The sequence below is a fragment of the Lithobates pipiens genome, unplaced genomic scaffold (genome assembly GCF_037356315.1).
Source record: "Lithobates pipiens isolate NorthernLeopardFrog02 unplaced genomic scaffold, aLitPip1_a1.2 Scaffold_28, whole genome shotgun sequence".
Taxonomy (NCBI): domain Eukaryota; kingdom Metazoa; phylum Chordata; class Amphibia; order Anura; family Ranidae; genus Lithobates; species Lithobates pipiens.
Window position 1 is genome coordinate 203,858,754 of NW_027507789.1, and position 130,216 is coordinate 203,988,969.

Sequence of the window (130,216 nt, forward strand, 5' to 3'; positions counted from 1 at the left end):
GGGGTTAACACCAGGGGGCGATCAAGGGGTTAAGTGTGTTCCCTAGGTGTGTTCTAACTGTGGGAGGGAGGGGACTGACTAGGGAAGGAGAGAGATTAATGTTTATACTTAGTATGAACACAGGATCTCTCTCCTCTCCCCTGGAGAACACACACACACACAGATCCTGTTTTTCGCTCTGTCACGAGCGATCGCGGGTGCCTGGTGGTCATTGCACCTGCCGGGCACTCGCATTGGCTCCGGGGACACGCTTCGGCACGCTATTCGCCCGCTAGCGGGGCGGGTTTAACCCTCCGCTAGCGGCTGAAAAATGGTTAAATCTGCCTGCAAAAAAAACGGTGGTATCGCAGCGCTGCCCATTGATTTCAATGGGGAGCAGCGGTGGAGGAGCAGTGAGTTCACCGCTCTAAAGAAGCTGCTGGCAGGACTTTTTCTGGCGCAGTGCCAGCGCACCGCTTCAGTGTAAAAGCCCTCGGTCTTTCACACTGGAGTGCACGGAGCAGCTGTTTTAGGAGCTATTTTTAACGCTATAGGGCCTGCAAAACACCCCCAGTGTGAAAGGGGTCTTATATTCACTAATAGCACTTTATTTACTATGTTATATGAGCATTGTATGATTTATGCTTTGTGAAGTATATGCACTATTGATTGAATATCACTTTACTATTGCTTTTTATGATTGGTAGTTTTGTCAATTTATTTGGATTATCTATGACCACACTTTGAAACATGTAGCATGTTCCCGAAGGTGAACTTACCATTTAAAGTGGTACTAAACCCAAAAACAAAAATGTATTAATTTGCAGCTCACCAATTCTTAGCTATGGCTGCTGCATTTGTTTTATTTTTTCCTTCTTTTTTTGTTTTCATCGGGTCATACAGCCAGAAAGTTTGTTATTTTTCAACTTATTTTAAGGGACCAAGCTTTCCAGACTAAGTAGTAGTTAGAAGTAGTAGTAGACCAAGTAGTAGACCAAGCTTTCCAGACTAAGTAGTAGTTAGAAGGCTGACACAAACCATTTACTTCTGCTGGGTGGGGGGATGGGGCTTACAATGATCAGCCTTTATTCATTTATGTAAAACCTTTTTTCCAAAAGAGAAAAAAAAAATGTTTGTTGTAACTGCTTATAAACTGCTTATTCAGCTTTAATTTGTTAGTCAAGTCCATCTAAAGCCTGGTACACACATTTGGGGTTATTTACGAAAGGAAAATTCACTTTGCACTGCAAGTGCACTTGGAAGTACAGTCACTCTAAATCTGAGGGGTAGATCTGAAATGAGGAGAAGCTCTGCTGATTTTATCATCCAATCATGTGCAAGCTTATATGCGGTTTTTTATTTTCCTTGCATGTCCCCATCGGATCTACAGTGACTGCACTTCCAAGTGCACTTGCAGTACAAAGTGGATTTGCCTTTAGTAAATAACCCCCCATGAGGTTTTTTTTTTCCGTTCAACCAATAACCCCCATGAGGTTATTTTTTTCCATTCAACCAAGTAGGTTGAACAAAAAAAAAAAGTCAGCTCTGGTCGGAGCTGCTGTAGTAACAATCTGATGTTAGTACAGCGATCTCCTCCGCTGAGCTGTTGTATTCTGACAGGCCCCCCCCCCCCCGCCAGAACACTCCGATCAGCGCTCTCCGTCATTGGCTAAGAGCGCTGATCGGGAGCTGGTCCGTTACTGGTTTTTACAGCATGCACGACCAACTTGCCTGCTTCTGTTGGGCCAGCTGGCCCACACATGGGCAGAATGTCGGCTGTTATTTATCGAACCGGCCATTGTGGCCTGGCATTTGGCCCATGTAAAGCCTCGTACACACGATCGGACTTCAAACAAACTTTCCCGTGGATTTCTGTCCAAAGGGCGTTGGCCGTGAACTTGTATTGCATACACACATACATACAGCAGGACTTTTTCAGCCAACTTTCGCCAAATCACGTGGTTTTCCTGCTCTTTACCGCCACCTTTGGTCAACTTTTGTATTGTTGTCTGATCTTTTGCATTGGCTCTGAGCGTGCGAATTTGTACTTTTGGACTTAAGTCCGATGGTTTTCTGTACACACGATCGGACTTTGCTCCATCGGACTTATGTTGCCGAAAAGTTTGTTTTTGTCCGATGAAAACCGAAAAAGCTTGTCCGATGGAGCATACACACGGTTGGATGTTGCCTTAAATTAGCTAATTTGCATGTCTGTTGTCAAAAAGTCTGATCGTGTGTACGGGCCTCAACACTACCCTCCACCCAGATTAACAATGCTGCTGCCCCGAGATGTCTGCTTTACTACTTCACCCGAAATGCAGGCACTTTAGGACAGGAAGTGTGTCGCTGGCCGGATCACCAGGTGAAAGGAAAAAAAAAAAAGGAAAACGAATGTAGCAGTTACAGGTAAGGATTCATAAGCTGCAATATTCTACCTTTTTTAATTTTTGGGGCTATTACCGCTTTTACGTGTACTTTTTATAGAAAATTTAAACAGTAGTGCAATTATCATGTTATATAAAAAAAAAAATGCAACTGCCACCATTTTATTATACAGGGTCACTGCTTTTAGGAAATATATTATGTTTTGGGCGTTTTATGTTATTATTAGGTGAGAAATGTGCATTTTTTAACATGCCAAAAAAACATAACCAAAACAATGCCTTTAGCAAAGAAAGGGTTAAAAGCTTGAAATGAAATGAAATGAAAGTGAAAGTGGCGAAGTGTTATCCACCCCTCCCCGTTCGCCTGACCTCAGTCAGCCCCTGCCAGTTGTATTTTGGTAAGAGAACTTCTGATAACTTTTGCGGGTGTCACCAGACTGTAGGTAAGTTTATTTACCTTCCGGGGGGTCTTTTCTGACTCGGCCTACCTCTCCTCCCACCTGCTTGAACTTCTTCCGCTACTACACAACATCAAGGGGTGTTGAGTGTTATTTATATTTACATCCAAGCCTTATTTATCAAGGTATCTGAAAGAAGATTAATTAGATAGCTTGTATTTTCTCTTCTTAACCTCCCTGGCGGTATGATTATTTCGGATTTTAGGTGCTGAAAGCAGTACCATTATTTTCCATGAAAATTTGGCGTTTTATATTGTAGTCCTGCAATTCTTAGGAATAACTCACTTAAATCTGTCTAAACCAGAGTCTAGCAGACATCCTGGGTATGATAAAGTTTGAAAAATGAAATCATAAATTATAATATAATAAATAACTATAAATAATTATACCAAATAATAATATAACAATAATAAAAATTATTCAATAATGTAATCAAATCAAAAACACTGAAATTTGCTCAGTTGCAGAATTGTCGCTGTCATTGCTTTTCAGTATTTGATGACGGATCTCCCCACAAATCGCTATCCCTCAATTCTGCGAGTGATTCCAATTTATTATCGCTGTTTTCTAGCTCGTCTAAAATCATTTTTGATGTAAAGTGACAGTTTTGGTTGCTAGGGACAATCTCCAGTTTCCAGGCATAAAGAATAGTTTTTATAATATAAAACTGCATGCAGGACACTGGGCAGACCACTAGGGACAAAGGGGATGTGAAATTATTATATACAGCAATGTAATCTGTAAGATTACATTATACTGTATGTATACTGTGTGTTTCACTTTTTGAATTTGGCGCCGATCTCCGTCCCCCGTGCGTTGCAACGCTCGCAGGGAATGGAGATCGGCTCCATGATGAATCGAGCGGAGGACGAGCCGCTCGTACAGCGGGGGGGACATCGCTGGATCCAAGGGAGAAGGTAAGTAAACGTCCTCCTGGATTCAGCGATGTGGTCCCGAGTCTGGCTCGGGGTTACCGCTTTTGGTACAGAATCTCCACCCCGAGCCAGACTCGGGAATACCGCCAGGGGGGTTGAAGAGGGAGTCCACTGGAAAAAAAAATTATTAAAAGCCAGCAGCTATAAATACTAAGGCTGCTGTCTTTTAATAAATGGACACTCGCCTGTCCCAGGGTCCAGCGATGTCGGCAGCCGAAGCCGATCGATCAATCGGCTCTCGGCTGCTGCCGCCGCCATTCTCGGTGAGGGAATCAGGAAGTGAAGCGTTGCGGCTTCACTTCCTGGTTCCCTACTGCGCATGCGTGAGTCGCGCAGCGCAATGGGAATGGTCCGCGCTGTCTCTGGGACCTGTGTGTGTCCCAGCAGACAGTACGGCGGGACAGCAAGAAGCATAGACTCCCGTGGCAGTCTATGCCCGGAAGTGGGTGCAATCACATTGAGACTCCCCCCTGTAAGATCACATTCACACGGCTGCAAAGGGGTGGCTGCTGGCGAAATTCCCTAGATTTTTACCAGGGGTTCTAAACACAGCCTGCACACAACGGGGTTGCGTTACTAAAAGGCAAATAGACTGTGCACTTCGCAGCTGCTCCAGAGCTTAGTAATTGAGGTAAACTTTGCAAAGAATTCACTTTGCAAAGAATACCCAATCACATGCAAGGAAAATGTAAAGAAAAAAAAAACAGCATTTTTGCTTGCACACGATCAGATGATGGAAGTCAGTAGAGCTTCTGCTCATTTACTAATCTCTGGAGCAACTGCAAAGTGCACCGTCGATTTGCCTTTAGTAAATGCACCCTAATGTTTGTGAACAACAGCAGCTGTCGGATTTGTACTCTGTACAAATCAATGTCCGGCATGCAGCGGCTTGGAGTGAATAGAGCCTCCAAAAGACCCTAGACCAGTGATGGCGAACCTTGGCACTCCAGATGTTTTGGAACTACATTTCCCATGATGCTCATGCACTCTGCAGTGTAGTGGAGCATCATGGGAAATGTAGTTTCAAAACATCAGGAGTGCCAAGCTTCGCCATCACTGCCCTAGACGCAGCCAGTGTGCATATACGCTCACCGGCCACTTTATTAGGTACACCTGTTAAATTGACTGGTAATGCAATTTGCTAATCAGCCATTCACATGGCAGCACCTCATTGCATTTAGACACGGTGAAGATGACTCGCTGAAGTTCAAACCGAACATCAGAATGGGGAAGAAAGGGGATTTACTGTAAGTGACTTTGAACTTGGCATGGTTGTTGGTGCTGGAAATGGAGAAATCCCTCAAAGGGGCGGGACTATAGAGTGGTCAATGAAGTACCAAAAATTTTTTAAAAAATGATCGCAAACTGTACATATCCAAAACATCAAGTGAAAATGATATATGACAGCCAGCCCGGGCCTTTTGAGAGATGGAACGGTGATCCCAGCATCTTCACAGAATGTAGTCTTTCAGGGGCACGTGTTGCCCATTGATCCCCAAAAAGGCATAAAAGCTTCTATAGTACAAAATCCTAGGTTACTTTATTTAAATAAGAAAGTATTGCACGTACAGTTAAAACAATAAGAGATTGCAGTATAAACGAGCTGGCCAGCTCTCGATAGCAGCCTGTCACTCCGGGACCTGCGTGAACACAGTGACTTCAGCACGTCGCTCCTCCCTGCGTGTTTTGACACCTGACGTCACCCTGGGATGTGAGTGTGCGATGTATGTGTGGAGCACTGCATAAATTGACAGCTCTACATAGATACCTTAAATAATTAGGGATAATTTATAGACACGCTCACTCAGGTTGAACTGGATGGACTGGTGTCTTTATTCAACCTTACTAACTATGTAACTATATATACTTGGAAAGAATAATGAGGGCTATTTTGTATAATTCTTTATCATATTAAGTTAAATGTGTTTTAAGTCACAGAATGGGTGTTTCTGCTTCTTCCGCTTCTTACGACTCAACCTGGGAGGAGGATGAAGATGACAGCAGCGCAGAAACAGAGAGGTCTTCAGTTTGTAGCAGAGAAGTCCTCTACCCCAAGGTAACGTAAAAGTCACACATTTTTTTTTGCTAGAAAATTACTCAGAACTCCCAAACGTTATATACAGCAGGGATATTGAATTAAAATCCACCAAGGTCCAATCAGTAAAATTGTATTCCTGTAGAGGTCCATGTTTGATTAATAATAGCTCTCGAGGGCTTTCACACTGGAGCGGTGTGCTGGCAGGGCGTCAGAAAAAGTCCTGCCAGCAGCTTCTGTGGAGCGGTGAAGGAGCGGTGAACACACCGCTCCTCCACTGCTGCTCCCCATTGAAATCAATGGGGCAGCGCTGTGATACCCCCGGCAAAACGCCGCTCCGGGGGGGTTTTGCAGGCATATTTAACCCCTTTTCGGCCGCTAGCAGGGGGGTTAAAACCGCCCCGCTATCGGCCAAATAGCACTGCTAAAATGACGGTAAAGCGGGGCTAAAAATAGTGCCGCTTTACCGCTGACGCTCTAGGCTGCATGGTGTGAAAAGGCTCTAAAGCTGACATCAGGAGGCAGGACAGTTCTGAATGGAGCACAGGAACCGCAGAACTTTTCCTGTTAATCAGCTTGTGATTGGTCGCTAGGAACACCTAGCAGCCCAATTGCCTGCTGCTTAACTTGAAAAGTTAACTTTACAGCGCCGCCCTCATCCAGAATAGTCTTGCCTCTCGATGCCAATAGCAGCGTGTGGGGATGTCAGGTTTGGCGACTGCTGAGGGGGAGAGTCGGCTCCTAAATGGCAGGATCGTGGCGGGCCCGGCAGAAGAGTGCCTCTTTCCGGACGTGGCCCGCGGTCCGCCGTTTAGTGATGCCCGGTAATATTTTTGTTAATATTTTATTATATCTTTTCATGTGACAACACTGAAGAAATGACACTTTGCTACAATGTAAAGTAGTGAGTGTACAGCTTGTATAACAGTGTAAATTTGCTGTCCCCTCAAAATAACTCAACACACAGCCATTAATGTCTAAACCGCTGGCAACAAAAGTGAGCACACCTCAAAGGGCCCTTTCACACAGGTTTTTATATCAGGTCCGCCTGCCAGTTTTTCAGGTGGACATGAACAGACACTCCATTCACCCCTATTGAACAGCGGATGTCAGTGGTGACATACCTGCCAATATCTGATCCTGTCAGTGAAATCCAGAAGGATGGAAACCCTATTTTCCATCAGTCTGGAGAATCGGATCAAATAGGATCAGATGAAAACAGACAGTCAGAGCCCATCAGTGCCTACCAGTGCTGCCTATCAGTGCCCATCAGTGCTGTCAGTGAAGATGAGTTTCACGCATCTCTCTGCAGATGAGAGAACCTTTAGCAGTTGGGAGAGATTGTGCCTTTATTGTGGCCAGGCAGGTCACTTTTTGAAGTCTTGTCCTACCCATTCAGGGAACGCCTGAACCTTGAGGTCCTGTCAAAAGACAGACCTTAGGTGGCATTGTTTCATCCCCAGTTATCCAGAAGGATAAGCCCCTGGTTTCGGTTACCCTTTCTTGGGCTGAGTCATCCGTCGAGATATAGGCTCTGGGACTGCAGGCCTGTTCATTGATGCTGCCTTTGTATCAAAGCACTCAATTCCGCTGCAGCTGTGTGACACTCCATTTGCCATTGAAGCTCTTGACAGGAGACCTCTACAGCCTGCCCATGTGACTCATGAGATGGTTCCGTTGTCCATGGCCGTTGGGGCTCTTCATCATGAGATAATCCAATTCCTAGTTATTTCCTCACTTAAGTTTCCACTGGTTATTGGTTATCCTTGGTCACAGAGGCACAACCCCTCTGTTGATTGGCTCCATGCTGAGGTTCTCTCCTGGTCACCATAATGAGGTGAGACATGCTTACAGAAGGTAGCCAAGGTTCTTTGCTCCTCTTCACTCTCCTCCCTGCCGGAGGAGTACCACGATTTTAGTGATGTCTTTGACAAAGGTCAAATTGGTAGTTTGCCTCCACACCGACCATATGATTGCGCAACTGACCCTCAGCCCGGTGCCATACCCCCTCGTGGCCAGGTTTATCCTTTGTCGGTCTTGGAGGATAAGGCCATGGAGGAGTATGTTGCAGACACACTTTGTCAAAGGTTTTATATGCAAATCCTCATCTCCTGCCGGTGCTTGCTTCTTCTTTGTGAAGAATAAGAGTTGTGAACTGAGACCTTGTATTGATTATAGGCATCTCAATCGTTTCACGATTAAGAATGCCTATCCGATTCTGTTGATTATGGAGTTTTTTGACCACCTCAAGGGAGCAACGGTTTTCACGAAGCTTGATTTGAGCGGAACATACAATGTTGTGAGGATTAAGGCGGGCGACGAGTGGAAAACTGCATTTAATACCAGAACAGGCCATTATGAGTACCTTGTAATGCCTTTTGGCCTTTGTAACGCCCTGGCAGTGTTCTAGGAATTTATTAACATTGTCCTCTGAAATTTGTTGCAGTTATGTGTGGTGGTTTATCTCAATGATATCCTCATATTTTCCAAGTCCCTGGAGAGCCAACACACAGATGCCTGTTGTGTGCTTCAGAAACTATGAGAGAACAATCTCTATTGTAAACTGGAGAAGTGCGAGTTCTATCGTGAACAGGTTAAATTCCTGGGCTGTCATTTCCACTGCTGGTTTTTCGATGGACCCAGAGAAATTTTCGGCAGTCCTACAGTGTCCCCCGACCCATTGGTTTACGTCCTCTACAGCGTTTCCTGGGCTTTGCCAACTACTATCGGAAGTTTATTCGTAACTTATCATCTCTGGTCAAGCCCCTGTCTGATATGACCAAAAAGGACAGTAACCCACAGAATTAGTCTCTGGAGTCCATTAAGGCCTTTGAGAGTCTCAAGGCTGCCTTTGTTTCTGCTCCTGTGTTGGCACATCCTGATCCTGCGTTACCTTTTATCCTTGAGGTTGATGCTTCCGAGACTGATGTTGGTGTCCTTGTGTCTCAACGTCCTACCTCTGAGGGTGCTATGCATCCTTGCGGCTACTTTTCCAAGAAATTGTCACCTACGGAGTGCAATTACGAGATTGGTCACAGAGAGCAGTTGGCGGTCATTTTAGCCCTGAAAGAATGGAGACATCTCGAAAGTACCACTGCCAGTTTTCATTCTTACTGACCATAAGAATCTCACACTCTTGTCTGAGGCTAAACTCCTCTCTCCCAGAGGGCGCAATGGGCTCTTTTCTAGTTAAGTTTCAGTTACATTGTCTCATTCTTACCCGGTACTAAGAATGTAAGGGCTGACACCTTGTCATGACAATTTTCCTCCACTTCCAAGTGGGAGTCGGTTCCGGTTCCTGTGATTCCTTTTGATCGTATTCTGGCTATGGTTCACACCAGTCTCACTTCTCCTTTGGGTGGCAAAATTCTTTCTGCTCAGGTCCATGCTCCGCTTCAAAAACCTTGTGACTGCTGCTTTGTCCCAGAGAGTCTCCGTACTGCTGTGCTCTAGACTTACCATTTTCCCAAGGCTGCTTGCCACCCTGGGAAAAATCAACTTGTTTGAGCCATTTCCCAACAATTCTGGTGGCCTAATCCTCGTGCTGATGTGACTGCCTTCGTAACTGCCTGTTTCGTGTGTGCTCAGAGTAAGACTCCACGACACCTTGTGCTCAGAGTAAGACTCCACGACACAGTGGGCCTCCTACAACCCATACCCAATGGAGAGAGGCTCTGGACCCACCTGTCTATGGATTTCATTGTGGAGTTACCCAACTCCCAGGGCAACACAGTTATCCTTATGGTGGTTGGCCAGTTCTCAAAGATGTGTCATTGTATTCCACTTAAGAAGTTTCAGACTTCTAAGGAACTTGCTTCTATTTTTGCTCAGGAGATCTTTTGCTTACATGGGCTACTCAAGGTAATTGTCTTGGACAGGAGTAGTCAGTTTATGTTCCCGTTCTGCTGAGCCTTTTGTGCACAATTGGGAATTTAGCTTGCATAACAACTGGTCAGACCTATTACCGTGGGTAGAGTTGGCTCACATCAGTACCTTGAATTCTGCTTCCCGATTGTCACCGTTTATGGCGAATTAAGGTTTCCAATCTTCCACGTTGCCTGACTTGTTTGTTCCGCAGAGTATTCCTGCATTAGAGGAGCATCTCCTTGGTCTTCGTTCCACTTGGGCACAAGTCCAGGAGGCTTTGCATCATGCTAATGATAGGTACAGACTTCATGCTGACCGCAGACGCCTGCCAGTGCCTTCCTACCAGGTTGGAGACAGGGTCTGGCTGTCATCTCGCAACCTCCGAATTCGTGTTCCCTTACTGAAGTTCGGACCTCGGTTTATTGGGCCTTTTTGTATTCTTTGCAGGATTAACCCAGTGGCTTACGCATTAGACCTTCCTTCTAATATGTGTATTTCGAATGTATTTCATGTCTCCGTATTAAAACCTTTGGTCTGCAACCGCTTTACCACCTCGGGGCCATGACCTCACCCTGAGGAGTATGAAGTACAGTCCATTGTTGACTCCTGTAGGTTCCTTGGGCGCATACAGTACCTGGTGCATTGCAAAGGGTACGGTCCAGAGGAATGCTCTTGGGTTTCATCCTTGGACGTACATGCCCCTTTCCTCCTCTGTGATTTCCCCTTAAGCCTGGTGGGCCTTACGAGGGGGAGGGGTTATTGAGAAGGGGGTACTGTCAGGGCTGGGCTCAGCCCTTTCTTCTCTGAAGTGGCCGCTTAGCTGTCAGCTAATTGCCAGCTCCCATCTCTCTTCACAGTTACTCAGCTGTTGATGATATCCTGCTCGTCAGTCCAGTCTACTTAAGCCATCCAGCCCAGAGGATCTCTGCCTTCACCTTGGTCAACATCACAGTGATGATCTCCTGTGTTCCCGTTTAAAGATTTGCTTTGCTGACATCACTTCTGGCAACAGATCCTATGCAATGTTTTTTAGATGACAGGTTCTCTTTAATGAGACATGTGTGGTGTGAAAGACTTCCCAATGTCTCCTCTGGGCTTCACTGACTCTCTGACTCTGGGCAGATCGCATTGCAATATCTTCCTTCCCAGCTAAGCTAGCAAGGGACACCGAGAGGCTAACCCGGAAGTGACATCATACACGTCGCTTTCTGGGTTTACAGCTAGAAGGGGAGAAGGGACGGTGTGTGCGCTCTTCTCCTTTCTCCCCAGCCACCAGCACCCTCCATGTCGGTCTCGAGCCTGCAGATGGGCAAGCAGAGCCCGGAAAACATGAAGGGGGCACCGGTAGCGGGGGTGTGTGTGAGCAATCAGGTGGCAGCGCAGCAGCCCGAATACTTTCACCTGACAGGCAAGAGGGTGCCTGTCAGTTTTCAATCCGGCTGCAGCTGCCGGATTGTGTGTGAATCCCCCCCCCCCCGTACATTGTACGGACCTGGCAGAAAAAGGGTTCAATGGAAACCATATGACCTGGAATTTTTTTTTTTTTTTTTTTGATGTTTGTCCCTTCGGATAATGTTTCATGAACAGATCCCGAAATGTCTGCAGTACCGACCAGATTATCATACAATCACTTTGTGTCCGATTTTCTCATCTCGTGTATTGGCTTAAGACCGTTGTCAGTAGAACAAGTCCATCCTAAGATTTTCCCCGTTATGCTTGACCACAGTGACAACTTAAAATATTAGATTTGCCCTCACTTTCAGCCCCAATGACAAGGGTCATCAGGAAAATAGAGACGATAAATCTCAACAGATGAGATACAGACTGCAATAAACACCATACAGGGGTTCTAAGCCTTCCTTACCCCAAAATGAAATAAAAAATTGGGCTTTTCATTTAAAATGAATAATTTACCCTAACCACTTGCTGACCTTGCTATAGCCGAGTGACAGCTAGCTCTGGAGGGCTGTCATATGCTGTGAGGAGTGGGCAGCGCGCTCTGTGATCAGAGTGTCCAGAGGACACGCTGATCACAGATTGAGGTAAAGAGCCAATCAGCACCTCTTTACTACGTGATCAACTGTGTCCAATCACAGCTGATCACGGATGTAAATAGAAGCCGGTTATCAGTGCCCCTTTCCTCACGCTGACAGCATGAGGAAGGGAGAAGAGAGCCGATATATTGGCTTCTCTGAAAGGGACATCTACACTGATGATGATTATCAGTGTCCTGATTATCAGTGCCCACCAGTGCTGCTAATCAGTGCCCATCAGGGCTGCCAATCAGAGCCCATCAGTGCTGCTAATCAGAGCCCATCAGTGCCCACCAGTGTTGCCAATCAGTGCCCATCAGTGCATCCTCATCAGTGTCACCTATCATTCCTGCCTACCAGTGCTGCCTATCAGTACCCATCAATGCCCACCAGTGTCACCTCATCAGTGCAGCCTATCAGTGCCCATCAGTGAAGACGGAAAATTACCAAATTTTATAACAAAATATGAAAGTGTTATTTATTTATTGTTCTCCAAATGTTTGGTATTTTTTTTTTGTTCAACAAAAAAAAAAACACCAAAATAAAGCTCTATTTGTGTGAAAAAATTCTAAAAATGTCATATGTGTACAGTGTGGCACGACCGCTCAATTGTCATTCAAAGTATAACAGCGCTGAAAGCTGAAAATTGGCCTGGGCTGGAAGGGGGTGAAAGTCCCCAGTAGGCAAATGGTTAAAGCAGTATTAAAACCAAAAATCAAATATATTGCAGCTTAGCAATCATTAGATGTGATGGCTGCATTTGTTTTCTTTTTTTTTGGCTCTTTCCCCTCTTTTTTCACCTGGTGATCTGGCCAGTAACGCACCTCCTGTATTAGAGCTCCCCCACCCTGGATGAAGGAGAACAGGGAGCATATTTGGACAGCAGCATTGTCAGTCTGGGGGGGGGGGGGGGGGATTGTGTTAGATGTACTACCACATATAAAGACATCAACAAATTGAAACCAAACTGCAGTTTGTAGGCAGTTACAGCAAAGTTTTTTTTCCCCTTTTGGGATAAACGTTTTACATAACTAAATAAAAGCTGATCATTGCAAAAGCACCCCTGTCAGTGGTCAATGGTTTCTCTCATCTCTGTAACTGTGATACATCTACAAGAAAGCTTTTTGAAGAAACAGACTTACTGGCTGGATCACCAGGTGACAATTGAAGAAAGCTTAAAAAAATAAAACTTAGCCTGGCCATACATTATACAATTTTCTTTTAGATATACCAAAACCATATAATATGAGGTCAGACATACACACTTTCAATGTGTATGCAGTCAGGCAGGCCCTTGTACTACATAGTTGCAAGCAGGGCTTTTTTTCTGTGGGAATGTGGGGAAACGCAGTTCCACCACCTCCTGCACTGAATGTATGTAATGGCAAAGGGTGCTGGGGGCTGGGAGATCTATTGTTGATGGGAGGAATCTACTGTTGAGGGAAGGGTCTATTGTTGGCTGCTGGAGGGTCTATTGATGCTCGCTGCTGGGGGATCTATCATTGCTGGGGGCCAATTGTTGCTGGGAGGGATCTACTGATGAGAGAGGGGGTTATTGTTGCTGGCTGCTGGAGGGTCTATTGTTGCTGGGGTGGATCTTTTGTTACTGGAGGGTCATTTTGTTGCGTGGGAGGGGGGGTCTATTGTTGAAAGGGAGGGTCTTATTAATAAAATCTATACAAATTACTTAGCACCACAAAATGATATTTGGTTGTGTATTCTCTAAAAAGGGCCATACAGGAAGGTGGGTAGAGGATGGAACCAAGGGACGGTGCTCAGAGGTGGATAGGGGGCAAAGACAAGGGGGATGACTTGAAAAGGGGAGTTCCTGAACCTATTCTCTGAGAAAAAAAGCCCCGGTTGAAAGGAAATCTAAAGGAAGCTGAATAAGAAAATTGTATAGTGTATGGCCAGCGATCACTTGTAACTTGTAACCTGCAATATAATGAATGTTTGCTTTTGGGTTTAACACTGCTTTAGACTCCTCCCGGAAGCCCAGTATGAGATTACCTGAACCTATCCCCCAGAACTATAACATAAGTGTTTGTGATCTGACCCTTCTGGTGCTGTTATTGTCATTAAATCGGACCTTCAGTAATTTTTTCATCATCTTTACATCTATTAAATCTTCTGCCCTTGTTGTTTTAACTTTGGATAGTAAAACATTTTTTTTTCTGCCAGTAAATCCCTTATACAGCCCACTTCCTGTTTCATATCTGGTCATTAGCCTAGGCTTATGACATCAGCTCTCTCTCTCACTCTCCTGAGAGTTTGTCAGGAAGGGGGGGGGGGGGGGATGAGTCATAAGAGGGCCAATGAGAGCTGCAGAGCTGGAGGTGTGCCTCTGTGTGTCTGTGTAAATCCAGGAAATGAACAGGCAGCAGCTTCAGCTGCCCACAGTTAAAATGGATGCAGCGAGATTTGGAGGGAGATTTCTGCAGCATATTTGGCAAGTACAGAATCACAGTATATATAAAATAATATGCAAAGTGGAAGGAGGGAAGCTTCAGATTGGCAAAAAAAAAAAATATTACAAGTTATGTGAGCAGACTTCAGTTCCTCTTTAATATGTTCCTTTACATCCCTCCTTTACAGGCACAAGAGGTACCCAGAAACCCAAAAGAAAGAAAGCCTAAACAATACCAGGTAATTGAATATCGAGCAAGTAATTGAAAATGGATAGAACTTGCGATAATGTATTTTTTCTCGCTGCCTGTACCTTCCCCTTCCAGTGAGAAACACACTCCCCATTTCTTGTACACAAGACTTGTTCCCCATGACTAAGCTCCGGGGGTGCAGAGTGAAACGCGTTAGTAGCGTATCCGGGTCGGAGTCCAGGCTGAGATGGCCACTCCATTCATCGTAGCAAGACACCATAGATGTGAGACTTCCAGGAGGTCACCCTTTCCTTCTTTGAAACTTTGCAGGAGCCGGAATGGGCTCCATCCCTTTTCAGCACCAGTGGTAGCCCATCCATTAGGGGAGCCTGGGCACCGCAGCCTCTCTCCACACCACCCAATGGATAGATTAATCTATCCACAGCCGCAGTGGCCACCCCTATTCACACGTCATGAATTGCAGAGGCGGGGGGAGGGGGGGTTAAGCCCGTGATTAGAGCCAGAGCCTCTAATAGGCTTAAAGCGGGATTCCACCCTAAAGTGGAACCTCTGCTGATCGGATCCCTCCCCCCCTCCGGTGTCACAATTGACACCTTTCAGGGGGGAGGGGGGTGGAGATACCTGTCAAAGACAGGTATTTTCACCCACTTCCGGGCATAGACTCCCGTGGGAGTCTACGCCATTTCCTGCCCTGTCTGCTGGGACACACACGGGTCCCAGTGACAGCGCGGAGAATTCCTATGGCGCGGGTCGCGCATGCGCAGTAGGGAACCGGGAAGTGAAGCCGATTCGCTTCACTTCCTGATTCCCTCACCTAGAATGGTGACTGCAGCAGCCGTGAGCCGAGCGATCGATCGGCCTCGGCTGCCGGCATCGCTGGAACCCGGGACAGGTGAGTGTCCATTTATTAAAAGTCAGCAGCTGTAGTATTTATAGCTGCTGGCTTTTAATATTTTTTTTTTGGTGGAATCCCTCTTTATAAATAGGGTGGGCTCGGGTCTTAGAGAATACAAACGAAGCCCACCCATAATGAATATTCACTGTTAAAACACTGATCCTTAATTTGGCCAATCAGAAGCGGGTGTGAGACCCATTTTCTGATTGGCTGAAAAGAGAAGACTCCCGATTGCCCACCGAGGAGGATTCCTCTTCGCTGCTCCTGGCCCCTCCCTCCTATCGAGTGCTCCCACAGCAAGCAGCTTGCTATGGGGGCATCCGAGCCGAGTCACAGCTCTGTGTGTCCATTCTGACATGGAGCCCCAGTCCCGCCCCCTCTCTCCCCTGATTGGCTAACTGACTTTGATGGACAGCTGCGGGAGCCAATGGTGCCGCTACTGTGTCTCAGCCAATCAGGAGGAGAGTCCTGGGCGGCTAAGACACTCGTGGACATCGCTGGAGAGAGATGAGGCTCAGGTAACTAATCAGGGGGGCTGCTACACACAGAAGGTTTTTTATCTTAATGCATAGAATGCATTAAGATAAAAAACCTGCCTTTACAACTAAAGCGGCTGTAAACCTTCCATATACCCAGTGAAGTGAATGGCCTCAGGTGATACAGAGAGATGAAACAAATTTCCCTACATAAGTTGTACCTGTTTAACCACTTGCCGGCTGAGTAACGTACTTGTACTGTGGCAAAGTGGCTTTATTGCACAAAAGCACCTATGCCATTTCATGCAATAGGCGCTAGGGGGCGAACGCCCTGCCGGAGATTTGATCGTGCACTGATTGGACAGAGGGGAAGCCAATCAGCTGGTCCATCGGAAATTGGGCCACCCATGATCGTTCCTGAGCAAAGCAGAATGGCAAATCTGTTTATGTAAATGTAATGTAAATATGGCAGATCGCCGTTGAGAGGGGAGAAGATGGAGATCCTGTGTTTCTCCTAAGCAGGAACACAGATTCCTGTATTCCCCCAGTCAGAGCAACCCCCCCACACAGTTAGCAAGCACTCCCAGGGAAAGCATTTAACCATTTATTCGCCCCTGATGTTAACCCCTTTCCTGCCAGCGTCATTAGTACAGGGACAGTGCATATTTTTTGTACTGATCACTGTATTGGTGTCACTGGTCCCCAAAAAGTGTCACTTAGTGTCAGATTTGTCCGCTGCAATGTCACAGTCCTGCTAAAAATCATGGATCGCTGCTATTACTAGTAAAAAAAATAATAATAATAAATTCTATAAATCTATCCCATAGATAATAAACACGATAACTTTTGCACAAACCAATCAATATACACTTATTGGGATTTTTTTTAACCAAAAATATGTAGCAGAATACTTATTGGCCTAAATTGATGAAGAAATTACATTTTTACATTTTTTTATTGTGTTTTTTAGCAGAAAGTAAAAAATTATTTTGTTTTTTTAATTGTCGCTCTTTTTTTGTTTATAGCGCAAAAAAAACAAAAAACGCATAGGTGATCAAATACCACAAAAGAAAGCTCTATTTGTGGGAAAAAAAGGACATTGATTTTATCTGGGTACAGTGTCGCACGACCGCGCAATTGTCAGTTAAAGTAACTCAGTGCCGTATAGCTAAAAATGGCCTGGTCAGGAAGAGGGTAAAACCTTCCGGGGCGGAAGTGGCTAGTGTGCAGTCTTCTCTTTCCTACAGCCCTTCAAAGTGCTGAGAGTTCAGAAAAAAAAAAGGGAGGGGGGGGGGGGGGGAGCTGAACTTTTCTGTGCTCTGTGAGAGCTCATTGGAGGGAAGAGACACACACAGAAACAGAGCTAAGACGGTCAATCAGCTGCGAGGTCCCTCCTCTGTCACCTTTTTTCTCTTGGTGTCAGGAAATCTTGTCAGAAATGAAGTCAGATAGCAGAGGAATGCGGCAGCAGACAGAAATTGCACTTTAGTGCTCTGGATTGAGACAAGTGCACACTATAGAGGGATATGCTTTGTTCATATTTCATGTCTGAGGTTTACAACCACTTTAATATGCATGATTACATCAAAGACTGATTGCAAAGTAACCCCTTTAAGTGTTCTTTCTCTTCTTTATAGTATATGTTTTCTGACGCTGCACGGAATATGCAGGGCTACAGACACAGATTCCAGCCTTTAGGTTCCAATTACCAGAGTAGCCCGGTAAGCTTATATGAATCTTCTCCCCGGATTGATGGGTATGGGTCTAGACCTGTTAAGTTAAAACAAAACATTCATTTTTATTTCGCTTCTCATGACTTTGCAATAAACGACCAGTTGGTTTCATTTAGAAAAACATTATTTTCTGTAGTCAAAACCTTCCTTTTTATATTGCAGTGGCTGGTAGCTGAACAGTTTAAGCCCAGCTCCATGTTTTTACTCCCAGCCTCCATTGAAGCCCCCACCTTCTCCCTCAAGGACAGTGGGGGAGTTGTGCCTATTCCTATACAGCACAGCGATCAATCGTAACATAATGTTTAAATTCTGTACTCTCCAGAAATATTGTGAGCCCAGTGGAGCATTTCCAGGATGGCCTGGGCTCACAGGAAGTGGGTTGAGTGATGATGGATGTTATTCAACCCAAAAGACTGGTGGCATCTTGTGGCAAAAAAGAGGTACTGCAGGGGACAGCTGCGAATTGAATGTAAAATATGTTTAAAGTCGAGTTATGCCACGTACACACGATCGGACTTTCCGGCGGACCAAAGTCCGTCGACAATTCGATTGTGTGTGGGCTCCAGTGGACTTTTTCTTCCCAAAAGTCCGGCGGACCTAGAAATAAGACTGGCTTCAAATTTGTCCGCCGGACTCGGCTTTTAGCGGACAATCTGTTTCATCTGTGTGCTAGTCCAACAGACTAAAACCGACGCTAGGGCAGCTATTGGCTACTGGCTATGAACTTCTTTATTCTGCGTCATCACGTTCGAATCCGTCTGACTTTTGGAGTGATCGTGTGTGTCCGTTCGTTTGAAAGTCCGGCGGACCTCAGCTGCAAAGTCCGTCGGATTGTCCGCCGGACCATGTCCGTCAAAAAGTCAGTTTGTGTGTACGCAGCATTAGGCTTGCCCCCCTCCCTGTCCCTTTTAGGCTGCAGATGGGCATCGATCAGGCTGCATTGAAGGCAATGGTGAAGCTGCATTGATGTGGACTGATGAGACTGCATTGATGGCAATGGTGAGGCTGCAGATGGGCATCGATCAGGCTGCATTGAAGGCAATGGTGAAGCTGCATTGATGTGGACTGATGAGGCTGCATTGATGGCAATGGTGAGGCTGCAGATGGGCATCGATCAGGCTGCATTGATGCCAATGGTGAGGCTGCAGATGGGCACTGACCCTTATTTTGCTTCAAAGTTCCCTATTTAAAATGTAAGTTTTTTTCCTGGAACTTCCCTCTTAAAATGAATGTGCCTGTTATACGCAGATAAATACGGTACCTAAGGGATATCTAAAGGTAAATAATAAAAAATTAAAAATAACATGTCCTACTTACCTCCTCTGTGCAGTTGGTTTTGCACAGAGTGGCCATAATCCTCCTCTTCTGGGGTCCCCCAGCAGCGCTCTTGGCTCCTCCTCTTCTCAAGTGCTCCGCCAGAGAAGCGCTCTCCCTGGGGGCACACTCCCATGTCCTGCTGCTGCGTCTATTGACACAGACAGCAGGACCCGGCCATGCCCCCAGCTCCTGCGTCATTGGATTTGATTGACAGCAACGCGAGCCAATGGCTGCTCTCCTATCAATCTATCCAATCAGGACACAAGACACCGGCAGGAGCTGGTGTGCTTGTTCCCAGCGTGGGAAAGACAGGGTTCATGTAAGTAAAACAGGGGCACTGGGGGGGCTGCTACACTAAAGGAGGTTTTTTCACCTTAATGCAGAGAATGCACCCTTGTGGGTTTACAACCCCTTTAATACTATCTGATTACATTCTAGCATTTTATTTATTTATTACAGGTACTTATATAGCACCCTCAATTTATGCACCGCTTTACACATATATTGCACATTCACATCAGTCCTTGCCCCCAAGGAGCTTACAATCTAAGATCCCTAACTCACATTCATACATTCACATAGTAGGACCAATTTAGACAGGAGCCAATTAATCTCCCTTTGTGCTGGGAGCGCACTGCGCAGTGCACTCCCAGCACAGAGACTGGGGTTTCACCAAGAGCCCCGGGGCCCTGTACTAATGATTGGGACCCGGATCTCCCAATTCTGAGTCACCTGATCGCTGTGGTAGCCTCTGATTGGCTACATGTCAAAATCGTGATTACGCACAATTTTGACATGTAGCCAATCAGAGGCTACCACAGCGATCAGGTGACTCATTTGGATTTGTTTTACCCTTTAGGCATGAAAGGGATAACCTACCAAGCATGCCTTTGGATTGTGGGAGGAAGCCGGAGTACCCGGAGGAAACCCATTGAATTAATACTTTTAATTACCCATGAAGAATCCATGTGAATAAGGCAGCTCTTTTATCATCTTTAACAGTTTTTAAAGCAACGTTAAAGCCAAAAGCAAATATTTAATAAATTACAGTTTACCAATTCTTAGATGTGCATTAGTTTTCCTTTTTTAGGCTGTCTTCTATTTTAACCTGGTGATCTGGCCAGTAAGTCTCTTGTTTTTCAACAGAACAAGCTCTCCAGCAGAATGTATCAGTTACAGATAAGACAATCCCTTTACCACTGACAGGGGAGCTAACAATGATCAGCTTTTGTTTATTCATGTAAAGCCTTTATCCCATTATTTGCTGTAATTGATTATAAAGTGTGAGCTGGAGTTTGGCTTCAGTGTATGTAATCTGCTAGTACATCTTATGCCCTGTACACACGGTCGGAATTTCCGACGGAAAATGTGCGATCGGATTATGTTGTCGGAAAATCTGATCGTGTGTGGGCACTATCGGACTTTTTTCCCGTCGGAAAATTCTGCCGGAAAAAGTTTGAGAGCTGGATCCAAAATTTTCCGACAACGAAATCCAATCAGACTTTTTCTGATCATTTGTACAGAATTCCAACGGACAAAGTACCATGCATGCTCAGAATAAATTACGAGATGAAAGCTATTGGCTACTGCCCTCTACGTAGTCCAGTCGTACGTAATGAACGTCACCTTGTTCCGAACGATTGGATTTTCCGACAACTTTGTCCGACCGTGTGTATGCAAGACAAGTTTTGGCCAAAATCTGTTGGAAAAAATCCGACGGATTTTGTGGTCGGAATGTCCGACTGTGTGTATGGGGCATTACACCCCCCTCCCCCCCAGACTGACAATGTTGCTATTCCGCTGTGCCCCCCTGGTCCTCCTCCATTCAAAATGGGGCACTCTGATATAGGAGGTGTATTACTGGCCAGATCACAGGTGCAAATATAGGGGGAAAAGCCTAAAAAAAAAAAAAACGAATGCAGCCACCACATCTAATAATTGGTAAGCTGTAATACTATACGAAATTTTTGGTTTATTACTGCGATAAGAGTCAGCAAAAAAAGGTAAGAAGCCAGAGGGCTACATCTGCAAATTTGGTATTGTAAGTTAGACCAATGGGATTATTAGCTTTTAAAAGTTATTTTCTTTATCTCAGGAGAAGTGCAGACACTTAGATTCCTGTGTTTTATTTCATACAAGTTTTTAGTGCTATTTTTCAGTTATTAAATGTCCTTTCTGCTCTTTTCATGCAGGATGAGATGCCCAATCTGATGTTTTACAAAAACCAGATGAAATTCAGGCCAAATGGTTAGTACTGAGCGGGAGATCACTTTATAGACTGTTTATATTTTGGTGCATTGCAGAAATAAAGTTTTTTTTAATGGCTTTTTAACAAATTTTTTTCAGCGTGTTGTGTACTGTTATATTATATTGTGTGTCAAAATGTTTTAGTTTGGGAAAGAGTGGGGGGGAACCTCCCTGTTCCTGTACCTTTCACTGAAATAGAAAGTGAGCCCCGGTGTTAATTTTGTTGACTAAATTTATACTATTTTAGTGGACTAAAATACAATTAAAACTAACACAAATGAGATGACTAAAATATGACTAAAATGGCATTTTAGTCAAAAGACTATGACTAAAACTAAATTGAAATTTGACCACAAAATGAACACTGCGCTACCAAACAAGAATATGTAGGGGGCATCTACTAAGCTGCTAAAAGAAGAAAAAAAAATTAAGAAAAAGGCTTTTCTTATTTTTTTTTCTTAATATTTAATGTTGGTAATATATTCAGGTAATATGTGCAATGGCATTACAGAGTTTGTCGTTTTTCTTTTTTTTTTTTATATTTTGATATTGTACTTTTTGTTTGTTTATGAAACTTGCTTTTGTTTATCAAAACGTTATATATGACAAAGGCTAAATTTGTGTCTGTAGCGCATGTTCAAACCTTAAAGAGGAAGTAAACCCTGATGGGGGTTACTTCCTTTTTGTTTCCCTGCAAAGTTAAAGCATAATGGGCTACTATGCATACTATGAGAGCCGATCACAGTCTCCTGTCATGCGAATTGGATGCGGCTTAACCCTCATCCAATTCGTATCAATGTGATCCCAACCTAAACGTGGCATGGATGCTGGAAAAACATTGTTTTTTAAGAGGAGAGGGTGAGAAATCCTGCAAAGACTTTGTCACCGTCCGTGTGTCCATTGTACAAATTTCCTCACTTCCTGTGTAACCACCAGAACAGGAAGTAATGCCGCATACACACGACTGGAAATTCGACCAGCAAAAGACGATGAGAGCTTTTGGTCGAAAAATGCGATCGTGTGTATGCTCCATCGGACTTTTGCTGGCCGAATTTCGGGCAGCAAAAGATTGAGAGCAGGTTCTCAATTTTTCGGTAGGAAAAAGTTCCTATCCGAAAAATGCCTTCGTGTGTATGCAATTCCGACACGCAAAAACTCACGCATGCTTAGATTCAACTATGAGGCAGAAGTTATTGGCTACTGGCTCTTGAACTTACTTTTTCTAGTCTCGCCGTACGTGTTGTACGTCACCATGTTCTTGACGGTCGGAATTTGGTGTGATCGTGTGTATGCAAGACAGCTTGAGCGAAATCCTGTTGGAAAAACCATCAGAGCTTTTTCCGACCAAAATTCCGATCCATTTGTACGCAGCATAAGATTACATTTCCTCAGCAGGGGCTCCTTGCTTACGGATACATATTGTCCCTTTTTTGTTTATAAAAATAATATTAATAAGATAATAGTTGGAAATGTTTCATACCAGGCTGCCCCTAGGTGTGGGCAAATACCAAACATATCTCAGGAGAGGGGACAGGAAAGGTCAATGTGGCTCATTTTTGTAGTCAGGTGCTTCCCATATCAGCCAATCATATTGCTTTCAATCTCTGAGCTCCACTAGAAATGACAGCTATGGTCTAATTGGTTGCTTTGGGACAGCATCATCATTTTTCATTCACGCTTGAATTACTTTTGATTTGTTTCACACTCAGGTTTGTACATAGAGGACCTGCTTAGGAATTGGAAGGATCAGTATGACATCCTAGAGGAGAATCATGACTACATTCAGTGGTAAGTGTAACAACTGTTCTGACTGGCTGCTGCCCATTCCTCTCCAAATACTGTCTCTTTTATTTCCTTTTTTTTTATTATTGAATATCCAGTTGCTTATATCAGATTAAAAATAAAAAAAATAAAACACTCAGATGTTTCCCATAGGCTGAAACTGGAACATCTACATACCTTATTTTAAACTATTGCAGTTTTAAGTGGTTATAAAGCCTAAACATTTTTTAACTTAATGTACTTCTTGCATTAAGGCAAAAATTGTTTAGGTATTAGTATGCACCCCCACCCTTATACTTACTGGGCCCTCGTTGATCAGCACTGTCCCCTCACTTTCTGGTCTCACAGGCTTTGCTGAGGCAGCAGGAGCCATTGTCTTCCCCTGCTGTCAGTCAAGGTCAGCCAGGGTCACAGGGTCAAGCCCTGTTGTCTATGTCTATAGACACAGGTAGCGTGGCTAAGGAAGGAGCTCACATGAGTGCAACCATAGGAAGCGGGTTTCTATGGGGGGCACCAGAAGCGCCGGCAAGGGACCGAGAAGAGGAGGTTCGGAGTTGCATTTAACCACTTCCCGCCCGCCATATAGCAATATGATGTGCGCAAAGTGGTTGTGTTATCCTGACCAGACGTCATATGACGTGATCAGGATAACAAGCCGGTGCACAGCGTGGCGATCGTTGGTGCTGTGTGTCAGTCTGACACACCGCAACACTGATCTCGGTAAAGAGCCTCTGACGGAGGCTCTTTGCCACGTGATCAGCTGTGCCCGGTACTGAAGTGGTTAAAATCACTTTTTTTTTAAATTTTGTGCAATTCACATCATGCAGTCCAGTGAGTTGGGCTTCAAGCACATTTGAAGTAACAGAAGTAGCTAAGCAATCAGAGGCACATGGTATAAACAACCTTTATGTTATTAACCTTACCTCCAGTTTCCTGTCCCAGCGGTTGCTGTGTCTAAATATGACTGTGCAGCTTAATAGTCACCAGCATTAGGCCCAGTGCATATAATACAAGACTGTGCGAGGACACTTGTACTGAGGGGTGTGGCTACTTTTTTTTTTTTCTTAATTAATTTTTTATTGCCATTTCAAACACAAGTACAAGAAGAACAAAAGAAATATAATAAGGCAATTTAGCTCTTTCAAGACAAATAGAAACAGTTCAAGCATTTGTGATATTTGGCGGTTATTTAGCCTGTGTAGAGCACACCAGTGAGCAGAGTCCACGCCAGTTATACCATTTAAGGGCTTGTTGGCCCACTTTTATTAAAAGTAAAAGAAAACAAGTCCAACAACAGATGGGTTTCCCACACAGGGGTTTCAGCTTTCCACAGCAACAGCGTAATAAAAAAAAATGAAAAATGCCAAGCCACCTGGCTCTCCTCAGCAATACCGCCGTTCAGGCTTACACTTCAGCCCTCTCTATCCCTATAACAGGGATGTCGTACAACTACTGTACCTCTTTTTCTCTTCTTTGCTGCTCAGCCCACAGCTTTGGGCCCTCTGATTATACCATGCAGACATGCATGCTTCTCCCTTGCTTGCCTGGACTCCTCGGGAGGGTGGAGCCCAGAACCATGGTCTTGGCTCTGTTATAAGCCCAGGACCCACCTGTTCAATCATCCAGCCAGACTTCTGGCTGTTCCCAAAACCCGGTCCCAGGATTGGAGATTCCGTCCCACCCATAACACTATGGAATCTCCGGGCTCCAGGTCCCAAACTGGATTTTTGAAAACAATGAGGAAACTGAAAAGCCAGTTTCCTCTCAAACAAACAACTTCCCTGGAGCCCCTCAACCTGCCTGGTTGAGAACCCTGCATCCTTCCGCTGGTGGGGTACCATACTACCACACATTGTATAGATATCTGGAACAACAAATGTGTTACTTAATCATTGGTACCTCTACTCCATACAGCAATTTTTTGGTTTTTATCAAAATAAAAACAATAAAAAATAAAAAAATAAAAAAAGTGATAGAGTGAGGGGAAAAATACGAGGAAGGGGAAAAAAAGGCACGTGGCTGTTACTCAGCTCTGCCAGCACAGAGCCCTGCAGTGGGCAGAAAGCAAGAGAGAACGTTTTTTTTATTTTATTCCATAAATCGGTCACAAATTATTGCATATGGGGGTACAGGACTTTGTGGAGATACATAGATGTGAGGCTTGAATTTAGATTTAACTATTTAAAGACTTTTCTAAGATCATACTTAGTGCGGTTATGGCTCACAGCAAGGGTCCGGTAGGTCCCTGTTCTCCATATTAGGGACAAATCAGTCCCGAATTTTTGCCTGAATTTGGACCTGCCAAAGACACACAGGACCCTGTGTACTAGGCTTATCTGTGGCCAAATCTGTAGGTTTTTCAAAATTAGTCCAGAATGTGAAAGACTGAAAGGAAGGTTGGAGATCAGATATAAAATATAATTTGAAAAATTAAGATGGCATAGCAAGTCTATTATAAGCAAGCACTGTGATACACTTGAAATGAAGTGTTAATAAATATAAACTGCTTCTGACCAAAACACTACGGCGGGCTTGCGATCCCAGATGTGAGGAGATACTACTTAGCAGTACATCTGGGAAGGGTCATTGACTGGCAGCGTCATGGTGATCTAAAACTGTGGGCGCAGATCGAACAGGAACAATCCCCTGTCCCCTTGAATAGAGCACTATGGTGTTGGGAAGACTTGCCACAGTCCTTAAAATCACACCCTTTAATAGGAAACTCACTGAGAAAAAGCAGGCAGGCAGTGTTGAGTGTACGGCAGACGTCCACGACCTCACCCCTAACGCCCATTCTAGGCAACCCTAAATTCCCCCCGGGCATGACATCCATACACTTCCGGACCCTACGGGAGTCCGACATTACAGCCGCATCTAATTTTGCCCTAGGAAATAGATGGCCATCTATTACAGAATTGACAGACTCTACAGGTCCCTTCCGCATGCCCTTCTGGCCGGCGGCACAACTGCATCACTTCCTCCACTCCTTACATGGCCCACATCAATACTGTAGACCACTCACTACATTTGAGGATTACTGCTCGGGCAGGGAACCACTGCCCCGGACCCTATCTGGGGCATATACCCTTCTTAATACACCCCCGGTCCAACCTGAACTGACTTGCATTGAGAAGTGGGGCGTAGATCTCCAACGTACTTTTGATGCAGAGCAGGTCCACAGGATGATACACCTGTCTCTCAAGTCTTCCATTTGTTCAAAGACGCAAGAAACGAATTATAAGGTTTTGATGAGATGGTACTTGACTCCCAGCAGACTCCGTGCCATGTTCCCGGAGACCTCAGATCGGTGCTGGCGATGTGGCACGGATAGGAGGACATTGCTCCATATTTTTTGGACCTGCCCCAAGCTGCTAACATTTTGGCACTCGGTACGCACTGTATCTCAGGACTTCACGGAATTCGTGATACCTGACGATCCCGCCTTCTTCCTGCTACATGTCTCTACCATGTCGCTCAAAACCTATAAAAAATCTATTCTACGACACTTGGTGAACGCAGCCAAGGCCTGCATTCCCCTCATGTGGAAACAGCAAAACCCTCCTACGGTGGCATTGTGGCTGAGAAAGGTTGAAGAAATCAATAAAATGGAGGACTTGATTTTGACAGCAGCGGATAAACGTGAGACGTATCTTCAGATATGGACCCGTTGGAACCTATTCAAGTATTCAGATGCAGGGAGATCCCTATTTGACGCCTGACATATCGAATAGTGTATGTTACCCGGGGGCTCTACTATTAGGCCTAGAGACCCTGCGACCTGCCTCTACAGATTTGTCTGACCGTTGCCCCCTCCTCCTCTCCCTCTCCCCCTTCCCCCCTCCATCCCCCAATCCCTGTCTCTACTTATTGCTTCTCCTTCTCTATTTTCTGACTATCCCTACTCTTTGTTCTCTCTGGTGATTCCCGATCACTTATTTTACATTGCGCAGTGGTGATATATGGTTGCGGTAACTTATATATGTATGGAAGATGGTTGGCAAAGCGGCTACTTTTAATATACATCTGTGCATTACACCGTGCCCTCGGGCAACCATTGATATTCGATATGAGCTGGATTTTGTCTTCCACCGGTGCTGCGCACCTGTTTTCACCAATTTTTGTTACCTATCTAATATGGACACCAGATTGTTTGTTTGTTTTTTCTGTTCTATGTACCGATAAATTTAATAAAACTATATTTGGAAAAAAATAAATAAACTGCTTCTGTTGCAGGCTGTTTCCACTTCGACAACCAGGCAGGAACCCACATGCCACTCCTCTGCATGAAGATGAAATTAAGGTAGCAGATAAACTGGAGATAGCAATAAAAAAAAAGCATATTTTCTAGTAGAATGAACCTCTAACAGGATTTTGTATGCTTGTCTGTGTTTCCACTGAGGATTTTTTCCCTAACTTCCTGTTTAGTTGAAAGGTGTCAGACAGAACAGGAAATGAGTTTGGCTGGACCTGCTCTATTTTCTGTCCATTGTATTTAGTGATGACTGTTTGTCTTCTAGATGATGAAGAATGATGAAGAAGTCAAGAGGAGGCTGTGTGAGGCGTATAAGCTCATGTTAGGATTCTATGGCCTCCAGCTATTGGATGAGAGTACTGGAAGAGTTGGTCGAGCACAGAATTGGCAGGAAAGATTTAGGAATCTAGACAGGTGAGTGACTTCCATTGTGGTTTGATGATGTCTCATGATGTGGGGTGGTGTGGGGTATGAGACCATCAGACTAGAACGTCTGTGGATCAAAACAGCAAAATCGTCTGTTGAGCTGAATCTCTAATGGCGCGTACACACAACCGTTTTTTCCGTCAGAATAAACTCTGACGGTTTTTCTAACGGAGTTCTGCTGAAAAGATCTTGCCTACACATGATCACACCAAAGTCCGATCGTCTAGAACGCGGTGACGTACAACGCGTACGTCGGGACTAGAAAAAGGAAGTTCAATAGCCAGTAGCCAATAGCTGCCTTTGTGTCATTTTTGGTCTCTCGGAATAGCATACAGACGAACGGTTTTCCCAAAAGGAATTGATTCCGTCTGAAAGATTTAAAACATGTTCTAGTTCTAGGTCCGTCAGAATTTTCAAACAAAATTCAGCCCACACACGATCAAAATATCTGATGAAAAGATTCAGTCGGACTTTTTCTGCTGGAAAGTCCGACCGTGTGTACACGTCATAAGAGCTTACTATTGTGGAAGTCATTGGAAGCTTTCAACCTTCTACATCCCTGGTGCCCAACCTGCGGTGCTTTGGCACTTTTTGTGTGGCCCTCAGGGCCCCTACAGACACTAATCTGTGTTTCCCTGTTGGCCTGTTATAGCAGTGATTTCTAGCAGACTTATATAATATGTCTCCCATGTCATGTCCCCAGTCTCCAACAACTCTTATGCCGCGTACACGCAATCGGAATTCCGCCCAAAAAAAGACAGATGAGAGCTTTTCATCAGAAAATGCGACCGTGTGTATGCTCCTTCGGAATTTAGCTGTCCGAATTCCCGCAATTCCCGAACATAGCATGTTCTCTATTTTCCCGATGGAAAAACTTTCTATCAGAAATTTCGATCGTGTGTATGCAATTCCGACACGCTAAAAATCACGCATGCTCAGATTCAAGTACGAGGCAGAAGCTATTGGCTACTGGCTATTGAACTTCCTTTTTCGAGTCCCGTCGTACGTGTTGTACGTCACCGCGTCATAAATGATCGGAATTTGGTGTGACCGTGTGAAGGCAAGACAGCTTGAGCCGAATTCCGTTGGGAAAACCATCAGGGCTTTTTCCGACGAGAATTCCGATCGTGTGTACGCAGCATTATAGCATGTTCGCAGTCTCTGGCCATCTCTTGTATTAAATGTGCAAAGTTAGTATCTCCGGCATAAAAAAATAAATAAATAAATGTGTTTCATTAAAAATATATGTGTTGGATCTGCTGCAATCATAAATTCCCCACCATTGGTGTGGGATGTGCAATGTATTATTTATTGTGGATGATTGCTCCAACCCTAAAACAATTATTACCAAATATAATACCTGTGACAGTGAATGTTCATTTATATACCATCAATTATAATCATTAATAATTATTAAACCATGGAAATTACTGCGTGGACTATATATACAGTCAAAAACACAGTGTGACCAAACAATAATAAAAACAAATATGTATAGAAAAGAAAGTCCAAGTGCTCTTCAAAGAAGGGTGATCAGACCATCGATTTATGCCTGGATCAATCATTCCTCATTAGAATATATCTGAGGTTTTCCAACCGGTATCTCAATGTTCATTCCATATATCTCCACTTTTTGAGGATCTTAAAATCTCATAGGAAACAAACGGCCATCATTGAGCATTCCAGCAATCTGTTTGGAGCCTGTGCTCGTCATTCCGTCACCAGGAACCATCGTGCGGTGCAATCCTCGATTTTGTGCGAGTTAGGGACAGGACATGACATCGACATTACCCAGAAGCCTCTGTGCGTTTTGAATCCAATCCTGCGTCTTCAGGAAGCTTAAGGCATCACCTTGCTTTAGGTATTTATGCCCTTATTACAAATTACTTTATCAATCGGCTTGCCGCGGAACCGGAAGTTCGCTTTCCACCATATTAGTCAATGGTACTCTATGTCCTTCTTTTGTTCAAATAGTTTTGTTGATTTGGATGTATGCTTTGGGTCGTTGTCATGCTGAAAGATGAAGTTCCTCTTCATGGTCAGCTTTCTAGCAGAAGCCAGAAGGTTTTTTGACAATATTGACTGGTATTTGGAACTGTTCATAATTCCCTCTACCTTGACTGAGGCCCCTGTTCCAGCTGAAGAAAAACAGCCCCAAAGCATGATTCCGCCACCACCATGATTCAAGGTGGGTTTGGTGTTCTTTTGGTGATGTGCAGTGTTTTTGCACCAAACATATCTTTTCGAATTATGGCCAAAAAGTAAAACCTTGGTTTTATCAGACCGTAACATATTTTCTCACATGCTTTTGAGAGACTTCAGATTTTTGCTAAATTTAGCTGGGCTTGGATGTTTTCCTTTGTAAGAAAAGGCTTCAGTCTTGCCACTCTACCCCATAGCCCAGACATATGAAGAATACAGGAGATTGTTGTCACTTGTACCACACAGCCAGTACTTGCCAGATATTCCTGTAGCTTCTTTAATGTTGCTGTAGGCCTCTTGGCAGCCTCCCTGACCAGTTTTCTTTTCGTCTTTTCATCAATTTTGGAGGGACGTCCAGTTCTTGGTAATGTTGGTCACTGCTGTGCCATATTTTCTCCATTTGATGATGACTGTCTTCACTGTGTTCCATGGTATATCTAATGCCTTGGAAATTCTTTTGTACGCTTCTCCTGACTGATACCGTGTAACAATGAGATCCCTCTGATGCTCTGGAAGCTCTCCGTGGACCATAGCTTCTGATGAAGGATGTGACTAAGAAAATGTCAGGAAAGACCTAATAGAACAGCTGAACTTTATTTGGGGTTAATCAGAGGCACTTTAAATGATGGTAGGTGTGTACTGACCCCTATTTAACATCACCACTTATAAGAGGGTGTGTACATTTATGCAACCACATTATTTTATTTTTTTATTTTTACTCCCCTGCCACCCCTAAAAGATTTCAGTTTGTTTTTCAATTGAGTCGTACATTTTATAGGTCACATTAAAGGTGGAAAAAGTTCTGAAATTATTTATCTTTGTCTCATTTTTTTACATCACAGAAACCAGACATTTTAACAGAGGTGTGTAGACTTTTTATATCCATTGTATACTGAGATTAAATTACACACAGGTGGACTCTATTTACTAATTAGGTGACTTCTGAAGGCAATTGCTTCCACTAGATTTTAGTTAGGGGGTATCGGAGTAAAGGGGGCTGAATACAAATCCACGCCACACTTTTCACATATTTATTTGTAAAATATTTTGAAAACCATTTATCATTTTCCCTCCAGTTCACAATGATGTGCCACTTTGTGTTGGTCTATCACATAAAATCCCAATAAAATACATTTACGTTTTTTGGTTGTATCATGACAAAATGTGGCAAGTTTCAATGCACTGTAGTTCCTTGAATTCTGTGGCATACATTCACTAGGCACTACTGTGGCACACATTTAACACATTCTGCCTTTGAGCAGAAGAGTTGATAGGAGGAGATTCATGAGGGGGAGTCAGTATAGGAATCACAGCTTGCAGGCGGCAAGGTACCATGGGATATGTAGTCCTTAGAAATTTGAAGTAAAAATCAGAAGAGAAACTGTAAAGCATGCAAGGCATCCAGGCAGGGCCAGACTTACCATTGGGCTTGACTGGGCTCAAGCCCATGGGCCCTGCCGTGATACATAGCCTAGGGAATTTTAAGGAAAAAAACTTTTAGGAGGGAAGTTTAAGGAAAAAACTTGAATGCCCATCAATGCAGCCTTATCAGTGTCCATCTGCAGCCTTGCCCATCCATCTGAAGCCTTGTCCAGTGTCATTGCAGCCTTGTCAGTGTCATTTGCAGCCTTGTCATTGCAGTCTTGAAGTTTAAAAATGGCACAGCCGAGATACAGAGTCCTGTGTATCTCGGCAGCTCTTGGGTCCTCTCGGTGGCTCTCGGGTCCTCTCGGTGGCTCTCGGGTCCTCTCGCAGTCCCGAGCAGAGCCGAGAGTAGCCGAGTTTACTCGGCTCCGCTCGCAGTCACACACTCTGATGGACATAACACAGGAACTGGGCGTGACTGTTTGCCGAGCCGAGTACATTCGGCTCCGCTCGGTACTGCGAGAGGACCTGAGAGCCACCGAGAGGACCGAAGAGCCGCCGAGAAGACCCAAGAGCCGCCGAGATACACAGGCGCAATTTTTAAACTTCAAGACTGCACTGACAAGGCTGCAATGACACTAGGCAAGGCTTCAGATGGATGGATAAGGCTGCATTGATGGGCATTTAAGTTTTTGAATTTAAACTTCCCTCCTAAAAGTTTTTTTCCTTAAAATTCCCTCCTAAACTTGGGGTTGCGTGTTATACGCCGGCGTGTGTTATACGCTGATAAATAATGTATAGAAGGTAGGGCCCGAAAGTGACTCAAGCCCAGGGGCCCCCACCACCCTAAGTCCCGCCCTGCATCCAGGAATATGTGTAAAGAGATGGCCAGCAGACAGGTAGAGCTCACAACATAAAAGGAACTTTTTCAAGTAAGCTTGTATTGGATTGTCAAAAGTAACAATTGTTTGTATCACTATTACAATGCCGGAGTACCGTATGTTGTGACCAATAATCTCTTACAAAATATGGCTAATATACCTTCTCTCCTCTTTGTTTCTGTAGCAATAGCCACAACAATCTGCGAATCACACGAATCCTCATGTGTTTGGGGGATTTGGGTTACGAACACTACCAGGTGCCTCTCATCCGTTTTTTCCTGGAGGAAACCTTACGCAATGGCAACTTACGGCATGTAAAGAGGAGTGTGTTAGATTACTTCATGTTCTCTGTGAGGGACAAGAATGAAAGAAAAGGTCTGGTACAGTTTGCCTGGGAACTCTACGAACCCAAATATCAGTTTATTTGGGGGCCGATGAATTCAGAGGAAGATATATGCTGCAGCCCTTGCTGTTTGTGTATATCGAAATTATAGTGTATCTTCATTCAGCAGATACTTTGCATTATTTTTAGGTGCGGTTCACACCGATGAGATGCGGAAAAAGCACAGGAATCACTGCATTTCCTGCATCGCACCACGTAGTGATCGCACTGTGTTCATGCAAACTGCCTCAGGTGTCAATTAAAAGTTAACCACACCCCAAAAGCAGGTGGCAGAATGCAGTGCGATTGCTAGAATCGGATCACATGGGTATGAACACCAATGCAATCTGATTCCAGTGTGGCAAAAAAAAAAAAAGGGTACCTGCATTTTTTTTGATGCAGTGCGATTTGAGCCATACAAAATGATGGGCTCAGATCACACTGCATGTGATGCATCCTTAGTGTGAACCCAGCCTTACAGTCCTTAACTTTAAAGTAATGTTGTTGTGCCTCACATTCTATAAATGTCTGCTTCTTATTTTTTTTTTTTTTTTTTAAGCAGAACTGCCTAAAGCTGTTGAAAAAGCCAGACAGAGGGTCTAGTCTAGTCACTATGACTGGCTGTGATCTACATGTAGCTGATCTTTCTCTATTACTGAGTTACAATGCCCTATTTTGCACTGTGTGGAGGCAGCCATCTTGGTAGAGGCAGGGTTTTCCTTCCTCATGTCAGAGCCTCCAGCAAGGAGGACAGTGAGCAGCACAGTAATGACATCAACAGATCTGAGACAAGCAGTCAGTAGCGCCTCACATTGCAGATATACAGTTACAAGGCTGAAGGCACAGAAGTGTCTAGTAGGCATACTCACTTACCAGAAAGTGCACTACTATTATTCAGGAGAAATTCTAGGCAAAAGGTAAATTTTTTTTAACCACTTCAGCCCTGGAAGATTTGGCTGCTCAATGATCAGGCCATATTTTGCAATGTGGCACTGCGTTGCTTTAACTGACAATTGCGCGGTTGTGCGACGTTGTATTCAAACAAAATTGGCGTTCTTTTCCCACAAATAGAGCTTTCTTTTGGTGGTATTTGATCATCTCTGCGGTTTTTATTTTTTGCGCTATAAACAAAAAAAAAGCAACAATTTTGAGAAAAACACAATATTTTGTACTTTTTGCTATAATAAATATCCCCAGTTTTTCTTAAAAAAATAAAAAATTTTCCTCACCCCCCCCCCCCTGGAAAACTCTCACGGTAGAGAGAGCTGTGCATGATGTCATAATCCTAAACTGATGACCAGACAAGAAACAGGAAGTGGGCTGTATAAGGCATTTACTCGCAGAACAAAAATGTTTTACTGTTCAAAGTTAAAACAACAACAAGGGCAGAAGATTTAATAGATGGAAAGTTGAAAAAATGACTGAAGGTCCACTTTAACTGTATAAATTTATAGACTGGCCACTAGAAAGTGGCTCATTTAGCTACCACAATGACTCTATCCTAGGGTTGCCACTTTCTCATCATGCTAAACCTGAACATTTTAGAGGCACACAGTCATTGTTTTTTTTTAATACACTATAGGATTGTAACAGACCTGGGACACTTTTGAACACTCCAGAATAGTAATGTGGCGCACATAGTGCCCCCACACCCCCCTGTCGCGCCCTGTTGCAAGCCACATTCCTGTCTGAATGTGTCCGGGTTTTAGGTGGGCTGAAACCCGGACTGTCCCGGTGAATCGAGGCCAGGTGGCAACCCTACTCTATCCATCTACATAAGGACTGACAATCAGCTGCACAGGGAGTGTATTGTTTTTAATGCGTTGGCTCACTCATAAGCTGGCAACACATTATACAAATTTCTTGTACAACTTTCCTTTAGATTTTCCAAAACCATATAATATGAGGTCAAACGTAAACACTTTCAAATTGTATCTACTCAGGCAGGCCTTTACACTACATAGTTGAAGGTAAATCTAAAGTAAATTGAACAGTAAAAGTTGTATAATGTGTATCCAGCTATAGACATGCACAGTGGGGAAAAGGCAGAAAAAGCAAACCCAATGCAAAGCAGAAAGGAAAACCAATATGCCTAATATGCAAATATGGCTGCCCACATGCATACAAAAAAATTCTAACTATAAAGAGAAACCAATTTTTTAAACCATTCACATGTTAATACGAATATTTACATCAATCTGCATAAATACTTGACAAAAATGTACATTTAAAAAAATTAAAATAAAGAATGAAAGATCATATTTATGAATACACCAGATTTCTTTGCTGTTTTTTATACATGTTTTCACACACCCAATCCAATAAAGTGTTTTTTTTTTTTTTTTTTCAAATATAATTTTTTATTGAACACTCCTAAGCGGCGTGATCCCATCATTACAACAGAAATATATATATATATATATATATATATATATATATATATATATATATATATATATATATATATATATATATCGCTGAGGTTACACTTCTTGAATTCAAAGTGTAGTAAGTTTGTACATATATTGCAACATCGTGTTGCTTACAGTGGTTGTAAACCCTTATGCCCTGTACACACAGTCCGACATTCCGACTACAAAATCCGTCAGATTTTTTCAGATGGATTTTGGCCGAAACTTGTGTTGCATTATACATACGGTCGGACAAAGTTGTTGGAAAAATCCGATCGTTTTGAACACGGTGACGTTCGTTGCGTACGACAGGACTACATAGAGGCCAGTAGCCAATAGCTTTCGTCTCGTAATTTATTAGATTACGTAGACAGCGGTGCACAGGCGCACTGATCATGCCGTTAGTGGGGGCTCCCACGCGCAAGCGCCAGAGCCACGATACCCGGGAGGAAGATGGACGCTTTGTGGAAGAGGGGACAGCCATGACATCGCTGGCTCCTGTGTCAGGTAAGTGACACATAATGGGCTACTATGCGATGTATAGTAGCCCATTATGCTTTACCTTTGCAGGGAGACAAAGAGGAAGTAAAACCCATCAGGGTTTACTTCCTCTTTAATAGTATAACACAAAGAACATCAACCCTGTGGCTCCTTACATACCTTTATGTCCCTTTCACTCTGGGGTGGTGGGTGTATCGGCGGTAAAACCACCGCAAAGCGCTGTTGCAGCAGCACTATGCCTGCGGTATAGCCGCGCTGTCCCATTGATTTCAATGGGCAGGAGTGGTGTATACACCGCTCCTTCACCGCACCAAAGATGCTGCTTGCAGGACTTTTTTTTACCGTCCTGCTAGCGCACCACTCCAGTGTAGGGCTTTCACATTGGAGAGACAGCAGCGGCTCTTTCAGGGCTTTCGCAGGCGCTATTTTTAGCGTTATAGCGCCTGCAAAGCGCCCCAGTGTGAAAGGGGTCTAACTGTCAAAGTCCAACCTGCAATATAAGCAAACCACAGAGAACAGTTTCTGAAGTGTGCCACTGTAATATCCGAATGTCATGTTATACAATACGGTAGACATGTGCTATTCGTTTCGTACGAATTTCCGAAAATTCGTACGAATTTCCGAAAATTCGTACGAATTTCCGAAAATTTGCGAGGATCCGAAATAAATTTTTATGCATACGAATTTTGTACGAAATACGAAATTTCGTTTACGAATTTCGGATAATTTTATCATAATGAACTTTCGTCATTGTTACGAAAAGTTAACAAAACTAAAGGTTAAAAACCCAGGAAGTCAGCACAGTACAGGGATGGTGGGAGCCCCTCGTAATGATAAATTTATCATAACGAACTTTCGTTATTGTTACGAAAAGTTTACGAACGAAATTTAACGAAAATTCGTATTTCGGATGAATCCAGATTGAATTTCGGACACAAATTACGAATTCATTTTTAATACAAAACAGAACGGAACTAAACTAAACAAATATATTGACAGCGCACATGTCTACAATACGGAGAAGCATGATGGCCAGTAATCATCTTAAACAATTTTATAAACATTTTAAGCAACAGCAGAAGCATGGAATTGACCTTTTTTACATAGCAGATAATGTATCCCAGCTCTGGGGTCTATCATGGATAAAAGAGTATTGTGATATACTGTACGTTTTACCCCTTTTCATGACTAAAGTATTTTTTTGCTGTTCAGCACTGCGCTACTTTAACTGTCATTTGCTCGATCATGCAAAACTGTACCCAAATGAAATTTATATCATTTATTTCACACAAATAGAGCTTTATTTTGGTAGTATTTGATCACCGCTGAGTTTTTTTGATTTTCTTTATGATATAAACGAAAAAGGACTGAACATTTGAGGAAAAAACTATATTTTCTACTTTCTGTTAAAACCACTTGCCGACCGGCTCCTGCACATATACGTCGGCAGTTTAAAGATGGATATCTCGGTAACGGCAGCAGCTGCTGCCACAGCCAAGGTATCCATCTTTTGAGCCGGCAGTCCTGTTTAGGATAATTGTGGTCTCTGCGGTGGATTCACCGCGAGATCACCGTTGTCAGCAGTGGGAGAGGGGCCACCCCCCCCCCCACCACTCTCCCACGCCCTCCGCTGCTTACCGTCAGCAGCGGTGTAGGTGATCGGGACCTATCCGTGGCTGGGTATGGAGATGAGTGAAGAGAAGATGGCCCCCGTCCATTTCCTTACTATAGCAGGGTGCAAGGGACATCAAAACGTCACTTCCGCCCATACCTCTTAACCACTTAAGGACTGCCTCCTGCACATTTACGTCGGCAGAATGGCACGGCTGGGCACAAACACATAAGGGTACGTTGCTCTTTAAGTGCTCAGCCGTGGGTCGTGAGTGCGACGCCGGCGGCGCGCTCGCGACCCAGTCCTGAGCTCCATGACCGCGGCCGCGGGACCCGCGGACCCAATCGCCGCCGGTGTCACGCGATCAGGTCACAGAGCCGAAGAACGAGGAGAGGTCTGTGTAAACAAACCTCTCCCCATGCTTCCTACTGTGGTTGTCACTGATCGCCTGTTCCAAAATTAGATAATAGAAGATAAAAGGAGCATTGCTCCTAACGAGGAAATCTCTCGAAATGGTTTTCAGTATGTGTGTGCAATGACTCTTGAGCCAATGCTAGCTGCCATCTAGCTGCTGCCATAACAATGATATCCTCCTTCAAACAGCTGCCGTAAAACTGTGGTGGGCGGTCCGTAAGTTGTTAAGAAAAATAAAATAAAAAGTAGTGTAGCGGCCATAACCCTTGGCAGGGCGGCCTTAACTTTTGGGCTTACCGGTTACCTCCGCTTGGCTGGTTCTTCCACGTCTAGGGGTTTCCAGATTTATTACCCAACCACTTTGGATGCTGACACCATAAAAGTCCTTTAGAAAAGGTTTTCATTTGCAGGGGTAACATCCAACAATACAGTCTCATATGGGAACAGAGGGCAAGGGTGAAGAAACTCAGGCACCTTGAACTGCTAATACCAGAAAGTCTCTAATACCACCCAGAGAGTAGCCACTCGCAGCTGGGTGCTTCAAGGCTGAACAAACCTCTAGCCAGAGATTATGGCAGTCAGCACTTTGAGCTGGAACTTGTGAAATCTCTGACCTTGAGTAACTGGTAACAGAAATTAACAGGAACCTTTTTCCTCAGTACCTGGAACGTTCTCTGTCTCCTTGGCAGTACTGCAAAAAGCGTGAATTTGTCAGTGTCCTTCACAACTCAGCACCCAGGCACTTCTCAGGATGCCAGCTTGTTGGCCCTCCTCCGAAGAGTCCTCCCCCGGTCGCTTACACGAGCTGCGGTGCCCCCCCAAGCCAAAAGCACACCCGGACGCCTTCAATCCTCCCTCAGTTACTGTGCCTCGGACCAGCCGGTTCCGAGACTTGGGAACAGACGGGTCCTTACTCCAGACCAGACGGGTCTATTGGGGTTAACCAATCGAAGCATGTTGCGGAGCGACGAACGCTTCTGTGACCGGGACCCATCGCGGGCTACCTCGGTCCAGAATCAGGAACAGACCGCTAAGGCCTCACGAACGAACCCAGAACACATGACTTCAACATCTTAAGTACCCTTCCCCAGACTCCTCAGCGGGGCCCGGCGCACCCACTGATTGGCTCTGGGGAAGCTGATACCCAAATGTCCAACCAGCCCTGGTCCTGAGCCTGTCATGTGCACCTCACTGTACACATGACCAGGCAGAACTCTAACACAGCCCAGCCAAACTGATGTCAAAGTTACACCTACACAATTAACCCTCAGAACCCCTTTACTATTCTGAGGCAAAAACTAAATTTTTACATGACAGACACTTTGTCCAAAGTGTCATTGCTACAGTAGTTATAGGGGAGTAGGACTTCATCCCTGAGCTGGAGTCCGGGGGAAGAGACCCTTCTTCAGAGTTACCACCTTTATGGGTTGTAAGAACGTACAGTGGTGACAACAACAATGTTGTGAATTCAAAGAAGGAAAGAAATATGCTGCAGCTCTTGCTGTTTTTTTTTAAGGTCTGGAAGGAAATAATAATCTATCCTGGCCGCCTTTGAGAACGTCCATGACAAAACGCGTAAGGTGGAGCTACGCACTCACGTTACTTCCGGTACGCAAAGAGGGAGCCTGGAATGCAGGTGGAGCGAATGCCGCAAACCGGCCCCTCTATACACTGTTTTTTTGTGCTGATATTTAGTGCAATGACTTACGGTGTGGAAACACACAAATTTTTGTTTTTAAAGTTTTATGTTTAATACATTTTACAGAAATACTGCACTATGGGAGGATTATCTCTTTCTTTATGAGGATACATCTGGGCAAATCCTGTATATCCCCTGACCAAGTATATGATCGGTGTGGAGTGTCTCTGGTATACTAACAGCTGAAGGAGCCAGACAAGGTGTCATTGCTGTGAGAACGGACCAGCTCTCAGGAACCTATAGCTGTCATATACGCCTATTACCCCTGTAGGGGTATGGGGAGTCGGTGAGTGGGGACCCTGGAGGGAAAGCACAAGAGTCACCTATATTGTTTGAGCACAAAAAGTCACAAAAAGATATTTGCCACAACTAGCTGACTATCAGTATAGTCAGCTAGTTGTGGCAAATATCTTTTCCGAACCTGAAATAGAACCAGAACTTGAGGTAGAGCCAGAGACCGAAGTAGGCTCTGAACTGGAAGCTGGAAGTGGACCACATCCCTAGTACAATTCTTCAAATTGGGACTTTAAACGGACCACAAACAGCATTTATAAAAAAAAAATATACAAATTTATTGGACATAAATACCAATCAACAGCATCAGAGTGGGAATAAAAACAAACACGTGTTGGGATCAGAAATGGAAACAGCTGAGGAGAAAGCCCAAAACTGTCAGACAGACAGAACGTCCGGACATAGCGTAGGACCCACTGATATCGGGGTACTTTGACGTAGTAGTGGGCTTAGCACTATATGGCCATATGGTGTAACTAAATATTTTCTGCATACACTCAGGTGTTTTTAAATAGCCTTGCAGGAGTTAAATGTCATTTGTGTATGTGTGCGCTGTAATCTTTTTTTCCTTTTCATACTAAGTATGAACACCGATCTCTCTCTCCTCCTAGACAGTCCCATCCCCCCTACAGTTAGAACACATCCAGGGAACACAGTTAACCCCTTGATCGCCCCCTAGTGTTAACCCCTTCCCTGCCGGTGACATTTATACAGTAATCAGTGCATTTTTATAGCACTGATCGCTGCATAATTGTCAATGGTCCCAAAAATATGTCAAAAGTGTCCAATTTGTCCACCGCAATATCGCAGTCCCGATAAAAATTGCAGATCACTGCCATTACTAGTAAAACAAAAGTAATAATAAAAATGCCATAAATCTATCCCCTATTTTGTAAACACTATAACTTTTTAACTTTTGCGCAAACCAATCAATATACGCTTATTGCGATTTTTTTTTTTTAGCAAAAATATGTAGAAGATAAACTGAGGGAAAAAAATTTTTTTTTTTTTTTTAAATGTTGGATATTTATTATAGCAAAATGTAAAAGATATTGGGGGTTATTTAGTAAAGGAAAATCCACTTTGCACTGAAAGTGCACTTGGAGGTGCAGTCGCTGTAGATCCGAGGGAGACATGCAAGGAAGATAAAAAAAACAGCATTTTAGCTTACACATGATTGGACAATAAAATCAACAGAGCTTCCACTCATTTCAGATCTACCCCTTAGCCCTTGTACACACGGTCGGAAATTCCGATGGAAAATGTCCGATCGGACCATGTTGTCGGATAATCCGACCGTGTGTGGACTGCATCGGACTTTTTCCATCGGAATGTCTGACCAACAAAGTTTGAGAGCTGGATATAAAATTTTCCGACAACATGATCCGATCGGACTTTGTCTGATTGTTTGTAGAGAATTCCGATCGGACAAAGTGCCACGCATGCTCAGATCAAATTACGAGACCAAAGCTATTGGCTACTAGCCACAACGTAGTCCCGTCGCAACGAACTAACGTCATCACGTTCCGAATGATCAGATTTTCCGACAACTTTGTCCGACCGTGTGTATGCAACACCAGTTTCGGACAAAATCCGTCTGAAAAAATCAGACAGATTTTGTTGTCGGAATGTCCGACCGTGTGTACAAGGGCTTAGATTTAGAGCGACTGCACTTCCAAGTGCACTTTCAATGCAAAGTGGATTTGCCTTTCGTAAATAACCCCTGTTTTGTTTTTTTCAAAATTGGCGCTCTTCTTTTGTTTATTGTGCAAAAAATAAAAACCGCAGAGATGATCAAATAGCACCAAAAGAAAGCTCTATTTGTGGGAAAAAAAGGACATCAATCTTGTTTGGGTACAGCATTGCACAACCGCGCAATTGTTCGTTAAAGCGGCACGGTGCCATATCGCAAAAAAATGTCCTGGTCATTGAACAGCCATATCTTCCGGGACTAAAGTGGTTAAACCATGTCCTGTCGTTGAAAGAATAAACCAGGAAACAGGAGGCTTCCTGAGCTTTAACAGAAAAAAAAACAATAAATTACACCACCAGGCCTGAAAGCCCTGGAGATATGCCATCTGCCCTTAGGCTGGTTACACACAGTTATAATTTCTGCTCATTGGGTTGAACAAGAGAATTCCCTTGATTCTGCAGTGGTGGCCAGCACCTGTGGCTTTCTGAATTACAGAACAGTGACTTCATCTGAATAGATTCATTTTCTGCCTGGCTCTTCTGGCAAAAGACAATTGAGAAATCAATTGTTTTCAAGCCAGTTGGTGCGAAGAGGGCCACCCATGGAGCAAATTTTGTCAAATTCAGCATGAATGCGCCAAAATTTGGTCCATGTTTGGTCAGCTTTTCCTCAATTAGATGAGATCTGTTGCTTTCCTTATCATTTACATTCCACACATTCTGTACTTCTGGTAGTCTTTCAGATACAGATCGGAGGACCCAAGTGAAGGAGCTTTTATTTTAACATATATCTAAAGCCAAAACTTTTTTTTAACCACTTTACCCCCATGCCAATTCTAACATTTGTCTCCCACATGCAAAAACTATCTTCTTTTTTTGCTAGAAAATTACTTAGAACCCCCAAACATATTCTATAGTTTTAGCAGAGGATCCAGAGAACTGAATGGTGGGTGTTGCAATATTTTGTCACAGGGTACTTGCGCAACGGTTTTTCAAACAGAATATTTTGGAAAAAATACACTTTAATTAATTTTAGTGAACACAATATAATATCCACATTTTTTGGTAATAAGTAAAGGATGATGCCATGCCAAGTAAATAGATACCTATCATGCCATGCTTTAGACCCCTTTCACACCAGGGAGTTTTGCAGGTGCTATAGCGTTAGAAATAGCGCCTACAATCCACCCTAAAGAAGCTGCACCATTGTGGGTAGTGTGAAAGCCCTCTGGCTTTCACACTACAGCGGTGCGCTGGCAGGACGTCAGAAAAAAGTCCTGCCAGCAGCTTCTTTGGAGCGGTGAAGGAGCGGTGAGTTTACCGCTCCTCCACCGCTGCTCCCCATTGAAATCAATGGGGCAGCGCTGTAATACCTTAACCCTTTCGCGGCCGGTAGCGGGGGTAAAAGCGTCCCGCTAGCGGCCAAAATGCGCCGCAAATCCGGCGGTAAAACGCCACTAAAAATAGCGGCGTTTTACTGCCAACGCAATGTGCGGTGTGGTGTGAAAGGGGTCTTTAAATTGCGTACGCCTGTGCAACGGCACCAAACGACAGTACAGCTACGTGTTTAGAGTTACACAGAAGGTCTGGTGCTAGAATTATTGCTTTTGCTCTGACGTTCGTGGCAATAACTCACATGTGTTGTGTGATCATTGTTTACATATGCGTGTGGGATCGATGTGCGAGTTCGCATTTGCGTGTGAGCACAAGGGGGGGGGGGGTCGGGGCACTTAAAATTTGTTTTATTTAAATGTATTTTTTTAACAGTGTACCTATTTTTTTAAATCAAATTTATTGTCAGTGGCAGCCGGTCCATAAGGAGCACCCCCCCCCCCCACAAAGCTCCCAAAGTTAGTTTGCCAAATAAGAAAGCTAATCATAGAATGATTTATTTTTAAATAAATGATAATACGACTAACATTTTTTTAACATCTTAACGTTAAAAAATGTTAGTCATATTATCATCTATTTAAAAATGTATCATTCTATGTGTGTGCACTGTGCGGGGCACCAGACTAATGGGTGTCTATTAGGTCCGTCAGTTTTTGACAAGCATGTGATTTGAGCCTGAGGCTCTAATTGGCTTGTCTTAGGTTGTCCTCGGAGCGCAGAGCACTGTGCCCCAAACACTCCCACTTTTGACTTTAGCGAATCAATAATTGCCATTGCGTTTCCGGCTTCTTGTCCCGGCCAATCAGGTGGCTGAAGATTTGGAACCTGGAAAGGAGACTGGGTTAACATGGAAGCCACCGGGTATCAGGGGAGCCATGGCAGCCCAGCACTGGAGGGCTCAGTTTGTAAGTAAGTCCCACGGTGTCCTCTGGTGAGAGTGGACCCCACCAGCTGCCACTGTTTATTACTATCACAAGGGATGAACTACATCCCTTGTGATAGCATGGGCCTGGATAGGTCCTCTTTATGGAGTGATCTGGGGTCTTTTACATCTCTAGTCTGGCAGAGCCAGCAGGGTGGATTCCAACAATATGGTCGGGATCCTTCCAAAGTATGGGGCAGGTCTGCCAATATCAGGCAATAGCACATTTTTCAATTTAAGTCTGTAAAACAGCCTTCGAATGCCTTTTCTTGTTTAGGGACATTCAAAAACAATTCTCATTCACACCTGAGCGATTTTCAGCTTGTAAAACTTTCAGCTCTGAAGCTCCAAAATGCCCAACAAGCATAATTCCATTCATTTCAATGGTCCCTGTTCACATATGAGTGTTCTGTCAACTGAAGCACAACGCCTGAAGCTCAAAGAGTACATGAGCTTCTTTTTGGCAGATTACAGGGGCCTTTTTGGCACCATAGACTTCAATAGAAATGCCTGACTTGAGCAGAAAAACGCTTGCAGGCTCAAATAGCAGCTCTCAGCACTGGGAGAAGAGGGAGAGGAAATTAGGGGTGGAGAGCTGCTATTTGAGCGTTTTTACAAGCATTTTGCGAGAGTTTTTTTCTGCTCAAGTCAGGCGTTTCTATTGAAGTCTATAGGGCCAAAAATGCCTGGAATCTGCCAAAAAAAGAAGCTTGTGTACTTTTTTGAGGTTCAGGTGTTTTGCTTCAGGAGACAGAATGCTTATATGTGAACAGGGGCCATTGAAATTAACCACTTAAGGACCGAGCCTCTTTCTGAGAATTGTTGTTAAAAACATTTTTTTTTTGCTAGAAAATTAGTTAGAACCCCCAAACAGTATAAATTTTTTTTCTAACACCCTAGAGAATAAAATGGCAGTCGTTGCAATACTTTCTGTCACACCGTATTTGCGCAGTGGTCTTACAAGCGCACTTTTTTTTTTTTTTAAACCATTTTTTCCTGACAGACTCCATGGCAGCAACGTGTGGGTTAAGTCCCGCCTCCACTACCCATAGGACACTACTCCCATAAATCTTTGCTCCCTGCCCCTGGCCGTGTTCTTTTTTTGTCCTCCTCCGAAGGACCCAGAAGTGGTCTTCCTACCTGAAGATTTATCATCCCCACGATCGAGGTCGGCCGGTCTGCGACTCTGGGTCTGGAAAGTCGCATTACTCCGCTAAGCCCTAGCTTAGCGGAGTGGCCATGGGGGCGAAATTTGCGCCCAGTCTGGCCAATCTTTTTATGGCCAAATGGGAGGAGGATGTCGTCTATGCTCAGCGGAGCCCATCATTGATTTTGTGGGTCCGATACATAGACGACATCCTCCTCCTATGGGGGGGTACCCCCGATGCCCTTCTTGAATTTTTTGGTGTTTTGAATAACAACGACAGGGGAATCTCATTAACTTACCAGACCAGCACTGAAAGAATTCAATTTCTTGATTTGGATATTGGAATTTCTTCAGGGGGTTTCAGTTTCAAAACCCACTTCAAGTCCACTGACCGCAACAGCTATATTGCCATGGATAGTTGCCACCATAAAAGTTGGCTCACCTCCGTTCCACGCAGTCAATTTGTTAGACTGCGTCGTAATTGTACCGATGATTGTACTTTTGTGGATCAGGCAAATTGTTTAAAACAACGGTTTCTAGATAAGGGGTATCATGGACCGACTTTAGAAAAACAACTACAGGAAGTCTTGAATATAAATAGGGACACTCTCCTGCAGGTTAAAATCCCTCGGAATGACAGTGAGAAATTTAAATGGTCCTTTATAACCACTTTCAATATGCAACATAGGCAGGTAAAAAAGATTTTCAGTAAACATTGGGAGGTCTTAAGAAAGGATCCTGTACTGGGTCCTAACCTTCCTGAAAGAGCCAATGTGTTATTTAGAGGGGCTCCCACCTTGCAAAGTAAAATTGCCCCTAATATCATTAATCCTCCAACACAGTCCACTTTTTTTCATAACATGGTAGGTTATTTCCCGTGCAAAAAGTGTAGTGTTTGTCAGCATAATGTACTGACACAACGAAAAATCTCAGAATTTACATCTACAGTAACTGGTAAAAGATATTCAATTAAATGTTTTTGCACCTGCAAAACTAAATATGTGGTGTATTTAATAACATGCCCTTGTGGGAAGCAATATGTTGGCCGGACCACTAGAACTTTTTCTATAAGGGTCGGCGAACATATTTCCCTGATTAGAAGTAAATTATCAAAGCACACGGTGCCGAAACATTATAGGGAATGCCACAATAATGATCTACGTGGCACTCAATTTATCGTGATTGATAAATATATTCCACCTTGGAGAGGGGGGCCCCTTACTCGTGGGGTCTCCAGGCTTGAGACTTTTTGGATATATGAACTTCAGTCCCACTCCCCATTCGGTATGAATGTGGAGTGGGACATTAATGCGTTCATTGATGAGTCATAGGACCTTTTGATACTAGTGTTGTGTAGTCTGGCATTGGGTAGGTTTATAGTCTGGCATTGGGTATCTTTTACCCTGGGTATCATTCATGTAGTAGTTCTTATTTTACATATCTATATTTTTATTTTATTTCATTTTATTTTTAACTTTTTTGAATGATCTTATTAATAATATCCATTCATTTTTATGGCATATGGTCAGACAGTCATTTTTGACCATAAAGTTATTATTATTCTATAGCACGTGATGTATTTTTTGCACAGTGTGATGTATAGATAGTTTATTTCCTGCATTATTAAGCCGCAATTTTATTAGTGGCCACTAGGTGTCATTAGCGCCACCTTCTTATTAGTATAAGAGAATAGACAGTGATTCTTTTGTATTCATGTCTTGTTTACTTCCCCATTCCGCTCCGGAAGTGATGGACATTCACTTCCGGTTCCGGGTTGTGTGGATGCGCACTTCCGGTTCCTGATCACCATTTTCAAAAAGGGTTTTGGATGCAATTCTTTATTATTTGTAAGCCCACAACATCCCAATTTTATAGATGCCGGCCCTTTTTATATATGGAACAAGTCAGTGCTTATATCTCCTTCTCACACATTAATATGAATAGGTGAAACGCATCTAATGCGAGGCGTGGAACGCACGCCGGGCCGCCATTTTTTCCGGAAACCGGAAGTAGAACTACCATCTCTTCCAATTATTTTTTCTGGGTTTAAAAGGTGTAGATATATGGGTGGAACGCAGATTAATCGAGGCGTGGAACGCACGCCCGCCCGCCATTTTGGATATACCGGAAGTGGGCATAATCACAACACATGGAGGAATTTCATCACTTTACTGTGTGAGTACCTATATAAGGCAGTAGGACAGTAGTGTGAGCCTACCCCAGATGATGACCGGTGGGTCGAAACGCGTCGGGAGGACTCCGCTACTGCCATTTTTACCTCTTTGACACGCTTGATTATCTTTCTTGGAAATGTGAGTTTTAGCAAAAAATTTTTTTATTAAAGCTTTTTAAAAAACGTTATTATGCCATGTTGGCTTTGTCTTCTCATCTTCTATGCCTGCCTATGAGTCGTTGTTGGATTTGTACATGTACATGAGGAATATTGACTACATCTAGCCATCCGTGGGGATCTGTTGGGATCGTATATACCATGACTGACACATCTAATCCTTGAGACCATTTTTATTGGGATCACAAGCTTTGATTGACCCCTGAGGCGTATGTCTGCTAGGGTCATTCAGATCCGGTAAGCCTGCACCCTATACGGTGGTGGGATCGTCACATGGTGAAACATTGTCTTCTTCGGTCACATTATCACAGAATCCTGGCTGTTATTGGCACTTTGTATGATTGTTTTTTGGACTATATATCCATTTACGGACTTCATCACTGTGATTATTTTTTTGATATCCACAGTCACTGTTTTCTCCTTTTGTGATATAATATCCTATTAATCACTATTTTTTGTTTTATATAAGTCACTGTATATATTCTTATATTTTGTACTTTTATTACAGTGTATTCACTCTTCTCTCTTTGGACAATTTTATATATACATTTGTGCACATATCATTTTTGTAGCACTATAAGAAAACGTGTGTAGATTGAGCGCTCGCACTACATTTTTGATCTAAAGCCCTAGCTATTAGCAGGGTATGGAGTGGGCAGTGGAAGAGGCGCTGTGAAGAAGCCCATGTCCTGGCCACTGGCAGGCAGGCTGCGCATTGGTCGGATAGCCAGCTATTAGCAGGTGACCTGTTTTGCCCCCTGGAAAGTCCGGTGTCATCTTACCTTATCTTCGGCCGAGTGATCGATCGTGGTGGGAGTGGTGAGAGGTTCTAAAAGTTCTTTATGGCAGCAGTTTTTGTATCTTATTATCTGTCTTCGTTTGTTTCTGTTTGTTTGTATGTGCAGGCATGGCGGCTGGTTCTTCCGCGTTCCAGCCGCCGTTCTACTTCCGGGTTTGCGTTTTCGGCCGTACTGCGCATGCGCGAACGCGGTTGAGATCGAGGCTTGGTTTCGCGCATGCGCGATAGCGGCAAATTGCCGCTATTTCGCGCATGCGCACAGGCACGGCGGTGACATCACAGGGGCGGGCTATTTAAATGTGGAATTTGTCTGCAAGCTTTGGGAATGCTTGCGGGCTGTTGCGGTGACTTCCCCCTGCCTCTGTGTTGCATCCACTGGTAAGTGGCATTCTGGGATAGGGAGGCTATCCCTTCCCTGTCCCTTGCACTGATCCCTTGTCATCTTTTCAGCGCGTATGGATATCGCTGAGGACATGGATTCCTTACCGCCTGCTTGTGGCCAGCCCTCTCATAAAAGGTATTTCTAATGATCACCTGAAGGTCTGGTGGGGGAGGGGTATTTATCTGTTAGCTCTGTCCTGATGTCTTGTCTCTTGTGGTTTCTTGTCTTGTTCCTTTTTCAGCCCTTCCAGGTCAGAACAGCATCGCAGCTCTCATAGAGGGAGCGACTCCTCCAAGTCGCATCACCGGTGCTCCTCTTCCAAATCTAAACATTATGGTTCCTCCTCAAGATCAGGACACCGTAGTGAAGAAAGATCGCACTCCTCGAGGACTCAATCTAGTCACTCAGCTAGTGCCTGTTGGGGGTGTAGAGCTCTTGTACCGGCAGGAAAATCTTTATGCGACCCTTGCTACGCCAAGGCTTCCAATGAAAGGGGTGACGCGGATCAACAACTTAAAACCCTGGTGGAAAAAGTTGTTAAGGAGTCCCTCAGAAATATTGAGGGCCAGTCCTATGTTCCCCCGGCAGAGCCGCCACTTTCTCCAGGAAGGGAGACTCAGTTGCAGGATACTTGGGAATCCTCTGCGCATAGCCACCCCTCAGCTGCCATATCTGACAGTGACTCTGATAAAAGTGATCCCTGTGTGGGCTTTGATTTCGCTCTACTGCCTCCTCTGGTCAGAGCTGTTAGAGAGACACTGAACTGGGAAGATTCTGTGGCTGCTCCTTCCAAACAAAGAAAATTCTTTAAGCAATTAAAGAAGGAACGGATTAATTTTCCTTTTATCTCTGAGCTAGGTGAGATTATCACAGATGAATGGGGCAAGGTGGAGAAGAAAAATTCCATGCTATCAAAGGTTTCGAAACTCTATCCTTTCAATGAAGAAGAGGTGAAGCATTTGGAGTCAGCGCCATTAGTAGACGCAGCAGTCATGAGGTTGGTGAAACATGTCACTCTTCCCTTAGAGGATACCGTGTCTTTTAAGGACGTTCTGGACAGACGAATTGATGCTGATTTGAAGAGAGTGTATCTCACAGCAGGAATGGCCTGTAAGCCAGCGCTAGCTCTGGCCGCTATGTCCAAAGCAATGGAGATATGGACAGATAGTGTAGATGAGACACTTAGAAATATCTCTGAAGATACAGCTAAGAGCTCCCCTATCCAAGAGCTTAGGCTGGCCTCCGCCTTTCTTGGGGAGGCCTCTATCGACATTATACGCCTGGTGGCTCGGGTGATGCTTTCTTCTGTTACGGCTAAACGGGCTCTTTGGCTCCGCCCCTGGCTGGCAGACCCAGCCTCTAAACAAGTATGGTGCCGCATCCCCTTTGAAGGGTCCTCCCTTTTCGGCAATAAGTTGGATGAGGCTATTACCCGAGCCACTGGTGGGAAGTCGGGGTTCCTCCCCCAGGACCGGCGTTTGCAAGCCCAGAGAAGGTCTTTTCCAAAGAGACAGTACCAGGAACGAGCCAGGGAAGCTCGCAGTTACAGACCAGGCCGTGAATTTTCCAGGTCCTGGAAATCAAGACAATCCTCTTTCAAAAAATCTACAAAAAGTGATTTGAAGGGAGAGAGGGAACCAACTAAATCCTTTTGAGGTTGGGCCCGCTCAGACAGGGCAGGTGGGGGCTCGTCTTTTCCACTTTCGCCATGTCTGGGCGGCCTCGATCCAAGACTTCTGGACCGTCAAGACCGTCTCCTCAGGTCATGTTTGGACCTTCAAGGAATCTCCCAGACTCAGATGGGTCCCCACCTCTCTCCCGGCCTCAGACGAAAAAAGGCTAATTCTTCTAGCCTACGTGGGATCTTTGTTGGCTCAAGGCGCCATTATCCATGTTCCAGTCATTCAGCGAGGCATGGGAATCTACTCTCCTTTGTTTATGGTCCGGAAAAAGAGCGGGGCCTGGAGGCCGGTCATAGATCTAACCCACTTGAACAGTTTTATCAAAAAAGAAAAATTCAAGATGGAGTCTTTATCCACAATTCAACAATCTGTCCAAGCAGGGGATTGGATGGTCTCCATAGACCTCAAGGACGCCTATTTTCATGTCCCAGTTGCAGTAAATTACCAGCAGTATCTCCGCTTCTCCGTGGGCGAAAACCATTTTCAATTTACTTGCCTTCCCTTCGGGCTATCAACTTCTCCTCGTGTATTTTTAAAAGTATTGTTGGCAGTGGTAGCTCTTCTGAGAACCAAAGGGATTCGTCTACATCACTACCTAGACGACCTTCTGTTGTTGGCTCAAGACAAGGATCAACTTCTGGTACACAGAGAGCAGGTCATCTCCACCCTACAGGAATTCGGGTGGATCTTGAACTTGGAGAAGAGCCAGCTGGTCCCATCTCAGCGGCTGGTGTTCTTAGGGGCCCTATTCAACACTGTCAGAGGCACCATCTCATTACCAGAAGAGAAGTTGTCAGTGGTCAGGGACAGAATCCGTCCAGCCCTCTCTGCCTCTCATCTCCAGGCTCTCCAGTGCCTGAAAATTATAGGCACTATGGTAGCGACAATCCCGATGGTGAGGTGGTCACAGTGGAGGATGAGGCCCTTTCAGAAGGGTTTCCTTCATCAATGGTCAGGCAGCAAAACCCAGCTGATTCGGATCACCTTATCCATGAGGAATTCCCTTCTGTGGTGGCTCCAACGGGAAAATCTCTGCAACTGCCATTCCATTCTCCCCATCTCATGGGTCACCATAACAACAGATGCCAGCAACAGGGGTTGGGGCGCCCACTGTCTGGCGGAAGTGGCTCAGGGCACCTGGATTCTCCCCTCCAGAGGGACGGTGTCGAACATCCTGGAGTTAAGGGCAGCCTTTCAAGCTCTGCTAGCCTTTCGGCATCTGATTTCAGGAGCCTCGGTCTCACTCAGGCTAGACAATACCACAGCAGTGGAGTACATAAGAAGGCAAGGGGGTACTCGAAGTCTATCCCTTCTCCAGGAGGTGGAACCGATCATGACCTGGGCTCAGAGGAACCTGAAGGATCTGACAGCATCTTATGTCCCAGGGATTCAGAACGTTCAGGCAGACTTTCTTTCCCGGATACTTCTGGACAACAACGAGTGGTCTCTCCACGAGGAAGTGTTCAACTGGATCCTGACAATGGGGCTCTCCCCAGAAGTCGACCTGTTTGCCTCCCCTTGCAACAAAAAACTAGAGAAGTATTATTCAAGGTACAGGGATCCTCAAGCCTACGGGGTGGATGCCTTGACAGAGAAATGGTGGTTCCACAAGGCCTATGCCTTTCCCCCAACTCCTATTATTCATCAGTTCCTGAGGAGACTCAGGTCAGAGACAGCAGAAGTGATAGCCATAATTCCCTATTGGCCCAACAGACCCTGGTTTCCGCTTCTGATGCTCCTCAGTGTCAGGGATCCAATTCCTTTACCATCCAGGCCAGACCTTCTGTCTCAAGGGTCGAGATTACATCCTTGCCCGGATCACCTGCGCCTAAAGGCTTGGTTTTTGAAAGGGGACGGTTGAAGGCTTTAGGCTGTCCTGAAGAAGTCATTTCCACTCTTCTTAGTGCTCGAAGAAGCAGTACTAACCGGGTATATGAGAGAATTTGGGCGAAGTTTGCAGATCACTTGTCTTCAAGGTCCAGTTCCTGTAATACCCTGACAGTCCGGGACGTCTTAAGCTTCTTGCAATCAGGATTGGATATCTCCCTTTCGGTTAGTTCTCTCCGGGTCCAGGTTTCAGCAATTTCAGCTTTTTCTGGAGTCGCATGGGCCAATCATCCCTTGGTCCAACAATTCTTCAAAGGAGCAGTCAGGCTTAGGCCACAAAGGAAGCCTAGATTCCCCAAATGGGACCTTCCATTGGTTCTAGATTTCTTCTCTCAACTTGACAGAACGCTCTCAATCAGAGAATTAACCCTTAAAACCTCTTTTCTGGTAGCCATAACTTCGGCGAAGAGAATCTCCGAAATTCAGTCTCTAGGTACAAAGGAACCTTTTCTCACCTTCTTTCCAGATAGGGTGGTCCTAATTCCGATGTTGGGGACAAATCCCAAGGTGACCTCTGTTTTCCATGAAAACCAGGAAATCACTCTTCCTACCTTCAATTCTGCTGGAAGTCAAGATCCACATCCACTCGATTTGGGAGTTACTCTAAAACAATATCTGGATATTACAGCTTCTTTTCGTCAATCTGACTTCCTCTTCGTACTATTTAACGGGAAAAGTAGAGGCGCCAAGGCCTCCGTTAGATCCATCGCTGCTTGGGTGGTTCAGGCAATTCAATGGGCTTATAGAGAGAAGGGCTTGGCTCCTCCTGAGGCGGTTACAGCTCACTCTACCAGAAGTCTCTCAACCTCATGGGCGGCTTCGCGCCACGTTGCACCTGATGTAATCTGCAGAGCGGCCTCCTGGTCTTCTATTCATACTTTCATGTCTCACTATTGTGTTGAGCCAGCGTCTTTATCCTCTGTTGATTTTGGTTTGAAAGTCCTGTCGGCCGACAGTGTTAAATAAATCTTTTGTTCAGCATTTTTGCCCACCCGGGTGTGTTTGGCGAGTTATTTCCCACACGTTGCTGCCATGGAGTCTGTCAGGAAAATGGAAAATTCCTATCAAAATACTTACCGTAATTTTCCTTTCCTGATGGACTCCATGGCAGCAGGAGTTCCCTCCCAAATGGCTGGAGTAGGCTAGTTACCGAACACGGCCAGGGGCAGGGAGCAAAGATTTATGGGAGTAGTGTCCTATGGGTAGTGGAGGCGGGACTTAACCCACACGTTGCTGCCATGGAGTCCATCAGGAAAGGAAAATTACGGTAAGTATTTTGATAGGAATTTTCCATTTTTTCCTCAGTTTAGGCCGATATGTATTCTTCTACATATTTTTGGTTAAAAAAAAAAAAAAATCGCAATAAGCGTATATTGATTGGTTTGTGCAAAGGTTATAGTGTCTACAAAATAGGCGATAGTGTTATAGCATTTATTATTATTATTATTATATTTTTTTACTAGTAATGGCGGCGATCTGCAATTTTTATTGTGACTGCGACATTATGGCGGATACATCAGACAATTTTGACACATTTTTGGGACCATTGGCATTAATACAGTGATCAATGCAGTTAAAAATGCACTGATTACTGTAAAAATGCCACTGGCAGTGAAGGGGTTAACACTAGGGGGCGATCGAGGGATTAACTGTGTTCTCTGGGAGGTGATTCTAACTGAAGGGGGTGGGGACTGACTAGAGGAAATGACGGATCGTGGTTCCTAGCTAATAGGAACACACGATCTGTCACTCCTCTCAGAACAGAACAGGGAAGTGTGTGTTTACACATACTCGTCCCTGTTCTGTGTCTACTGGTCATGATCGCTCGTGGCTGGCGGTCATCGCGACCATCTGCCACGAGCATCGGCACCCCCGCCGTGCAGCGGGCGCACGCCTGCTAATCCGGACCCTGCGAGATCACGTACAGTAACGAGATTTTGCGCAGGAGAGCCAGCCTGCCGCAGTTAAACTGCGGCGGCTGGTCCAGAAGCGGTTAATAAAATAAAATTATTATTATTATACAAACAATAATAAATGAATAAATAAATGTAAAATAAATACACATATAAAAATCATGAATAAAAAATAAATACATTTAATAAATTAATACTAAGTAGCAATAAATAAATAATTAACCCTTAACTTTCACCCTTACCCCTTAAAAAAATAAAATAATAATAAATAACTCCCTAACACAAAAATAAATATTATTATTATTGTTATTATTAACAATGTATTTTTTTACTCGAGTTTGGATGTTGTTATTTTATTAGGATCATTGTTATTATTAATATTATTATTATTAATAATAATAATTATTATTATTATTATTAATAATAATAACAACAATAATAATAATGTATTTAAGATTTTTTTTACGGTTAGAGGTTAATTATTATTTATTAATGTATTATTACATATTATTCATTTATTTTATTTATTCATCCAGATTTTTATTTATTTGTGTATTTATTTTACAATTATTTATTCATATATTATTAATATTTTAGTTTTAACTTTTTTTCATTTGAGCAGAAAATCACACAAAAAAACGCGCGCAGAAAATGCACGTTTCCATTCATTTCTATGGGAATACAAACACACCAAAAACGCCCCAAATCTGCCCGATTTGAGCCACAAAAAAAAAAGCTCCAGAACTTGTTTGAGCTTCAGGCGATTTGGAGTGGGGATGTGATCTATCTCCATAGAGAATAGTTGATTTTTTTTTCTCCTCCAGCGCTTTTGAGCTTCAAGCAGATAATCGCTCAGGTGTGAATGGGGCCTGAGCGTGTTTTTTTTTTGTTTTTACGTGGCCTTAAGCAAAACACCTGTCGCTAAAAAAATAAAAGTACATGCGCTTCTTTTTTGGCAGAGTACAGGTCTTTTTCTGTTTTTCATTGGTCACTCGTCAACTCAAAAGTCCTGCACAAAAACGCACGAAAAACGCATGTAAAAATAGCAACGCCTAGATGTGAACGGAGCCGGTTTGGTTATTTGGACAGAACTCGGCTTCACTGGGCAAAATAAGAACACATTTACCTTTGGCTTACAACAAACAGCCTCTTTGATGGGTGTGTTATGTAACTGACAAATCTAAGAAAGGAAAGTGAAAGTAGAAACTGCCGTATAATTGTGTTGCAATAGAGCTTCAGGAATACAATTCATCTCGTTTTCTCTCTTACAGGCGCAGCAACACTTCATACAGCAGGAAAACATATCTCTTCTTTGTAAATAACTTTTGAAACTTTTTTTAAACGGCCAAATATCAGGTAAGCGTACAGCTGGTGAATATTCAAACTAATGTCTATAGATGACGTCTGCCTTACAGGGGATAGATTTCTTCTCCTGATCTCTTTTCTGTATTAGCGTAAGAAAATAGTTTGTGATCCTAATTGTTAGATTAGAGGGCGGAACGTGTTTTAGTTGTATGATCCTGTAATAGGCATAGTGGGTGAACTTCCTGCACAGCCGATTATTCAAGAACCAGTATACAGAAGTCACACCCTTCGTGCCAAGCCTAAGGTGATTGTAGCCATATTAGTGCACATGCAGCAACACAGGTATATCGGTATTAGGCCTGGTTCACACTTATGCATTTTTAGTGCTTTTTGCACTTTGCAGATTTGCACTACAGTTCATTTAACATGGTTTCCTATGGAACATGTTCTGTAGTGCAAATCTGCAAAATGCAAAAAGTACTGAAAATGCATAGGTGTGAACCAGGTCTAATACCGCTTAAGGCTGGATTCACACCTATGCATTTTTAGTGCTTTTTGCATTTTGCAGATTTGCACCACTGTCCATTTAACATGGTTTCCTATGGACCACGACCTGTAGTGCCAACCTGAAAAATGCAAAATGCACTAAAAATGCATAGGTGTGAATCAGGCCTAAGGCTGGATTCACACCTATGCATTTGTTTGTGCTTTTTCCTTTTTTCAGATTTGCACTACAGAATGTGTTCCATAGGAAACCATGTTAAATGGACTGTAGTGCAAATCTGCAAAATGCAAAAAGCACTAAAAATGCATAGGTGTGAATCCAGCCTTTGCAGTTTTAGTGTTTTTGCAGATTTGCACTACAGTCCATTTAACATGGTTTCCTATGGAACATGTTCTGTAGTGCAAATCTGCAAAATGCAAAAAGCACTAAAAATGCCATAGGTGTGAATCCAGCCTAAAGTGGTATTAGGCCTGGTTCACACCTATGCCTTTTTAGTGCGTTTTGCATTTTGCAGATTTGCACTACAGAATGTGTTCCATAGGAAACCAAGTTAAATGGACTGTAGTGCAAATCTGCAAAAAGCACTAAAAATGCATGTGTCACAGCTGTGCATTTTATGGAAAGGGCGGTAGGAGAAGCGGCTCTGTATAGATGCAGGGATGGAGGAGAAGCGGCTCTGTATAGATGCAGGAACAGAGGAGAAGCAGCTCTGTATAGATGAAGGGACGGAGGAGAAGCTGCTCTGTATAGATACAGGGACGGAGGAGAAGCGGCTCTGTATATATGCAGGAACGGAGGAGAAGCGGCTCTGTATAGATGCAGGGACGGAGGAGAAGCTGCTCTGTATAGATACAGGGACGGAGGAGAAACTGCTCTGTATATATGCAGGAACGGAGGAGAAGCGGCTCTGTATAGATGCAGGGACGGAGGAGAAGCGGCTCTGTATAGATGCAGGGATGGAGGAGAAGCGGCTCTGTATAGATGCAGGGATGGAGGAGAAGCGGTTCTGTATAGATGCAGGGACGGAGGAGAAGCTGCTCTGTATAGATGCAGGGATGGAGGAGAAGCGGCTCTGTATAGATGCAGGAACGGAGGAGAAGCGGCTCTGTATAGATGCAGGTAAGGAGGAGAAGCGGCTCTGTATAGATACAGGGACAGAGGAGAAGCGGCTCTGTATAGATGCAGGGATGGAGGAGAAGCGGCTCTGTATAGATGCAGGGATGGAGGAGAAGCGGTTCTGTATAGATGCAGGGACGGAGGAGAGGTGGCTCTGTATAGATGCAGGGACGGAGGAGAGGTGGCTCTGTATAGATGCAGGGATGGAGAAGAAGCTGCTCTGTATAGATGCAGGGATGGAGAAGAAGCTGCTCTATATAGATGCAGGGACGGAGGAGAAGCGGCTCTGTATAGATGCAGGGACGGAGGAGAAGCGGCTCTGTATAGATGCAGAAACTGGGGGGTGGAGTTGGAGCAGCTCCTCCTCTTAGTAACCAGCAAATGCAGGGAAGTAAATCTTTCACTCACTCACATGATAACAGCTCCCTGCACACTGGGCTCAGCCTTATTTATTGCAGGAGAGACATGTGACAGGTTGCCCTTCAGAGTGCTGCTATCTGCAATTATCTCACTTTTTGTTGACCTTGTCTCCAGTTATGGAGTTATACTGTCCCAGCAATAAATAACTCTGAGTCTGAGTGTGCAGTGAATGTTCTCTTATCAGGTGAGGAGAATAACCCTTAACTCTCCTGCATTTGTTTTGTTGGGTTCTCTTATTTCCTACTGGTGGTAGGGAGGGTATGAGCCGAGATTCAGACTACTGCGATCTAAGACATGGCATGTGATTTGCACCCGCACTGCGGTGCGAATCACTTGCGATGTCTGTGAGGTTCAGCCATACAGTTGTATAGTAGAACTCACATTAGATTCATAGGAAAAAAGTGCAGGGACTTGTTCCCCCCCCCCCCCCCCCGGACTGAAATCGGATGGCATGGGTGTTCTCACCTATGCGATTTCTGTGCGAGTTCACAGTTCACACTGCGATCTGTGAACCGATCTGGGGGTGTCATTAACAGTATAATGACACCCGCAGCGGTTCGCAGCGGTTCAGTGTGAACTGCCTGCGGGAGAGATGAGATGCCGGAACCGGCATTGTAATCGCACTGGTTCCCACATCACATCAGTGTGAACCCGGGCTAAAGGAGAAGGATCATCTCATAAAAACAGGGCTGGTGCTCCCATGCTTCTAGATTAGAAGCATCCACTATTTTTTAAAATGTTTGTTGAACCCGGGTGTATTACAAGGATGAGGATGATGATGGTGATTGGTGTATTATACAAGGATGAGGATAGCGATGATGGGTGTACTATACAAGGATGAGAATAGCGATGACGGTTGTAGTATACAAGGATGAGGATAGCAATGACGGGTGTATTATACAAGGATGAGGATAGCGATGACGGGTGTATTATACAAGGATGAGGATAGCAATGATGAGGATGGGTGTATTGTACAAGGATGACGATGACGGCTGTATTATACAAGGATGAGGGTGACGATGAAGGGTGTATTATACGGAGATGAGGATCTTGATGATGGGTGTATAATATGGGTTCGATGACGACAACAAGGAGTATGATGATGATGGTGATGGGTGTATAATATGGGGATATGGATAGTGATGATGGGTGTATAATATGGGGATGATGATGATGGGTGTATAATATTGGGGTGATGATGGGTGTATAATACAATGACTGGAGGGTGTCAGACAGTGTCAGTGAGTGTCACATCATGTCTCGCTGGCTGTTTTGCAATACATGATTTTGGGGATTTCTGCGATGCCATGTACTGACTACGTTACTCTACATAATAGTCAGAAATTGTGATTACATCTGTCCTTTAATGTATACAGCTATATACACCTACCTCCTTTCTTCCTGTATATAGAGACCATCCTCCATCATCACGGACTGCAGATATACATCATTATTATTTTATTTCAGGTACTTATACAGCGCCGTCGATTTACGCAACGCTTTACATATACATTGTACAGTCACATATTAGTCCCCACCCTCAAGGAGCTTACAACCTAAGATCCCTAACACACATTCATACACATACTAGGGCCAATTTAGACAGGATCCAATTAACCTACCAGGATGTCCTGTTACTTTATACATAGCTGTATACAGGACAGATGATGTATATCTGCAGTCAGTGATGATGGAGGAAGGTCTCTATATACAGGAAAGAAGGTGAAGGTGGGTGTATATAGCTAGCTGTATACAGGACAGATGATGTATACCTGCATACCCTGATCTGTAAGGCTGAGCTGTATACCCTGATCTGTGAGGCTGAGCTATGTACCCTGATCTCTGAGGCTAAGCTGTATACTTTGATCTGTGAGGCTGAGCTATATACCCTGATCTGTGAGGCTAAGCTATATACCCAGATCTGTGAGGCTGAGCTATATACCCTGATCTGTGAGGCTGAGCTATATACCCTGACCTGTGAGGCTGTGCTATATACCTGGATCTGTGAGGCTGTGCTATATACCCGGATCTGTGAGCCTGAGCTATATACCATGATCTGTGAGGCTAAGCTATATACCCGGATCTGTAAGGCTGAGCTGTATACTGTGATCTGTGAGGCTGAGCTATATACCCTGATCTGTAATGTTGAGCTATATACCCTGATCTGTAAGGCTGAGCTGTATACCCTGATCTGTAAGGCTGAGCTGTATACCCTGATCTGTAAGGCTGAGCTGTATACCCTGATCTGTAAGGCTCAGCTATATACCCTGATCTGTGAGGCTAAGCTATATACCTGGATCTTTGAGGCTGTGCTGTATACTGTGATCTGTGAGGCTGAGCTATATACCCTGATCTGTGAGGCTGAGCTATATACCCTGATCTGTGAGGCTGTGCTATATACCCTGATCTGTGAGGCTGAGCTGTACACTCTGTCCTGTGATGCTAGGGCTGTATACTCTGTCCTGTGATGCTGAGCTGTATACTCTTGACACTATAGGTGGAATACAGGGGATGGAGTGGTGGATTCTATAAGGGGTGGGGCTTATGGGAAGTGGGAGGGGTCAAAAAGGAGGGGCAGGGTCTGGCGCCCCCCCATCCTAAAACGTCACCAGCCACCACTGATGTGCTGCTTCCCTGAACGTCCAGGCTTCAAAGGAAACAGTTGACAGTGGATGGTGCAGTCCCCAGTCAGCCTGTTACTTTGATGGAGGGAGGTGCGGGGTGGTGCCTTGCCATCCTAGGCTATGGGGCTGTGTGTTTCTATTGATGCACACAGTGTAGTGAGACATCTCTAGTCCCGGCATAGAAGGTTGGCGTCATATGATGCTGCAAGAGAAAGGAACCCCCTGGAATCCTGGGGCAACAGTCCTGGCACTAGCTAAACTTGAACATAGGCCAGGATTTAAAGATAAAGAAGCTTCATACTTAGTAAGTTAATAAATCAGCTGCTGAAACTGAGGGTTTAACATCACTTTAATCCTTCATGTCAAAGAGTTTTTTGTCATGTCAAAGGGTACATTGCTTATTCTCTTACCACTAGCTCCAGCCTATCCTTTAAGAGGTTGTTACTCCAGAGGCAGACTCTCAATCATGTGATCAGTGTGATTGGCTGTCACAGTGGTCACGTGATGGGGAAACTGACTTTCGGTTCCTGATCATAAATAGTGACCTGGACAGCTCAGTCACAGTACCAGTGCAGGACAATGGGGATGGCTATGTGCATATACACTCACTGGCCACTTCATTAGTGTTCAATTGCTTGGTAACACAAATTGCTAATCAGTCAATCATATGGCAGCAACTCAATGCATTTAGGCATCTAGATGTGGTGAAGACAACTGAGCATCATAATGGGGAAAAAAGGGAATTTAAGTCACTTTGAACGTAGCAAGGTTGTTGTTGCCAAATGGGCTGGTCTGAGTATTTCAAAAACTGCTGATATACTGGGATATTCCCGCACAACCATCTCTAGGATTTACAGAGAATAGTCCCAAAAAGAGAAAATATCCACTAAGAGGCAGTTATGTGGAGGAAAATGCCTTATTGATGTCAAAGGAAAATGGGCAGACTGGTTCGAGACCATAGAAGGGGCAACAGTAACTCAGATAAGCACTCGTTACACCCAAGGTATGCAAAATACCATCTCTGAAGGCACAACACATCGTTCCTTGAAGCAGGTGGGGTACAGCAGCAGAAGACCACACCGGATGCCACCCCTGTCGGCTAAGAACAGGAAACTGAGGCTACAATTTGCACAGGCTCACCAAAATTGTACAATAGAATATTGGAAAAACATTGCCTGGTCTGAGGAGTCCCAATTTCAGCTGCGACATTCAGGTGGTGGGGTCAGAATTTGGTGTAGACAACATGAAAACATGGATTCATCCCGCCTTGTATTACCGGTTCAGGCTGGTGGTGGTGTAATGGTGTGGGGGATATTTTCGTGGCACACTTTGGGCCCCTTAGTACCAATTGAGCACCGTTTAAACCCCACGGCCTACCTGAGTATTGTTGCTGACCATGTCCATCCCTTTATGACTACAGTGTCCCCATCTTCTGATCCTTCCAACAGGATAATGCACCATGTCACAAAGCTCAGATCATCTCACAACTGGACAATGAGGTCACTGTACTCCAATGGCCTCCACACTCACCAGATCTTATCCACCTTTGGGATGTGGTGGAACAGGAGAGTTGCATCATGGATGTGCAGCTGACAAATCTGCAGCAAATGCGTGATGCCATCATGTCTCTATGGAGCAAAATCTCTGAGGAATGTTTCCAACACCTAGTTGTGAACATTCCGTCGTGCTGCCACATGTATACATACCGCTGGGGGGGAACAGGTTGAGGGAAGTGCTGGTTGTAGCTTTAGAAAAGCATTTAGCAAAGCCTGAGCACATTTTGCAATATACTTTGTATTTTGTATATCTGAATTTTGTTTGCCAATTTGCAGCATGACCCATTCAGGCCACAGTGACAATCAGCAGGCCTGGGACTCAGAATTCGACTCCACCTTCGAGGACGAGGAGGAAGATAAACAACCAAAGACTGATAAAGCCGCTTATCAGGTAGGAACAGGGGTGGGCTGACAACTCATGGGGCCCCCCGGCAATAGGAGATTATGGGGCCCCCGGGCAATAGGAGATTATGAGACCCCCAGGCAATAGGAGAAGATTAAGGGGCCCCCGGGCAATAGGAGATTATGGGGTCCCCAGCAATAGGAGAAGATTATGGGGCCCCCGGGCAATAGGAGATTATGGGGCGCCCAGGCAATAGGAGATTATGGGGCCCCCGGGCAATAGGAGATTATGGGGCCACACAGTATACACACACAGACACACAATATACACACACTGAAAAGGTACTGGCGAGTCGAGGCAGCTATAACCTTGGGATTTAAAAAAAAAAAAGATTTTTACATACTGTCCCTGGTTTTATTGAGGCTGGCAACCCCGATGGGGCCCCTTAGTGCCATGGGGCCCTCGGGCAGTGCCCGAGTGGTCAGTCCGCCCCTGGGTAGAAATGATAGAAATGAATGCTGATACCCTAACAGTCATGGCAAACCTTGGCACCCCAGATGTTTTGGAACTACATTTCCCATGATGCTCATGCACTCTCCAGTGTAGTTGAGCATCATGGGAAATGTAATTCCAAAACATCTGGGTGCCAAGATTCGCCATCAGGAACACGGTAATCATGGTACTGCTTTGTAAAGGCCCAGTCTCCTTCTTTCACAGCTGTTACTTTGTGACATTTTAAGAAAGTGAAAGTTCAGTTGTTGTTTTGGTGTTAAAGTAAATTTGTCGAAGACAGCGGAGCATATGAAAATAAAATCCATGCACGGGAATTCATTTTTAGAAGAACCTCATTTCAAAATGATCAAGAGATTGAAAAATAGGCTGCAAAAGTTGTATGTGATTCTCCATTTTTTGGTAAAAGTTAGGCTTAGCCCTGCTCCGAAACCCCCCTTATTGTTTTTTGTTGTTTTTTTTTTTTATGTATTGGGGGACTCGCTCGTTAATGGGGAGGTGGAAGATGAAAGATCACATTCAACTTTTACAAAGAAGGTAAAATGTACCTACAACTGCCTGTAACTCTGGATCACTGAACTGACCTCAGCTTATGGAGTTTTTTTTTTTGTCATAGTCTCAATTTCCAATTTCTTTAGTGGTGATGGGGGAATATGTAAGAATATATTTCCATAGTGATGAAGATAGGTGCTGCCCATATAAGATTTTAAAATATTTTCACAAGGGAACGTTGAAGAATAAGTATCGTTTTAAAAAGTTCCCACAAACCCATCTCAGCAGCTGTCCAAATCCACAGCCTGTCCAAAGCCACAGCTTCCATGTATGTTCTGCATTGTGGCCTGCTTCCAGTCACTATGATGTCCTATTACTCTCTATAGAATTTCAATGGTAGGTTTATTTTAAAAAACGGGAAAACAGAATAACCACAAAAATATCCAGAAAAACACATTTCAAAAAAGTTATAAATTGATTTGCATTTTAATGAGTGAAATAAGTATTTGACCCCTTCACAAAACTTAGTACTTGAGACAAAACCCTTGTTGGCAATCACAGAGGTCAGGTGTTTCTTGTAGTTGGCCACCAGGTTTGGACACTTTTCAGGAGGGATTTTGTTCCACTCCTCTTTGCAGATCCTCTCCAAGTCATTAAGGTTTCGAGGCTGATGTTTAGTAAATCGATCCTTCAGCTTCCTCCACATATTTTCTATGGGATTAAGGTCTAGCTAGGTCAATCCAGGACTTTAATGTGCTTCTTCTTGAGCCACTCCTTTGTTGCCTTGGCCGTGTGTTTTGGGTCATTGTTATGACTGCATACGACCCATTTTCAATGCCCTGGCTTAGTGAAGGAGGTTCTCACCCAAGATCTGATGGTACATGGCCCCTTAAGAGAAAAAACACCCCAAAGCATAATGTTTCCACCTTCAAGTTTGATGGTGGGGATGGTGTTCTTGGGGTCATAGGCAGCATTCCTCCTCCTCCAAACACAGCGAGTTGATTTGATGCCAAAGAGGCCTGTACATGTGCCTTCTTGAACAGGGGGACCTTGCGGGCACTGCAGGATTTCAGTCCCTCACGGCGTAGTGTGTTAGCAATTGTTTTCTTGGTGACTATGGTCCCAGCTACCTTGAGATCATTGACAAGATTCTCCCGTGTAGTTCTGGGCTGATTCCTCATCGTTCTCATGATCATTGAAACTCCACGAGGTGAGATCTTGCATGGAGCCCCAGACCGAGGGAGACTGACAGTCTGCCTCAGTCTACCAACATCTACCAGGGTGATCTGATTTTGTATTTATCCTGCTGGTTGGTGGGAGCCCGTTTACTGCTGTAGCTACTGGTCTCTAAGCAGGACCCCTGACTGATAGTCACAAGGGTTGGAAACGTGATCTGAGCACATGAACAAAATGCATAGAGGTCACCTTCAGGTAATATTGCATGTTAGAATGATTAATAGCTTTAGGGATAGGGGCATGCAGATCTCAACTTTTCTGGTAAAAAGTTAAAATTCTCCAAGACTTTGTGACTTCTGCACCTTCCTAGCCTTTTAGGCACATTCCATCAAATATTTGGTCCATCCACCAAATAAAAGGCCAATAGAGTAGCTTAAGCCCTTGTACACACGGTCGGACATTCCGACGGAAAATGTCCGATCGGACCGCGTTGTCGGATAATCCGACCGTGTGTGGGCTCCATCGGACTGTTTCCGTCGGAATAATATCCGACGGACCAAGTTTTCCAGCTTGGCTATAAAATTTTCCTACAATATGATCCGATCGGACTTTGTCCGATCATGTGTAGAGAATTCCGATTGGACAAAGTGCCACGCATGCTCAGATCAAATTCCTACACCAACGCTATTGGCTACTAGCCTGAACGTAGTCCCGTCATAACGAAATAACGTCATCACGTTCTGAACAATCGGATTTTCTGACAACTTTGTCCGACCGTGTGTATGCAACAGTTTCGGACAAAATCTGTCGGAAAAAATCCGACCGTGTGTACAAGGGCTAAGAGGCAAAAGAGGGTGGGGCCAACCTTTTCCGAGAAGAACCATTCAGCTGCCTAGATCTCTGAATTTAAAGGTGATATTTGCTTATGTATTTTTTTTTTATTAAATCCTTCACTTGAATTAACTGATGGCATGTTTACTAATCTATTTTATAATGAAATAAATCTCATAAGAAATGTACTGATTTTGTTTTTCCAACACTCATAGTACACTTCACAGAGACGAGCAGCCCAAGACTTGCAGAACTACAGACATGGCTATCCGGTAATTCTTTTCTCAGTCTTGTACAATTAAACTGCAGCTTAAGGTCTAATGCCGCATACACACGTAGCAGACTATCCAGCGGACTTAGTCTGGTGGACTTTCCCCCGGACTGTCCGCCGGACTTTCCGAACGAGCTACTTGCCCACACACGGAACTTTTGCAGCGGACTAATACGGCGTACTAAGTCCGCCGGACTATCCGCCGTACTTTTGAAATGAACGGACTCGCCCACACGCACGGAGGAAACTCTACAGGTAGCCGGGACCAGCGAAGGAGGCGTCGCTGGCCCCGTCACCTGGTATGGACTTAAAGGGGAACCCCTACGCCGAAAAATCGGCGTGGGGGTCCCCCCCAGGTCCATATCAGACCCTTATCCGAGCACGCTACCCGGCCGGCCAGGAAAGGGCTTGGGGATGAGCGAGCGCCCCCCCCCCTCCTGAGCCGTACCAGGCCACGTGCCCTCAACATTGGGGGGTGCCTTGAGGAAGGGGGGGACCACGCGGCCCCCCCACCCCAAAGCACCTTGTCCCCATGTTGATGAGGACAAGGGCCTCTTCCCGACAACCCTGGCCGTTGGTTGTCGGGGTCTGTGAGCGGGGGGCTTATCGGAATCCGTGAGCCCCCTTTAATAATGGGTGGGAAAAGTACATTCATTTCAAAAGTACGGCGGACTGGCACACACACGGCCGTATTGTCCGCCGAAATGCGAGTCCGGCGGACAGATTGTAGTGCAAAAATACTTTCTAAGTCCGCCGGACTTTGGGGTAAAAAAAAGCCAGAGCCTACACACGGGGGGGATTGTCCAGCGGACTTGAGTTTGCTGGACTTTTCCACCGGATTGTTTGATCATGTGTAAGAGGCATTACTGTATTTTGCAAACAGATTGCATTTTTAGTGCACCCCAAGACACAGAATTTGGTGTTATAATAACACATGATTGACATGAATGCAATAATGCAATGCATAACTTTATTGTTTTTTTTTTACTGCATACAAGAGAAACTTTGGGGTTGCTTTACTAAAGGCAAATAGACTCTGCACTTTGCAAGTGCAGTTACTCCAGAACTTAGTAAACAAGGGGAAGCTCTGCTGAATTCCATCATCCTATCATATGCAAGCAAAAATACGTTTTTTTGTTTTTTTCTATTTCTATGCATGTGATTGGGTATTCTTTGCAAAGTTAAAGGGGTTGTAAACCCTTGTGTTTTTTCACCTGAATACATCCTATGCATTCAGGTGAAAAAAAACCTGAGCCCTGGAACTTCATCCGATGGGCACACGCTCTTCCTCTCCCTGGGGTTCTCGGCTCTTGATTGGATAGATTGATAGCAGCGCAGCCATTGGCTCCCGCTGCTGTCAATCAAATCCAATGAAGTGGACGCCGGGGGGCTTGGCCGAGTCATACATTCGGCGGCTATGGACGCTGAATACTGGACACGGGAGCGTGCCCGCAAGGTAACCCCCTGGGAGAGCGCTTCTCCTAGGGGGTTATCTGATGTGGGGAGGAGCCACGAGAGCCGCCAAGGGACCCCATAGAACGGTGTTCAGTGCAAAACGAGCTGCACAGTGGAGGTAAGTATGACATGTTTGTTATTTTTTTTTTAAATAAACAAAGCTTTACAATCACTTTAAGCTTCACCTCATTTACTAAATTCTGGAGCACCTACATTTGCAGAGTGCAACTGTACTTGTAAAGTGCACAGTCGATTTACCTTTAGTAACTCATCCCCATTATGGTTATGGTGTCATGGTGTCAGGATACATGTAGATAAATCTGGATTTTTGTTTCTCTTTGTGGCCACTCCTAGCTCAGTAGGTTGCAATTGAATAGGTCTGAACAAAAAAGAAAATCCAGCTTCCATGATCCACAACAAGCATTTAATGTATTGCTCTGTGTACACTGCAGTGACATACAGCATAATGCAGTGGCAGAACTACCATGGTCACAAAGGTCGCACTTGGGAATGGGCCCTGGCATTCCACTACCGTGGGGGGATCCTGTGGACCATAGGCTCGATTCACACTGCTATAACCCCAAAGTTGTGAGACTTGCTTGCAACATGCTTACAATTTTCTTCCATGTATTTTCCTTGTGACTTTTGTGATTTGACACAGCACCAAAGTTGCAGAAAAGTCGTTCAGTAGCCATTTTTGTTGCTGAAACTTGAGTTGCATTGATTAGGAAGGCACTCATTGAAATGAATGTGTTTTGGTTAGTCAAGTGACTTTGTGTCGCCATGTGAACCAAGGCTTATAAAGAGCACCCACGATAGGACTAAAGGGTCCTGGGCTCGGAGAGAAGGGCCCCGGACCAATGGAAAGGGCCCCAGGAATGATGGAAATGGTCCCAGTGTTCAGAGAGGCCCTTCATAGTTTCTTGCACCAGGGCCCGGAAGGTTCCAATTACTCTTTTTTCATGATGTATTATGGACGATGTATTATGGACGAAGACCAAAGGGACCCTTTGGTCAGGTCACTTCAGTGCCAATAATCAATGGGTAATCATATGCCCTTTGAAATAATTCTCATAGCCAGATTCAGTGTATTGGAGTATAGGGATCTTTTATTAAAGCAACAGCAACTACCAAACCTCCCCTTGCATTCCAGATAAATTACAAGAGAGAAATAAACATTTTTCCTGAGAGGTAAATTACAGTAAATTTACACTCAGATTCCTGAGTCCATCACTAAGGCTGCTTTCACACTGCAGCGGGAGCGGCGTCGGCGGTAAAGTGCCGCTATTTTTAGCGGCGCTTTACCGTCGTTTTAGCGGCGGTGTGCGGGCGCTAGCAGGGTGGTTTTAACCCCCGCTAGCGGCCGAAAAGGGGTTAAACCTGCCGGCGGTATTGCCGCGGTGTCCCATTGATTTCAATGGGTAGGAGCGGTTTAGGAGCGGTGAATACACCGCTCCTTCACCGCTGCAAAGATGCGGCTAGCAGGACTTTTTTCACCGTCCTGCCAGCGCATCGCTCCAGTGTGAAAGCCCTCCGGCTTTCACACTGGAGTTAAAGGGGCCGGTTTTTTTCAGGCGTTACACAGGCGCTATTTTTAGCGCTGTAACGCCTGAATACCGCCCCAGTGTGAAAGCAGCCTAATTGGGACTTATCTTAGAAAGGAGGAACTAAATGAATGGCTCTATTATTAGTAAATAGAATAAATTCCCCTTTCCCTGTAAAATTAGGGCTTACGCTGTATAGGCTCCTAGTGCATAACAGCCTAAAAAAGCCACACAAGTAGCCGTAAAAAAACAGCAAGGAGGTATCTAAGCTTACCTCATTTTGTACAGCGCTACAGCCCAGAAGTGAGCTCTTGTGACCATCCTGCCAGTGATTGCACATTAACATATTCTAAAGTAACTTTTAAACATAGTGGTTGTAACAGGGCAGCTCAGATACATCAGAGCGTGCGGGAATTCGTATGATAAAAAAGAAAAAAACTGAATTTTTTTTTCTTCTTCATAGGACACGTCACCCAAACTAAACCTTTTGTTCTACCAAAACAAGATACCATTCAAGCCCAACGGTCAGTATGAAAAATACCACCTCTCTTTATTAGGCCCCTTTCACGCGGGGCGGCTGTCGGCTGCGATCCGCTTGCTGAGCAGGGAATCTGTTTGTTGATCCCCACTGAACAGGCGGATGACGGGTCTGTGCAGGCTTGCTTATGCAGGGTGGATATGGACACAGCCCTCTCTTCTTTATGGACAGTCGGATGTAAACGAGCCAGCTGTCTGTTTACACTCGACTGCCATTTGATCCGAGCCGGCCAGTTTCCCCTTCCATTTGTTTTTGACAGATTGGATGTAGGCCACATGCCCATTTACACTCACCACACCATAGAAGTGAATGAAGGTTCTGATCAGGACTGCATCGGGGGCCTCAGACTTTTGTCTCTGTTTTCTACTTACCTACTCAGTAAAACATTGCATGCAAGGAGCCACGTCAACTGCAATCAGTAAGGATCTACTTAGAACAGGTAAATTGAATTCATATTGATTGCACGTAGAACTTTGATCCTTGTACAGTTGATGGCCTCACTAAAAGGAAATTCATTTCCAGTGAGTTATTATGGTAAATTTGTTTCTGAAAGTATTTATAAGAAAAAAAACTTTGTAAAAAATTTGTTTTTTGAAAACACACTTTACATGATTTACATGAACAAATATCACTTTCTTTTAGACAATAAAAAAAACCTAGGTTAAATGGAGTTTGTTACATTTTCTGGATGTACATGCAAATGTGATAAGTATAAGGAAAAAAAAACCTTATTGCTATTCATGTTTTAAGAATAGTGTCTCTGTTGAATATAGATTGTAAATATATAAGTATTTAGCAGCAGTCATATTTGCTCATTACATATGCAGGTTGAGCTTCCTGCTTAGTAGTAATGCAAGTCTGTACTTCTCCTATGAGGGAGTGAGCAAGAGGATCATCTTTATGCCCCTTCCCTAGCAGTACATATTTAACTGGGAACGTTTGGGTAGGGAGGAGCATGTGATTTACCCCCTTCCCTCTCATGTGATAGCAATGGCCTATGGTGATTGACCTAGCTGTCACGGTCAGGGGTTAGGCTTGGAGACCAGTAGCTATAGCCGTAGAGAGGTTCCCAATGACCAGCAGGGTAGGTATACAAGCAAGGTTACCTTGGTGGATGATGTGGGCTCACCCAATCTACGCACTAACTGGTAAAAAACAGAGCTCCTGATGGTGGAGATGGTTTTTGCTGCATGTTAATACCAGGTCACTGTCCTCTAGATCACCCCACCAGGTGGTGAACAAGCTGGGGTCCAGTAGAAGGTATAGCATGTAGGGATCCAGCAGAAGCCAAAATGTCGGTAACAAGTGACTGCAGATTGGGATCAAGCAGGCGCATAGTCGAGGAACAAGCCAACCACTCAGCAACAAGCGATGGCCAAGATATTAGCTGTACAGGACACAATAATCTGGCAAACAGGAAATGCAAAGACATGGCTTAAATAGGAAGTTAATGGGAGGAGCAAAAAGTTCAAGACAAGCTTGCCCAAGGAATTGTCCAGGTTGCTGCCCCACATCTAAGGTGGAAGAGATACTGCCAGGCACAGCAGTGGTGAGGTTGTAGGTTCAGATCCAGGTCCTGACACAGACACTGTAATATACAGTCCTTAGCCCTGTGTAAGCTCTGAGAAGGGTCACTCTGAATTCACAAAGGCAGAATTCACAAATTCACAAATCATTCCATTATGATTTTCCTTTGAAATCTCTAGTCTCTGCAAGCCATCTGGTTTTGAGCAGTTGATAAGAGTGTCCCATATTACTGCAAGGCTGGCCAATAGGGGTAGTCACCACAGTGGTTCTGTAGACAACAGTCATATGTGATCCCTGTATTCCATCTTTATACGTCAGAAAATGTAACCAATTATTTTTTTTATCAAACACAGGAGAATACATAGACAAGATACATAAATGCTGGCACAATGATTATGACACGCTAGAGCATAACCATAACTTCATCCAGTGGTAAGTTTGTGTCACATTCTTTAGGATGTGTTTTCTGGGTGAAGGGGAGGTCTTCTTCTGTTACGCCGATGCTTTTGTTGATTAAAATATCAGTCTAAAGTTTTAATAGTCTAATGCCCTGTACACACGGTCGGATATTCCGACGGAAAAGGTCCGATCGGATTATATTGTCGGAAAATCCGATCATGTGTGGGCTCTATCGGACCTTTTCCATCGGAAATTCCGATGGAAAAAATTTGAGAGCAGGATCTAAAATTTTCCGACAAAAAAAAATCAGATCTGACTTTTTCCGATCATTTGTAGAGAATTCCGACGGACAAAGTGCCACGCATGCTGAGATTAAATTACGAGACCAAAGCTATTGGTTACTTGCCTCTACGTAGTCCCGTCGTAGGTAACGAATGTCACCTCATTCCGAACTATCGGATTTTCAGACAACTTTGTCCAACCGTGTGTATCCAACATCAGTTTCGGCCAAAATCCATCGGAAAAAATCAGACAGATTTTGTGGTCGGAATGTAATAATTAAGATTAATAAAGTAAAATATTTTAACTGTACACATCACTTATGAATGATTTATATTTGCTCCTTTGGTTGTTTGGAGCCAAAGGTTTCCCATAATCCTATTGCTTGATAACGCCCACGTCTCTCAGGTCCTAAGTACGCACAATAAAACGAGTAACAGCCCATTTAATAATCAACTACAGGTCTCCGTTATTTGGCATTGGCATGTCTATTTGCAGGTTGTGGCCCTCAAAGCACAGCCCAGTTTATTTCTCTGTAGTTTCTTCTTTATATAAAATTGACACTTAATTTGTGATATTCTTATCTGATTACAGGCTGTTTCCACTTCAGGAGCGTGGGGTGAATCATTGTGCCACTCCCCTCACTGAGAGCGAGATTCAGGTACCGGCATATGCACAAAAAAGACTTTGCAAGCCATAGCAAGGGAGATGGGCATTTTATTAACTCTACATCTCTTTTAGTTGATGAAGAGTGACGAAGAGGTCATGAAAAGGCTTCTTGAGTCATACAAACTCATGCTAGGATTTTATGGGATTGTATTACTGGACCCAGACACTGGGAAGGTTGCCCGGGCAAAAGAAAATTGGAAGAACAGATTTAAAAACTTAAACAAGTAAGTTACAGAGTTTTGAATATGAGCTGCCACTAGGGCAGTAGTCTCCAAACTGCATCCTGTGGGCCAGATGCTGCCCTTTGCGTGCCTTTATCTGGCCCTTGGGGCACTATACCTTGCACTGACACAAGGCAATATTCCTCCCACTGATATCAACAGTGGGGCACTATTCCTTCCACTTCACCAAAGATGGGGCAATATTCCTCCCACTGAAACCTACAATGGGACACTAATCCTCCTACTAATACCAATGATGTGACACTATTCCTTCCACTAATACCAATGATGTGACACTATTCCTTCCACTTTACAAAAGATGGAGCACTATTCCTCCCACTGAAACCAACAATGGAACACTATTTCTCCTCCTACTGACCACGGGGTTTACAGTGCCTTGAAAAATTATTCATACCCTTTGAAATGTTCCACATTTTGTCACGTTACAACCAAAAACTTAAATGTATTATATTTTATGTGATAGTCCAACACAAAGTGGCACATAATTGTGAAGTGGAAGGAAAATGATAAATGGTTTTCAACATTTTCTACAAATAAATATGTGAAAAGCATGGATTGAGTTTGTATTTAGCCCCCCTAGTCAATACTTTTGTAGAACCAACTTTTTGTAGCAAACCATTTATCATTTTCCTTCCACTTCACAATTATGTGCCACTTTGTTTTGGTCTATCACATAAAATCCCAATAAAATACATTTAGGTTTTTGGTTGTAACATGTCAAAATGTGGAACATTTCAAGGGGTGTGAATACTTTTTGCAGGTACTGTATATAATGCTTTTTATTCCCACTGACCACCAAACCTGAGACATTGTCTACTCCCATTGATGCTGGAGCATTTTCTATTGCCACTGGCCACAGTTTGGCCCTCCTAAAGCCTAAACCTTATAAAAGTAAACTGTCCTTTTATTTAAAATGTTTGGAGACCCCTGCACTAGGGCATCTAGATCTCACTAGGGAATAGTAGTTTTTCTGGTTCAGTAATTGTTATATTATGCAAATATAGCATTGAAAAATACAATAATGCTGGAGGCAATTAGGCTGCCCACTTAGGGATTAGATGTGGCACGTAGAAAACATGGACCATACAACATAAACAGAGGAGAGAAGCCTCCTAATTGAACAATTACAGAAAACCTGAATGCAACATTTGTATATTTGGGGAAAACCACATAGAGTGCAAGAATATACAGGAGAAATATCTAGTAACTCAGCCTTGAATTAGTTCTGGGCATCCATCAATAACTAAAGAGGGCTAAAAGCCCCGGAAAGCGAGAGAGAAGAAAACAGTAAGAAAAGTCAAAGGTAGAGATGGAGGAGAAGGGGACTTGGGATCACCCAGGATACCAGTCAGCACTGACCCATACTAGTCAGAGGGAGTTTAGGGAAGACATACTTCAACCATGGCTCCCAGACTTTAAGGAACGTAGCATGTATGTCTTTAAGATAACTAGACATTTGTTCATTGACCATCGTGGCTGTCAAACGGTTTTTCACTTCCTGAAAAGGAGCCATGGGTTTCTTCTATGTCTGAGTGATCGTCCTTTTATCCGCTATAAACAGATAGGTTGCGGGAATGGTCGTTTTTCAATGGAGGTTTAAACTTTTGATGCTGAATGGTTGAGTCAGTGCATGATTCTGCGTAAGACGGGGAGCTGCAGAAGTCAAGGCTTATGAAATAAGGGTAGTCAACATCTGACAGGTTCACTTTAATTAGCTAATGAAGTTCTGTTGGAACAGAATTTTAGATTATCAACTAATCCTCCTACATTACTTTCCATCACCCCTCACTGCAGTGTTTAACTTAGCACCAAAACCAGAGGCGTAACTAGAACCTTCAGGGTCCCATTGCAAGAAACCATGAAGGGCCCCCCTGACCAGGGGCCCTTCCCACTGATTCCAGGGCCTATTACTCCCGTCATGGGACCCTATATTACAGTCCTGCAGCAGGACCCTTTCACATGTTCTGAAGTGGCCCCCTTACTTTTTACTATTTTATTTTGTATTATTTTTTACAATTTCTTAGGATCCCCGCTGGGTGGCTTTGGTGAAATGTCAGGGGTCTAAACAGACCTCTGATGTTCCACCTTTGAGACAGAAAGGAGATAGAGGACACAGCCCTCAGTCTACATTGCTGCAGCCTTAGCAGCACAGAATGAATGGACAGGATAGGCTCTATATAGAGCGTCCCGCTCATTCACAAATTGAAGCATAGTAAACACAGTAAACAGTAAGCTTTTATTATGAATGAACAGAGTCAGTGATTGGTACAAAATCACTGACTCTGTCCATTCAGAAAAGGAAGGGGCCAGTAAATGACATGTTTACTAGCCACTTCCCATGCTCTCCATCCTGACACATCCCTCGTAGCAGCCTGTGGGAGAGGGGAGGCAGGGTGACATATAGAAGAATCGATCCCCTCCATTTTCCTCCTGCAACCTGCCTGTGGGAGGGAGAGCAGGAGAAGCAGACTTTCAGCAGCTGCAGGAGGAAAATCAAGGGCATCGGTTCCCCTATATGCCGCCACTGCCCCTCCTAACCAGGTGTATAAGGAAGCTGAACGGGCCCCATGGAGCATAGGGGTGGGTCGCAATTACAACCCCTGTAGAAACGCCCCTGGCCAAGACTGATGATTGCTGTATGACCCTCTATTCTCTATGTTGGAGGATTATGTCACAACTTTATCTCAAGATTCACACTGGAAGATTCACTTTGCACAGACCGTTCAATTCCTATTTGTACCTTCTAACTACCTAGATGTACCAGTGTTGTCATGCCTCGCTAATGTCAGTGTGTCCCAGACACATGCTCTGCACTCCACATTCTGGATCAGCAATGCATAGGGAATATTTAAGTGATCTCCAGTCATTCATACACATTGGCTCTGACAGTTCCACGTTTCAGGCTCCGGGATTGTAGGAACAGTGTTTTGTTAGAATTAGTATTATCACTGTATTAAGTTTAAGTGTGTGTTATTAGACAGGGTTGCAACACTGGGAAACAAAAACAGCTACTAAAAAAAGTTTTCCGATAGGGATCACAGGTAACACTGATAGAACCAAAGACGGGCTGCACAGAAAAGGATATCATTTAAATACAGGCTGTGATCCTGAATTGATTCCAAGCAATACCTTTGTTGCTAATAGATGCATGTTTTGTTCCCTACAGTAACACACACAACAACTTGCGGATCACAAGAATATTAAAGTGTTTGGGGGAGATGGGCTACGAAAGATTCCAGGCACCACTGGTGAGGTTTTTCCTGACGGAGACCCTGTGTAATGGCCAGCTACAAAGTGTAAAACAAAGTGCTTTAGACTATTTCATGTTCACCGTGAAAGACAAGAAACAACGCCGAAGCCTGGTGCACTTTGCTTGGGTGCACTACAAACCGCAAAATAGGTTTATCTGGGGGCCTGTGGAGAAACTCCAGAAGTTTAATCCTCCTCCAGAAGATGCAGAACAAGATGGTGAAGTTGACACTTTAGAAGAGTTAAATATACCGTCGATACCCTCAACGAATGACAGCTCAGGGGGTTACTATGTAGAAGACAGTGAAGTTGCAAGAAGGGAGCCAGAGAATAAGAGAGAACGTGGCTTAGTTAGGAGAACTGTGGGTTATGTATGTAGGAATTTTCTGTTGTTCAGATTGTTTATGTCCTTTCTGGAATTTTTCACATCATTAAGGCCTATTAGATACTTAGGTGGCATCCTCTGGTTTAGAGGAGAGGCAGGAAATGAAGACCAAATCAGTGCAAAAACAGAAGGTGCTAATACTGAAAAAACAATGGCTGCAGACATGGCAACTGTAAACATGTCAGTAAATTATAAAGGTAGATCACAAGGTTTCACAAAGTCAGAACATGAGCGTTTATTAAAAGATCCTGAAAGGCAAAAAAGACACAAAACAGAACTTAAAGAGCTGAATGTAAGTGCTGATGTGAAAACTGATAACTGTATGAATGAGAGTAAAATGGAAGCCAAACTAGAAACAGAGGGCAATGGCAGCAAATGTGAAAGTATTTCAGAAAATGGCACAGGATCAGCAGATAAAAAAGCCTTGGTCAACATCGAAATGCCAGAAAATGGACAGGCCAAAGAAGATGATAACCATACAGAAAATGAAGATGACTCAAGGAATTTTACAAAGGGCAAAAATGTTATAAAATTAGCTGAGGGTCAGATTTCAGAAAATGATCGGTTAGAAGGAGCTGAAGAAGGTAGTGTGAAAGAAAATAATGAAGCAAAAGGCAGTGAAACATACAACCATGGTGGGGGCCGAGAGCATAATGGGAAACATATAGCTAATGCAGGGAACCAAACAGAGGAAGAAAAAAAATACAATGGGAATAGTGAACATGAAGATGCATCCAAAGTGAAGCTTGTTCCACTGTTCAGTGGGGAGGGGGATGATGCTGAGAAGGCAAAGATTATTATTACGATAGAAGACCATAGAGAGACATCAACTACGTGGTCAGGGGACAATGATGGAGGGAATATTGAGACTCAAAACACATTGCCTCAGACAGACAAAACAGACCAGGTTGAAAGAGATATTCATGAAACCGAGGTTGAAGAAGCAGACAATGTGAAGCTATCACCACAGGTAGGAGATGAAGATGAGAACCTAGGGGTTAGTAAAATAGAAGACAGTAGAGGAACATTGGTTCTGGGGTCAGGGGACAATGATGGAGGGAATAATGGGGCACAAAATACACTGCTTGAGACAGACAAATCAGAACAAGCTGATAGGTATGGGAAGACCAAGGATGAAGAAGCAGCCATTGTGAAACTATCACCACAGATTGTTGAAGAAGGAGATGAAGATAAAAACCCAGGGACTAATAACGTAGAAGACAAAAGAGGAACATTGGTTCTGGGGTCAGTTGACAATGATGGGGGGAATACTGGAGCACAAAACACATTGCCTGAGATAGACAAAACAAACCAATTTGAAATAGATGATGGGAAGACCATGGATGAAGAAGCAGCCAATGTGAAACTATCACCACATTCTGGTAAAGAAGAAGATGAGGATGAGGACCCAAGGATTAATAAAATAGAAGACAACAGGGAATCATTGGTTCTGGGGTCAGGGGACAATGATGGAGGGAATATTGGGGCACAAAACACATTGCCTGAGACAGACAACACAGACCAAGTTGATAGAGATGATGGAAAGACCAAGTATGAAGAAGCAGCCAATGTGAAACTATCACCACAGTTTGGTGAAGGGGGTGAAGATAAAAACCTAGGGATTAATAAGATAGAAGACAATAGAAGGACACTGGTTTTGGGGTCAGGGGACAGTGATGGTGGGAAGATTGGAGCACAAAACACATTGCCTGAGACAGACAAAACAAACCAATTTGAAAGAGATGATGGGGACACCAAGGATGACGAAGCAGCCAATGTGAAACTATCACCACACTTGGGTGAAAAAGGAGATGAGGATGAAAACCCAGGGATTAATAAGATAGAAGACAATAGAGGGGCATTGGTGCTGGGGTCAGGGGACAACGATGAAGAGAATATTGAGTCACAAATCATAAAGCCTAATGCCTAGGAAAGAAAAATCATAGTAGGTTGAAAGAGTTTGCCATAACAGAGCAGACATGTATGTAAAGTCGGAAAATGAGGAAGGAATGAAGTCAGTAGATGGGAGTAGAAAAATAGTGAATAGTGAGATCTACAATTAAGAGAATAAACAGGAAATTAAGAGAACAGTGGAAAATAAACAAGAGCAAGCTCAGTTGTTGAAAGTTCCTGGAGAACCAGAAATGTTTAAACCACACACATATGACGATATAAAGACTCAAACATGTGTGAGAAGGTAGAGAACATAAAATTCCCTCCACCTACAATCAAGCAAAACACTGCTCATTAAGAAAAATATTTTATTTACTAATAGATTTTACATAATAAAAATGACAATAAAACAACATAAACTTGACATATGTGTGTTCTTTTGCAAACTCCCATTCTAATGACAAAGGAATATAAATGATTCTATTCTTGTAAGTAAAACTATTCCTTGTACATTCATTACATTTGATACTGGTAAAAGGCCTTCAGGTTTTTTTGTACTGCAGTCTGTGTCCTGCTGGGAAAATTTCACTTCCTTTGCTGGAGAAAACAGGAAGTAAAATCAAATCTCTTCAGAGTAAGGGGAAATTCCCCTTAGACAGCAGTCACCAAAACAGAGGTCCTTATTGGAGGATTCCTCCTCTATTTCTGTTTTGATGACAACTGAAAAAAGTTTGGGATTCCCCATCACTTTCTGTCCCAGTGACAGTGGTCACCAGGACAGTGGCATACGGACAGACAGAAGTACATTTAAATATATTTATTATATTCGTAGGTAATGTAGGCTGGTCCTAGACCCACCCCAGCTTGTGATTGGACAACGATGAAGCAATAATGTATTTATGTGACCCCCCTTCTGCTACCCCCTCTTTACAGTATTTGTACTGAGGGCCCATTTATGTATGCGCACGGAGGTGCATTTTTTTGTAGCGTTAGGCAGGTGCATTGTCAAGTGTCAACATGCATTTACTTTGTGCGTTGATACGAGTTATTGACATGCATTGATCCTCATTTTCATTGCATTTTTGACCTTTTGTTTTGGAGGAGATAAAAATATCAGCCATTAATACCTGTTGCCAGCCAGTGGCCTTCCAGTGCACTAAAACTTTTTTTTCCAAAAACGCAGCACTGCAGAGATGGGATTATTTTTTTTGCTATATGTCTCGCCTTCGCCTCCCTTTCACTTGCTGCCCCAGAGAAATAACAATAAGAGGAGAGATGAAAGAAATTCCCCTTTTTGACACCTGTCAAAATCGAAGCCCTGAGTTAAAAATGCCACAGCTGGAATTCAAAACATTGAGGCCACTGCATGTGTACGGCCCGGTCCGGCTGTTATTTTATGGTTCGGGTGGGCAGCCGAGCTATAAACTACCCATCTGAAAGAGACCTAAGAAATTTCTGTACAAGAGAGGAGCCTAAACAACTGAGCAAGACCAAAGGTAAAGCTGTAGTTTAAATAAGTTTAAAGGGGAAATCGTGCTGAAAAGCAAATAAGCTTCTGGCAGAACAATCCATATAAATTATATATACAGTTGCTTGCAAAAGTATTCACCCTCCTTGGCAATTTTCTTGTTTTGTTGCCTCACAACCTGGAATTAACATGGATTGTTTGAGGATTTGCATCATTTAATTTACAGAACATGCCCACAATTTGGAAGATTTTTATTTTATTTTTTTTATTGTGAAGCACAGAACAAATAGGACAAAATAACAGAAAAAGTCAATGTGCATAACTAAAGTCAACGTGGCTCCCTAAAGTCAGTACTTTGTAGAGCCACCTTTTGCTACTATCAGAGGCTCCAAGTCTCTTTGGATAAGTCTCTATGAGCTTGTCACCTCTTACCACTGGGATTTCTGCCCATTCCTCCTTGCAAAACTGCTCCTTTAAGTTGGATGGTTTGCGCTTGTGAACAGCGATCTTTAAGTCTGACCACAGATTTTCTATTGGATTGAGGTCTGGGCTTTGACTAGGCCATTCCAACACATTTACATCTTCCCCCTTAAACCACTCAAGTGTTGTTTTAGCAGTGTGTTTGGAGTCATTGTCCTGCTGGAAGGTGAACCTCCGTCCTAGCCTCAAATTACACACGGAGTGGTACAGGTTTTGCTCAAGAATATCCCTGTATTTAGCATCATCCATCTTTCCCTCAACTGTGACCAGTTTTCCAGTCCTGACTGCTGAAAAACATCCCCACAGCATGATGCTGCCACCACCATGTTTGACAGTGGGGATGGTGTTCTTTGGGTGATGTGATGTGTTGGGTTTGTGCCAGACATAGCATTTTCTTTGATGGCAAAAGTTAAATTTTAGTCCCATCAGACCAGAGCACCTTCCTCCATACATTTTGGGAGTCTCCCACATGCCTTTTATCGCAAACTCAAAATTTGCCATTTAGTTTTTTGCTGAAAGTAATGGCTTTCTTCTGGCCACTCTGCATAAAGCCCAACTGTATGGAGTGTACGGCTTATTGTCATCCTATGTACAGATACTCCAGTCTCTGCTGTGGAACTCTGCAGCTCCTCCAGGGTTACCTTAGGTCTCTGTGCTGCATCTCTGATTAATGCCCTTCTTGCATGGTCCGTATGTTTTGGTGTGCGGCCATCTCTTGGCAGGTTTGCTGTTGTGCCATTTTCTTTCCATTTGGTTATGATAGAGTTGATGGTGCTCCTAGGGATCATCCAAGATTTGGATATTTTTTTTATAACCTAATCCTGACTCGTACTTCTCAACAACATTGTCCCTTACTTGTTTGGAGAGTTCCTTGGTCTTCATGGCAGTGTTTGGTTAGTGGTGCCTCTTGCTTAGGTGTTGCAGCCTCTGGGGTTTCAAAAAGGTGTGTATATGTAATGACAGGTCATGTGACACTTAGATTACACACAGGTGGACATCATTTCACTAATTATGTGACCTCTGAAGGTAATTGGTTGCACCAGAGCTTTTTTATGGGCTGCATAACAAAGGGGGTGAATACATACGCACATGACAATTATCAGTTTTTTATTTCTGAAAAATAGTTTTATGTATATATTTTTCTAATTTTACTTCACCAATTTAGAATATTGTGTTCTGATTCATCACATTTAATTCAGATTAAAAAAAAAAACATTGGCTGTAATGCAATAAAATATGTAAAAAGCCAAGGGGGGTGAATACTTTTGAAAGGCACTGTAAAAAGGAATGCTGCACTAAAATACTCTAAATGACAATAGACAAAATGATATCCAATATGAGTACACATTAAATTAAAAAGTAGTCCCAAAAGGAAATCCGCAGTCCCAAAAACGATAGCTGTGATGTAAAATGTCCCAAAAGAAAAGTGAATCAGTGAAGAGGATCTTGGTGTACACCATAAATTCTTCAAGTGCTCTGCCACCTGTATGTGCAATAAGAACTCTTGCTAGAGTTGATGGCAGTGGCGTCGCTAGAGGGTGACTTTTGGGGCTTTAGCCCCGAATCTGGAAAACTTGCCCATCATATGACAATCGTTTAGCCACTTCAATACCAGGCATTTTCACCCCCTTCCTGCCCAGGCCAATTTTCAGTTTTCAGAGCTGTAACACTTTGACTAACAATTGTGTGGTCATGCAACACTGTACCCAAATTACATTTATATAATTTTTTTTTACACAAATAAAGATTTCTTTTGGTGGCATTTGATCATTTGATGGATGGGGGGGGGCCGAGAACAGGCGGGGTGCGGAGAAGCACATGGAGGGGACCGGAGGAGAACGGGGGTGGAGAAGTACATGGAGGGGGGTGGAGGAGAACGGGGGCGAAGAAGGACATGAAGGGGGACGGAGGAGAACGGGGGCAGAGAAGGACATGGAGGAGACCGGAGGAGAACGGGGGTGGAGAAGTACATGGAGGGGGGCAGAGGAGAATGGGGATGGAGAAGTACATGGAGGCGGGCAGAGGAGAATGGGGATGGAGAAATACATGGAGGGGGCCAGAGGCGAACAGGGGCAGAGAAGGACATGGAGGGGACCGGAGGAGAACAGGGATGGAAAAGTACATGGAGGGGGGCAGAGGAGAAACGGGGGCGGAGAAGGACATGGAGGGGGCCGGAGGAGAACCGGGGTGGAGGACATGCAGGGGGCCGGAGGAGAATGGGGATGGAGAAGTACATGGAGGGGGCCGGAGGAGAACGGGGGCACAGAAGGACATGGAGGGGGCTGGGATAGAACGAGGGCGGAGAAGGACATGGAGGGGGCCTGAGGAGAACAGGGGTGGAGAAGGACATGGAGGGGGCCGGAGGAGAACGGGGGCGGAGAAGGGCATGGAGGGGGCCGGAGGAGAATGGGGATGGAGAAGTACATGGAGGGGGCCGGAGGAGAACGGGGGCAGAGAAGGACATGGAGGGGGCTGGGATAGAACGGGGGCGGAGAAGGACATGGAGGGGGCCGGAGGAGAACGGGAGCGGAGAAGGGCATGGAGGGGGCCGGAGGAGAACAGGGGTGGAGAAGGACATGGAGGGGGCCGGAGGAGAACGGGGGCGGAGAAGGGCATGGACGGGGGCGGAGAAGGACATGGAGGGGGCCGGAGGAGAACGGGGGCGGAGAAGGGCATGGAGGGGGCCGGAGGAGAATGGGGATGGAGAAGTACATGGAGGGGGCCGGAGGAGAACGGGGGCAGAGAAGGACATGGAGGGGGCTGGGATAGAACGGGGGCGGAGAAGGACATGGAGGGGGCCGGAGGAGAACGGGAGCGGAGAAGGGCATGGAGGGGGCCGGAGGAGAACAGGGGTGGAGAAGGACATGGAGGGGGCCGGAGGAGAACGGGGGCGGAGAAGGGCATGGACGGGGGCGGAGAAGGACATGGAGGGGGCCGGAGGAGAACGGAGGCGGAGAAGGGCATGGAGGGGGCCGGAGGAGAACGGGGGCGGAGAAGGACATGAAGGGGGCCGGAGGAGAACGAGGGTGGAGAAGGACATGGAGGGGGCCGGAGGAGAACGGGGATGGAGAAGTGCATGGAGGGGGCTGGAGGAGAATGGGGGCGGAGAAGGACTTGTAGGTGGCCTGGGAGGAGCATACAGAGCAGCTGGGGATGATCTGTGTGGCTGGAGGGACAGCTGTGATCCCTGATCTCCCTGTATAGCTTTTTAGCTGACAGCCGCAGGAGGGTGAGAAGGAGAAGCGTCTGTCAGCTAAAAATCCATACAAAGGAGATCAGTGATCACAGCTGATCCCCGCCACACCGATCATTCCCGGGAGATCAGGAGGCGCTTGCGGGTGTGCGGGAGCCACCGCAGAAATGCGGGAGTCTCCCGCACCTTCTGGGAGACTTGAGATGTCTGACTCCTGTCCTCAGGGCCCACTAACAGGCCAGATTTTAAGTATTACCTTGGGGAGATGCAGACTAGAATACGGCAATCACTGAGCAGCAAATGATATCACCTGTGATGTATTTCAGTTATCTTGCAAACCTGGCCTGTTAGTGGGCCCTAGGGTTGCCACCTCATCCCTTTAAACCTGAACACATATGAATTACACGGGTTCTGGTGCTGATTAAAGTGCTAATTAAACTCACTTGGTGCCTTATCTGCATTAAATTAGCCTCAGAACCTGTGTAACCTGTGTAACATCTCATTTTTATTTCGTTATTATATATATATATATATATATATATATATATATATATATACAAAAAATCATTTTGTCAACTTTATGTTTACTATAAATAAATAAATAATAATAAAAAAGTGTGTGTGTGTGTGTATATATATATATATATATATATATATATATATATATAATTTTGTTTATTTTTATTTTTTTTCAGATGGAATTGCTGCAAAAATATCTTTATTGGAAAAAAATGAATCAAAAAGACATCAACACGACATCCTTAAAATCATTTTAAGGATGTCGTGTTGATGACTTTTGAACAAATTTTTTCCCAATAAAGATATTTTGTGCAGCAATCCCATCTGAATTTTCTCTATATCAAACCCTGTGGGAAGGTTTGATTGCTAAGCACAATCCACTGTGACTGATGTGCACCTTACCCCTTGGACTTTAATTGTCTGTACTCTGTATTGTCTTAAAGGCAAAAAAATATATATATATATATATATATATATATGTATTTTTTATATATATATATATTTATTTTTTGCCTTCAAGACAATACAGAATAGATTCTACAAAAAAAAAAATTAAAGTATAAAAATATAACCAAAAGTAAACATAAAATTGACAAAATGATTTTTGTTTCTCCAGAAGGATATAGCCATCCCAGCCTGAGAATGGAAAGTGAAAGGAGCAGCGAGGAGTCCACACCTTCCTGGACGATGATCGCTGACACTTCCTGATCACAGAGGTGTTTTTCTTTTTCTAACTCTCCAGACTTCAGGTAAGACGATCGGGGAACTGAAGGGATTGTTTATACAAAATTAGACTTCTGACTTTCTGCTTTTCATATCTGTTGCGCTTTCCCTTTGGCCCCTTCATAATAGAGTCTTGTCTATCTACTATGTTCCTACTTAGGCTGCTTTCACACTGGGTCGGTATTCAGGCGTTACAGCGCTAAAAATAGCGCCTGTGTAACGCCTGAAAAAAAACGGCCGGAGGGCTTTCACACTGGAGCGATGCGCTGGCAGGACGGTGAAAAAAGTCCTGCTAGCCGCATCTTTGCAGCGGTGAAGGAGCGGTGTATTCACCGCTCCTACCCATTGAAATCAATGGGACACCGCGGCAATACCGCCGGCAAAGCGCCGCTGCAGCGGCCCTTTGCGGGCGGGTTTAACCCCTTTTCGGCCGCTAGCGGGGGTTAAAACCACCCCGCTAGCGCCCGCACACCGCCGCTAAAACGACGGTAAAGCGGCGCTAAAAAAAGCGGCACTTTACCGCCGACGCCGCTCCCGCTGCAGTGTGAAAGCAGCCTTAGAGCTGCTGTTATTTCACCCACTGGCCCCAAATTTTTAAGCTCCCATACACCTTGCAATCTGAATGTGCATTCCCTATTTCATCGCCTTTTTTAGATCTCTGAAAACGAATGCAGTAGAAGCATTTCTTGGGGTAGATTTCCTAGCAATGACAATAGTAGACTTTGCCTGCATAATGTGTGTTGACGTTTTGTAGTCTCCATTAGAAGCCGATGTAACAGGGTGACAACACAGGAGCACAGCTGGGAGAGGAGCACAGAAGAATGTTGTCACCCTATAATAGAAAGTACCTGAACAAACACGATGGCAGCCAAGGATTACTTTAAGGCTGGGTTCACACCTCTGCGATGCGAGAACTAGCACGATTCCAGTGCGGGTTCCTGAATCGCATGTCTCTCACACTGCCCTCTGCAAACTGCTGCTGGGTCAATACAAAGTCAGTGGCATCCACGGACCGGTTTGCAGATCGCAGTGTGAAATGGTGCAGGAATCGGATCACCCATACGATCCGATTCCAGTGCAGACCCAAAAAAAAAAAGGGGGTCCTGCACCATTTTGGTCCGAATGCAATGAAAATTCAGCCATACAATCTGTATGTCTGAATCCGCATCGCAAAAATATCGAATTTGATCTGCACAGCAATGAGGTGCGAATCCCATGCGATGTCTGACATTGCAATAGCATGGACCCAGTGTTCAGGGCATTTGAGGGGCAGTGAGCAGGGGTCATATTGCCTTTTCACTGCCTGTAAATATACATCATTACTGTTTTTAAATACTGGGGTTATGGCAGCAGCTAGCTGCCATAACCCCAGTATCTTTTTTCAGTTAGGGCACTTTCACACTGGGGGGGGGGCGGAGTTAGCGGTAAAGCTCCGATAATATTAGCGGCACGTTACCAATGTAATTGTAGAAATTGTTAACGCGCCACCTATAGAGTTTTTAAGTACCGTAGTTTGTCACCATTCCACGAGTGTGCGCAATTTTAAAGCGTAACATGTTGGGTGTCTATTTACTCGGCGTAAATACAATTGGGCTAACTTTTTTTAATGTTTTATTTTTTTATTCATTAACCACTTCAGCCCTGGAAGGATTTACCCCCTTAATGACCAGGCCATTTTTTGCGATACGGCACTGTGTCGCTTTAACTGACAATTGTGCGGTCCTGTGCCATTCCACCCAAACAAAATCGATGTCCTCTTTTTCCCACAAGTACAGCTTTCTTTTGGTGGTATTTGATCACCTCTGCGGTTTTTATTTTTTCCACTATAAACAAAACAAGTAACGATTTTAAAGAAAACCATTTTTGTTTTACTTTCTGCTATAAAACATTTCCAAAAAAAAAATGTATTCATCAGTTTAGGCCAATATGTACTCTGCTACATATTTTTGGTAAAATAAATCCCAGTAGGCGTATATTGACTGGTTTGCACAAAGTTATCGCGTCGACAAAATAGGAGATACATTTATGGCATCTTTATTTATTTATTGTTTACTAGTAATGGCGGCGATCAGTGATTTTTAGCGGGACTGCGACATTGCGGTGGACCATTGGACACCTAACAGACATTTTTGCCACAATTTTGGGAACCAGTGACATTACTACAGTGATCAGTACTAAATGCACTGTTATTGTACTAATGACACTGGCAGGGAAGGGGTTAACATCAGGGACGATCAAGGGGTTAAATGTGTTCCCTCACTGTGTGTATGGGGGATGGGCTCACTGTTACAACACACAGATCTGTCTTCCTGCACAGCAGGGAGACAGGATTTGTGTGATCTCCCCTGTCAGAACTGAGATTTGCCTTGTTTACACAGGCAGATCCCTTTTCTGTCACTGCGGGGAATGATCGCGGGTGGCTGGCAGACATCGAGTCTGCCAGACCCGCTGATTGGGTCGCCTCCTTGCCAGTGGAAGCCGGCGCGCTCACAAAAGCGAGCTCACATACACCTATGGCGATTTGCAAAGACCGCTGCACAAATGCAGTGTGACATAAAATATTGATTTGATATATTAATGATCTCCATTTTATTCTCTAGGGTCTCAGATATGTGTGTGTGTGTGTGTGTGTGTGTGTGTGTGTGTGTGTGTTTTGGGGTTCTAAGTGATTTTCTATAAAAAAAAATACTGATATTTACTTGACCACAAATGTCAGAAAAAGCCAGGATCAGCAACTGGTTAACTTCCTTAAATCTCAAACTAGCATGCTGCATCTGCCTGCATTACACGTTGTTGCAGGGCACCCCTATTCAGTTGAATTAATTTCATTCAGTGGGCAGTATTGCCTTCTAAATGCAGCAGCAGAGATCATTTTTGCTGCACCACAATGCAAAGCATCACATCATATATATTCCCCCTCAGCTGCCATAAGGAGGAGCAGTAAAAATGTGGCTCAGCTGCATGTTTTTCTGAACTGCATGTTTTTGTCCTCCCCCCAAGCACAAGTGTAAATAAAAGCCTAAGGGCCGGTTCACACAGCGAGGCGTGGCGAGGCGTCTCCGACTTGCCTCGCCGCGACCTGCGGGGACCTCAGCGGCGACTTGCAGAGGACTTCTGTATAGAAGTCAATGCAAGTCGCCCCCGAAGTCGCCCAGAAGTAGTACAGGAACCTTTTTTCTGAGTCGGAGCGACTCGAGTCGCTCCTCTCAGAACGGTTCCATTGTACAGAACTGGGGCGACTTGCGGGAGCGAGGCGAGGCGAGTCGTGTCGCCTCGCATCGCCTCGCTGTGTGAACCGGCCCTTAAGCTTAACTGCAGGTATGGATTTTATCGCCTAGCTACATTGGTTCAGCTTGGAAAAATGCCTGTATGCATATGCCATACCTAGGGAACCTCTGTGAAAGCAGAATCACTGTAGTCGTGTCTTCTGGATCCTGTTTTTTTTTTTTCTAAAACAGGGCTTTCTCTGATTGATTGGACGAGGTATGGAGCGGAGCTGTCAAAATCTTCACCTCTTCCAATCAGAGAATGTTTTGCATTTGTTGAGAAAAATGCAGTGTTTTTATGAATGATGTCTGTGTCAAGAGAGTGACCCCCTGTGGTGTCTATGTAGCAGGGCAACCAATCGGCACAATACCCAGAAGATGGTGTCAATTGCTGTTTTAGTAGCGGCTACTCCAGTGATTCTTTGCTTTCACAGCCGTTATGTCATATGCATGCTTACAGTGATCCAAGCTAGACTATTGTAACTATGCAATATAATCTATACCTGGAGTTCAGCTTTAAAGTAGGTTTGGCTGCTATTGGGGTTTTTGCTCAGGCACTTCTTGATATAGGCTGACATTATTCTGTCCTTGTTTCCTATTTGTGCTCCTGCATTGTCACCCTGTAACATGGGCTCCCAATGGAAACTACTAATTCCAAGGTAGCAGGGCAGCTGCTCAGCATGGAACTTGGACTACAGCAGCGATCGTTGTAGTAGCGGAGACCATTGCATTCATTTTTTGGGTCCTACAGGTATTGCATATGCATACTTATGTAGCACTGACCCCCGAAGGAGCGGCTGATTTGCTGGGCTTACCGTTACCTTCTTGACCTTGTGTACGTCTAGGGCCAGGGATATGCAATTAGCGGACCTCCAGCTGTTGCAGAACTACAACTCCCATGAGGCATAGCAAGACTCTGACAACCACAAGCATGACACCCAGAGGCAGAGGCATGATGGGACTTGTAGTTTTGCAACAGCTGGAGGTCCGCTAATTGCAGATCCCTGGTCTAGGAGTTTCCCGAGGTAGATGGCCCAAAGAATTGTAGAAATTGACACTGGATCCGCTTTTGGGATTTTTTATTTGCAAAAAGGGTAAACAATGAGGATTAGAGGGTTTAGGTAGAAAGTCCAGGTACTCTTGGAACTACTCAAAATAGGAAGTCTCTCACTATAGAAATCCAGAGAATAGCCACTCGCAACTGGATTCTCACAGCTACCGGGTAGACCTCCTTTCGCTAGGCCTAGCACCTGATAGAGTGGTCAGATAAAGCGAAGCCTCTGCCACAGACTTGCATATGGAACGGTTGAATAAAGTCTCTGAATAAAGTCTCTGCCACAGACTTGTTGTAGAACACTTGTAGTAAAGTCTCTGCCACAGACTTGTTGTAGAACACTTGTAGTAACTGAAGGATGTAGACCAATTTAGAGAGCCCTTATACGGTACCAGTATCTCGCAACCGGCCCGGCGATACCGTACGAGTGTAGATTCACTTGGGGTCTTTCAACTAAGCCTCCAGGCTCTTTCTGAGAAACCAGCCTTCAGCGTGGCCTTCTCCCAAAGAGTCCTCCCCTGGTTACTTCTCTACTTGCTGGGCCTCTCCACAGATGATGCGGCACCGGACCACCTCCGAATCCTCCCTCCAGTTACTGTGCCTCGGGCTAGCCAGCCCCGAGACTCGTAACTGGATGGATCCGCACCCCAGGCCATGAGGGCCCTGGGGGCTGGTCAGGAGGACCAGGACCAAACGGACAGAAACATCTTCTGGACCAGAACCCATAAGCACGTGATGTCAGTACACTCTCCCAGAATGCACAGCAGGAAGACACGCCCACTGTGCTGGTTCCAAGAAAATTGACACTCGCTACGCCCAGCTGAACTGCGTTCTCACATTTACCAGTGAGGACAGTGCTACCTGTGGCCCAGCAGAACACAGTGCAATCCAGCTAGACTGGTACTGAAACCATAATTTGGTACAATTAAACCCTAAACCAAACTGCGGTTCTAGGAACTTTAAATAGAGAAAAACACATAGCGTGTGCTCATCAGATTTTAGTGATCGGATTTGTTTTAGGCAATGGGTTGACAGCAAAGGGGCACACATATGACATATTTATTGCCCTTTCTGTACAGATGTAGGAATGCTTAGCAGCTCTTATCTGAAAAGTTTACTCTTTTTTTGTGTTCTAGGCTTACCGGTCCTTTTTACCCTGGCTGCTGGGATAGAATGGATAGGACCTCTTATGACTCAACCTGGGAGGAAGATGAGGCGGATGACAGTGTGGAGCAAGAATGGTCTACAAATGACGTCAAGGTCAGGAAAATTACCCAGGTATGTAAAGTTACTCTATAGAATTCCGTGTTAAGCAGCTATGGACCAACACAGATCCTCCTTCAATATCTTTTCTTAACTTTTTTTTTTTTTTTTTTCAATCTTGCTGACTTCTTGTCACCTAGGACAGGTCTTTTGTAGGACATGGATGGACCCACCAATGTACCATTGCGCCTCTGTTATCCTGTAAACAGGCTAGGGCAAGGTAGGTGACCAAAGTGGCCATCTTTTCCACAGTCACCCTTCAGATGGGTGGGTGCCATTACATCTTCAGATGGGGAAGGGTTTTGACAGGAAAGACATCTGCAGTTTAGGTGGATGGTAAAAGTATGTGTTTTTTGTCATGGCATGGATACCTAAAATTGCAAAAACGAATGAACTATGATTTTGCAATAACTGAATCTGCCCTTCTCATGAATCGTTTGATACAATGACAGGAAAACAGGCCTTGAGGAACTGGTTCTTCAGCCAATTATGTTAACCAAACTTAATCAGTACAAAGTGGTTTCAGGTTTGCGTAACTATTCAACCCCAGTGGACCTGATGTTTGAGGTTAGTAAATAAAACTAATTAAGGAAGATCTAGGTTAGGATATCACAGCTCCATACGAAAGATTGAACTAAAAACCATAAATAAAAATACGTGTTTGGGAGAACTCTCTCTTTTCTACAGTCGGCTGTGGAAATCAGATTGGCTTTGAGTACAATCAGAGGTCAGATTTCAGCCCTGTCAGTATTCTTCCAAAAGCCTTTAGCCTCCCATTCGCTGGTCCAAGCCTTTATGCAGGGGGCAACTCATTTGCTTTGCCCCCATTAGGTCACCTATGTGTCCCTGGGACTTAAATTTGGTGCTGTCTGTGTTTATGGACACAACCATTTGAGCCTATCAAGGAAATTCCATTAGTCTTGCTGTCACACAAGCTAGCTTTCCTAATGGCCATCACCTTGGCTAGAAGGGTGTCAGAGTTGGCGGCCCTTTTGTGCAGGGAACTATACTTGATCCATCATCACGACAGGGGTCGTGTTAAGACCTGTTCCATCCTTTTTGCCAAAAGTGGTGTCGGCCTTTCATTTGAATCGGGACATTTTCTCTCTCCGCCTCATTCGGCGGAAGAGGAAACGACTGCACTCCTTGGATGTAGTGCAAGCAGTCAGAATTTATTTGACTAAATCTGTGGAGATCCGAGGATCAGACTCCTTTTTTGTTTTACCAGAAGGACCCCAGAAGGGGCAGGCAGCTTCCATAGCCCATTGGGCCCATCAATTGGTCATTCAGGCCTACGATCTGAAACTTAAACTTAAACTCCTCCCTTCAGCATGAAAGCATATTCTACCAGGGGTGTAGGAACCTCCTGGGCTTTTCACCATCAGGTATCTGTGGCTTAGATTTGTAAGGCTGCTACTGTACCTGGTCTTCAGTGCATATGTTCACAAAATTTTTATCAAGTAGACGTTCGAGCAGCCGAGGATTCGGCTTTCGGCCGCAGTGTACTGCGGGCTGCCGTATAAGGTCTGATGGCCATTGTCTGGCAGGGTGTCTCCCTCCCCTCAAGGCTATTTCTCTGGGACATCTCAGTAGGTAATGAATATTAGCCTCACTGTCCCATGATGTATGATAAAGAAAATAGTATTTTTTAGTACATTATGGGACACAGAGATCCCTCTCTTTTTTTTTTTTTTTTTGAGGATGACATACTTCCTGTATGGAAGGGGTTTATATAGGAGATCACTTTCTGTCTAAAGACCTTTGGTCTATCTGTGTCTATTCATCTGGAGATGAAGTATAACCCAGTAGGTAATGAATATTAGCCTCACTCTGTGTTCTGTGATGTACTCAAAGAAAAGGATTTTTATAGGTAAGTATTAGGAAAATATCCTATTTTTACTGCTTGTGTTTTGATATTCGTATTTACAGTGTGCGGGGCAAATTATTTACGAACGTTTTCCTACATGGTCTGTCTGTTAAATTGGGTATAGATCTATATTGCCGCTAAATTGGCTATTGTTCATCTCCTTATTTAATTAAATATTCCCCATATTTATCATTACATTTTTATATCACATAATCACTACATTGTGACATTTTATTTTGTGGAATTTATATAGGACAGACATGTGCAGGTTTTTGATGAGCCGCTTGCTCTTGCCTTTCTGTGTTTAGCAATATTTGCAACAAATCTGTTGTCTTTATACACCTTAGGCATCACTGATAGCCAGAAGGCCGCAAAATGGAAAACCCGTAAAATCCAGATATGAGGTAATTTGATGTCCTAACTGGGGAAAATCAAGTTGTAGGTACTTTAACTAGAACAGCATAGAGAGCAGCACTGGTGATCCACCCCATGTCCTTCTTGCTTTTGGGCCTGACCCTATAGTAGTAGTTTGTCCACTGTTCTTGGCTAATGTGGGACAATAGGATTGGGCTGAGGGGTGGCAGAAGAAGCCTTTGTGTCCATAGACCTTACCATGCTGACTTGGGTGAACTGGTCTTGTATGGTATGACACCATCCTTTCTGTAATGGCCAAGGGTATCCACTGTAATTATTGGCTTTTAGACTGCTCAGGTGAGAGTCTTCTGAGAAAGTTCTTTAACCACTTCAGCCGCAGAAGGATTTACCCCCTTCCTGACCAGAGCACTCTTTGTGATACGGCACTGCATCACTTTAACTGACAATTGCGTGGTTGTGCGATGTTACACCAAAACAAAATTGACATCCTTTTTTTTTTTCCTCCACAAATAGAGCTTTCTTTTGGTGGTATTTGATCACGTCTGTTTTTTATATTTTGCGCTATAACCAAAAAAAAGCGACAATTTTGAAAAAAAATATATATATTTGTTTACCTTTTTGCTATAATAAATATCCCCAAAATATATATATAAATGTATTAGTAATGGTGGCGATCTGCAATTTTTATCCTGGCTGCGACATTATGGCGGACACTTTTTACACTATTTTTGGGACCATTGTCATTTATACAGCAGTCGGTGCTATAAAATGCACTAATTACTGTTTAAATGACACTGGCAGGGAAGAGGTTAAACACTAGGGGGGGATTAAGGGGTTAAGTGTGTCCTAGGGAGTGATTCCAACTGCGGGGGGGGGGGGGGGGGGGGTGGGCTCACTACAACTTGACAGAGATCACTGCTCCTGATGACAGGGAGAAGTAGATCTGTCATGTTGCTAGGCAGAACAGGGAAATACCTTGTCTACATAGGCATCTCCCCGTTCTGCCGCTCCATGACACGATCGCAGGGCACCGGCGGACATCAAGTCCGCGGGCACAGTCATGCAGTAAGTAGCGGTGTGCCCACTAGCCCCGCAAATTAAAGGGGACATACAGGTACTCCCATTTGCCACCACTGCCATTGTGCCAACGTATATCGGCGGTCGGCAAGTGGTTAACTTGGTGCCATGAGGATTACTTCAAATGCATTTCTAATCTGAGGGGGGTATTCCCATCAGTGATGACATGGAAACTTGACTGGGGATTGGAATATTATATTGACAAAGCAGAATGCCTCTTTAACTGTTTCACCACTTCTTTATAGTACCCGTATATGTACTCTTCAGCTGCACGGGATATGAAAAACTACAGACATGGGTACCGGCATTCAGATCCCAGTGACCGCATTGACCTGGTAAGCTTTTCCAAAACTTTCTGTCTTTCTGCTATGAAATAAAATTGTGAAAAGAGAACCTGTCATGGCAAACATGGGTACTCGACCTGTGGCCCTCCAGCTATTGCGGAACGAGAAGTGCCATGAGGCATTTCAAGCCTGACAGTTACAAGCACAACTCTCAAAGGTGGAGTCATGGTGGGACTAGTATTTTTCCGCAACAGGCTGAGGGCCACATGTTGAGCACCCATGACCTAAAACCTGCAGCCTACTGATGCCAACTATTCTATGAGTCTCCTAGCAGCCTGTCTGTCCTGTTGACTCTTCTGCTTCAATACTTTCAGTCACTAAATTTGAACTGATTTGCCAAAAACTGTTGGTTTTTTATTTTGTAAAAGCTCTTTGTTTAATGGAAGAGTCTTCAGCTGCGCAATTTTCTCTATAGGTGCCTACGCTCATCAGGCATTTCTCACCAGCTCACAGAAATAGAGCATATTTACCACAGGCAGGAGCCTCTCTGTCTCTGTCTGTCTCCTTTCTAAATGGGAATCAGATCTTGTAAACCCAATTCAGACCCGCAGAGGGAGAAGATTCTTAACTTTGCCCAGAAGTCTTCATTGGCCACTAGAATCCAAGAGACTGGCTACAAAATTTTAACCCAGTGGTATAGGGTGCACTTTTTTTTTCCTCCGGTCCCTAGTTTATGTTGTCGGTGTGGCAATACGGAGGGAACGATGTTCCATATCTTTTGGGCTTGTCCCAAACTTAGGCCCTTTTGGCGAAGGGTGATCGATTTACTGTCAAACACCTGGCCAATGTTGACCTGGAGGGGAACCCTGTGGCCTACCTGTTGCACCTCTCGAACCGTTCTATCAAGAAATATAAGGCTTCCCTCACTATTCAGCTACTGAATGCGGCCAAGGCTTGCAATCCCCTGTGCTGGAGATCTGAGAACCTGCTGTCAAAATCCTTGTGGTTTTCCAAAGTGAATGAACGTGGGGACATGGAGGACCTCACAGCTATTTTGCACAACCAAGAGGAGACCTTCCATGACACCTGGGGACCGTGGCAACACTTTGTGTACACGGATGCTTATCTTCAAGAGGTCTTGCGACCTCGCTGTCCTCCTGGACTTGGTCCTCTTCCCTGGCCTAGAGGCCATATCTGTCTCTTTAAAACCTGTTGTTCTCCTTCTGTACAAAGGACGTTTTGATCCACTCCTTGTACCCTTCATGACTACCTCCTTTTCTCCCCCCTCCCGTTCGGGGCGCTATTTTTTTTTTTTTTTTTTTTACAGATATGTGAATATCCTGTTATGCATTGGCTTAATCCCTCTGCCCTCATTCTGGGTCCAATTGGCCTCCGGGAAGGATGGCTAAAAATATCATTGTCAGTGGCAGAAGTTGTTTTTTTGCTCATGGAACCCCTAGTAAACTTTTTTTCCGAAATTGAAGACATCCATAGATTGCTTTTACCAGAAATAACTAGGAAATTTAAACTGATGCACTGCCTTAAATTACCCTTTTTTTTTTTTTGTAGAAAGAAATGCCCAATCTAAGTTTTTACAGAAATGAGATATCGTTCAAACCTAATGGTAAGTACCAAGGAGAGGTTTGCTTTCTTAATGTAATTTAAAATTTGGGCATAAGATCAACAAATCCCTAAATATAGCAAGCTAAAATGATATGCAAGTCAACTTTTGCTGAAATTTTTTAAATTTGACCCACTCTTTACACTTCCCAAACATCACATTAAACTATCCATAGAAAAGCTTAGGAGTTGAAGTTTAACTTTTTTGTTTTATGAGAACTCATACTTTGGATTCTATTTCAGCGGTGATCTGTGGATCTACTGATTTATTTTCAAATGGGGTTTTCACCTTCACAAATGGCTTGCTGTACACGCTGCTCTTGTATAAGCTGAAACCTGGGTGAACCAGGCCTTAAAGGGTAATTCCACCTATACACCAAGACATTAAAGTTGAATTTCCAGTGGCCTCCCCACTCCTCCGGTCTTCACAGTACTTATCTGCTGTTCTGTTTAATCTTTGGCCGCCCATGTCTGCCAGTGTACCAAACTATACCTGTGGAGCTATGTAAGGAGTTTAAAAGTGCACAGATCAGTACACTAGAAGACGTGGGCAACGTATGATTATCATCAAATAGGTGCAGCGAGGAGTGGAGGTTATTGGGAATAATTATTCAATGTTTTGGTGTAAGAGTGGAACTATTCTTTAGGGCTTGGATCACTTTTTTAATGCAACTTGGACAGTATAGGTATATGTAAGCCTAGTATACGCTTAGGCCTCGTTCGCACAGGCTTCAGCTTGTGTAAAGGCTTTTGCAAAGCTTTTGGCAAACTTCCAGTAGTTTTGTTGATGCCTTTAAAGAATTTCAGGTCCAGTTTTGGAAATGGTAAACACAGATCTTGATGGGCATGCTGGCTGTCACTTTAAGCAAACTTCCAACAAGTTTAAAATTGTAAAGAATCGTACTGAAGCCTGCAGCGGCTTGTTTAAAGTGACAATGAACGGGGGGGGCTCATGCGCGGTGCAATGCAGGACAGCAGCTTTCCATAGAAGCTCCGCCAGCCTCGGAGACAGCACAGTCTGCAAGGCTAGGGGGTTGATCTCTCGGATATATTGATGTCTAAACTTTCCCTGTCAGAAAAATCCAAACCTATGCTCCAATGGGAGATCGACTTGGACCAATCTTTTTCACAAGAGGAATGGGATATTATGATTCGAAACGTACAAAAATGTACCAGAACAATATCCGTTAGGGAATTGGCTATTAAGCTTCACACTAGGTGGTATTTAACCCCTGAATAAATTAATTCTTTCTACCCATCAACACCCCCCCCCCCCTCTGTTTTAGGGGCTGCTCTGATCAAGGTACTTTTTTACATCTTTTTTGGAACTGCAAACGTCTTAAATCCATATGACAACAAACAAAGATCAAAATAGAACAATTAACAGGTAGAACAGTTTCTTTAACACCACAGATGTCTCTTATTGACACCCATATCAGATATACCTATTTCCCGCACTAGACTTATTCATACCTTGTTTAGCTCCATCCATTGGACTATAGCAATAAACTGGCGCTCTACCTCTATCCCTTGGCCTTAGGTTATAAACACAATGGAATAAATCAAACTTTCAGAGCGCATCCATCATACACTTTTTTTTTCACATACCGTATATGTTTTTTGTTAATGCCCAACATGGGCAAAGACAATGCAATACAAGCATACAACGCCACTATAACGTTACAGAGAGAAGGAATAACAGTGGGGTTTCATATTTACAGTTGAGCATACAGTTTTGTTACTGATATTGCCTCTTTTCTAGGTTGATGTTAGGTGGTAAGGTATATATTAATATGTACATTCTGTATATATATTAGTCTGAGGAATTGGGTAAGGAGCCCTGGGGTCCTTTCATCTTCATATGCATTTCACATTTGCTTTCCTATTTTCCCCACTTCTTTTTCCATCTCTAACCTCACATCTGGTGGACTAGTTGCATGCTTGCACTAACAACAAAAAGAAGGGAAGGTAGGGGAAGAAAGGGGTGGGATAGGATGAATGAAAGGAGAACGGGGATAGGTTATTAGGGTGGGATAGACAAGGGCCCTGGTTGCATTATACACTTTTTTTAAAACCATGCACATCTTTAAAAAAAAAATGGACGCCCCGGGACATATCATTACTTTAAAGCGGGAGTCCGCTGGGACTCCGCGTTTTTTTTTTTTTTTGTTTGTTTGTTTTAAAGCCAGCAGCTACAAATACTGCAGCTGCTGACTTTTAAAATAGTGACACTTACCTGTCCAGCGCGCCCGCGATGTCGGTACCCGAAGCCGATCTCTCGATCGTCTCTCGGGTGCTGCCGCCGCCATCTTGGGTATGGGAATCAGGAAGTGGAGCCTTTCGGCTTCATTTCCCGGTTCCCTACTGCGCGAGTCGTGCTGCGCAATAAGGATGGACCCGCTGCCTCTGGAATCCGTGTGTTTCCCAGCAGGCAGCGGGGGACTTTCGGAAAGGGGCGTAATGTACGCCCCTTTCCACAGAGAGCTATCCCGGAAGTGGGTGCAGATACTTGTACTGTACAGGTATCTGCACCCCCCTCCCCCCTGAAAGGTGCCAATTGTGGCGCCGGAGGGGGGGAGGGTTCCGATAAGCGGAAGGTCCACTTTAACAATGCCTTTTCTTTCTTTTTTTTTCTTTTTTTACATATTTCACCTATTTTACGTTTTGCATGTTCCTCCATATACCCACAATGCCTTAAAGAGGAGCTGCACCTTAAAAAAATATTAAAAGTCAGCAGCTACAAATACTGCAGCTGCCGACCTTTTTTTTTTTTTTTTTTTTTTTTTTTTTTTTTTTTTTTTTTTGAAAATATTTTTTATTGAGTTTTAGACAGACAAACAAACATTCAACAAAGAACAGTGACATGCCACAGTATTATGGTTAGACCCACGCAGGGGCCATCAAGCGATTCCAACAGTATAATCGACAACTGTAGCACATCCACAACAACAACAACTAACTTAGTGCTAGGTTGGCTCCCACTCCATATAAACAACTTGGGACCAAATTCTGCAGTCGGGCCGCAAGGGACACCAGAAGAAGTGAACTAGACTCATAATATTGGCTACACTAAATAATATAAGACAGTGAAGTGGAGCAATACCAGGGACCCACCCCAACCACACTCCCATCTTTCCTCAGGATGACATCCCGGACATGTTAATCTGTAGTCACTGTGGAGGCATCAGCCAGCCACTTAGACCACACTCTCGTGTATTTTTTGGGGCAACCCCTGTTATGCTATGTTTCCTTATAATGTGGTAAGACTTTATTGACATGGGATTTCCACAGTAGTAATGACGGCGGGGCCTGCTTTTTCCAGCATAAGGTGATCATTTTTCTGCCATAAAAGAGTAGAAGTCCTATCAGGGTTCTGTCTGCTATCCTGGGGGCCACCCCCTCCACCAATCCCAGAAGGCATATCCGCGGGGTCTGGGCTACGTCTACTCCCACCACTTCATGAATTATGGATAGTACCTGTGACCAGTAACACTGAATTACCAGGCAGGACCAGAAGATGTGTATAAAGTCACCCGGATCCCCAGTGCGCAGCTGCTGACTTTTAATAAATGGACACTTGTCTGTTCCAGGGTCCAGCGATGTTGGCAGCAGATGATGAGCAATCACTCATCTCTCAGCTGCCCCCGCCGCTATCCTCTGTCAGGGAATCGGGAAGTGAATCGTTGCGGCTTCACTTCCGGTTCCCTTCTGCGCATGCGCGTCTCCACTGGTCCCCGCTGTGTCCTGGGAACTGTGATACATCAGATTCCCTTAGTTCTGCTAACAAGGAAATTCATTTTTCTGGTGGCCATTTCTTCTGCCAGAAGAGTATCAGAATTAGCGGCCCTCTCTTTTTTTTAAAGAACTGTATCTGATAATGCACAAGGATAGAGTGGTGTTACGCCCTCATCCTAGTTTTCTACCGAAGGTGGTCTCAGGTTTTCATCTAAACCAAGATCTTGTTCTGCCTTCCTTTTTCCAAATCCCTGTTCTACGGAAGAGAATTCACTACATTCTTTGGATGTAGTGAGAGCAGTCAAAGCCTATCTGGAAGCGACAGCTCAGGTTTGCAAAATGGATGTTTTGTTCGTATTGCCAGAGGGTGCTAAGAGAGGACAGGCAGCATCAAAATCTACCATTGCTAAATGGATTCGACAAGTAATTGTTCAAGCTTATGGTTTGAAGCAAAAGATTCCGCCATTTTCAGATCAAGGCGTACTCCACTAGGGCTATTAGTGCTTTGTGGGCGGTGCATCCCTAGGCCTCCATGGCTCAAATCTGCAAGGCCGCAACCTGGTCATCAATCCATACATTCACCAAATTTTATCAGGTGGATGTGAGAAGGCATGAGGACTTCGCCTTTGGGTGTAGTGTGCTGCAGGCAGCGGTACAGGGTCCTCAGGTCTGAGTACACACTATGTTGTGTGGCTCTTCTCCCCTCGGATAGCATTGCTCTGGGACATCCCACCAGTAATTACTGAGTCTCTGTGTCATGTGATGTACGAGAAAGAAAATAGGATTTTTTTTAACAGCTTACCTGTAAAATCCTTTTCTTTTGAGGTACATCACGGGACACAGAGGTCCCTCCCCTCTTCCAATACACTTATATTGCTTTGCTACAAAACTGAGGTACCTCCCAGTAGGGGGAGGGGTTATATGGGGGATTCAACTTCCTGTCTAGGGTGTGCCAGTGTCCAATCACCTAGTGATACCCTATAACCCACCAGTAATTACTGAGTCTCTGTGTCCCGTGATGTACCTCAAAAGAAAAGGATTTTTACAGGTAAGCTGTTATAAAAATCCTATTTTTTTGGCTACTTTAATGCATTGTATTGTGGCACACTGCTGAATTACTGCTTGTTGAAATACTTGGACTGTTTTCAATTATTTTCCTTTTAAAACCCAAATCCAGTCAATTTTTTTTTATTTCTTCGGAGTGAGCAAGGATTTGAGACTCTGTCAGGTTTTTGGTTCAGTTAGAAAATGTAAGTCTTCCTAAAAGATATGAACAACACAAATTTAACTTTAACTGTGCAGCAGAACCCAGAGAGGGAAGGGAAGAACTTGGAGCCAATCAGGCGTGCATGCAAATATGCTGACAAGGACCATTCTGATGGGTAGAGCTAGCACAGTAAGCAAAGGGATGACCTAATCAGCCTGCTGCTGCTTATTCACTGTATGGGGACACCACTCTATCCCTTCTATAGCTGTACCAGGAAGGTGGGGTCACCTGTCTGCCTCTGCTGTCTAAAAGGGTTTTTTAAATTTCACAACTGAATGGCAGAAATACAAATCCTTTGGCAGGCAAAACCATGCTGATATAAATGTATTTCATTTTTTGTACTATATTTAGCTGTTTGATGTTCAGATGTAAGTGCAAGGAATCCAAATCCAAATGTGAGAACCGTATTGGCCATCTGACTTCTAAAACTCCTAGGACGTAGAGAATTGTGCCAGAAGGATCTCTCTGCCCGCATTCTCCACCAGTAGCTTAAAGGATGGCCCTATAAAGTGTGTTATTTAATTGGAGTGGAAGTAATAATCTAATTCTTTATCATTCTCAGGTTATCACATTGAAGACTTCCTTAATAAAGGGAAAGGTGATTATAATATGCTAGAGCACAACCATAACTACATCCAGTGGTAAGTGTAACAATGTTTCTGATCTACCACTATCTAATACCCTTGGAATACAAACTCTTCTATTTTCTGGGTCTTGAAGGAGAAGCCGGTCTGTCCCAAAGACACCACAGGAAGGGAGGGTAAACTTTCCAATGGGGACACAAAAAGCATTCAGAATATAGATAGTGACATCTTCACTGTACCCAGGAACATTTTTTACCTCTAACAGATATAAACCTCTTTTTTTCAGGCTATTTCCACTTCAAGAACCTGGTGTTAACCCACATGCCATTCCTCTACACAAAAAAGAGATTAAGGTAGTAGAAATCCCATGAATCAAACTCCATCCAACTGTATATGCACTATATTTTCGATACACTATATTGTCAAAAGTATAGAACAAAGGGCAGGGAGATGCAAGTGATCAGTTGAATATTTATCATGCCCCAGTCAATCCCTGAAAGGAGGTTTCCAGAAGGTGACTGGGGAGGTGATAAATGTACAGGAGGTCAGAATAGGGGGTCCTTTTCCCTCAGGGGAGGGTTCCAGTATCCTAGGGGGCTGTTGCCCCTGGAAGATAGCCAGAAAGACCATAAATTATAGTCTGGGCCTCAGCAGCTGCTGGGCTGAAGTCCTGGGGGTGATTGCTTAGGATTATATTTACTGGAGATCACTGCACTGAAGTCCTGGGTCTGGCGAAGAATGTAGTTATACTTCACTAGGATCTACCTGTGGATGCTGGGTGGCAGGCAGCTTCTGGGGCACTGAGTAAAGACCTCATTGGAGACTGATCCCGCCTAACAGAAATTTCCCTTGCAAGAAATGTGCAAGCCTGGTGATGTTACTCATAGCTCCCAACCATCCCTGATTTGGAACAATGTCCCTCCATTCCTCCTCATTTGTCCTTCATTTTTGTCTGATCCATATATTGTATATAAAATGCACTTTTTATCTTTCAAAAAGTGTTTTCTAGCGCTAAACCTTTCATCCAATTTCTAAATTGCTACATTTTGTAAATTCCAAAAGCCAATATAAAGGAATAGTAATGGTAAAATGCACTTGTGGGTTTAACCAATCATATTTTTTTTTTTTATACAATTCTCCTTTTAAGGGGGGCCTAATAGGGGGTGTGTCCTATGCCTACATACGTTTGCTAATAGGTGTCCCTCATTCACATTTCAGAAAGTTGGGAGGTATGTGTTACTCATTATGGAAATTGGGTAAAAGGAAAAAAAAAACATACTAGAACATACCCTACAGGGAGATTATGGGAGGGGGGGGGGGCAAGTTTGGTGTAGTTCCTTTTTGTCCTACTTCTGACTGTTAAAAAATAAATAAATAAATTTATACTGTTCATTGTAACAAATGACTGTCCCCTAGGAAATGAAGAACGACCAAATAGTCATGAGGAATCTCCTTGCGGCATATAAACTCATGTTGGGATTCTACGGTCTGCATCTAGAAAATGAGAAGACTGGAGAAGTCTGCAGAGCGGGGAATTGGGAAGAAAGATATATGAATTTGAACACGTGAGCTGCTTTCTTTAGGGTTTGACAACAAGATGAGCAGTAGTAGATTGCTAGCTTTAAATTGGACCCCAGAGATTAGCACCTCATTAGATCATAGTGAGAAAATAATCTTTTGGGCTTGACCTTTAATAATTTAGACAACTTGGGCTGTTTTACCATTTAAACCCAGGTCCTTTCTTTCTGTCTCTCTCTCTGTCCCGCGAGAAGCAGAACAATGGTCTGCAGTGTTAATTTTTAGTCTTGGGACTAAAATTGCATTTTAGTTTTAGTCCCATTTTAGTCTTCTGCAGTTGTTTTAGTTTTAGCCGTATTTAGTCAACTAAATCTCCAGTACATTTTAGTTGACTAAAATCTCCAGTACATTTCAGTAATTGCAATTTAGTTGTAGTCATAATCTTTTGACTAAAATGGCTTTTAGTTTTAGTCGTATTTTTAGTCATCTCAATTGTTTCAGTTTTAGTCGTATTTTAGTTGACTAAAATCATATTTATTTTGTCGACTAAAATCTTTTGGTCGTTTTATTCGACTAAATTAAAGCGGTAGTAAACCTGCAAATTTTTTTTTTCTTTTTTTTAAACCTGCAAAGCAAAAGGCATAATGAGCTAGTATGCACCGCATACTAGCTCATTATGAAATGCTTACCTTAGAACGAGGCCCCGACATCTGGCCCGATCCACGGCGAGGGAGCTGACATGCTCCCTCGGCGTTTCTTCCGGGTATCGCGGCTCCGGCGCTGTGAGTGGCCGGAGCCGCGATATCGTCACTCTCGCGCATGCGCGCGGGAGATTTCAGTCCGGCCGGTCGGCCGCTGCTGGATTTTCACGGCGAGAACCCCTTTGTGCGCATGCGCCGCTGCAGTCAGCGGCGCATACCGAGGGGAATATCTCCTAAACCGTACAGGTTTAGGAGATATTTTTTTTACCTACAGGTAAGCCTTATTATAGGCTTTCCTGTAGGTAAAAGTTAAAAAAGTGAGCATACAACCACTTTAACACTGGTGGTCTGCCTATGTAAGCAAGGCAGGTCCCTGTTATGTGAGAAGGTGACTATAGTGATTCTGTGTTTCTGCTAAGCCGGAGCAAGGATCTCTGTCTTCCCACAGTACAAGCACTCCCTAGAAACGCCTTTTAACCCTTTGATCGCTCCTGATGTTAACCCCTTCCCAGCCACTGTCATTAGTAAAGTGACTGTGCATATTTTTAGCACTGATCACTGTAATAGTGTCACTTAGTGTCTGATTTGTCTGCCACAGTCCCGCTATAAGTCACTGATCGCAGCCATTACTAGTAAAAAAGAAATCCATAAATCTATCCCATAGTTTGTAAGACTCTAACTTTTGCGCAAGTCAATCAATATACGCTTATTGGGATTTTTTTTTTTTGATTTTTATTTATTTTTTTAACCAAACGCATGTAGCAGAATATATATTGGCCTAAATTTATGAAGAATTTTTTTTCTTGCGTTTTTTTTCTTTTTTTCTTTTTTTTTTTTTTTACATTTTGATATGGTTTTTTTTTTATTTATTTTTATTTTCATAGCGCCAAAAAAATTAAAACTGCAGTCGTGGTCAAATGTCACCAAAAGAAAGCTCTATTTGTGTGGGGGGGAAAAAAAGGACATGCATTTTATTTGGGTACAGCGTCTCACAACCACACAATTGTCAGTTAAATTAACATAGTGCCGTATCTCAAACAATTACCTGGATTGTATTTCAGCATTTTATTTTTTTATTTTGTTTTCTCTTTTTCTTTATTCATAGACACACTCATAACAACCTGCGAATCAGTCGAATCTTGAAGTGCTTGGGGGACCTGGGGTTTGAACGCTTTCAAGCTCCTCTGGTCCACTTTTTCTTGGTGGAAACCCTGTGTCGAGGCCAATTAAAGAAAGTAAAAAAGAGCGCGTTGGACTATTTCATGTTCTCCGTAAAGGACAAGAGAAAACGTCAAGATTTAGTGCGCTTTGCCTGGAAACACTACGAACCGAAATGCGAGTTTGTCTGGGGACCAGTAGACTTGCTAAGAAATGATCAAGTAGGGCTGAACAGACAGAAAAGAGTAAACTGTGACCGCAGGGAAGAACATGGGGAAGAAAACCATAAAGAAGATGAGACGAGACCTCCAAAAATCAAGAAGGAAATTGGTCAAGATGATGAGCAGGAACATGGGAATGTAAATACAAGTGGATGTTGGACATGGAAAACATTGAAGACATTGAGTTTGAGAAGAAAAAAGGGTGGAAATGTCAGAACGAAGCAAAATAAACCCGGTAATTTCGAGGAAAAAGTAACTTTACAGGGTAAAAATAGAAAGAGTACTGGATGTTTCAATTGCTTCCAATAATAACCAAATTAATGAATACAATTTTTTGTTGTTGCATCAGTTATTGGCTTTTCCAGACTGTTTTTGTTTGTGTTTCCTTTGCTGTGTTTGCAGTCACACTGCGATCCTCTAATGTTCATATATACCCTCAATAAAGGCAGCTTGCCTGCAGCAGTTAAAAGCATTGAAAGTGAAAACCACTTGTGAAATGGGTTGTGATTTAATCTCCATCTGCCAGATCGTCTAATCATAACAGCGACAAACAAAAATCCAGGTAGGGAAAGGAACTTTTCCTTACCCGAGCCCGATCGCTCCAGCGACGGGATGAGCACAGCAGCTCCAGCCGCTGTCTTGGGTCCTCGTTGGATAATTTGATAGCAGCAGGAGTCATTGGCTCCCGCTGCTGTCAATCAAATCCAGTGACACGAGAGTCGGCAGCAGGACTCAGGAGCGTGCCTGCAAGAGCGCCCCCATGGAAAGTAGCTCTATGTGGAGGCACTCAAGACTAGGAGCAGCCAGGAGCACCGCCAGGGGACCCCAGAAAAGGAGGATCGGGGCCGCTCTGTGCAAAACCCTTGCACAGAAGAGGTAAGTATAACATGTTTGTAAAGCTTTGTTTGTTTATTTAAAAAAAAAAATAAATCACTTTCAGTCCCTGTACAGCAAAGCTCAGACAAGGAGAGAGCACAAGCAGCCCATCACTTAAAGCGGTAGTAAGCCCGCAAATTTTTTATTTATTTTTTTAAACCTGCAAAGCAAAAGGCATAATGAGCTAGTATGCACCGCGTACTAGCTCATTATGAAATACTTACCTTAGAACGAGGCCCCGACATCTGGCCCGATCCACGCCGAGGGAGCTGACATGCTCCCTCTGCGTTTCTTCCGGGTATCGCGGCTCCGGCGCTGTGAGTGGCCGGAGCCGCGATATCGTCGATTTCATTCCGGCCGGCCACTGCCGGATTTTCAGGCCGAGAATCCCCTTGTGCGCATGCGCCGCTGCAGTCAGCGGCACATACCGAGGGGAATATCTCCTAAACCATACAGGCTTTCCTGTAGGTAAAAGTTAAAAATTCGGGTATACAACCACTTTAAGCTACAGTGTTCATGTGCTGATGAGGAACATGCTGATGGGAGGGAACTGAGTGACAGATGAGCTCATGAGGCCGTGGCTTCTTTTTTCATTGTCCAGTCACAATCTGGGGGACAGAGCCAACCTGCAACCATTACTTGACGGCAGCAGAAAGAAATCAGGTTTTCTGCCCTGTGGCCGGGCTGTGTGCATTGATGTATGGGTAATGTGTGCAATGCATAGGTGTGTGCACAGGGTGTGGCTGGGCATACCCTATTCACCCTGTGTAGCGCAGATTTCCACAATTTAAACCCTGATATTTCACCAAAGCCTCCTAATAGGGCTCCTAAAATATATATATATATAATATAATATATATATAATATTAAATATAAATAAAAAAATATATATAGGCTGTGCACACCTATGGTGCAATGCACAAGGGGGATGAGGCCCACTGATGCTCACTTCACATGTTGTGGTCCACATTGGGTACTGCCATGTACTGGCTGCCCCAGTGTGATATGCAGAGTGGCAATGGCGTGCCCGTCACAGGAATGCTCCCTAGGTTATAGCCCCCCCCGGCATTGAAGGAGGCCTGTATACAGCATCTAAGCAGATAATTATTGAGAGAGGCAGGTGGAGGCAGCTCTGTGCTGTGTGACTTCTCACAGCTCAATCATTGCAACTGCTGCAGTCGCCTTCTGATACCTGGAAGAGACTTAAAGGCTGAACTGAAGGCAGAAGGTACTCATCTTCCCCCCCCAATGGGCCCATCCCTCACTGGCCCCGACACCTTCTTCTGTGTGCTGGTTTTTGGCCATCGCAGGAGGCTGTCATTCTGGCACTCAGGGATTGGGCTGCCCATTGTGAACTACACTGCAATCACTTAGAGCCAGGCAGGTAGGTGAATTTAATTGCAGAAGAGACATTGCATGTCTCTTCTGCAATAAAAAAAAACCTGCCTACTCACAGTGAATAGCAGTGGAACTTTAGTTCCACTTTAAGGCGTGTTGGAACCACATGGTGCCCGATGCATTCTCACCATAGTGACGGCGCACAATGTAACCATGTGAAGAGAAAGCTGCGCAAGACTGCAGGATAGGTAAGTGGTGTGTTTTGTTTTTTTTTGGTACAGATTGCCCCACTAGACCAGGGAATAAAAGGACCATCTTTCTGTCAGCCACTGACCTCCACCAAGTTTGGTGGAGGGAGGTTAAATTTACAGCCAGCCACTGACCAGTTGTGCTGAGTGAAGCATTTTTGCAGCCAGCCACTGAACACCAATGCTGTAGAAAAAGGGAGGTTATTGTTCTAGCCAACTACTGACCACCAATATTGCGGGAGGATATTCTTGCAACCAGCCACTATTGACCACAAACAATATGACAATAATGGATCTGTAGTGCTAAGGATACTAAGAAGGTTAATATCGCATATGGAAACCAGTGTAGAGGGAGCTTAAATAAATAAAACTCTAAAGTATAACTGACTGACAGCTAGCTCTTATTATCAATGCATTAGCTACTTCTTTATTTTTTATTTATTTATTATTCTTTGTTTTTTATTTATTTTTTTCCCCCCTTTTTTTGTCAATTTTTTTTTTTTTTTTTGTCAATTTTTTTTTTTTTTTTTTACGCAACTTTTAGCTTGGGGTGATTAGAGTGCATCAGGCAGTTTTTTCTTGCTGTCCATTTTAAGATCTGTCTTTTTATTTTATTTTTTCAATGGATGCGACACAAAAAAAAAACCACGCCTGACTAAAACTAAGAAGGCCATAGACGATGCAAATTTATTTTCTGCAACCATGGGTCACAGGAAAGAAATTTGCATGATTCAGAGATAGTGTTGACAGGGGAATCCCTTCTGCCAAGCAATTGTCTTCCCCTGGTGGGAGTGGGTAGGGGAACTTGGTCGATCAGCCTGTCCATGAATTTGTTTGAATTCAGCAGGACCCGGCTGATATTCGAACCGTGTACAGTCGGCCTTAAAATCCAATAACTTTATTAATATTACATTTAAAAATCCTTTTCAACATATAGTGATTACAAAAATGACATGACCCCGAATCAGTGTTGCTAACCTCCCGCAGCAAAACATGGAAAATTGACTGGCACAACACATTTTCTTTTCTTACATCAGGGGACACAGAGCCATTGTACTTACTATGTGGATTTTAGGGCCACTGATAGGTGATAGACACTGGCACGTGCTAATGCCAGAAGTGTACTCCTTATATAACCCCTCCCACTACTGGGAGTCCTCAGTTTTTTTTGTCAGGGTCTAAGGTGTTGGTCACGGGTAAAGATGTGCTGTGCTGAGCTTCACTGGAAGCTTCCCTGCTGGGGCTAACCATGCTGACCTAATCCGTTCTGATGTCCTTTCATGGGCTAAATGGATGGTACCCGGGCCTCGTGTCTGAAGAAACGAGGTTTTGCTTTCTGAATGCTTCTCTTTAGAGAGCTGGTCCCTGGGATCCAGTACTTTTTGGTAGTAAGGTCATAGTTTTTACTGGCAGGGTGCTGTCGCAGGTCCAGGTGTCAGAAACCATGAAACGGACAGAGACAGAAGTACAATCAAATCACACTTGTTTATTAATAAAAATAAAAAGGTAAATAGAAAAAAAAAGTGTAGTCAAGCATAGCCAGAGTCCAGTAGCCAGATCGGGCAGTCAGCCAGTCCAAAGTTCATAAACTAGATCGGGTAATCAGCCAGTCCAGACGTCAGGGATCCAAGGAGAGCAACTGCAAGCAGGATAAGAAGCCAGGAGGGATGTCAGCAAGCCAGTCTTGAAACAAACAGCAGGAGATGGTTCCTTGTGATGTGACCAACGCGAAGGCAAAGGAAAGAGTGAGCTGGAAGGCTTTAAATAGGCAGGTCAGATGAGCATCATCGGGAACAGCTGGTAACTGTGGAAAGAGAAGAGAGCTGGCAATTAGCCGACAGCTGAGCGGCCAGCCCAGAGGATGAAAGGCTAAGCCAGCCCTGAAAGTACCCCCCCTTCTATGACCCCTCTCCCTTGGAGGGCCAACGGGCTTGAGGGGAAAACGTCTATGGAACTTGCGGAGGAGGAAAGGGGCATGTACATCAGAGGAAGAAACCCAGGAGTGTTCCCCCGGACCGTACCCCTTCCAATGCACAAGGTACTGTATGCGCCCACGGAACCTACGGGAGTCAACAATGGATTGTACCTCATACTCCTCATGGTTCTCAACCTGAATAGGGTGAGCACGTGGCACGAGGTGGTAAATCGGTTGCAGACCAACGGTTTCAATAAGGAGACATGAAACACATTTGAGATGCGCATACTAGGAGGAAGGTCCAACGCGTAAGCTACTGGGTTAATCCTGCAAAGGATACGGAAAGGCCCAATAAACTGAGGTGCAAACTTCAGTGAGGGAACACGAAGCCGGAGGTTGCGAGATGACAGCCAGACCCTGTCCCCAACCTGGTAGGAAGGTGCAGGCAGGCGTCTGCGGTCAGCATAGAGTCTGTATCTATCATTAGCATGATGCAAAGCCTCCTGGACTTGTACCCAAGTGGAATGAAGACCACGGAGATGCTCCTCTAATGCAGGAATACTCCGTGGAACAAACGAGTCAGGCAACATGGAAGGTTGGAAACCATAATTCGCCATAAATGAAGACAATCGGGAGGCAGAATTCAAGGCACTGTTGTGAGCAAACTCTGCCCAAGGTAATAGGTCAGACCAGTTGTTATGATGGTCAGAAATATAGCAATGTAGGAATTGCTCCAAGGACTGATTGGCTCATTCTGCGGCCCCATTAGACTGCGGGTGATACGCAGAAGAGAACGCAAGCTGGATTCCCAACTGTGCACAAAAGGCTCGCCAGAACCGGGAGACAAACTGACTGCCCCTATCCGAGACAATCACCTTGGGTAGCCCATGTAAGCGAAAGATCTCCCGAGTAAAAATGGAAGGCAGTTCCTTCGAGGTGGGCAACTTCTTAAGTGGAATTCAATGACACATCTTTGAGAACCGGTCAACCACCATAAGGATAACAGTGTTGTCTTGGGAGTTGGGCAATTCCACAATGAAATCCATAGACAGGGGAGTCCATGGCCTCTCTCCATTGGGTATGGGTTGTAGGAGGCCCACTGTGAGGTGTCATGGAGTCTTACTCTGAGCACACACGGGACAGGCAGCTACGAAGGCAGTAACATCAGCCCGTAAACTAGGCCACCACAATTGTTGGGAGATGGCCCAATTGAGTTGATTCTTCCCAGGATGGCCAGCTGCCTTGGGAGAATGGTAAGTCTGGAGAACTGCAGTACGTAGACTCTCTGGGACAAAGCAGCGGTCACAAGGTTTATCAGGAGGAGCATGGACCTGAGCAGCAAGAATTTTGTCACCCAAAGGAGAAGTAAGACTGGTGTGAACCGTAGTCAAGATATGAGCAGGAGGAATCATAGGAACCGGAACCGACTCCGACTTGGAAGTGGAGGAAAATTGTCGTGACAAGGCATCAGCCCTTACATTCTTAGTACCGGGTAAGAATGAGACAATGTAATTAAAGCTCGACAAGAAAAGAGCCCATTGCGCCCTTCTGGGAGAGAGTCGCTTAGCCTCAGACAAGAATGTAAGATTCTTTTATGGTCAGTAAGAATAAGAACGGGCACAGTGGTACCTTCAAGGAGATGTCTCCATTCTTTCAGGGCTAAAATGATCGCCAACAGCTCTCTGTCACCAATCTTATAATTGCATTCAGCAGGTGACAATTTCTTGGAAAAGTAGCCACACGGATGCATAGTGCTCTCAGAGTTAGGACATTGAGACAGGAGGGCCCCCTACTCCATTCTCAGAAGCATCAACGTCTAGGATAAAAGGCAACGTAAGATCAGGATGTGCCAACACAGGAGCAAAACAAAGGCAGCCTTGAGAGTCTCAAAGGCCTTAATGGACTCCGGAGCCCAACTCTGTGGGTTACCGTCCTTTCTGGTCATATCAGTCAGAGGCTTGATCAGAGACGAGAGGTTACGAATAAACTTCTGATAGTATTTAGCAAAGCCCAGGAAGCTCTGCAGAGGACGTAAACCCACGGGTCGAGGCCACTGTACGACTGCCGACAGTTTCTCTGGGTCCATCGAAAAACCAGCAGTGGAAATGACATAGCCCAGGAATGTAACCTGTTCACGATGGAACTCGCACTTCTCCAGTTTACAATAGAGATTGTTCTCTCTTAGTTTCTGAAGTACATGACAGACATCTGTGTGGTGGCTCTCCAGGGACTTGGAAAATATGAGGATATCATCGAGATAAACCACCACACACAATTGCAACAAATCTCGGAGGACATTGTTAATAAATTCCTGGAAAACTGCCGGGGCGTTACAAAGGCCAAAAGGCATTACCAGGTATTCATAATGGCCTGTTCTGGTATTAAACGCAGTTTTCCACTCGTCGCCCTCCTTAATGCTCACGAGATTGTATGCTCCTCTCAGGTCAAGCTCTGTGAAAACCGTTGCTCCCTTGAGGCGGTCAAATAACTCTGTAATCAATGGAATCGGGTAGGCATTCTTAATCGTGACACGATTGAGACCCCTATAATCTATACAGGTCTCAGTTCACCGCTCTTCTTTTTCACAAAGAAGAAACCAGCACCAACAGGAGATGAGGACTTGCGGAGGAAACCTCGAGAGTGCGTCAGCAACATACTTCTCCATGGCCTTATCCTCCAAGACCGACAAAGGGTAAACCCGGCCACGAGGAGGTATGGCACCAGGTTGAAGGTCAATTGCGCAATCATAAGGCCGGCGTGGAGGCAAACTACCGGCTTGACCTTTATCAAAGACATCGCCAAAATCACGGTACTCCTCCGGCAGGGAGGGGAGTGAAGCGGTGCACAGGACCTTGTATACCTTCAGGAAGCATATCGCACTGCATTGTGGTGACCAGGAGAGAACCTCAGCACGGAGCCAATCAAAAGAGGGGTTGTGCCTCTGCAACCAAGGATAACCAATAACCAGCGGAAATCTGGGTGAGGAAATAACTTGGAATTTGATTATCTCATGGTGAAGAGCCCCTATGGCCATGGACAACGGAACCGTCTCATGAGTCACATGGGCAGGCTGTAAAGGTCTCCCGTCAAGAGCCTCAATGGCAAGTGGAGTGTCACGCAGCTGCAGCGGAATCGAGTGGTGCGAAACAAATGCAGCATAAATGAACAGGCCTGCAGCCCCAGAGTCGATTAGTGCCTGTATCTCGATGGACGACTCAGCCCAAGAAAGGGTGACCAAAACCAGGGGCTTATCCTTCTGGATAACTGGGGATGAAACAACGCCACCTAAGGTCTGTCCATGACAGGACCTCAAGGTTCGGGCGTTCCCTGGACGGGTAGGACAAGACTTCAAAAAGTGACCTGCCTGGCCACAGTAAATGCACAATCTCTCCCTCCTCCTAAAGGCTCTCTCATCCGCATAGAGACACGTGAAGCCCAGGTGCATGGGTTCATCTTCACTGACCAACTCGGTACCAGGAGGCATGGGAGGTGAGGGAGGCATGGGTGGGACTACAAAGCTCGGAGGCAAACGTACAGGAGGCTTCCGCAAGCGCTCCCTAAGAGAAAGTCTTTCTCTGAGTCTGGAGTCAATGAGGATGGCAAACAAGAGCAAGCTCTCCAGCTCAGTGGGTATATCTCAGGCTGCTATCTCATCCTTGATGGAATCTGAGAGACCATGAGAAAAAGCAGCCACGAGGGCCTCATTGTTCCAAGCAACCTCTACTGCCAGAGTACGGAATTCAATGGTGTAGTTGGCAACAGTTCTCGTACTCTGATGGACATGAGGCACTTGGCAGCAGAAGCGGAGCATGCGGGAACATCAAAAATCCTTTTAAAGGAGGCCACAAACTGGGGGTAACTCAAGACAACAGGTTTTTGCGTCTCCCATAGAGGGTTAGCCCAGGCCAAGGCTCTCTCAGAAAGCAAAGATATCACGAAACCTACTTTGCTTCTGTCCGTGGGAAACGCCTGGGGCAGCATTTCGAAGTATATCGCAACCTGATTGAGAAACCCTCTGCATTGAACTGGATTAAGTGGGGGACTGCAATATTATTCCCTTGCCTTCTCCAATTTCCCTTTTTTTTTTACCATCTATATACTCTTTAAAGAATATCTGGTTGGACGGGATTCGGATTGGCCCCTGTCTCTTCTGCATTTATTTTAAAATTGTTTTGGATGCTAAAATGTACCTATCTAGTGATTAGGATGTAATGTATATGTATTGTACTATCAAATGGCATTACAACAATTTTAGTTGTGATTTTTTTGGGCCGATTTCCTTGTCTAAATCTTTTAGATATGGTGTTACCTGAAAAAAACCCTGATGAAGGAGAATAGGACTCATCTCTGAAACGTCGTTAGGTTTGGGTTACTGTGCATTGTTATGCATCCTTGATTATTTATATGTTTCTGTGATATTGTAACTATGTATTTCTTTGTATAATATTTTTTTTTTACATATTTTCCTTCGTATGTGAATATGGTAGTACTTATAAAGTCCCACATCTAGGGGGCTTCTAAATTTTTCTCCAATCTAGGTAAAGGGTTTCTGACAGAGACTCTTTAGCACATGATCAGCCATGTCCAATCATGGCTGATCACGATGTAAACAATGTAAACAGGAAGAGCCATTTATTGGCTTTTCCTCACTCACGTCTGACAGATGCGAGTAGAGGAGAGCCGATCGGCTGCTCATCTGAGGGGGGGGGGTCTGTGCTGATTGTTTATCAGTGCAGCCCCCCCCCCCATGGATGCCACCAGGGATGGCCACCGCTGATGAACACCAGGTATGGCATCTCTGGTGCCACTGTGTTCCCACACATAATGCCAATCAGTGGCCACCAGCAATACCTGCCAGTGCCTTAATAGCAGCGATACCCATCAGTGCCATCTATCAGTGTAAACCAGTGCCACTCATCATACCTCCCAACATTTTGAGATAGAAATGAGGGACACCTACTAGCAAATGTATGTAGGCATAGGACGCACCCCCTGTCACACCCCCTTAAAGGAGAATTAACCCAAAAAAAGGTTAATTAAATCCACAAGGGTTTTTTTTACCACTAATGTTCCTTTATACTGGCTTTTAAAATTTACAAAAGCAGCAATTTATAATTTGGATGAAAGGTTGCATCCAGCCAACAGAAGCCACAGTACTACAACATGGACCTGCACTCAGGACTGTGTCGCGTGCAGCCGCAGAAGTCCCGGAAGGCCGGAGAGGACCTGGAGTCATCCCTGAAAGGCAGAGCGGAGTGGAAGCCTGGTGACTCCCCTGTGAAAATCTGTGACATGAGGGAAGAGGAGTCTGCCATGGCCTGTGGCCTGGTCACTGTGAGTACTGCCATGGAGGAGCCAGATGTCTCTGAAATGCCAACTGACCCTGTGCCCAATACTAACCCTTTCTGGAAGGTGCCAGTGCTGGAAGGAGATGCGCCTTCAGGTGAGCCATAAGGGGAGTGAGAGGGTAGGGCCATAGATTGGGGTTCCCCCTGATTGCAACCGGAGTTTGGGTCCCTGGAGAGGCGGGTGGAGTGGTCATCCCATAGCAGCAGCTCGGAGGAGGAATGAGAGACAGGAGGTTCCCAGGTCCTGGAAATCCAGTCCCAGGGTGGAGATGCGCCAAATGACGCATAAAGTAGCAGTGGTTCCAAATCCCAAATATGGCTCAAATGACTCAGACAGGTGCAAGCCACAGTCAAATTAAAGAAGTCCTCTTCACAGGGGGATAACCCACACACGATCTTATATAGAGATCATAGATAATATGTCTCACCCCCCTTGCACCTTACCCTCCCATGGGCCGGCAAAATTTGATTTGGCAAGAAATTGCCTCCAAGATATACCCTGAATGGGATAGGTAGTTTACGTCCCAACAAAATGCTACAAGTCAGTACTGTATATTAGAGGTTTTTAGTGTTTTTTATATATTAAAGAGGCACTCCGGCTGACTTTTAATAAGGACACTTACCTGTTCAGTGAGCCCGCGATGTCAGGCGCCCCGAGGCCAATCTGTCCAGTGCCGCCATCCTAAGGGAAACAGGCAGTGGAACCTTGCGGCTTCACTGTCGTTTATTACTGCGCATGTGCGAGCCGCACGGCCCTTTGTGAATGGCCCCGCTGTTTCCTGGGACACACACATGTCCCAGAAGACAACGGGGCCACTCGCTGAGGAGGAGGAATTGAAGAAACAGCGCAGCGGAATAGGAAGAGGCAGATTAGGAAGACTGCCTAGCAACAGGGGTTTCTGGTGAGTAAAAAGATTTTTTTTTTTCACATTTTTTTAAAAGATTTTTTTAAGAATATTAATTTTTATTTTTTTTTATTTTTTTTAAAAGCACACCCTGTAAGGCAAAGGCCTAATGAGCTAGTATGCATAGCATACTAGCTCATTATGAATAACTTACCTGAGAACGAAGCCCCCAAATCGGTCCTCCGTCTTCCTCTTCACCACTGCCATGGATCCCGGAGCGACTTCTGGGTCTCGCGGCTCCGGCGCTGTGATTCGCCGGAGCCGCGATGACGTCACTCCCGCACATGCGCACGGTAGCCGACACTCGCGGCATATCGCCGCGATCTGCGGCCTGCCCCAGTGCGCCTGCCTACGGCGCATGTGCCATAGACAGCGGTGGCTGTCTTCGGGTAAATATCTCCTAAACCGTATAGGTTTAGGAGATATTTCTTGGACCTACAGGTAAGCCTTAATCTAGGCTTACCTGTAGGTCAAAGTTGGTTGTAAGGGTTTACAACCACTTTAAGTGCATATTGCAGACCCAAAACTTTTTCCAAACTATGCTGCTAACACTGCCACACCGTATTGTTCTGTGCCCTACAAGGTCCTCAATGTTAGCACTTCCCTTACGTATATCTCGCTGCCATTCCTGCCCAATTTCAGAAGGCAAACCTAAAATATCGCACCCCAAACTTGACCTTCTTGCAAAGTAACTGTCATCTATTTTCAATACTTTTTCCACAAGATATTTCCTTTGGTAGATGTAGCACACTCCTAGGTAGGTGCTAGGAAGTGTATATAGATTTTGGCTTTTCTGCTTAACAGAGAAGTAGACATGCAAATTTAGGCGCCATCTGCTTAACAGTGATAGATTAGTGAGGTCTGCTCAGTGTACTCTGGTGCGGCTCATGCTGTCTCGATGTTTCACACTGATCCAATAGCAAGAAGGCATATTGGACGGTGGAAGGAAACCTAGCGTGGATGTAAATACAGCCCTGGCCAATTAGAATGGAATGTGCCCCATGGAATGCTGGGTGCCTGTATTTAAGTCTGAGGAGCACATGGGCTTGGGGTTCCAGTCCAGCCCACCTCTGAGGAGAGAGGTTCAGATGGTGGAGGAGGCAGGTGGCCATAGATCCCTGATAGCTACAACCCAGGGTTCCTGTGCAAGCTGATTGAGGGAGAACATCCATGGATCTGGTTGGCTGTCACTGGTATAGACAGTTACCACCTCATCCCTTTAAATCCAAACACACTAATTACACAGGTTCTGAGGCTAATTAAATGCAGATAAGGCACTAAGTGAGTTTAAGTACCACCTTAATCAGCCACAGAACCTGTGTAATTAATATGTGTTCGGGTTTAAAGGGATGAGGTGGCAACCCTAGGTATAGAATGTTGCTTGGAAGGAGACTACCAGCTGTCCCCAGACATTTTGTAAGTACAAACCCTGATGGGATCCTTGAGACTAATGCTGGCCATACATTATACAATTTTCTTCTATAGATTTCCTTTAGATTTACCAAAACCATATAATATGAGGTCAAATCTAAACACTTTCAATTTGTGTGCAATCAGACAGGCCCTTGTACTACACAGTTGAAGGTAAATCTAAAGAAAATTGAATAAGAAAATTGTATGGTGTATGGCCAGCTTGAGTGTGTGTTCCTGAAATCTCCCTCTGGTCCTAGAAGTCAGCATACTGGATGTGTGAGCTAAATGAGACACTGGCTGATGTCTTGAAGACTTGTGTCTACTGACAAAGTCCACTGAGTCTTTTCTCCTTGGTTGACAAGCCTGTTAAGAGAAAAATGTGGGAACTGTAGAGCTAATCTTCCTGATAGCTGTAGAAAACTACTGTGAGATACTTGTATTTCTTCAGTAGGGGTATAGGCAATAGGCAGTTTTTTTTGGTAAAGTTCAGCCCCGCAAGGATTTGCCCCCTTAATGACCAAGCCATTTTTTTGCTATTCGGCACTGCGTCGCTTTAACTGACAATTGTGCGGATGTGCGATGTACCCAAACAAAATTGATGTCCTTTTTTTACCCACAAATAGAGCTTTCTTTTGGTGGTATTTGAACATCTCTGCGGTTTTTATTTTTTGCACTATAAACAAAAAAAGTGCAACAATTTTGAAAAAAATAAATAAATTTTTATTTTATTTTTATTTTTTTATGTTATAATGCATATCATATATATATATATATATATATATATATAACATTTATTCATCGGTTTAGGCCAATATATATTCTACATATTTTTGGTATATATCCACTTCCCACCCGGCCACTGCATATAAACGGCAGGGTGGGAGCTCTCTACTCCTGACAGGACGTTAGTGAACGTCATGTCAAAGAAGCGGGATCGCGCGGGCGCGCTCCCGCGCAGCTGCGCGATCCCGGTGCGCGCGTGTCCCCCGCACACGCCGCATCTCGGATCGGCAGGAGAGCAATGTCATTTGCCCTCCTGATCCGCACGATGGCTGTGTCTAATCACAGCCATCGTAAGGTAAACAAAGGGGGATGGGCGGCAGATAACCGGTGATCGCGCCGCCACGTGCCCGCGCAGCGGCACGATCCCGATCTGCCTGAGACCCCCGGAGACCGGAGAGAAAAATACAACAGGAGGGCCATGTGATTAGCCCTCCTGATCACATGACGACTGTGTCCAATCACAGTCGTCATGTAAATAGAGAGCAGTTGTAACTGCTCTCATCTCTTCCTCTCCTCACACAGAACCTGTCAGTGAGGAGAGGAAGAGAAATCTTTGCTTCAGCCGGGAAGATCAGTGAGTTTTCTAGCTGTTTGTCTGCTGTTTACCCACTGATCTCCCAGCTAGTGTCCCCCAAAACACAGTGTCCCCAAAAACACAGTGTCCCCAAAAACACAGTGTCCCCAAAAACACACAGTGTCCCCAAAAACACACAGTGTCCCCAAAAACACAGTGTCCCCAAAAACACCTGGCACATCGGCCCGCCATCTGACACATCAGCCACCCGCCATCACCAGGCGCATCTGACCCGCCATCACCAGGCGCATCTGACCCGCCATCACCAGGCGCATCTGACCCGCCATCACCAGGCGCATCTGCCCCGCCATCACCAGGCGCATCTGCCCGCCATCACCAGGCGCATCTGCCCGCCATCACCAGGCGCATCTGCCCGCCATCACCAGGCGCATCTGCCCCGCCATCACCAGGCGCATCTGCCCCGCCATCACCAGGCGCATCTGACCCGCCATCACCAGGCGCATCTGACCCGCCATCACCAGGCGCATCTGACCCGCCATCACCAGGCGCATCTGCCCGCCATCACCAGGCGCATCTGCCCGCCATCACCAGGCGCATCTGCCCCGCCATCACCAGGCGCATCTGCCCGCCATCACCAGGCGCATCTGACCCGCCATCACCAGGCGCATCTGACCCGCCATCACCAGGCGCATCTGCCCCGCCATCACCAGGCGCATCTGCCCCGCCATCACCAGGCGCATCTGCCCCGCCATCACCAGGCGCATCTGCCCCGCCATCACCAGGCGCATCTGACGCCCGCCATCACCAGGCGCATCTGACGCCCGCCATCACCAGGCGCATCTGCCCGCCATCACCAGGCGCATCTGACGTCCGCCATCACCAGGCGCATCTGACGCCCGCCATCATCAGGCGCATCTGACGCCCGCCATCATCAGGCGCATCTGACGCCCGCCATCATCAGGCGCATCTGACGCCCGCCATCATCAGGCCCATCTGACGCCCGCCATCATCAGGCCCATCTGACGCCCGCCATCATCAGGCTCATCTGACGCCCGCCATCATCAGGCCCATCTGACGCCCGCCATCATCAGGCCCATCTGACGCCCGCCATCATCAGGCCCATCTGACGCCTGCCATCATCAGGCCCATCTGACGCCCGCCATCATCAGGCCCATCTGACGCCCGCCATCATCAGGCCCATCTGACGCCCGCCATCAGGCCCATCTGACGCCCGCCATCAGGCACATCTGACGCCCGCCATCTGACATCTTCCGCCCGCCATCTGACAGTCAACATGACTAAAAGGTCGTACAGCGCAGAGGAGGCTTTCCAGATGCTCCAGAGTATGTCGGACGAGAGTAGCGGGGAACTCTCTCCGTCAGACTCGGATAGCGATTATGAGCCAGTGGAAAGCAGTGGCTCCGAGATGGAAACCGAGGAAGATAGAATCCTAACAAGGAGAAACAGGAGAAATGAGCAGGCGCAGACATCAAACAGCAGCGCACCACTCCAGGATGATATGCAGGCATCCACCAGCAGCGCAGCACTCCGGGATAGGCAGGCATCCACCAGCAGTTCTGCAACCTTCCTTGAAGATAGGAACGGAGCATCCCATCAACGAGGCAGTGCCCATACTAGCCTTCCAGATGTTCTGCTGTATCCAACATGGCTGCCCGATACGTCAGTAGAACCTGTTATTCCCCTTTTTACATCCCAGCCAGGCCCTCAGATACAGACGGAAAATGTAACCCCACTTTATTATTTTCATTTATTTTTTACCAATGATCTCCTAACTGACATTGTGGAGCAATGTAATCTATATGCCAGCCAACATATAGCCAACAATCCCAGTTCCTCCTATGCCCGTCCTTTTTTTTGGAAACCCCTCACCGTGGAAGAATTTAAAATTTTCCTTGGCCTAACCCTCAACATGGGGCTAACAAAAAAAAATGAAGTCCATTCCTACTGGTCTACCCAACCTATCCACCACATGCCGGTCTATTCATCAATTATGTCCAGAAACCGTTATGAGATGATCATGAGATTTTTACATTTCAATAACAATGCCCAATGCCTCCCTCGAAATCATCCCAGTTATGATAAATTATTCAAAATTCGGCCCCTAATCAATTTTTTTTCCGCCAGTTTCAAACAGATGTTTACCCCTGATAAAAATATTTGTGTGGATGAATCCCTATTACACTTCACTGGGCGACTTGGAATACAACAATACATGCCCAGTAAAAGAGCCAGACGTGGGGTAAAATTTTATAAGGCGTGTGACAGGGCCACGGGTTACACATATGACTTCATAATTTATGAGGGAAAAGACAGACAGCTAAACCCCCCTGGATGCCCTACCTACATGGGAACAAGTGGCAAAATTGTCTGGCAGCTGATCCAACCATTGCTTGGGAAAGGTTACCACCTATATGTAGACAATTTCTACACAAGTCTCCCACTTTTCCGCCATCTATACCTAAAGCAGACTGTGGCCTGTGGGACAGCACGGACCAACCGCAAAGGTTTCCCACAGGTGTTGGTCACCAAGAAATTAAAACAGGGTGAAATGGCCAGTATGCGGACTGACGAGGTACTAGCGGTGAAGTGGAGAGATAAAAAAAGAGATGTCTACATCCTTTCCACAATACACAATGACACCTTGGTGGAACTGCAAAGAAGAAAAGGCCCCATCCAGAAGCCAAAATGTATCCACGAGTATAACTTATACATGGGGGGGGTGGATATGAATGACCAGATGATGCAGCCCTACTTGGCCACCAGGAGATCACTGTTTTGGTACAAGAAAGTCGCCGTTTATTTGATGCAATTGGCCATGTTCAATTCTTATATTATTTTTTCTAAGAGCACCCAAAGTTCCCTGACCTATCTAAGATTCCAAGAAGATGTCATCACAGCCCTTGTCTATCCCCATGGCCAACCCACTCAACTAATTCGCTCTGATGCAGTAGCCAGACTCCATGAAAGGCACTTTCCCGACATCCTCCCTCCTACCCAAACAGGTCGCAAACCCCAAAAAAGATGCCGTGTGTGTACAAGTAGAGGAATTCGCCGTGACACCCGATACTACTGTCCAGACTGTCCCTCCCAGCCAGGCCTCTGCATTGGAACTTGCTATCGAAGCTATCATACTTCAGTAAACTATTAGTAAAGTGAAGATGATTTCTTTCCAGTATCCACTTTCTGCCATTTCTGTGTATGACCCGGACTGTTAAATGACTATGCCTCTGCCAAACATATTTCTGCCTTCAACGTGAATTGACCTCGGCCTGTTAAATGACCATGCTTTTTGCCTGCCTCCTGAACTGATCATTTGCCCTGCCACTGTACAGCACAGGGGTCTCACATGTGAGGGGCTCCAGAAAAAGTTTTCCGAGTGGAGAAAACCGTTTTCTCGGATTAGGGTCTGGAGACTCGGAGGCTTCGTAGAGATTTGGGTGGGAAGAAGCCTCTACCCCTGTCCTCGGGTCTTACCTGACCAAGGCCCAATGTACAAAGTGCCGCCTGCTGCCATCTGAACTGGCCCTGCCTTTGCCTGCCACCTAAACTGGCCATGCCTGTGCCTGCCACCTGAACTGGACATGCCTATGCCTGAACTGCCTGCTAAACCTTGGACTGTACTGAACCATGTTCATAATTTTCCATATCTGTCTGCTGCCTGGACAATTCCTGGACATTTCCTTTGGCTGTCTAGAAAATGCTTTGACTGCTCTGGAACGGTGTCCCTGTCTGCTAAAACCACAGGTGAGCCTTTTTTTTACCCTTTGCTCAGCAGAATGTATTTTGGTGTGTAATTCTTGGTGTGTACATGCTATATGTTAGAAGCCTGAAGGTGGTACTTGTATGTTGGGCTTCTGTATGCGGCCAGGCTGTGGAAAAGTCTGACACATGGGATATCGCCATACTCAGGACGAGTAGCAGAATGTATTTTGGGGTGTCATTTTGGCTATGTACATGTTATGTGTTAGAAAGATCTTCTAAATTGACAACTTTGTGAAAAAAAAATAGGTTTTTATTTTCTTTCCACATTTTCCAAAAACTTGTGGAAAGAAATTATATGTTCAAAAGACTCATTATGCCTCACAGAATATACATTGGGTTGTTTTCTTTCCAAAATGGGGTCACTTTGTGGGTAATTCCATTGTCCTGGTGCTCCAGGGCCTTCAAAAATGTAATAGGTACTCAGGAAATGAAATGTGTAATTTATGCCTTTAGAACGCCTGATGGTGCTATATGGATGTTGGGCCTCTGTATGTTGCTAGGCTGTGGAAAAGTCTGACACATGGGGTATCGCCATACTCAGGACGAGTAGCAGAATGTATTTTGGGGTGTCATTTTGGCTATGTACATGTTATGTGTTAGAAAGATCTTCTAAATTGACAACTTTGTGAAAAAAAAATAGGTTTTTATTTTCTTTCCACATTTTCCAAAAACTTGTGGAAAGAAATTATATGTTCAAAAGACTCATTATGCCTCATAGAATATACATTAGGTTGTTTTCTTTCCAAAATGGGGTCACTTTGTGGGTAATTCCATTGTCCTGGTGCTCCAGGGCCTTCAAAAATGTAATAGGTACTCAGGAAATGAAATGTGTAATTTATGCCTTTAGAACGCCTGATGGTGCTATATGGATGTTGGGCCTCTGTATGTTGCTAGGCTGTGGAAAAGTCTGACACATGGGGTATCGCCATACTCAGGACGAGTAGCAGAATGAATTTTGGGGTGTCATTTTGGCTATGTACATGTTATGTGTTAGAAAGATCTTCTAAATTGACAACTTTGTGAAAAAAAAATAGGTTTTCATTTTCTTTCCACGTTTTCCAAAAACTTGTGGAAAGAAATTATATGTTCAAAAGACTCATTATGCCTCACAGAATATACATTGGGTTGTTTTCTTTCCAAAATGGGGTCACTTTGTGGGTAATTCCATTGTCCTGGTGCTCCAGGGCCTTCAAAAATGTAATAGGTACTCAGGAAATGAAATGTGTTTCATGTGTTGAAATGTGTTAATTTATGCCTTTAGAACGCCTGATGGTGCTACATGGATGTTGGGCCTCTGTATGTGGCCAGGCTGTGGAAAAGTCTGACACATGGGGTATCTCCATACTCAGGACGAATAGCAGAATGTATTTTGGGGTGTAATTGCAATTATGCCTGCACCATGTGTGAGAAATAACTTGTAAATATGATAATTTCGTGAAAAAAAAAATATATATATATATATTTCTTAATTTTCCAAAGCATTGTGGGGAAAAAATTGCAACTTCAAAAAATTCACTACGCCTCTTACCAATTACCGCAGACTGTCTTCTTTCCAAAAAGGGGTCATTTGGGGGGTTATTGTACTGTCCTGACATTTTAGGGCCTCAAGAACTGAGATAGGCCATCAGTGCATTAGGATTGATACATTTTCAATTATGCATAGCATGGCTTGTAGGCTCTATAACTTTCACACAAACCAATGATCATACACTTATCAGGATTTTTTTTACCAAAGACATGTAGTAGAATACATTTTGGCCTAAATTTTCGCCAAAATTAGATTTTTTTGGTTTCTTTTAAAAGAGAAAGTAGAAAATTTTGTTTTTTTTTCAAAAAAATCGCTCTTTTTTCGCTTATATTACAAAAAATAATAAATGAAGTGGTGAATAAATACCACCAAAAGAAAGCTCTATTTGTGTGAACAAAATGATAAAAAATTCATTTGGTTACAGTGTAGCATGACTGAGTAATTGTCATTCAAAGTAAGAGAGCACTGAAAGCTGAAAATTGGTCTGGGAAGGAAGGGGGTTTAAGTGTCCTGTATTGAGGTGGATATATATATATATATATATATATATATATATATATATATATATATATATATAAAAAAGCTATAAGCGTATATAGATTTGCGCAAAAGCTATCGCGTCTACGAACTACAGGACAGATTTAGGGACTTTTATTTATTTTTATTTGTTTTTGTTTTTTTGTCTTTGTTTGTTGCGGGACTGCAACATTGCAGTGGACAAATCTGACCCCAAATGACAATTTTTTTGGGGACCAGTGATATTACAGTGATCGGTGCTATGCCCAGAGTGCTGGATACCAACCGCAGTGAATGGATCCAGTGCAGCACACCGCTTACCAGACTTGCATCCAGCCAACAGAAGCCACAGCACTACATCGTGGACCTACACTCAGGACTGTGTCGCGTGCAGCCACGGAAGTCCCTGATGGCCAGGTCGTGCCTGGCGTCATCCCTGAAAGGCAGAGCGGAGTGGGAGCCTGGTGATTCCCCTGTGAAAATCTGTGACATGAGGGAAGAGGAGTCTGCCGTGGCCTGGTCGGGAGCCTGGCGACTGTGAGTACTGCCATGGAGGAGCCAGATGTCCCTGAAATGCCAACTGCCCCTGTGCCCATTACTAACCCTTTCTGGAAGGTGCCAGTGCTGGAAGGAGATGTGCCTTCAGGTGAGCCATAAGGGGAACGAGAGGGTAGGGCCATAGATTGGGGTTCCCCCCAGGGCTGGACTGGGACAGAAATTTGGCCCTGGACTTCATCCAGACTGGCCCACTTACATTTTGAGTGTCCCATCAGCACTCCCTTACATCAGAGTGTCCCATCACCAGCCCCCTTACATCAGAGTGTCCCATCACCAGCCCCCTTACATCAGAGTGTCCCATCACCAGCCCCCTTACATCGGAGTGTCCCATCACCAGCCCCCTTACATCGGAGTGTCCCATCACCAGCCCCCTTACGTCAGAGTGTCCCATCACCAGCCCCCTTACGTCAGAGTGTCCCATCACCAGCCCCCTTACGTCAGAGTGTCCCATCACCAGCCCCCTTACGTCAGAGTGTCCCATCACCAGCCCCCTTACGTCAGAGTGTCCCATCACCAGCCCCCTTACGTCAGAGTGTCCCATCACCAGCCCCCTTACGTCAGAGTGTCCCATCACCAGCCCCCTTACGTCAGAGTGTCCCATCACCAGCCCCCTTACGTCAGAGTGTCCCATCACCAGCCCCCTTACGTCAGAGTGTCCCATCACCAGCCCCCTTACGTCAGAGTGTCCCATCACCAGCCCCCTTACATCGGAGTGTCCCATCACCAGCCCCCTTACATCGGAGTGTCCCATCACCAGCCCCCTTACATCGGAGTGTCCCATCACCAGCCCCCTTACGTCAGAGTGTCCCATCACCAGCCCCCTTACGTCAGAGTGTCCCATCACCAGCCCCCTTACGTCAGAGTGTCCCATCACCAGCCCCCTTACGTCAGAGTGTCCCATCACCAGCCCCCTTACGTCAGAGTGTCCCATCACCAGCCCCCTTACGTCAGAGTGTCCCATCACCAGCCCCCTTACGTCAGAGTGTCCCATCACCAGCCCCCTTACGTCAGAGTGTCCCATCACCAGCCCCCTTACGTCAGAGTGTCCCATCACCAGCCCCCTTACGTCAGAGTGTCCCATCACCAGCCCCCTTACATCAGAGTGTCCCATCACCAGCCCCCTTACATCAGAGTGTCCCATCACCAGCCCCCTTACATCAGAGTGTCCCATCACCAGCCCCCTTACATCAGAGTGTCCCATCACCAGCCCCCTTACATCAGAGTGTCCCATCACCAGCCCCCTTACATCAGAGTGTCCCATCACCAGCCCCCTTACATCAGAGTGTCCCATCACCAGCCCCCTTACATCAGAGTGTCCCATCACTAGCCCCTTTACATCAGAGTGGCCCACTGAGCCATCGGCCCACCGGGAAACTCCCGGGAGTCCCGATGGCCAGTACATGCCTGGTTCCCCCTGATTGGAGCCGGAGTTTGGGTCCCTGGAGAGGTGGGTGGAGTGGTCATCCCATAGCAGCAGCTTTTGGAGGAGGAATGAGAGACAGGAGGTTCCCAGGTCCTGGAAATCCAGTTCCAGGGCGGAGATGCGCCAAATGACACATAAAGTAGCAGTTGTTCCAAATCCCAAATATGGCTCAAATGACTCAGACAGGGGCAAGCCACAGTCAAATCAAAGAAGTCCTCTTCACAGGGGAATAACCCACACACAATCTTATATAGAGATGAGAGATAATGTCTCACCCCTTCTTCTAGGAACGCAGCACCTTACCCTCTCGTGGTCCAGCAAAATTTGATTTGACGAGAAATTGCCTCCAAGATATACCCTGAATGGGATAGGCAGTTTACGTCCCAACAAAATGCTACAAGTACTGTATATTAGAGGTTTTAAATTTTTTTATATATTTATTAAAGGGGCGTTCGGGCCTTTTTTTTTTCACACACAAACACTGTAGCGGCTGACTTTTAATAAGGACACTTACCTGTTCAGCAAGTCCACCACGATGTCGGCCGCCCCGAGGCCAATCCGTCCAGCGCCGCCATCCTAACTAAGGGAAACAGGCAGTGGAGCCTTGCATTTTATCAGTGCTATACAAATACACTGATCAATGTATAAATAACACTGGCAGGGAAGGGCTTAACACTAGGGGGCGATTAACCACTTGCCGACCGCCTAACGCCGATGTACGTCGGCAGAATGGCACGGGCAGGCATAAGCACGTACATGTACGTGATTTGCCTCCCGCGGGTCGGGGGCCCGATCGGGCCCCCGCCCGGTGCCTGCGGCGGTCGGTTTTCGTTCGGGAGCGATCCCGGACGAGGGGACGGCCATTCATTCATGGCCACCCCCTCGCGATCGCTCCCGACGAATAGAAATCCCCGGTGACATCACTTCCTCTCCTGTAATGTAAACACAGGAGAGGAAGTGATGTATTCTCTCCTCCGTGTCGGTATTTTTCGTTCCGACACGGAGGAGAGCGGATCAGTGAGTTGCACCAACACATCCCACACACAGTAGAACATGCCAGGCACACTCACACCCCCCCTTTACCCCCCGATCACCCCCCCAATTACCCCTGCCCCCCAGTCACAGTGACACCAATGTCATTTTTTTTTTTTTTTTTTTTTTTTTTGCATTGGTGTCATTTGTGACTGTAATAACTGTTAGGGCAGTTAGAGTTAGCCCCCTTTAGTTCTAATGTACCCCCCTAACCCCCCCAATAAAGGTTTAACCCCGTGATCACCCCCCGTCGCCAGTGTCACTAAGGCTGGGTTCACATTGCAGCGGTTTATGAGAACGAATGTGATTCGCACCGCACTGCAGTGCAAATCACATCCGATCTCTGTGCGATTCGAGTTCAGCCATTCGCCGCACCCGCCGCACCCGCCACACCCGCCGCACCCGCCGCAAATTCGCACGGGACCCTTTTTTTGGCCCGCAGCAGAATCGGATCGCATGGGTGTTCACACCATGCGATCCGAGTTTGCAGATCGCACTGCGATATGCGAACTGATCTGGGGGTGTCAGTAACATTTCACTGACACTCCCAGCAGTTCGCATAGGGCAGTGTGAACTGCCGCCGGGAGGCATGCGATGCGGGAACCCGCCGCGGATTCGCGGCGTTTCCGCATCGCTCCAGTGTGAACCCAGCCTAATAAGCGATCATTTTTCTGATCGCCGTATTAGTGTCCCAGGTGACGCTAGTTAGGCAGGTAGGTATTTAGGTTCGCCGCAGCTTTTTATAGCGCCAGGGACCCCCATATACTACCGCATAAAGCCCCCTGATTGCCCCCTAGTTAACCCTTTCACCAGTGATCACCATATAACTGTTACAGGTGACGCTGGTTGGTTAGTTATTTTTTTATAGTTTCAGGGCACCCGCCATTTATTACCTAATAAAGGTTTAACCCCCTGATCACCCGGCGGGTGTCATTTGTGACTAATAACTGTTAGGGCAGTTAGGGTTAGCCCCCTTTAGTTCTAAGGTACCCCCCTAACCCCCCCAATAAAGGTTTAACCCCGTGATCACCCCCCGTCGCCAGTGTCACTAAGGCTGGGTTCAGATTGCAGCGGTTTGAGAACGGATGTGATTCGCACTGCAGTGCAAATCACATCCGATCTCTGTGCGATTCGAGTTCAGCCATTCGCCGCACCCGCCACACCCGCCGCACCCGCCGCAAATTCGCACGGGACCCTTTTTTTGGCCCGCAGCAGAATCGGATCGCATGGGTGTTCACACCATGCGATCCGAGTTTGCAGATCGCACTGCGATATGCGAACTGATCTGGGGGTGTCAGTAACATTTCACTGACACTCCCAGCAGTTCGCATAGGGCAGTGTGAACTGCCGCCGGGAGGCATGCGATGCGGGAACCCGCCGCGCATTCGTGGCGTTCCCGCATCGCTCCAGTGTGAACCCAGCCTAATAAGCGATCGTTTTTCTGATCGCTGTATTAGTGTCACAGGTGACGCTAGTTAGGCAAGTAGGTATTTAGGTTCGCCGCAGCTTTTTATAGCGCCAGGGACCCCCATATACTACCGCATAAAGCCCCCTGATTGCCCCCTAGTTAACCCTTTCACCAGTGATCACCATATAACTGTTACAGGTGACGCTGGTTGGTTAGTTATTTTTTTATAGTTTCAGGGCACCCGCCATTTATTACCTAGTCTCACTAGTGTACCCCTAAATTTAGGGGTGTCTACTTTCCAAAATGGGGTCATTTGGGGGGGGTTTGTGCCATCTTGGCATTTTATGGCCTTCAAAACTGTAACGCCCTTAGAAAGCCTGAAGGCGGTGCTTGGTTTTCGGGGCCCCGTACGCGGCTAGGCTCCCAAAAAGTCCCACATATGTGGTATCCCCGTACTCAGGAGAAGCAGCAGAATTTATTTTGGGGTGTCATTTCACATATGCCCATGGCATGCGTGAGCAATATATCATTTAGTGACAACTTTGTGAAAAAAAAAAAAAAAAAAAAAAAAGTTTGTAATTTTCCCGCAACTTGTGGCAAAATATAAAATATTCCATGGACTCAACATGCCTCTCAGCAAATAGCTTGGGGTGTCTACTTTCTAAAATGGGGTCATTTGTGGGGGTTTTGTGCCATCTTGGCATTTTATGGCCTTCAAAACTGTAATAGGTAGTGAGGAGTGAAGTCAAATATTTACGCCCTTAGAAAGCCTGAAGGCGGTGCTTGGTTTTCGGGGCCCCGTACGCGGCTAGGCTCCCAAAAAGTCCCACATATGTGGTATCCCCGTACTCAGGAGAAGCAGCAGAATTTATTTTGGGGTGTCATTTCACATATGCCCATGGCATGTGTGAGCAATATATCATTTAGTGACAACTTTGTGAAAAAAAAAAAAAAAAAAAAAAAGTTTGTAATTTTCCCGCAACTTGTGGCAAAATATAAAATATTCCATGAACTCAACATGCCTCTCAGCAAATAGCTTGGGGTGTCTACTTTCTAAAATGGGGTCATTTGTGGGGGTTTTGTGCCATCTTGGCATTTTATGGCCTTCAAAACTGTAATAGGTAGTGAGAAGTGAACTCAAAAATTTACGCCCTTAGAAAGCCTGAAGGCGGTGCTTGGTTTTCGGGGCCCCGTACGCGGCTAGGCTCCCAAAAAGTCCCACATATGTGGTATCCCCGTACTCAGGAGAAGCAGCAGAATTTATTTTGGGGTGTCATTTCACATACGCCCATAGCATGTGTGAGCAATATATCATTTAGTGACAACTTTGTGTAAAAAAAAAAAAAAAATTTTTTTTTTGTCATTATTCAATCGCTTGAGGCAAAAAAATAAAATATTCAATGGGCTCAACATGCCTCTTATCAATTTCCTTAGGGGGTCTACTTTCCAAAATGGGGTCATTTGGGGGGGTTTTGTACTGCCCTGCCATTTTAGCACCTCAAGAAATGAGATAGGCAGTCGTAAACTAAAAGCTGCGTAAATTCCAGAAAACGTACCTTAGTTTGTAGATGTGACAACTTTTGCGCAAACCAATAAATATACAATTATTGACTTTTTTTTTACCAAAGACATGTGGCTGAATACATTTTGGCCTAAATGTATGACTAAAATTGAGTTTATTGGATTTTTCTAATAACAAAAAGTAGAAAATATCATTTTTTTTCAAAATTTGCGGTCTTTTTACGTTTATATCGCAAAAAATAAAAATCGCAGAGGCAATCAAATACCATCAAAAGAAAGCTCTATTTGTGGGAAGAAAAGGACGCAAATTTTGTTTGGGTACAACATTGCATGACCGCGCAATTACCAGTTAAAGCAGCGCAGTGCCAAAGTGTAAAAAGACCTCTGGTCATTTACCAGCAAAATGGTCCGGTCTGAAAGTGGTTAAGGGGTTAAGTGTGTTCCCTGGGTGTGTTCTAACTGTAGGGGGAATGGGCTGCCTGGGACATGACAGAGATCACTGTTCCTGATCACTGGGAACAGAACATCTCTGACATGTCATCTGACAGAACGGAGAATCGTCATGTTTACATAGGCAATTCCCCATTCTGCCTCTGCACACAGCGATCGCGAGTCGCCGGTGGACATCAAGTCAACAGGACCCGCGGCACGCTTCTGCGGTCGCTATCCTCCTTGCACAGACCGGGTACAGGTACGTTGGTTTGTGCAGGAGAGCCGTCCTGCCGTCGTAAATGTATGTAATCTGGTCAGCAAGTGGTTAAATTGGATGTAAACCCCCCAAAAAAATACCCTGCAAGGAAAAGGCATAATGAGCTAGTATGAATCGCATACTAGCGCATTATGAAATACTTACCTTAGATCGAAGCCGTTGCAGTGGCCTCCGCACACCGCTGTGATCACCAATAGGTCTCCCTGAGTTATTTATTTTTATTTTATTTACCAAAAATATGTAGAAGTATATGTATCGGCCTAAACTGAGGGAAAGAATTGTTTTTTTATACATATTATTTGGGGATATCTATTATAGCAAAAAAATGTTTTTTTTTTTTTTTTTCAAAAATGTTCGCTCTTTTTTTGTTTATAGCACAAAAACCACAGGGGTGATCAAATACCACCAAAAGAAAGCTCTATTTATGGGGAAAATAGGACGTCTATTTTGTTTGGAGCCACGTTGCACGACTGCTCGATTGTCAGTTAAATGACGCAGTGCTGCATCGCAAAAAGTGCTCTGGTCTTTGGCCAGCCAAATGGTCTGGGGCTTAAAGCTGTATTCCGCTTAAAAAAAAAAAAAAAGCTTTAAAAGTCAGCAGCTACAAATACTGCAGCTACTGACTTTTAATAATCGGACACTTACCTGTCCCAGGGTCCAGCGATGTGGGGAATCGAACCCCCGCTCGTCTCCCACTCGGCGGTGCCAGTATTTTAACTGTGGGTGCCCGGCTGTGGCTTCAAAGTCGGGCACCCACTGCGGATGTGCGAGCCGCGCCGTGACTGGCCGTGCAATCATCTGGGACGTGTCCCAGATGATTGACAGGGGGTTGGGGGGAGAGGTGATCTGCCTTCCTGTTCCGAGGGAAGTGACGTCAGGAGCCCAGGTGCCGAAAGAGGCAGACTATAAGGGACCCCCTAGCAACAGGCATTTAGAGGTGAGTAAAGAAATAAAAAATAAAAATTTTCTCCAAATGTTTTATTATTTTTTTAAGCACATTACTTATTTTTTTGGGGGGGTGGAACTCCACTTTAACCACTTGACCACTGGGCACTTAAACCCCCTTCCTAACCAGACCAATTTTCAGCTTTCGGTGCTCTCACATTTTGAATGACAATTACTCAGTCACACAATATTGTACCCATATGAAATTTTTGTCTTTTTTTTTTTTCCTACAAATAGAGCTTTCTTTTGGTGGTATTTAATCACCGCTGTTTTTTTTTTTTTTTTTTTTTTGCGCTATAAATCAAAGACTGAAAATTCGGGGGAAAAAAATAAAAATCTTTGTATCTGTTGAAATTCATTGCACAT

General features: G+C 44.7%; 3 protein-coding genes across 8 annotated transcripts; all 3 read left to right on the forward strand.

Moving 5' to 3' along the window:
• Nucleotides 1-2,921: 2,921 nt before the first annotated feature.
• On the forward strand, nt 2,922-34,538 carry LOC143936032 (opioid growth factor receptor-like). Its single transcript, XM_077460313.1, has 9 exons — nt 2,922-2,946; nt 5,689-5,812; nt 14,287-14,337; nt 17,318-17,401; nt 20,923-20,977; nt 22,687-22,765; nt 26,993-27,059; nt 27,277-27,425; nt 32,070-34,538. Exons 2-9 carry the CDS (start codon nt 5,696-5,698, stop codon nt 32,377-32,379), a joined length of 912 nt encoding a protein of 303 aa, XP_077316439.1. The 5' UTR covers nt 2,922-2,946; nt 5,689-5,695; the 3' UTR covers nt 32,380-34,538.
• A 2,122-nt stretch (nt 34,539-36,660) lies between these two features.
• On the forward strand, nt 36,661-77,117 carry LOC143936030 (uncharacterized). 5 transcript variants are annotated; one of them, XM_077460309.1, is made up of 11 exons: nt 36,661-38,813; nt 38,971-39,190; nt 54,636-54,720; nt 61,167-61,281; nt 62,242-62,280; nt 64,458-64,514; nt 67,976-68,036; nt 69,931-70,009; nt 70,850-70,916; nt 70,997-71,148; nt 74,333-77,117. In XM_077460309.1, exons 4-11 carry the CDS (start codon nt 61,168-61,170, stop codon nt 76,728-76,730), a joined length of 2,967 nt encoding a protein of 988 aa, XP_077316435.1. In that variant the 5' UTR covers nt 36,661-38,813; nt 38,971-39,190; nt 54,636-54,720; nt 61,167; the 3' UTR covers nt 76,731-77,117. The 5 variants fall into 5 exon arrangements, with proteins under 5 accessions (XP_077316435.1, XP_077316436.1, XP_077316434.1 ...); XM_077460310.1 differs by lacking the exon at nt 36,661-38,813 and having other exon boundaries at nt 38,901-39,190; XM_077460308.1 differs by lacking the exons at nt 36,661-38,813; nt 38,971-39,190 and having other exon boundaries at nt 54,488-54,720.
• Nucleotides 77,118-82,952: 5,835 nt separating this feature from the next.
• LOC143936034 (opioid growth factor receptor-like) lies at nt 82,953-103,551 on the forward strand. Of its 2 annotated transcripts, none has more exons than XM_077460318.1 (9): nt 82,953-83,102; nt 88,533-88,674; nt 90,874-90,930; nt 92,224-92,313; nt 93,832-93,886; nt 99,447-99,525; nt 99,755-99,821; nt 100,885-101,033; nt 102,793-103,551. In XM_077460318.1, the coding sequence occupies exons 2-9, from the start codon at nt 88,570-88,572 to the stop codon at nt 103,373-103,375; spliced, it is 1,185 nt and encodes a 394-aa protein (XP_077316444.1). In that variant the 5' UTR covers nt 82,953-83,102; nt 88,533-88,569; the 3' UTR covers nt 103,376-103,551. The 2 variants fall into 2 exon arrangements, with proteins under 2 accessions (XP_077316444.1, XP_077316445.1); XM_077460319.1 differs by lacking the exon at nt 82,953-83,102 and adding an exon at nt 88,800-88,879 and having other exon boundaries at nt 88,531-88,674.
• The last annotated feature ends 26,665 nt before the right edge of the window (nt 103,552-130,216 follow it).

Coding starts and splice junctions, on each gene's coding strand:
- LOC143936032 (XM_077460313.1), top strand. CDS start 5,696: ATGGGTGTTTCTGCTTCTTCCGCTTCTTACGACTCAACCTGGGAGGAG. Junction 14,338..17,317: donor GAAAGCCTAAACAATACCAG/GTAATTGAATAT, acceptor TCTTCTTTATAG/TATATGTTTTCTGACGCTGC. Junction 27,060..27,276: donor TGCATGAAGATGAAATTAAG/GTAGCAGATAAA, acceptor TTTGTCTTCTAG/ATGATGAAGAATGATGAAGA.
- LOC143936030 (XM_077460309.1), top strand. CDS start 61,168: ATGACCCATTCAGGCCACAGTGACAATCAGCAGGCCTGGGACTCAGAA. Junction 68,037..69,930: donor GATACCATTCAAGCCCAACG/GTCAGTATGAAA, acceptor TATCAAACACAG/GAGAATACATAGACAAGATA. Junction 71,149..74,332: donor AGATTTAAAAACTTAAACAA/GTAAGTTACAGA, acceptor TGTTCCCTACAG/TAACACACACAACAACTTGC.
- LOC143936034 (XM_077460318.1), top strand. CDS start 88,570: ATGGATAGGACCTCTTATGACTCAACCTGGGAGGAAGATGAGGCGGAT. Junction 92,314..93,831: donor CCAGTGACCGCATTGACCTG/GTAAGCTTTTCC, acceptor TTTTTTTTGTAG/AAAGAAATGCCCAATCTAAG. Junction 101,034..102,792: donor AGATATATGAATTTGAACAC/GTGAGCTGCTTT, acceptor CTTTATTCATAG/ACACACTCATAACAACCTGC.